At 42.5% G+C, this 111059-nt stretch overlaps 2 long non-coding RNA genes and 1 pseudogene across 2 annotated transcripts; all 3 read left to right on the top strand.

The window, feature by feature from the left end:
• Positions 1-2667: 2667 nt before the first annotated feature.
• LOC144336418 (uncharacterized) lies at positions 2668-102713 on the top strand. Its single transcript, XR_013408199.1, has 5 exons — positions 2668-3225; positions 27235-27358; positions 78811-78840; positions 81102-81209; positions 102457-102713. It is a non-coding gene; the product is annotated as an uncharacterized LOC144336418 (long non-coding RNA).
• On the top strand, positions 19400-19482 carry LOC114673909 (small nucleolar RNA U13; annotated as a pseudogene).
• LOC114673867 (uncharacterized) lies at positions 92662-95379 on the top strand. The gene is made up of 3 exons (XR_003724724.2): positions 92662-92725; positions 94824-94941; positions 95085-95379. It is a non-coding gene; the product is annotated as an uncharacterized LOC114673867 (long non-coding RNA).
• Positions 102714-111059: the final 8346 nt, after the last annotated feature.

Here is a 111059-nt window from a genome sequence, read left to right as displayed (position 1 = left end):
CCACATGTTGGCAGATGTTCCATGGGGACAGAAATGGCAGACGGGGATCACCCCTGGTTCAGAACCACAGATCTAGCTCCATCCTTTATTTCTTCCATAACATCACAGTTTTCAATTATTTTGCTTATTTGACTGTTGGCTTGGTTTTTTCCCTCTGACCTCTCATGCAAATGTATGTTCATTATTAAATCTTTTTTAAATTTGTTTTTTTCATTTTAAAAAAATTTTCATTATTAAATCTTTATGCACTTAAGTGAACTGAGATCACACCACTGCACTCAAGCCTGGGTGACAGAGCGAGACTCTGTCTCAAAAACAACAACAAAAAACAAAAACAAACAAAACCTTTATGCACTTAACACAGTGCCTAACACATCATAGGTACCCAATATTTATCAAATGAATAATGCATGAAAGTGAGACTATATGGGAGCTAAATGATAAGAACTTATGAACACAAAAAAGGAAACAGCAGACACTGGGGTTTACTTGAGTGGGGAGGGTGGGAGGAGGGAGAGGAGGAGAAATTTTGGGTACTGGACTTAATATCTGGATGATGAAATAATATGTACAACCAACCCTGTGACATGTTTTCTTATGTAACAAACCTTCACATGTACCACCAAATGTAAATTCTAAGTTAAAAAACATTTTTTTAAAGACACTTTAAAAACAAATTTAAAAAAATAAAAAAAAGGGGCTGGACGCAGTGGCTCACACCTGTAATCCCAGCACTTTGGGAGGCCGAGGCGGGCGGATCACAAGGTCAGGAGATCGAGACCATCCTGGCTAACATGGTGAAACCCTGTCTACATTAAAAATACAAAAAATTAGCCAGGCGCGGTGGTGGGCGCCTGTAGTCCCAGCTACTGGGGAGGCTGAGGCAGGAGAATGGCGTGAACCCAGGAGGCGGAGCTTGCAGTGAGCCAAGATCACGCCACTGCACTCCAGCCTGGGCGACAGAGCAAGACTCTGTCTCAAAAAAAAAAAGTACTTATTATTATTATTTTCATATTATATTGGCTGGGCTTGGTAGTATACACCTGTAGTGCATAGAGTTAGAGCCTGCAAAGCCTGGAAGTTCAAGGCTGCAGTGAGCTATATTGCACCACTGTTCTCCAGTCTGGGAGACAGAGCGAAACCCCATCTGAAAAACAAACAAACAAACAAACAAAAACCGCATTATTATCCCCATCTTACAGATGAAGAAGTTGAAGTCTGTGGGACTTAATTTATCCTGCCAGTATAACCCGTGGACCAATAATCTAAACAATACTAATATTCTACCATTTGCTTTTTCATTTATTTTCTTAGTAATGAGCATTTAATTGTTTCCAATGTGTAACTCTGCACAAAGAGATAGTGCAATTACATTTGAAATATTTAACAATTGATAGAATATGCGCATCAACCAATTAGAAGAGCCCCTTCTGATTGTGTACTGGGGCATACTGATAATGAACCAGCTGGGCCCGGCAGAATGTTAGTTTGTAGGCAGATCTTTTGGGGCTTCTGTAAGCGTATCTGTATGAGTTTCTGGGAGGTGGAATAGTTGCATCAAAATGTGTTTCATTCAGAATTTTGGTGGGTATTGCCAAATTGCCTCCAAATGATCTTACCTATTTAAAATCTCACCACAGTTATGAGAGATCTCTTTCTCTGTGCCCTCACTAACACCGAATATTATTGATCAATTTCCTATTTGTCTATCTCCCAGGTAAGTAAATGGAACCTAATGTTTTTATTGTTCACATTTCTTTGAGAGGGTGAGCCCATTTTTGTGTAGGTATTAGTCATTTTTATTTCTTCTGCTTGCTTATTCATAACATTAGTTTTTAAAGACTTCGTATTTATTTAATAAAAGTAGAGATACGGTCTCACTGTATTGCCCAGGCTGGTCTTGAACTCCTTGGCTTCAAGGAATCCTCCCGCCTCAGTCTCCCAAAGTGCTTGGATTACAAGTTGAGCCACTGCACAATCCTGTTCGTAACTTTTGCCAAATTTTCTATTGTATTGGTTTTATTTTGTGTCTGTTCTTTTTTCTTTTCTTTTTAAAATGATAAGAGACAGCCTGTTTTTGTACTAGCTTAAAAGCTCATCTGACAAAGAGCAAAAAGCAGTGAACTAATATTATAAATGCAAGAAGGCAATGTGTCCCCATTTGTTTTAAAAAATCATTGTTTGGACTAAGTACTATATTTATAAATACAAATATATAATACAAGACCTTCAGAATACTGCACCAGTTTTTAACTTTTTCCTTTTCTTTCCATTAAAGGATTAATTCATCCATGTTTCCATTTATCACAGTTACTTCTTCCCAAAGCTCTGGCGTAGCCATTTATAATAGCAATAAAATGATGAAATATCTAGGAATAAAATTGACAAGAAATTTGCGCAAGTTTTATGAAGAAAACTTGAAAACCACACTGAAAGACATAAAGGAAGACAAGTAAAACAAAAGACAACTTATTCTTTCTAGCAAGATCCAATAGTGAAAGTTATGTGAAGATGTTTATTCTCCCCAAATCAGTCTTTAAATTCAAAGTAATTTTCATTAAAAGACCAACAGGGCTTTCTTTTTCTTTTTAATGGATGAAACAATGCCACAGTTCATTGAAATGAAAACCTCACAGCAGCTGGGGAAATTCTGAAAGAGAAGAGCTCGTGTAGGGGAAGAGCTGGCCGGGGAAGCCTTCCAAAATTTAAAGCATATTTTGAAGTTTATAATTTAAATGTAAAAGTTTTATGCTGGAGAAATAATAAAGAGGAAACAATAAGGAGACAGATTAGAATATCATGGGGATTTAGATTTTGGCAAAGGTGGCTTTTCATATCAGGGATAAATTGAATTGGGATAATTGACTACCTTTGGTTAAAAAAAATAAAACGAACTCTTCATTTCTTTTTTTTTTTTTTTTTTTTGAGATGAAGTCTCGTTCTACCGCCCAGGCTGGAGTGCAGTGGCCGGATCTCAGCTCACTGCAAGCTCCACCTCCCCGGTTCACGCCATTCTCCTGCCTCAGCCTCCCAGGCGCCCGCCACCTCGCCTGGCTAGTTCTTTGTATCTTTTTTTTTAGTAGAGACGGGGGTTTCCGTGTTAGCCAGGATGGTCTCGATCTCCTGACCTCGTGATCCGCCCGTCTCAGCCTCCCAAAGTGCTGGAATTACAGGCTTGAGCCACCGTGCCCGGCCGGCCCTAACTCTTCATTTCACGCCCTTAACGTAAGTACAATTCATCTGAATGAAAGATTGAAATGTAAAAGTAATTTAAAACGCACCTATGTATATTCTAGAATAGTAGTTCTCAAAGCAGGGTGTGTGTGTGGCAATTTTCCCTTCCAGCAAACATTTGACAATGTCTGGAGACAGTGACTGCAACTGGAGAGGAGGTGTTGCTACTGGCATCTAGTGGATAGAGGCCAGGGATGCTGCTCAACATTCTACCACACACACCACAGCCCCTACAACAAGAATTCTCCTGTTCAAAATGTCAGTAGCGCCAAGGGTGAAACACATGCTTCTAGAAGAAAGCATGAGTAAATATATGATCTTGGAGTGGGGAAGGCCTTTCTAATCAGAGCACAAAATCAAGAAATGATAAGAGATAAAAATGTTTATAAGTATTTTGTTTCTTAGAAAGAATTTATGTTTAAGGAAAAATTGTATAAAATTTTCAAAGGCTAAGAAACTTGGAAAAATAGTTGTAGCACACGTCAGGCACAAGCCCAACTGACTTAATTCATGAAGGGTTTATACAAACCACAGGAAAGAAAAACTCTGTGTTTAGAAAGTTGGACAGCCTGTAGATTCGTATTTCACCTAAAAACGAATCCAGATAACCAAAAAACATGGTGCAGGGGTCGGAGGCGGGGACATGAAAACTTTGTTTTGCTGTCATTGCAACAATAAGGTAAATCAGATTGAATTGATATGGAAAGATCATTAATAGATGTTAAGTTGTTTTATTTAAAAGCAAGGTATAGAGCTCTACAATATTATCCCTTTCGCAAAAAACTTTTGTATGCCTGTATTTTTCTGGAATTATAAGTGTAGAAAGATTAACAGTTACTACCTTTGGGTGATATAAGGTTGGAGAGGAAGACACCAGCCCATTCTTAGACTGACTCGGGGAGCCTACATGGTCATTTTTAATGACTAAATAGCAGTCTGTTGAAACTATGGATATAATTTATGTACTAGTGCCCAATTATTGGACATTTAGGTTTGGTTCTCATTTGTGTTAAAGGAGATTTTCACAAATCTTGTATAAAAAACTGAGCAGGGATCTGAAATGGGACACAGTTGTGTTTAGAGTGGGGAAGGCCTTTCTAATCGGGGTAAAAAGGGGTAAGTTGAAGTCTGTCTCTGGAGTCCCAGAGCCATTGGTGGTTAATCATTAGCAAATGTGAATAACCCCTAATGACACTCTGGGAGCCAATTATTCATTGTCTTTTACAAGAAATAAGAACAAATACTGTCAAACCATTTACCAATCCAAATGGCTTTGGATTTGGATGACCAAATCTGCAAAATTGGAAATGTTAATCCTGATGCAGGTAATCTTTTTTTTTTTTTTTTGAGAAAGAGTCTTGCTCTGTCACCCAGGCTGGAGTGCAGTCATGTGATATCGGCTCACTTGCAACCTCTGCCTCCCGGGTTCAAACAATTCTCCTGCCTCAGCCTCCCAAGTAGCTAGGAATACAGGCATGCACCACCATGCCTGGCTAATTTTTGTATTTTTAGTAGAGACCGGGTTTTGCCATGTTGACCAGGCTGGTCTCGAACTTCTGACCTCAAGTGATCTGTTCTCCTCGGCCTCCCAAAGTGCGGGACTACAGACCTGAGCCACCACGCCTGGCCGCAGGTAATTCTTATAGAAGATTTGGCCTACCATTACAACATGGTAAAATAGAGCAAGATGCTTTTGTTCCCAAATGAACTTTATGCTGTCAATGTATGGATGATGTCAACACATCCCTTGAAAGACAGGAAACATTTAAGTAAAAGCTTTCCAATCTAGTGGCGTATTTATAAATGGGGGCAATCTACTATCTCCCAAAGTGTTTATCATGTTGCCAGAGAATGTCAGGCAAAAGCCAATACAATTGTTCCATATGGCCGGGCGCGGTGGCTCACGCCTATAATCCCAGCACTTTGGGAGGCCAAGGCGGGTGTATCACGAGGTCAGGAGATCAAGACCATCCTGGCTAACACGGTGAAACCCCGTCTCTACTAAAAATACAAAAATTAGCCTGATATGGTGGTGGCGAGGACCTGTAGTCCCAGCTACTCCGGAGGCTGAGGCAGGAGAATGGCGTGAACCTGGGAGGCGGAGCTTGCAGTGGGCCGAGATCGCGTCACTGCACTCCAACCTGGGCGACAAAGCAAGACTCTGTCTCAAAAAAAAAAAAAAAAAAAAAAGTTCTTCCCTACTACCTTAAAAGGGAGGAAAACTTACTCGTTTCCAAGTGATTTGCATAAACTTTATGTTTAAAACTTAGGGCTGGGTACAGTGGCTTATGCCTGTAATCCCAGTACTTTGGGAGGCCAGAGGTCAAGAGTTTGAGACCAGCCTGGGCAACATAGCAAGACTCCAATCTCTACAGAAACTAAAAATTAGCTGGGCATAGTGGCACACGCCTCTAGTTCCTGCAACTTGGGAGGCTGAGGCAGGAGGATTGCTTCACCCCAAGTGTTCGAGGCTACAGTGAGCAGAGATCACACCACTGCACTCCAGCCTGGGTAACAGAGCAAGACTCTGTATCAAAAAAAATAAAAATAAAAATAAATAAATAAATGAAATATTTTTTAAAGCCTTAGATATTTTTTATTTTATTTTCCCAACCCTATTTGGAAGCTTTCCTTAGCAACATGTGTTTTACAGAGTAGTTTAGTAGAGCTCCTCTTCAAGGGTGAAATACATGTCTAAATCAGTACTCTTTTTTTTTTTTTTGAGACAGGGTCTTCCTCTGTTGCCCAGGCTGGAGTGCAGTGGTTTGATCTTGGCTCACTGCAACCTCTGCCTTCCGGGCTCAGGTGATTCTCTCACCTCAGCTTCCCTAATAGCTGGGACCAAAGGTGCCTACCACAATGCCTGGCTGATTTTTGTTATTTTTTTTAAAGACCGGGTTTCACTACGTTGCCCAGTCTGGTCTTGAACTCCTGGGCTCAATCGATCCGCCCACCTCAGCTTCCCCAAGTGCTGGGATTACAGGCATGAGGTGCCACGCCCAGCCCAGTTCATATTTTTCTTTCTCCTTTCCCTGAGACAGGCAACAATTCACACACGTCTACTAGTCCTGAATAAATTTTATTAAAAAAAAATTTTTAGGGCTGGGCGCCATGGCTCATGCCTGTAATCCTGGCACTTTGGGAGGCTGAGGTGGGCGGATCACCTGAGGTTGGGAGTTCAAGACCAGTCTTACCAAAATGGAGAAATCCTGTCGCTACTAAAAATACAAAATTAGCCAGGCATGGTGGTGCATGCCTGTAATCCCAGCTACTCGGGTGCTGAGGCAGGAGAATCGCTTGAACCCGGGAGGTGGAGGTTGCAGAGAGCCGAGATCTGCCACTGCACTCCAGCCTGGGCAATAGACCAAGACTCTGTCTCAAAAAAAAAAAAATTAAAATAGCGAGGTGACTTCAGAAACAAGGACTCTGTTGTGTCCACAGTGTTTTTGTTTGTTTTGCTTTTTAAACTTTTGATTATGGAAAATTTTAAATATATCCAACAGTGATGAGATCCTAGTGTAATAAATCCCGACAGAACCATCACTCAGCTTCGACAATGATCAATTCATGACCCCTCTGGTGTTGCCTTCTCCCTTACACACTTCCTCTTCACCTATATTACTTTAAAGCAAATTCCAGACATCATACGTCTTCTGGATAAGCTCTCATAGTGAATGATCTGGCTTGCCTGATCAGTAACTCCTTATTCTTCAGTCTAAATGATTTGTTTACTAATGGGGCCAAGTAGTCCCAGAATTATGCTCTATTGTCTTTTTCTTTCTAGCTATGTATATTCCTATGTTTATACAATTTCTTCTTGCCAGAAAGAACAATTCCATTTTATCTTCAGATGGAACTTTAATGCTTTTAGTTCTACTAGCTTATTTCAGACCAATGACAGAGGGAAAACTTGTCTTTTGGACAGTTCTACTCTCAAATATTTATTTCCACTTCTGTTTGCACTGGTCAGACTACATGTCTTGATTTTTTTGGTTCAGGAAACATGTTCACCAAATCAGTACCTCACTTTGAGATCTCCAGGAAGATTGTTTTACTTTATTGACTAGACAAAATTAATTTTTAGAAAAAATAATGGCTAATGATTTCCTTCGTGTGTGTGTGTGTGTGTGTGTGTGTGTGTGTGTGTATGAAATGATGGGAATGGAAGATGGGGGAATGAAGTCTAGAAGGATTTGATACATCCAACATGGGGCTGTTTTTAGCCAGCACAGCCAGATGGTGACATAGAAACACAAACAGCCACATGACAAAGTTTTAAAAACGTAACATTCTGACCTTCAGGTTTGAAAAAAGTAGGACAATTTCAGGTAACTTATGTGAATGCTTGTCCTCCCTCCCTCCCCTCCTCTCTCTTCTCCCATCTCTCATAACTCTCGCACACATGACCCCTCACTGGAAGTCACACATCTGTAATTTGTGACTAAATATTTTTTGCTTCACAAGAATCCCATTTGGTTTTAAAAACTAAACCAACTTTTTCAAAAGCAGGGTCTAGATGGCTTGACTTAGGTTCACTTTGCTTTCAACTAATAAGATGATATATTGATTCTATCAGCTTCTTTATGGAAAAAAAAATACAACCACCACCTACACTAACTTCTATTTAATTAGTCACTTGTCACTTTTTTTTTTTTTTTTTTGAGATGGAGTTTCGCTCTTGTCACCGGGGCTGGAGTGCAATGGCGTGATCTTGGCTCACTGCAACCTCCGCCTCCCGGGTTCAAGTGGTTCTCCTGCCTCAGTCTCCCAGGTGGCTGGGATTACAAGTGTGCACCACTACACCTGGCTAATTTTTGTATTTTTAGTAGAGATGGGGTTTCACCATGTTGGCCAGGCTGGTCTCGAACTCCTGGCCTCAAGTGATCTGCCCACCTTGGCCTGGGATTACAGGCATGAGCCACCGTGCCCGGCCACTTGTCACTTCTTGTCTGATCACAAAGTGCATTTTCCAAAGGGATTAGTGATTCTATAACCATATGCGCTTTGCCTTCTGTCATCATTTTGCTGAGTTTCCAAGAAACATTTCTTGGAACCACCACTCCCAGCCAGAAATACAAGCCCTTCCGTGTAGCTTTGAAATACAATTAACAAATAACCTGTTCTTCACACTAAAATTACTATTTAGAAAAAAGCTCTCTCTCTAATATAGCTTCAATATACACTTTCTGTTCCCATTTCTCCCTCAGCCACTCCCAAAATACATCACTTATTATTTTGCAAATGGTAATCATTGAAAATGCAAAATAAATTTTAGTCCAGGAAAAAAATAACATAAATTATGTATTGTTGGACTTCAAGATAGGTAAAGATTTAATTAATTTACTGCTAGGAAAAACTCCTTATCTAGTAACAGGTGGCTTAAGCTAGAAACAAGAAAACATATACTGGAATGGGACATTTATACTCATTCCTCATTGATCATTTTTAGGATAAGAATGCAGATCCCCCATGCTTGCACACCTCCACACACAGAGAAGTCATGCCAACTGTTGACTGTTCTTGAGAAATAAATTGAGAAGGTTTGGAGGATGTGCAAAAAGAGTTGACACTCTTTTTCCTGGGTAAATAAAATTAAGGGTTTATTTTATTTTATTATTATTATTATTTTGAGATGGAGTCTCGCGCTGTCACCTAGGCTAGAGTGCAGTGGCACGATCTCAGCTCACCAAAACGTTCACCTCCCAGGTTGAAGCGATTCTCCTGCCTCAGCCTCCCGAGTAGCTGGGATTACAGGCATGAGCCACCAGGCCTGGCTAATTTTTGTATTTTTAGTAGAGATGGAGTTTCACCATGTTGGCCAGGCTGGTCTTTAACTCCTGACCTGGAGTTATCTACCCACCTTGGCCTCCCAGAGTGCTGGAATTACAGGTGTGAACCACCACACCCAGCCTGCCTTTTTTGAGCCTCCCTTTCTCTCCCAGGCTGGCGTGCAGTGGCACAATCTTGGCTCACTGGAGCCTCCACTTCCCGGGTTCAAGAGATTCTCCTGCCTCAGCCTCCTGAGTAGCTGGGACTACAGAAGTGCGACACCACGCCCGGCTAATTTTTGTGTTTTTAGTAGAGATGGGCTTTCACCACATTGGCCAGGCTGGTCTCGAACTCCTGACCTCAGGTGATCCACCTGCCTCGGCCTCCCAAAGTGCTGGAATTACAGGCATGAGCCACCATGCCAGGCTGCATTCAGGGCTTCTTTTATTTAATCTGGTGGCCTCTGGATTTACACTCTAACCTACATCCACTTCAGACATTATTTGAATGTTCATAGAAACAAAGCAAAACACAAATTAAAATTGTGTGCCTCTCTTCTGGGATTCAGCTTCATCTGTTGTATAAAGTTTGACTATTTGTCACCCAAAATGTAAATAATGCTTATGCCCAAGTTGTGGGGTTATAACTCCTCACTCTTTTCAGTCTTTTGTAAGTTTTCTGCAATTAGCTGGTACTGTCTTACTTTTATCATCATAAAAAGCAATAGGCATTTTTTTTTAAATTAATAAAAAAAAGTTGCTGAAATAGTGATATTCTCACTTGACAAATATTGACAAATATTCCTGAGGGCTCACTATGTGTGAAATATATATGTATATATTTTTTGAGACAGAGTCTTGCTCTGTCGCCCAGGCTGGAGTGCAATGGTCGGATCTCAGCTCACTGCAAGCTCCGCCTCCCGGGTTTAGGCCATTCTCCTGCCTCAGCCTCCTGAGTAGCTGGGACTACAGGCGCCGCCGGGCTAGTTTTTTGTATTTTTTAGTAGAGATGGGGTTTCACCCTGTTAGCCAGGATGGTCTCGATCTCCTGACCTCGTGATCCGCCCGTCTTGGCCTCCCAAAGTGCTGGGATTACAGGCTTGAGCCACCGCGCCCGGCCAAATATGTGAAATATTAACCTGGCTGGTGTGAAAATAAGTAAACAAAGAATAATAGAGGAATGCGCTCAGGCATTCAGAGGAAGAGAACAAATGAGTAGCTCGGGAACTTCGAAAACTGAAGGCAGGCCAGGCGCACTGGCTCAGCTTGTAATCCCAGAAACTCAGGAGGCGGAGACCGGAGACAGGAAGATTGCTTGAGCCCAGGAGTTCGAGGCTGCTGTGAACTATGATCATGCCACTGCACTCCAGCCTGGGTGACAGAGTGAGACCTTGTCCCTAAATATATATACATATATATTGAGTCCTCCTTTATCCCAACCTTACCAACTAGTTTGGGGAAAAGGAGGCCTTTTATTCACAGGTAGTGAGAGAGCAACTCATCAACGCATATGCAAAGTTTTGAAAATGAGTACAACCGGGCGCGGTGGCTCAAGCCTGTAATCCCAGCACTTTGGGAGGCCGAGACAGGCGGATCACGAGGTCATGAGGTCGAGACAATCCTGGCTAACCCGGCGAAACCCCGTCTCTACTAAAAAATGCAAAAATCAGCCCAGCATAGTGGCATGTGCCTGTAATCCTAGGTTCTTGGGATGTTGAAGCAAAAGGAATGCTTAAGCCCATGAGGCGGAGGCTGCAGTGAGCTGAGACTGACCCACTGCACTCAAGCCTGGGCGACAGAGTGAGAATCAGAATCAGTCTCCAAAAAAAAAAAGAAGGCCGGGCGCGGTGGCTCACGCCAGTAATGCCAGCACTTTGGGAGGCCAAGCCAGGCGGATCACCTGAGGTTGGGGGTTCGAGACCAGCCTGACCAGCATGGAGAAACCCCATCTCTACGAAAAATACAAAATTAGCCGAGCTTGGTGGTGCATGCCTGTAATCCCAGCTACTCGGGAGGCTGAGGCAGGAGAACCCGGGAGGCAGAGGTTGTGGTAAGCCAAGATCGCACCATTACACTCCAGCCTGGGGAACAAGAACGAAACTCCATCTCAAAAAAAAAAAAAAAAAAAAAAAGTCTTAAGAATGGTATAAAGAAATCTCATATACTCTTCACCATCCAGATTCCCTAAATTTGATCCATTATTTTCCATATAGACAAACACAGGCACACACACTACATATAATCATTTCCCATATATGTCTTTTATTCCTGAATCATTTGAGAGTAAATTGCAGATATGTTGCCCTTTGTGCCCTAAATACTTCAGTGTGTACTTCCTGAGAACAAGGACATTCTCTTATGCATAAGAGAACGTATTACAATTATCAAAATTAGGAAATTAACATTGATATAATGCTATTACCTAGTATACTGACCATATTCATATTTTTTGTTGTCAAATAATGTCCTTCATAAGAAAGCAAAAATTTTCAGACTAAGATCCAATCTAGGATCATGCATTGTATTGAGTAAGCATATCCTTTTAGTCTCCTTTAATGTGGAATGGTCTGTATTTGTCATTCACGACCTTGGCATTTTTGAGAGTAAAGGCCTGTTATTTTATAGCACATCCCTCACTTTAGCAGTCCTATGTTTCCTCATGATAAGATTGAGGCTGTGCATTTTTGACAGATATATCACAAAATTGATATTATGCCCTCCTTAGCCTTCTTAGTGCTTTTTTTTTTTTTTTTTTTTTTTTAAAGACACAGTTTTGTTCTGTCACCAAGTTTGGAGTGCAATGGCGAGATCTCGGCTCATTGCAGCCTCCACCTCCTGGGTTCAGGCGATTCTCCTGCCTCAGCTTCCCCAGTAGCTAGGACTACAGGTGCGCAACACCATGTCCAGCTAATTTTTGTATTTTTAGTAGATATGGGGTTTCGCTATGTTGGCTAGGATAGTCTTGATCTCTTGACCTCATGATCTGCCTGCCTTGGCCTCCCAAAGTGCTGGGATTACAGGTGTGAGTCACAGCGCCCGGACCTTAGTACATTTTATTAGGTGGCATGTGATTTTAACGTGTGATTGTCCCCTTACTAGTAATGTTAACTTTGATGACTTGGTAAAGGTGGTGTCTGCCGGGCCTCTCCACCTGAAATAATAATAAAGTTATTATAGCTCCCTATTTTGAAACAAGGTAGATGTCCTGTTCCTCAAACTTTTACCCTTAGTTTTATCATCCATCGTTTCTTCTGCATTTGTTGGTTTTCTACTCTATGGAAAAGCTTTTCCTTCTCCATTTGTTTGTTTGCTTATTTGTATCAGTATGGATTTGTGGAGCCCTATTTTATTCATGAGGTTAAAAATCCATAACTATTATTAATTAATTTTTTTTTTTTTTGGAGACAGAGTCTCACTCCTGTCGCCCAGGCTGGAGTGCAATGGCGCGATCTCGGCTCACTCCTGGGTTCAAGCCTCAGCCTCATGAATAGCTGGGATTACTGGCATCCACCACTACACCCGACTAATTCTTGTATTTTTACTAGAGATGGAGTTTCACTATGTTGGCAAGGCTGGTCTCGAACTCCTGATCTCAGGTTATCCGCCTGCCTCAGCCTCCCAAAGTGCTGGGATTAAAAGTGCGAGCCACCACGCCCGGCCTTCTATTATTAATTTATTTCAATGCTCAGATTATCTTGGATTTGGCCAGTGGGAGCTCTCAAATTGGGCATCTTATCCTTTCGACTTGCCTTCATCACTCCTTGAGGGTTTTCTTATTTTCTGGCATAGCAAAATGTTCCAGGTTCATATCATATTCTCCCTGCCCCAGCCCTGGAATCGGTCATTTCAGATCATACAGACATGTATATATTTGTTATTATACAATAAGTAGTAAGACTCAGATTGTTTTAGGCTCAGGACCTCTTCACCCTATTAAAAGCTACTGAAGAGCCAAAAAGCTTTTGTTTATGTGAACTGTATCTATTATATTTACCGCATTAGACACTAAAACTAGCCGGGTGCAGTGGCTCACGCCTGTAATCCCAGCACTTTGGGAGGCTGAGGCAGGAGGATAAGTTGAGCTCAGAAGTTTGACAACAGCCTGGGCAACATGGCAAGACCTTATCTCTACCAAAAAAAAAAAAAAAAAAAAATTAACCGGGTGTGGTGGCATGGGCCTGTAGTCCCAGCTACTCGGGAGGCTGAGGTGGGAGGTTTGCTTGAGCCTATGTCAGGTGGAGGCTGCAGTGAACTAAGATCGCACCACTGCACTCCAGCCTGGGTGACAGAGCAAGACTTCATCTCAAAAAAAGAAAAAACAAAACAAAACTAAAACTGAGAAATTGTAAAAATACCTATTTATTAAATACATGTAAAATAATAATATAAATTCATGACATGTAAATATAAGTAACATTTCACATTTTTATGAATAAAAACTCCATTTTATCAAATAAAAATATAGAAAGAAGGATAACATTATTTTATATTTCTGCAAATCTCTTTAGTGCTTGGTTTAATAGAAGACAGTTGGATTCTCATACCTAATTCCTCAAGTAATCTCTTAAAATACGGTGTTTTGGTAAAAGCATCTAAAGAAAACCTGGCATCAAACAGATATGCAGTTGGAAAAAGGAGGAGTCTTTTCTCTTTTGTTGAGACAGAGTCTTACTCTGTCACCCAGCTGGAGTGCAATGGCATGATCTCAGCTCACTGCAACCTCCGCCTCCCAAGTTCAAGCAATTATCCTGCCTCAGCCTCCCGAGTATCTGGGATTGCAGGTGCCCACCACCACGCCTGGTTAATTTTTTGTATTTTTAGTAGAGATGGGGTTTTGCCATGTTGGCCAGACTGGTCTCGAACTCCTGACCTCAGGTGATCCACCCACCTTGGCCTCCCGAAGTGTTGCGATTACAAGCGTGAGCCACTGTGCCCAGTCTCAGTCTTTTAAGGTAATTGTGTTTGTTCCTCTTTGAAAACAATAAAACACAATAGTGATTGTTTCTCAGAAGTTAGTTGCAATGTGGATTCTGAAATCACATTCACAAACTTTTTTGTGCTGTTACATTAAAATGCATTGCCCTATCTTGTACTTTGATTGTGTTTTTTAACCACGCATGATTTTGTAACATCATGCTTTGGTCACTTGGAAAATAATGGTTCACTGAAGTATACACATCTTCCAAATGTTGACACATTTCATTGTACATAAAAGAAGTTGTTTCATTTACTATCTTCTCTGACTCTGTTGATACCAGGATTCTGTAAAGCCCATGGCAGTGGATGAGAGATTTTCCAAGTTAAATTTAAATTTAACTTTCGAATTTTTCCATTAGCAACATTTACTATCCATTTTTTTTTTTTTTTTTTTTGCTTGAAATGTTAGACTTACTTCACTCATAGTTGAGAAAATAACTGTGAAATCCCATGTCCAACTAGCAGTAGTTTGCCTTTCTGGTTTCACATTGAAATGGTGTTCCACAGGCTAGGCATGGTGGCTCATGCCTGAAATGCCTTTAGGAGAATTGTTTGAGCCAGAAGTTCAAGACCGGCCTGGGCAAACAAAGCGAGACCCCACTCTCTACAAAAAAAATTACAAAATTAGTTGGGCATGGTAGCACGTGCCTGTAGTCTCAAATACTCAGGAGGCTGAGGGGGGAGAATTGATTCAGCCCAGGAGTTTGACGCTGCAATGAGCTATGATCCTACCACTACACTCTACACTGGGCAACAGAGCAAGGCCCATCTCTATAAAATGAATTTTTTTTTTTTTTTTGAGACGGAGTCTTGCTCTGTCACCCAGGCTGGAGTGCAGTGGTGAGATCTTGGCTCACTCTAATCTCTGCCTCCTGGGTTCAAGCAATTCTCCTGCCTCAGCCTCCTGAGTAGCTTGGGACTACAGGGGCACGCTGCCACGCCCAGCTGATTTTTTTTTTTTTTTTTGTATTTTAGTAGGCACAGGGTTTCACCGTGTTGCCCAGGCTGGTCTTGAACTCCTGAGCTCAGGCAATCTGCCCACCTCGGACTCCCAAAGTGCTAGGATCACAAGTGTGAGCCACCGTGCATGGCCTATAAAATATTTTTTTTTTTTTTTTGAGACGAAATCTTGCTCTGTCACCCAAGCTGGAGTACAGTGGTGTGATTTTGGCTCTCCCGGGTTCAAGTGATTCCCCTGCCTCAGCCTCCTGAATAGTTGGGACTACAGGCGTGTGCCACCATGCCCGGCTAATTTTTTTGTATTTTAGTGGAGACGGGGTTTCGCCATGTTGGCCAGGATGGTCTCAATCTCCTGACCTCATGATCTGCCCACCTCGGCCTCCTAAAGTGCTCGGATTACAGGCATGAGCTGCCACCACACCAGGCCAAAATAATTTTTAAAAAATTTTAATTAAAAAATTAAAAATGATGTTCATGAAAAAATGGCTACCTCATCTTGCAACTCAAACAACTGCAGAAACACTGTTCCACAAGATCACCATCATACTCCATGCACATGAGAAGTGCTCTTCGGAACCTCCCATTTGGTCACACAGAATAGTAAAAAGATGTGAACTCAGGGTCAAGTTTTGATAAAATTGCCGATTTTTACTGCTTCATCAAGGACATTCTTAAGTAAAACTGTCTCTCCCTCCCCCCAGGCCCCAGAGTGTGGCAGTGGAGAGCGAGCGCTCACCATGGCTTTGATTTGTGAAGGGCTAGCAGTTTTATGTGCACCTGTTCCACATCAACAATGCAAATGTCAGCACGGTGAAAAAGGCAAACAATGCATTATTTGGAAAATAGTTCTGACCTCATGGGCCACCCGAAAGTGCCTCAGGTACCTCCAGGGGTATGGGCACTACATTTTGAGAATGGCAGCCATAGATTGTTTTTGGCATTTTCCTTCTTTCACTTAAGAATATATTCTGAGGCCGGGTGTGGTGGTTCACACCTATAATCCCAGCACTTTGGGAGGCCCAGGCAGGCGCATCACCTGAGGTCAGGAGTTCGAGACCATCCTGGCCAACATGTCGAAAACCTGTCTCTACTAAAAATATAAAAATTAGCCAGGTGTGGTAGCAGGTGCCTGTAATCCCAGTTACTCGGGTGACTGAGACAGGAGAATTGCTTGAACCCAGGAGGCGGAGGTTGCAGTAAGCTGAGAGCCTGCCACTGCACTCCAGCCTGGGTGACAGAGGGAAAGTGTCTCAAAAAAAAAAAAAAAAAAAAAAGAATATATTCTGGGTCCGGTGCGGTGGCTCACACCTGTAATCCTAGAGCTCTGGGAGGCTGAGGCAGGCGGATCACTTGAGGTCAAGAGTTGGAGACCAGCCTGGCCAACCTGGGAAACCCCATCTCTATTAAAAATACAAAAATTAGCCAGGTGTGGTGGTGCACATCTGTAGTCCCAGCTACTCGGGAGGTTAAGGCAGGAGAATCGCTTGAACCTGGTGGGGCGGAGGTTGCAGTGTCCAAAATTGTGCCACTGCACTGAGCAAGGCTTGATCTCAAGGAAAAAAAAAGAGAGAATATATTCTGGAAATCACTCCATATCAGTTTATAGAGATCATCCTCATCAATTTTTTTTTTTTTTTGAGACGGTGTCTCGCTCTGTTGCCCAGGCTGGAGTGCAGTGGCGTGATCTCCGCTCACTGCAAGCTCCGCCTCCCAGGTTCATGCCATTCTCCTGCCTCAGCCCCCAAGTAGCTGGGACTACAGTTGCCTGCCACCATGCCCGGCTAATTTTTTGTATTTTTAGTAGAGATGGGGTTTCACCGTGTTAGCCAGGATGGTCTCGATCTCCTGACCTCATGATCTGCCCGCCTCGGGCTCCCAAAGTGCTGGGATTACAGGTGTGAGCCACTGCGCCGGCCATCCTTAGTAATTTTTTTATTGTTGCATAGGACCCCATTGTTTGGATGTACCATGGTTTAATTACTTTCTCTGGCATTTGGACTGAAATTCTAAACAGTGCTACAAAGAACAATCTTGTTCACATGTATTTTCATATTATTGAAGCTGTATCCTCAGAATGACTTCCTAAAAGTGTGATTCTCATGTCAAATAAATAAACGTGTGGCTTTGTTAGATATTGCCAAATTCCACTTCACAAGGGTTGTACCAACTTGCATTTCTACTAGCAATGAATGGGAATTCCTGCTTCTTTCTCCAGTCTTAGTGAACAAAATAGAATATGGAAGACAGACATATATTAGGCCCATAGGTTATCTGAACAGCTAACACCAGTCTTTTCTGAGAACCTTCTCCATTATGAGTCTATGGGTTGATTGAATAAGTGGACCCTAGCTGGGTCAGGGGCAGTGGCTCATGCCTGTAATCCCAGCACTTTGGGAGGCAGAGGCAGGCGGATCACTGGAGGTCAGGAGTTTGAGAGCAGCCTAGGCAACATGGTGAAACTCCATCTCTATACAAAATACAAAAATCAGCCAGGTGTGGTAGTGTGCATCTGTAGTCCCAGCAACTTGGGAGGCTGAGGTGTGAGAATTGTTTGAGCCCAGGAAGAGGGCGTTGCAGTGAGCCAAGACTGTGTCACTGCATTCCAGCCTAGGCGATAGAGCAAGACTCTGTCTCAAAAAAAAAAAAAAAAGACCCAAGCCAGAACTGGGCCTGAGATTAGGGCTAAGATAGTGTGTCTCAGGAAATTCAAAGTTGGGGACTGCTCACTTATACATGGCCATATACCAAACAAAATAGATAAAAGGATATATGTAAAAACACTTTCTCCTACTATACTCTCACAACATAGGCTGATGCTGTGACCAAATGTGGGGCGGGGGCAGGGCAGGGCAGGGGGAAGGTGCGGGTTTCCTCACACACCAAGCAAGCAATCAACTGCAACAGATTCTCCAGCATACCCCAGTTGGATGTCCTTGTAACTGCCTGATGGGTTCTTCCTGCACAGACTCAATCCACTGAGCCCATGGCATTGCAGTCAAGAAAGAGTTTAGTTGACACGAGGCTGGCACTAAGCAGGAGACAGTCATCACCCAAATCAATATCCCAGAATGCTTGGAGGTTAGGGGTTTTTCAAGGATAGTTTGGTAGGCAGGAGGCTAGGGAAGGGGCCACACTGATTGTCTGGGGATGCAATCCTAAGGGTGTGGAAAACTGTCCTTGTATGCTAAGTTGGCTTCTGGGTGGGACCCACCAGAGGAGTCACTGGTCTGGGTGGGGCCATCCAGTACTTAGAAATGCAAAAGCCTGAAAAGACATCCCAAAAGGTCAATCCTAGGCTCTACAATAGTGATGTTATTTACAGGATTAATTGGGGAAGTTGCAAACCTTGTGACTTTTGGAATAATGGCTGGTAATTATTTAACTACGCCCACATCTTAGTAGAATTCAGGCCCCTCTCATCCTCCTAACTTCATGCTGTTCATCAGTTTTACAAGGGTAGTTTAGTTTTTGGAAAGGGCTATCATCACGTAAACTATAAACTAAATTTCTCCCATGGTTAGCTTGGCCTATGCCCAGGTATGAGCAAGGCCAGCCAGTCTGTGAGGGTAGAAGCAAGATGGAGTTAGCCATGTCAGATTTCTCTTGCTGTCATAATTTTGCAAAGGCAGTTTCATCCTCTAGAATTCAGTTCAGTTCTGACACCATCTACCTGAAGGTAACATCAAATCTCATGGGTTGAGAGTTCAGTCCCACAAGACAGCTCCACTTCAGACGTCACAAATAGCAGGTTGACACCAATACTTCTGACCAACTGGCTATACATCAGGGTTCCCATACCCCTTCCACAGGTTTGATTAATTTGCTAGAGCAGCTCACAGACCTTTGGGAAACACTTACTTAAGTTTACCTGTTTATTATAAAGGATTTTAGAAAGGATACAGAAGAACAGCCAGATGGAAGAGATGCAAAGGGCAAGGTATGGGGAAGGGGTGCAGAGCTTCCGTGCCGGCTCCAGGCACATCACCCTCCCAACACCTCCAAGTGTTAAGCAATTCAGAAGCTCTCCAACCTCCGTCCTTTGGGGGCTTTATGGAGGGGTCATTAAGTAGGCATGATTGATTACATCATTGGCCATCGGTGAACAACTCAAACTTCAGCTACTCTCTCCTCCCCGAGGCTGGGGGTGCGGCTGAAAGTCCCTACCCTCTAATCATATGACAACCACTATCCTGGGGCTATCCAGGAGCTCCCACCCACCCACCCAAAGGTCAACTCATTAGCATACAAGGAGATTCCAAGGATTTTAGAAGTTGCTTGCCAGGAAATGGGTAGAAGACCAAGTTGTATTTCACAATGTCACAGGGGGGAAATCTGGTTTGCAGAAGCTGATATGAGAATGACCTCAGTTACTGATGGCTTCTCTATTTGCTGTTCCAGATCCTGCAAGGCGTGGCTGAACTTCCCACCCTTGGATTACAGTAAAAACTTAACTGCATGTGATTCTTTGTAGTTTATAAACATGATGATTGGGTTTTCACACAGATATGCCTCCCTCAAACCTTGGCACATTACTCATCTGACATCAAAACAAAAAAAAACGTACTTTGCTGATATTATTAATGATGATTACTTAAAAAATAATCATAATTAGAGAAATAGCTACAATACAATGAGATATGTGCTTGATCATAAACCTACATTAATTAGGTCACAGCTTGAGTTGCTCTCACATAGACCCAAATAAACATGAAAGAATGTGACTTGTGTCTGTGTCACAGTGTGAACATAAGCACTCCAGGGCTACAGCAGTTCCACGATGTTGGTGATGCAGACCCCTTCTGTATTGTCACTCCGTTGTGGCTGCCCTCTTTAGTTTAAGACAGCTGCTTTAGCTCTCTCTACCTCTCAACCTTTAGGCCACTGGAAAGAGAGGAAGAAAGTAGGGCAGGTGTATTTTTTTTGTTTTGTTTTGTTTTGTTGTTTTTGAGACAGAGCACTGCTCTCTCTGTCACCCAGGCTGGAGTGCGGTGGCATGATGATAGCTCACTACAGCCTTGACCTCCTGGGCTTTATTGATCCTCCTGCCTCAGTCTCCCGAGTAGCTGGGACTGCAAGTGTGCACAACCACACCCGGCTAATTTTTAAAACTTTTTTCTTTTTTTTGAGATGGGAGTCTCGCTCTGTCACCCAGGCTGGAGTGCAGTGGCACGATCTCGGCTCACTGCAAGTTCCACCTTCTGCGTTCATGCCATTCTCCTGCCTCAGCCTCCTGAGTAACTGGGACCACAGGCACCTGCCACCAGGACCAGCTAATTTTTTCTATTTTTGTTAGTAGAGACGGAGTTTCACTGTGTTATCCAGGATGGTCTCGATCTCCTGATCTTGTGATCTGCCTGCCTTGGCCTCCCAAAGTGCTGGGATTACAAGCATGAGCCACTGCGCCCAGCCTTAAAACTTTTTTTGTAGAGACAGGGTCTCACTATGTTGCTCAGGCTGGTGGAGAATCTGGGCTCAAGGTACCCTCCTGCCACGGCTTCCCAAAGTGCTGGGATTAGAGGCCTGAGTCACTGCATCCAGCCATGCCTATTTTTTCAATAGTACAATATGTGATATACAGTCATGCAACAACGAGGGGGAGACATTCTGAGAAATGTGTCTTCAGGTGTTAGGCGTGTACTTAGACAAACTTAGATGGTAGAGCCGACTACACGCCTAGGCATATGGTATGGCCTATTGCTCCTGTGCTACTAGGAGTGATGTAACCGTATGAGTACTGTAGGTGATTGCAACACACTGGTAAGCATTGGTCCATCTAAACCTAGAAAATGTATAGTAAAAATATGGCATAAAAGACAAAAAAAAGGCCGGGCACGGTGGCTTACTCCTGTAATCTTAGTTCTTTAGGGGGCCCAGGCGGGAGGATCATGAGGTCAGGAGAGCGAGACCATCCTTGCTAACACGGTGAAACCCTGTCTCTACTAAAAATACAAAAAAGTTAGCTGGGTGTGGTGGCGGGCGCCTGTAGTCCCAGCTACTCGGGAGGCTGAGGCAGGAGAATGGCGTAAACCCGGGAGGCGAAGCTTGCAGTGAGCCGAGATTGTGCCACTGCACTCCAGCCTGGGCGACAGAGCCAGACTTTGTCTCAAAAAAAAAAAAAAAGACTAAAAAAGGCACACCTATATTGAGCACTTAACATGACTGGAGCCTGCAGGACTGAATGTTGCTTTCTGTGAGTCAGTGAGTGAGTGGTGAGTGAATGGGAAGGCCTACAAAATACTACTGTACACTACTGTAGACTTTATAAACAACACACACTTTGGCTACACTTTATTTTTAAAAATTTCTTTCTTCAACAATAAATTAACTTTCCTTACTATAACTTTTTTACTTTATAAAGTTTTAAATTTTTAAGAACTTTTTGACTTTTGTCACAACACTAAGCCTAAAAACAAGCACACTGTACAGCTCTACGAAAATACATTCTTTCTTCATGTCCATATTCTATAAGCTTTTTCTGTCAATTTTTTTTGTACTTTTTAAACTTTTTGTTAAAAACTGAAACACAAACACACACATTAGCCTAGGCCTACACAGGGTCAGGATCCTCAACATAGCTGTCTTTTTTTTTTTTTTGAGACGGTGCCTCGCTCTGTCGCCCAGACTGGAGTGCAGTGGCGCCATCTCTGCTCACTGCAATCTCCGCCTCTCAGGTTCAAGCAATTCTCCTGCTTCAGCCTCCTGAGTAGCTGGGATTACAGATGACCACCTCCATGCCCCGTTACTTTTTATATTTCTAATAGAGACGGGGTTTCACCACGTTGGCCAGGCTAGTCTCGAACTCCTGACCTCAAGTGATTTGCTCACCTCTGCCTCCCAAAGTGCTGGGATTTCAGACGTGAGCCACTGTGCCCGGCCAATATCACTGTTTTTCACTTTTATATCTTTCCCACTGGGAGGTCTTCGGGGCGATAACACTTATGGAGTGTTCAACTTCTATGGTAACAATGCCGTCTGTTGCAATACCTCCTGAAGGACCTGCCTGAGGTTGCTTTACACTTAATTTTTTTTTTAAATAAACAGAAAGAGTACACTCTAAAATAACAATTAAAAATATAGTATAGATGGGTGCGGTGGCTCACACCTGTAATCTCAACACTTTAGGAGGCTGAGACGGGCGGATCACCTGAGGTCGGGAGTTTGAGACCAGAATGGCCAACATGGAGAAACCCCATCTCAATTAAAAATACAAAATTACCTAGGTGTGGTGGTGCATGCCTGTAATCCCAGCTACTCGGGAGGCTGAGGCAGGAGAATCACTTGCACCTGGGAGGTGGAGGTTGCAGTGAGCCAAGATCACGCCATTATACTCCAGCCTGGGGCAACAAGAGCCAAACTCCATCTCAAAAAAAATAATAATTATATATATATGTATACATGTATATATATAGTATAGTAAACTCATAAAACAGGTAACTTAGTCATTTATTATCAAGTGCTAGGACATCAAGTACAGTAGGTTTGTTCACACCAGCATCAGCATCACCACAAACATGTGAATAATCTGTTGCACCACAAAGTTAGGACAGCTTTGACGTCACAAGACAACAGGAATTTTTCAGCTCCCTTATAATCTTATGGGACCTCCATCATATACATAGTCTGTCATTGACCAAAATGTTATGACGTACATGACTGTATATAATTTCTCCTCACATCCCATTGACTAGAACCAAGTCACACTGTCAAACTCACCTGCTAAGGAGTGTAAGAAATACAGCCTTTGGGCTGGGCGCGGTGACTCATGCCTGTAATCCCAGCACTTTAGGAGGCTGAGGCGGGCAGATCATTTGAGGTCAGCAGTTTGAGACTAGCCTGGCCAACATGGTGAAACCCTGTCTCTACTAAAAATACAAAAATTAGCTGAGTGTGGTGGCGGGCGCCTGTAATCCCAGCTACTTGGGAGGCTGACGCAGGAGAATTTCTTGAACCTGAAGTTCTCAATAAAGAGAATTTGGGAGGTGGAGGTTGCAGTGAGCCAAGATTGCGCCATTGCACTCCAGTCTGGGCGACAAGAGCGAGACTCCATCTTAATAATAATAATAATAATAATAATAATAATACCAAAAGAAATATAGCCTTTGGTTGAATAGCCATGTGCTAGAGAAAGAGAGAGCACATGTGAGACAACTAGCAGTCTCTGTTATAGTCCACTCCTGGTTACCCAAATATTCATGCTCCCCCTTCTTTTTTCTATATATAAAACATACTTTTCTCCCTTCCAAGTAAAATAATGCAGTGTTCCATCCAGCTACTGCATTCAGTTCAAAATCTAGGATCTCAGTGATATTAAGTCCTCTTCACCAGGACAACCGATGACTCAGGTGAGCATCTTCTAAAAGACAAGTTATCTGTCTTCCCACCTCCACCCACCAAAAAGATAGTGGTGAATAAGGAATTGCTTAATAAAAGTCCTCTTTCAGAAAAGAAAAGAAATGGAGGGAAAGAACAATCACTGGACTACTATAATGATAAAATTCCTACTGAGCTTAAATTGCAGATTTACCAACGTACTATTGCCAAGTACATTTGATCCTGATTCTGTCAAGAAAACTCCTTGCTCATTGTCCTTTCTGGCTCTTGGCTTTGCCTCTAGAAGGTTCTTCCATTAGTTATCCTCCATAGCCACATCTGAAGTGACATTGAAGACTATGCTCTCGTGTAGGTTCTGTTTGAGTGGCTTCAGGGGATGCTTTAGAAGTTGAAGAGCTACAGATTATTAAAGGCCAGTCTTGTGAATTATCAATCTAGTTCTGATGTATTTTCTTCCATTCAGTTCTTTGGGCAAGTAACCACAGCCATAGATCTTTTCTGGAAAGAGTTCTTTTTTTTTTTTTTTTTGGAGACAGAGTCTTGCTCTGTCACCCAGGCTAGAGTGCTGTGGTGCAATCTCTGTCATTGCAACCTCTGCCTCCCAGATTCAAGCGATTCTCCTGCCTCAGCCTCCTGAGTAGCTGGGATTACAGGCGTGCACCACCACACCAAGCTAATTTTTGTATTTTTAGTAGACGTGAGCTTTCACCATGTTGGTCAGGCTGGTCTCAAACTCGTGAGCTTGTGATCCACCCACCTCGGCCTTGAAAAGTGCTGGGATTACAGGTGTGAGCCACCACGCCCAGCCTTGGAAAAAGTTCTTAAGACTGAAGACTCTCCTCTTTTACTCACTAGCTGGTATATGGCATGAACTCCACACTTGCAATATTATGATGGATACTCTGAGGCTGTATAAAGCAATATCCTTGGACTGGAAGGCAGCTTTATCATTCTGGCTGGCTCTCATTGTCTGGTTTGGTAAAAAACACCTGAGAAGCCTTTACAAATCCTCCTGTGAGGAAATGTATTCCATTCCAGTCTGCTTTCCAACTGACTAATTCTTGCCTTGGTTCATCAATCTCACAGAACTTGGCTAAAAGCAGCAAAAAGCAGTCAAAATACATAAACATTGATATTTCTCAAAAACTCTTTCTAGAACTAAGGGCTAAGGGCCTGACTGACATGTGAACTGTCTTCCAAGATATTGCAGGAGATAATTTGTCTGAAATTAATATAGCTACCATAGCTTTCTTTTGATTAGTGTTAGTGTGGCATACCTTTATTCATCCTTTTACTTTTCGTCTGTGTCTGCATATTTAAAGTGAGTTTCTTGTAAACAACATATAGTTGGGTGGTGTTATTTTATCCACTCTGATAGTCTCTGTCTTTTAATTAATGTATTTAGATCATTCACATTTACAGTGATCATTGATATAGTTGGATTAACATGTACCTTAATTGTAGTTTATTTTATTTAATTGCTCTTATTCTTTGTTTCCTTTTTGTTTTCCACACTTTTTCTTTCATTTTTTTTTTTTTTTTTTGAGACAGAGTCTTGCTCTGTCATCCAGGCTGGAGTGCAGTGGTGTGATCTTGGCTTACCATAACCTCTGCCTCCTGGGTTCAAGCAATTCTCCTGCCTCAGTCTCCTGAGTAGCTGGGATTACAGGTGTGTGCCTCCACACCTGGCTAATTTTTTTTTGTATTTTTAGTACTCTACTAAACGGGTTTCACCATGTTGGTCAGGCTGGTCTCGAACTTCTGACCTCGTGATTTGCCCACCTTGGCTTCCCAAAGTGCTGGGATTACAGGTGTGAGCCACCGTACCCAGCCTGTCTTGTTTGGTTTTATTAATATTATTATTATTAATATTATTTTTTGAGACAGAGTCTCACTCTGTCGCCCAGGCTGGAATGCAGTGGCACGATCTTGGCTCACTACAAACTCCACCTCCCAGGTTCACGCCTTTCTCCTGTCTCAGCCTCCCGAGTAGCTGGGACTACAGGTGCCTGCCACCACGCCTGGGTAATTTTTATGTATTTTTAGTAGAGACGGTGTCTCACCACGTTAGCCAAGATGGTCTTGATCTCCTGACCTCGTGATCTGCCCGCCTCAGCCTCCCAGAGTGCTGGGAGGGCACTCTGGGATTTGACAGAGTGCTGGGATTACAGGCTTGAGTCACCACACCCGGCAATATTATTTTTTTGAGAGGGGGTCTCACTCTGTCACCCAGGCTGGATCCTGTACAGTGGCGCAATCTTGGCTCACTGCAACCTCCACCTCCCGGATTTAAGCAATTCTCTTGCCTCAGCCTCCTGAGTAGCTGCGATTACAGGCACCCACCATCACACAGGGCTAATTTTTGTATTTTTAGTAGAAATGGGGTTTCACCATGTTGGCCAGGATGGTCTCAAACTCTGCCTGACCTCAAGTGATCCACCCACCTTGTCCTCCTGAAATGCTGGGATTACAGACTTGAGCCACTGTGCCTTACCACTTGTTTGGTTTTAATTGAGCATTTACATGATTCCATTTTTTCTTCTTTCTTTGTGTATCAATTACACTTTAAAAATGTTTTCAGTCATTGTCCTAGAGTTTGCAATATATATTTACAAATAATATATGTCCACTTTCAAATAACATTCTACAAATTCATGGGTGGTACACATACCTTATAACATAGTATTTCCAATTCTTCCCTCCCATCCCTTATAACGTTGTTGTCATATATTTCACTAATCCATAAGCTGTAATCATCCAATATATTGTTGCTATTATTTTGAACAAACTGTTTTTTGTTAGATCAGTTAAGAATAACAAAACTAAAACATGTTATTTTAACCTTTATTTCTCAGTGCTTTATTTCTCAAATACTTTTTTTTTTTTGAGACAGAGTCTCACTCAGTCACACAGACTGGAGTACAACAGCATGATCTCAGCTCACTGTAACCTCCACCTCCTGGGTTCCAGCAATTCTCCTCCCTCAGCCTCCCCAGTAACTGGGATTACAGGCTCCTGCCACCACGCCCTGCTAACTTTTTGTATTTTTGGTAGAGACGGGGTTTCACTATGTTGGCCAGGCAGGTCTTGAACTCCTGACTTCAGGTGATCCACCCGCCTCAGCCTCCCAAAGTGCTGGGATTACAGGCATGAGCAACTGCACCCAGCCCTCAAACACTTCTTTTTACACAGATGCAAGTTTCTGACCTATAACACTTTCCTTCTCTCTGAAGAACTTCTTTTAGCATTTCTTGCAAGGCAAGTCTATGGGAGATACATTCTGAAGGATAATTTTACTGGATACAGAATTCTAGGTTGCTGTTTTTTTCTTTCAATGTTTTAAATATTTTATTCCACTCTCTTCTTGCTTGCATGATTTCTGAAGAGAAGGCCAATGCAATTCTTATTCTTTTTTTGCTCTTGTGGCCTAGGCTGAAGTGCAATGGCTCACTGCAACCTCTGTGTCCCTGGTTCCAGCAGTTCTCCTGCCTCAGCCTCCTGAGTAGCTGGGATTACAGATGCATACCACCACACCTGGCTAATTTTTGTATTTTTAGTAGAGATGGGATTTCACCATGTTGGCCAGGCTAGTCTCAAACTCCTGACCTCAAATGATTTGCCCACTTCAGCCTCCCAAAATGCTGGGGTTACAGGCGTAAGCCACCATGCCGGCCTCAATTCTTTTTCTTATTCCTCTATACATAAAGTGGTTTTCCTCACCCTCTGACTTCTTTCTAGGTTTTCTTCTTGTCTTTGACTTTATGTAGTTTGAATATGATACACCCAAGTGCAGAATTTTTGTTATTTATCCTGCATGGTATTATCTTAACTTCTTGGATCTGTGATTTAGTGTCTTTTGTTAATTTTGGAAAATTTTAGCTATTATTACTGAAAAAATTTCCTTTGTTTCTCCTTCAGGAACTCTAATTATGCGTATGTTACACCTTTTGTAATTATCCCACAGTTCTTGGATATCCTGCAGTGGTGTGATCATAACTCATCGTAGCCTCAAACTCCCAGGCTCAAGTGATCCTCCCACCTCAGCCTCCCAAGTAGCTGGGACTACAGATGAATGCCACCTTGCCCAGGTAATTAAAAAAAAAATGTAGAGATGAGGTCTCCCTTTGTTGCCCAGCCTTCTCAAACTTTTAAAAAAACTGTAGTAAAGGCAGGGCGCGGTGGATCATGCTTGCAATCCCAGCACTTTGGGAGGCCGAGGTGGGTGGACCATGAGGTCAGGAGATCGAGACCACCCTGGCTAACACTGTGAAACTCCATCTCTACTAAAAATACAAAAAATTAGCTGGGCATGGTGGTGGGTACCTGTAGTCCCAGTTACTTGGGAGGCTGAGGCAGGAGAATGGCGTGAACCTGGGAGACAAAATTTGCAGTAAGCCGAGATTGCACAACTGCACTCCAGCCTGGGTGACAGAGCGAGACTCTGTCTCAAAAAAAAAAAAAAAAAAAAAAAAAAAAAAAAATTGTAGTAAAAAACACATACAAAATTTACCATCTTAACTATTTTTAAGTGTATAGTTCTGTAGCATTAATTACATTCAGGGATCTCTGCCATTTTTAATCTTGCAAAATTGAAACTTTATACCCATTAAACAACAATTCCTATTTCTACCTCTCCCAAGCCCCTGGTAACTACCATTTTACTTTCTGTCTCTATAAATTTGACTATTTTAAACACGTTATATGAGTTAAATCATATAGGACTTGTCTTTTTGTGACTGGCTTATTTCACTTAGCATAATATCCTCAAGATTTATCCATGTTATAGCATGTGACAGGATTTCCTTCTTTTCAAGACTGAGTAAGATTCCATTATATATTTACATCACATTTTGTTTATCCATTAATTCATTGATGAACATTTGGGTTGCTTCCACACCTTGGCTATGGTGAATAATGCTGCTATGAGCATGGGTGTGCAAACATCTCTTCGAGGCCCTGCTTTCATTCTTTTAGAAACATACCTAGAAGTGGAATTGCTAGATTATATGGTAATTCTATATTTATTAATTTTTTGAGGAACCACCATATTGCTTTCTATAGTGGCTGCACCATTTTAGATTCCCACCACCAATGCACAGGGCTTTCAATTTCTTTACATCCTCATCAACACTTATTTTATGTATGTATGTATGTATGTTTTTTGTGGTTTTTTTTTGAGACAGAGTCTCACTCTGTTGCCCAGGCTGGAGTGCAGTGGCATGATCTTGGCTCGCTGCAGCCTCGGTCTCCCAGGTTCAAGCAATTCTCTCACCTCAGCCTCCTGAGTTGCTGGGATTATAGAGGCGTGCCACCACACCCGGCTATTTTTTGCATTTTTAGTATTTTAGTAGAGATGGAGTTTCACCATGTTGACCAAGCTGGTCTCAAAACTTCCTGACCTCAGGCAATCCTCCCACCTCAGCCTCCCAGAGCTGGGATTACAGGCATGAGCCACCGTGCCAGGGCTTATTTATATATTTATTTATTTTGATAGTAGTTATTCTAATGGGTGTGAGGTGGTATCTTATTGTGGTTTTGATTTGCATTTCTCTAATGATTATTGATATTGAACATCTTTTTATGTTTGTTGGCCATTTGTATTTTATCTTTGGAGAAATGTCAAGTCCTTTACCCATGCTTAAATCAGGTTACTTTCTTTTTTCTTTTTCTTTTTTTTTTGTTTTTTTGAGATGGAGTCTTGCTCTGTTGCCCAGTTTGGAGTACAATGGCACGATCTCGGTTCACTGCAACCTCTGCCTCCCAGGTTCAAGTGATTCTCCTGCCTCAGTCTCCTGAGTAGCTGGGATTACAGGCAGGTGCCACTATGCCCTGCTAATTTTCGTATTTTTAGTAGAGGAGGGTTTTCACCATGTTGGCCAGGCTGGTCTTGAATGCCTGACCTCAGGTGATCCACCCGCCTCGGCCCCCCACAGTGCTGGGATTACAGGCGTGAGCTACCGTGCCCAGCTTGCTCTTTTCTTGTTGAGTGGGAGACTAATGTTTATATGGAGCATACAGAATCAGATACGCATCTAGGGTAGTCCCTTGATGGGAATTAGAAGTCACTATGTGGATTATGAGTTTTGTGCATTTTATCTATCAATAAAGAAGATCAACAATAAGAAGATCAACATAAAAAAGACGCTTCATAAGAAAGTAAAAACCAACTAACCAACAAACACAAAAAAAATATAAAGCATTCTCCTGACCTAATACAAGCATGATGTCTTCTATATGTGGTGTATGGTTTGCAGTTCTGGTTGCCGAAGGTCAAGGAAAAGATAATTATTCTCAATAAGGTCCAGAAATTTGTGGCATGGGGAACCAACTAAAGCAGAGGTCATAATCTGGTTGCCATTTTCATCTATATTTCCCTACAGAAAGTTAAGTCTTTATGTGGAATGAATTTTGTCATTTAATCTAACTTTGTTTTTTCCAAATGGTTTTTCAATTCTCTCAACATTATTGAGTTTATTTTCCTCCATCTTTTTTTTTTTTTTTTTTTTTTTTGAGACGGAGTCTCACGCTGTTGCCCAGGCTGGAGTGCAGTGGCGCGATCTCGGCTCACTGCAAGCTCCGCCTCCCGGGTTCCCGCCATTCTCCTGCCTCAGCCTCCTGAGTAGCTGGGACTACAGGCGCCCGCCACCGCGCCCGGCTAATTTTTTGTATTTTTAGTAGAGACGGGGTTTCACTGTGGTCTCGATCTCCTGACCTTGTGATCCGCCCGCCTCGGCCTCCCAAAGTGCTGGGATTACAGGCTTGAGCCACCGCGCCCGGCCTTATTTTCCTCCATCTTAATTTATATGCTTTAATCTTATATGAGTTCCAGTGTATTTATGGTTGTCCTTTTTTATTTATTCGTGTGCCAAAATCACAGTATTATAACTATTGTACATTTTAATTTATTTTTTAATTTTTTTTGAGATGCAGTTTTGCTCTTGTCACCTAAGCTGGAGTATAATGGCACGATCTCAGCTCACTGCAACCTTGGCCTCCCAGGTTCAAGTGATTCTCCTGCCTCAGTCTCCTGAGTAGATGAGATTACAGGCACCTTCCATCATGCCCATCTAATTGTTGAATTTTTAGTAGAGATGGGTTTTCACCATGTTGGCCAGGCTAGTCTCAAACTCCTGACCTCAGGTGATTCGCTCACCTTGGCCTCCCAAAGTACTGGGATTACAGGCGTGAGCCCAGCCTAAATTTTTAATATCTAAGTAAGAGTCCAATGAGTCCATCTCTCACTATTCCTAATCATCTTTAGTAATAATCCCTTCCCCCTAAATTTTAGCTGAATACACACACACACACACACACACACACACACACAGAGTTGGCCCTGGGTTTCCATGGGTTCTGTATGTGCAGATTCAACCAACTGTGGATAGAAAATGTAGTTAGGCCTACTATAGTTGCATCTGTACTGAATAATATGGTATAACAACTATTTGTATAGCATTCACATTATATTAGATACTATAAGTAATCTAAAGATGATTACAAGTATGCAGGCGGATATGCACAGGTTATATGCAACTACTATGTCATTTTATATAATGAACTTGAGCATTTGCACATTTTAGTTTCTGAGGTAGCATCCTGGAATCAATTCCCCGTGGATACCAAGGGACAACTGCATATGGCTGACAGCTGGAGACTGTAGATCCCAGCCTGCCTTCTTGACTGATGTGGTCACGTGACTAGGTTCAAGCAAATGGTGCGTGAAAACAAAGTGTATACCTTCTAGGTCATCCCCTTAAAGAAATATCTACCTACCTTGGACTTTTCCTTGGGCTGGAATGTGGAAGTGGAGGTTAGCCAGCTTCTACCACGTGGAAAAGACACCAACCTAGATAACAGCAGCACAAAAGCAGGACCCCTGAGTAACTTTGTGGAGTACAGCTTCACTGTAACACTGGGCCCTTGCACCGACAGATAATTTGGGGAGAGGAAAAAAGAAACAACTTCTGTTTTTTTTTTTTTTTTTTTTTTTTGAGACGGAGTCTCGCTCTGTAGCCCAGGCTGGAGTGCAGTGGCCGGATCTCAGCTCACTGCAAGCTCCGCCTCCCGGGTTCACGCCATTCTCCGGCCTCAGCCTCCCGAGTAGCTGGGACTACAGGCGCCCGCCACCTCGCCCGGCTATTTTTTGTATTTCTTAGTAGAGACGGGGTTTCACCGTGTTAGCCAGGATGGTCTCGATCTCCTGACCTCGTGATCCGCCCATCTCGGCCTCCCAAAGTGCTGGGATTACAGGCTTGAGCCACTGCGCACGGCCAAAAGAAACAACTTCTATCATATGTAAGCCCTATATGTTTTGTCTCTCTGCCTTTAGCTTAACTAACAGAAAGCTGTTAAGAATAACTCCCCACTTTTTTTGTAGAGATGGAGTCTTCCTTTGTTGCCCAGGCTGCTCTTGAACTCCTGGGCTCCAGGGACCTTCCTACTTTGGCCTCCCAAAGTGCTGGGATTACAGGCGTGAACCACTGCACCCGGCCAGAATAACGGTTTTACTATTCCAAAAGTGATACATGCTAATTGTAGAACATTCAGAAAACAGTGAACAAAAAGAAGAAATATAGCATATTTCTTAATAATTCCATTAGTGAGAAATGAATAATTGGAATTATCTATTTTTGTTTTATGTGATCTCAATAACGATAGATATATACATGAATAGGTAGCTAGATAAATTTAAAATAGCAGTTATATAGACAATAATAGATATATAAACACAAATGGGATTATACTTTACATGTTGAGTTGTGATATACTTTTTTAATCTAACAGCGTATCATAAACGTTTCCATGTAGTGAAATATTTCTCCGGATGTAGTAGAATTTAGTTAACGAACAGGCTGGGAGCGGTGGTCCATGCTTGTAATCCCGGCACTTTGGGAGACTGAGGCGGGTGGATCACCTGAGGTCAGGAGTTTGAAATCAGTCTGGCCAACATGGCGAAACCCCTCCTCTACTAAAAATACAAAAATTAGCTGGATGTGGTGGTGCACACCTGCAATCCCAGCTGCTCAGGAAGCTGAGGCTGGAGAATAGCTTGAACCCGGGAAGCAGAGGTTGCAGTGAGCTGAGATCGCGCCACTGCACTCCAGACCAGGCCACAGACCGAGACTCCATCTCAAAACAAACAAATGAACAACAACAACAACAAAAAAAAACAAACAAAACCATGCTGCACATCTAGAGTGCTACAAAATTTTAACCTCTATAAGTAGTATCAAAATAAACATCTTTGTAAAAATATATTTGTGCTTATCCATAATGATTTACTTAGGATAAATTCTGAGTGAGATTTTTTTAAAAAGACTATCAAATTTTTTTTTTTTTTTTTTTTTTGAGACGGAGTCTCGCTGTGTCTCCCAGGCTGGAGTGCAGTGGCGTGATCTCGGCTCACTGCAAGCTCCGCCTCCCGGGTTCACGCCATTCCCCCGCCTCAGCCTCCCAAGTAGCTGAGACTACAGGCGCCCGCCACCACGCCCGGCTAGTTTTTTGTATTTTTAGTAGAGACGGGGTTTCACCATGTTAGCCAGGATAGTCTCGATCTCCTGAACTCGTGATCCACCCGCCTCGGCCTCCCAAAGTGCTGGGATTACAGGCTTGAGCCACCGCGCCCGGCCGACTATCAAATTTTATTTGATTTCATTATAAATCTTTTTGGTGGTGGTGTTGTTTTGAGACAAAGTCTTGCTCTGTCGCACAGGCTGGAGTGCAACGGGACGAACTCAGCTCACTGTAGCCTCCACCTCCCAAGTTCAAGCGATTCTCCTGCCTCAGCCTCCTGAGTAGTTGGATTACAGGGGTTTGCCACCATGCCCCGCTAATTTTTGTATTTTTAGTAGAGACGGGTTTTCACCATGTTGGCCAAGCTGGTCTCGAGCTCCTGACCTCAGGTTATCCGCCCCCCTTGGCTTCCCAAAGTGCTGGGATTATAGGCATGAGCCACCCAGCCCACCCTTATTATAAATCTTAAGCCATTTATTTACCACTCACTTTTCTTAAAAAACACAAGCATGAGAATAAACTAAACACACCCCAGACTTACTAGCCTTTGCAGGACAGGAAGAGGCACTAGACAGAGAGCCTGCAAATGCTTTTCTTTTGTCTTTTTGAGACAGAATCTTGCTCTGTCGCCCAGGCTAGAGTGCAGTGGTGTGATCTCGGCTCACTGCAACCTCTGCCTCCTGAGTTCAAGCGATTCTCCTGCCTCAGCCTCTGAGTAGCTGGGATTTCAGGCGCATGCCACAACACCCTGCTAATTTTTGTATTTTTAGTTAAGACAGTTTCATCATGTTGTCCAGCTGGTCTCAAACTCCTGACCTCAGGCAATCCACCTACCTCAGCCTCCGAAAGTGCTGGGATCACAGGCCTGAGCCACCGTGCCCAGCCACAAATGTTTTTTTTTATACCTAACGTCCAAGCTTCCTCACACATTCTAGGGTTCCATGTTTTGTCACCTCTTACACGGGAAAGGAAGCTGGCTAGAAGATTCATGAACAAGAAGGTCATAACAACTTTCTAGGTATCTGATGCTGGTGGTTTCTACATTCCAGTTTGCAACTCTGAGAAACAATATCAAATAAGCACTGTCAAATACCTACTCCCAGCTACCCTTTATATTGTTACTGTTCTTTGAAATTGTCTTTGGGACTGGTTACGTTTTCTCAGTGTAGCTTTGGTGTATTCCAGAGCACAAACGCTGAATCCACATAGAGTCTCCTTGTTCAAGTATAAAAGTCTGTTTTAGGACAATCCCAGGTTACTACAGTGTTTCTTTATCTCTCTGTAGTGTCTACTGGGTGTCGTATCCTTGGACAGGCTGGCCAAATGGCGGCACAATACAGGGGACAACTGGGTCAACATCCCCACTGCCAAACTTGCTCCCCATTCCAACTGGACACTGCCCATAGCCAAGGCTGAAATATAGAAATCAGTGAGACCTTGGCCTATCTTCATTCTGAAGTTGCACTCTTATGTAACCAGTCACTTCTTCACCAGTAATTAAATAGAGCTTTCAAAAGAGATTGGACACGTTCCCGGGAAGCACCCTGGGCTGGAGCTGGAGGGTCCTGGTCTGCAGGCTCTAAAGGCGGCGCTGGCAACATCGCTGTCTTCTGGGCACCCAGGATCTCACGAATTTTTCGTTCCATTGGCGGCCTGAGGTTGTGATTTGATTGTGGATCCTCTGCCTGAGAAATAACCCTGTCTACTCCAGCTTCCAGTGTCCCTGACTGAACCTCACTCTGTCCCTGATCATTTCGCAATAAGCTTTTGTGCATCATAAGATTCCAGTCCTGCTCATCCAGGTGTGTGGACATCCAATGCTCGGCTTTCCGCCTCGGGTTTTGGTAAGCTGGATTGGTGTCCACAGTGGCCAGGCAGCATCAACAGAAGTTGCCACATGGGCCTGGCTCTTAGCCGCTCCAGGATGAGAGCAGTGAGCTGCGGGTTGCCGGAAGGCAGAGCCGGGATCATGGTGCCCGCGTTGCCTCTGTCTTGCCCATTGAGGGAGACCAAATATGGCTTCTTCTCCAGGACAGAGGTGGTGACAGGGCTGGAGGAGAAGGAGGCCAATAAGTGAGATTTGTGAGTCAAGGAATATGCAAAATTTGTTACATGCGTTGTCAAATTGCCCTTTAAAAAGAATTTAAAAGTGTAGTGTAGAAGAGTATCACTTTCTCCTTGATCTTTCTGACATTGGACATTGGGGCTTTCAATATTTTTACTTTTTAGAGACGTGGGGACAAGAGGTCTCTTTACTTTGCCCAGGCTGGCCTTGAACTCCCGGGTTCAAGTGATCCTCTGGTCTCAGCCTTAGAGTAGCTTGAACTGCAGCTGTGCACCACCATGCTGGCATAGCTATTATGGGGTTTTGATGAATAAAAACTCTCGAAATTCCTTATTTTCTGTTTTCAAAGATATTTGAAAGGAATGTTGAAAGAGACTTCATCAGGATCTGTTGGTAAAAGGAAACTGGACTTAAATAGGATGGGGTTCTGAGGTCTAGAGAGGACACAGATGGGTTTATTTAAGTTCACTGAGTAGAGCCAAGGGACCATTACTGAAAACAGGTCATAAGAAAGTACCAGATTAGATTCATGGTAAACAGGATCACCAACCCAACAGGGGCTAGACTTAAAGACAAACTTTGGCTACAAAGCCAGAAAACTGAAGGGAGGTGGTGGAGAAGGTTTGAAACATGTGGATCATGCTAGAGTGGCCTGAAACATGCTATAACAAGGTGCGGTAACTCTTGAATTAGTTGTGTAATTGAGAACATCAATTCCAGACTTAGACTGCCTGGATTCACAGTAAGTGTTAGGGATTATTGTGATCATTATTTCTATTGACTACAGCATCATATACGCATATCCACTGAATGGAAAAGGGTTTAGAAGTATTTAAGTGAGAATAATTACTTAACATTTTAATATAATTATGACCAGTTCAGTAAAGTGTAGAACAAAAATAGAACACATAGCCCTTGGGAAGAGGAGACAAAATTGTCATTTTGTATAAATGATATGATTGTGTATCTAGAAAACCTAAGAGAATTAATTTGTGTTTAGTAATGAACTGTGTGACCTTAGGCAGATTATGTCATCTCACTGGGCTTGCGTTTTCATCTACACATTAGGATAATAACTATTATTAATTTATAGGATTATTGTGAAAATTTGCTGAGAAAATACATTTAAAACCTATGACATAGTGCCTGCCATTTGGCAACTGCTAAATACTATAAGATACAGGTGTACTTTTAAGAATCACTCTTGGTATTTTTATTATGGCAGCTATAGGATGAATTTGCAAAAATCATTCCCTTAACTATATATCTTCTATAAATAGTTAAACCATGAAGGAGAGAAAAGTCTCATTTGTAATCAGAAAAAAAACATTTTTTTAATTGAAAAAATTATAGAGACGAGGTCTCCCTGTGTTGCCCACGCTGGCCTTGAACTCCTGAGTTCAAGTGATCCTCCCGCCTTGGCCTCCCAAAGTGCTAGGATTACAGGTGTGAGCCACTGTCCAGGCCAAAAAGAAATTTATAAAATTATCAAGAAAATCTTTATAAAGTATACTAGACTGTATGAAGAGAACTCCAAAATCTACTCAGAGAAAAATAACAACTCGAATAAGCACAGGAAACTATCATTTTCCTGAAAAGTTTCAATATTATAAAGATGTCAGGGTTAACAAAATTCAAATAAAATCTCAACCTAATTTTGGGGGGAGAAACTTTAATGATTCTAAATATATCTCTCTGGATTAATGACTGGCAAATGAGATAATGGTAGTTAGCAAACTTTATTGTACAAGGGCTTGGCCAAGAAGAATAAAAATGTTCATAATCCATGTTTCCCTCCTTTAACATAAAAACAGTTCCATGAATTTAATTTTTTAAAATCTTCGCTCTTTTTTACTCTATTAAATAAAAGAATGCTAACGAGACGACGAGTATTTCTTTGTAGACATTACACTGCTAATAATCCGGATGTATTTGAGAGTTCCGTATATTTTATCCCCAGCATTTCTGAATTCACCAAGGGACATTCAATACATTATCTTAGCTCACACCTGGAAGAGCCTTGTGAGGTTTTTGGTTTTGGGGGACAGGGTCTCGTTTTGTTGTCCAGGCTGGAGTGCAGTGACGCCATCACAGCTCACTGCGGCCTTGAACTCCTGGGCTCAAGTGATCCTCCTGCCTCCCATGTGGATAGGACTATAGGCGTGTGACGCCACACTCAGCTAATATTTTATTTTCTTATTTTTTGTAGAGACAGGGTCTCCCTATGTTGTCCTGGCTAGGTAAGTCTGTTTTATTATCAGTTCTAACGAGAGGGGGAAAAACCGACTCATGCAAAGAAACTTGACAAGGGCAAAGAATGAGTCAACGTCAAGGGCAGAAATGCAGTCATGCCACTCAATATAAGGAACCACAGGTCCTGGGGAATACAGCGACGAGAAGGATGCGGCCTACCTGCGTTTTTCGATGAGGGGCTCCTGCGGTAAGGAAGGAGCCCCGCGCAGCACCGAGCATGCGCACGCCTCAGGCTCGCGGCGGGACTGGAACCGCAGGCGCGAGTCGCTGGCTCCCTGCGGCGCTCGGCGAAGGCTGGGCTCTTCCATCAGGCCTGGCCTTTGCCCCGCTGAGGCAAATCACTGTTGTCCTGGAGGTTTCTTTCCCCCTCGCAACAGGTATGTTTTTGAAAGATTCCTGACCATGTTTCCTTAAGATAAGCTGGCCTGTGTTTCCTGAACCCTTCCCACCCCGAGGGGCGGGCGGGAGTCAACCCCGGAAGGAGGGGCGTAGTATACATGCTCTTCCAGGCTGGAAGAGGAGAGGCAACTCCCGCCGCCCCTGCTGCTGCGGTCACTGCAGGTAGCCTAAAAGAGCGGGGGAAACGGATGGATGGTCGGATGTTCCCAATGTCTGTTTTTGGGCTGAGATGAGGTCATGCAGCGTGGCTGGGGCGGAGTAGGATGGAGTATCATTGTGCAAGCTGCTCTTGGTCCCCAACAAGTGTCACCAGGCTCGGAAGCTTCTGCAGGTCTTTCGGATGGAGGAAGACACAGAGGTGGCTGACTTGAGGACCAGGGGCCTTGTGGGTCCCCAGGGGGCAAGAGCGAGAGGGCTTGATAGCAGAGCCTTGTGTGGCCCAACACGGGAGAGGTTTGGTGGAGGGTGTGGTATAGGCTCAGAGGGAGTGACGTTATTGGTGACCGCCCGCTGGGCACTGACCAAGCCACGAATGATCCCAGCAGCAAATTTCACCCCCAACAGCAGCAGGGCAAACAGTACCCAGGCAGGCTTGGGGCATTGCCTCTGAGACCAGAGGAGGCCTGAGATACATACCACTCAGGAACCCTTTTATCCTACAGGCATCACAAGGATATAGTAAGTCCTGCCCTTTCTACCAGGTCAGGGAGGAGGAGACTAAATTTGAGAGAGAGAGTATTTTACCTGAAAACATTTACTCAACCAGGTAAAGATGTTCATTAGCCCTAGTGGGAAGTTGAACCTCGAATGGACCAAATGTTTACGCTGAAACAAGCCTGTATAAATGGGAAGAAATGGAAATATTGTAATGAGATTAAATCTAGCCTTTCCCTTGCTACCTGGGAGGTGAAGAGGAGCAGGTGTGCTTCTAAATGAGCAAGCAAAGGGAAAATGCACTCTAAATTCTTTGCACATCTGGGTGGTGGTATGAGTAATTTTTCCAACTTGCTGCATCCTATGTCCTGTGTGTTGTATGAAGTGGAAGACTGCGTTTAAGATTAAGTGGGCTGGCCGGGCCTGGAGGCTCACACCTGTAATCCCAGCACTTTGGGAGGCCGAGTGGGCAGATCACTTGAGGTCAGGAGTTCCAGACCAGCCTGGCCAAACCCCATCTCTACTAAAAATACCAAAAAAAAAAAAAAAAAAAAATTAGCTAGGCATGGTGGTGGGTGCCTGTAATCCCAGCTACTCAGGAGGCTGACACATGAGAGTTGCATGAACCTGGGAGGCAGAGGTTGCAGGGAGCCAAGATCGTGCCATTGCACTCCAGCCTGGGCAACAGAGTGAGACTCTGTCTCAAAAAAAAAAAAAACCCCAAAAATGAGCTACTCTGATTCGAGTGAGGTAGGATCCAGGGTCCTGACCAATCCCTGGGACATTTCCATGAAAGTATCTTTGCAGCACACCAAGGCGCCACCGGAAATGATCTGAAAACTACTGCCTTACATGTCACTCCACTCCCAAACCACTTCATCCTCCCCCGTTTCCACCCATAATTACTTGGTGTTGAAAGCAGAAAGTCTGACATCAGCTTTTGGGTACAGAGTAAATCACAAACAGGACAATATGGTAGGAGGAAGCATACCAGCTAAATGTAAAGACGTAGACATGGTTTAATTGATCTTCTTACAGCATCCTAACTACCATTACTATTTGAACAAGTGCTTTGGGGCCAATGATTGTGGAAATATTATGACTTTCCATGATGTGAACATTCAGCCTCCGGGTCAGAACTGAGAGGCTAATGAGGAGGATTCTCTGGGTGAAAACATCCATTACCCATTAAGGCTGTGTGTTGGACATCTGAATGAGAGAGCAGGGTGGTCGAGAGGAAATTCTACAAGAGGTGACAGCAGCAAGCCTGCCAACAGACTGCTCTGAGCTGTTCCCATTCACCCGGTACAGCTGTCCAGAGGATTATGCCAATGAGGAGAGGGCCTTTTGTCAGAAACCCTGTCCCATCCGACCATTTGTAAAGCTGCTTCATGAGACAGCGCTGGCGGGGGCTCTGCAAACATTCTCGTGACCCCCTCCTGGACAAAGCAGAACTTCACAAAGAGGCTCTCAGAGTGGGAGGACTGTGTCCCACCTTGTGTATAGCCCCTCTGAAAGCATAATTTTTCAATGGTTCATTCTAAGCATATATGCCCTAGGTTAAAAAAAAAAATTAAACAGTACCGAAGGATTTATAATGAAAATCAACAGCTCTCCTCTCACAGTCCCCATCCCAAAAGGGAAAATTCTTTTTAACTAGTTGAATTGTCTGTTTTTATTCTTACGGTGATTGCCTCATATCCTTAAATAATATGCTAACGCAGGCATTGTTTTGCTTTGATTTATGTTTTTGTGAGACAGGGTCTTGCTCTATCACCCAGGCTGGAGTGAAGTGGCACCATCTTGGCTCACTGCAGCCTCGGCCTCTCTGGCTAAAACAATCTTCCCACCTCAGCCTCCTGAGTGGCTGGGACTATAGCTGCGTGTCACCATGCCCAGCTAATTTTTGTATTTTTTTGTAGAGATCAAGTTTCATCATGTTGCCCAGGCTGGTCTCAAACTCCTGAGCTCCAGTGATCCACCTCCCTTGGCCTCCCAGAATGCTGGGATTACAGGCATGAGCCACCGTGCCTGGCAGTTGTTTCTTGATACAGTATTTTACAGTTTTGTTTGTTTTGTTTTGTTTTTAGAGACAGGATCTTATTCTGTCATGCAGGCTAGAGTGCAGTGGCACAATCAGAGCTCACTGTGACTTTGAGATTCTTGAGCTCAATCTATCTTCCCACCTCAGCCTGATGGGAGGTTACAAGCGTCCATCATCACACCTGGCTAATTTAAAAAATAATATATATTTTTTTTTGACTGGGCGCGGTGGCTCACGCCTGTAATCCCAGCACTTTGGAAGGCTGAGGTGGGCGGATCACCTGGGGTCAGGAGTTCAAGACCAATCTGGCCAACATGGTGAAACCCCATCTCTACTGAAAAAAAATACAAAAAAATTCACCAGGCATGGTGACGCATGCCTGTAGTCCCAGCTACTTGGGAGGCTGAGGCAGGAGAATTGCTTGAACCTGGGAGGCGGAGGTTGCCGTGAGCCGATACCATGCCACTACACTCCAGCCTGGGCGACAGAGTAAGATTCCATCTCAAAATAATTAATTCATTCATTAATTTTTTTTTGTAGAAATGGGGATCTCATTATGTTGCCTCCAAGCCTCAAACAATCCTTTTGCCTCAAGCCTCCCACAGCCTTGGGATTAGAGGCATGCAACACCTTGTTTGGCCTTAATATAGTATTTTTGGGAACTACCTATTGACTTTCTTTTTATGCAAAATGAAGATTTAGTACACCTTTACCCAGCCCCTTCTAACAATAGAATTATATTCTTATTTTGAATTCCTCTTTCCTTGCATTTATGATTTTAAATTAGCACCTTCATTTTTCATGATGTTGCCTATTGACATTATCTCTTCCCATTTTCTTTCATCTCTTCTCTTTTTAAGTTTCTTTTTTCTTTTCTTTTATTAATTTATTTTGAGACAGGGTCTCGCTTTGTCTCAAAAAAACAAAACAAAAAGCAGGTTGCTGGGATACAGTCACAGACATTCCAATTCAGTAGGTCTGGGGCAAGGCCCAAGAATGTACATTTCCAACAAGTTCATCGGTGATACTAGTGCTCTCAGTATGGGAATCATACTTTGAGAACCACTGGTCTAAGGGAAGCATGGCCACTGCAGTAATTGGGATATTGCTTTGGCTACTTTAGGAAGTTTCTGGATTTTTTTGTTTTGTTTTGTTTTGTTTTGGTTTTTGAGACAAAGTTTTACTCAGTTGCCCAGAGTGCAGTGGCACGATCTTGGCTCACTGCAACTTCCGCCTCCTGGATTCAAGCAATTATCATGCCTCAGCCTCCCAAGTAGCTGGGATTACAGCCGCCTGCCACCACACCTGGCTAATTTTTTTATTTTTAGTAGAGACAAGATTTCACCATGTTGGCAAGGCTGGTCTTGAACTTCCGACCTCAGGTGATCCACCTGCCTTGGCCTCCCAAAGTGATGGGATTATAGACATGAGCCAGAGCACCCGCCACTACTTTATTTATTTATGAGACAGAGTCTTACTGTGTCACTCAAGATGGAGTGCAGTGGCACAATCTCGGCTCACTGCAACCTTCATCTCGGGTTCAAGTGATTCTCATGCCTTAGCCTCTTGAGAGATGAGATTACAGGCACCTGTCACCACACCTGGCTAATTTTTGTATTTTTAGTAGAGATGGGGTTTTGCCATGTTGACCAGGCTGGTCTCGAACTCCCGACCTCAAGTGATCTGCCTGCTTCAGCCTCCCAAAGTGCTGGGATTACACGTATGAGCCCGTGCCCGGCCCCTGCCACTACTTTAATAGTCACCAACATAAATAGAGTGTCTGTCAGGTAGAATTCCTAGCTAGCTGACAGTGTAAGAGGAGAGAGGCTGAGCATCAAGAGAATGTCCTGGGTCCCCAGGCTCCTTCTACCTATGGCTCTGTCATCCCCTTGGGAATTGCCCCCATCTTCATGTTTGAAGCTGACCCACTACCACCGAATCTTCATACTAGCCAGAACGGAGGAATTGAGCCAGTGGAGAGCACACAACTTTTTATAAAGAAAAATTTACAAATTGCCCACATCATTTCCACTCATATCCTATTGGCCAGAACGTCGTAACATGGCCACACCTAGGTGCAAGAGAGGATGGGAAAAGTTGCTTCTAGCTTAGTGATTATGTGTCGAGATACAATTTAGAGAAGTTCTATCATAGAAAGGAGGGAGGGGGAGATGGATATTGAGAGGCAATTAACAATCCCTGCTGCAGTGGTTCCATTCTCCTTTCCAGTAGTTGTTCAGATGTGCACAGGATACAGTTTTAGCCAATGAGACAGGAGAAAATGCCTACTAGGGGCTTCCAGCAAGTTTTCCTTTCTCTAAGGGAGATAGAGTATTTTCTTTGGGATTCTGCCAAGTTGGATATGAACCCTGAAAGAGTGTGTGCATCTTGTTACCATGAGGGGAGCCTGCCTTTGGATAAGTGAAGATGGCAGAAAGAGAGATGTAGCCTTTTGGCCGGAACCGCCGTTTTCCAGTAACTTGTCAAAATGACAAACACAAAAGGAAAGAGGACAGGCACCTGATATATATTCTCTAGGCCTTTTAGAAAACATGGAGTTGTTCTTTGGCCACGTATATACGAATCTATAAGAAAGGTGATAGTGGGCCGGGCGCGGTGGCTCAAGCCTGTAATCCCAGCACTTTGGGAGGCCGAGACGGGCGGATCACGAGGTCAGGAGATCGAGACCATCCTGGCTAACACGGTGAAACCCCGTCTCTACTAAAAAATACAAAAAACTAGCCGGGCGAGGTGGCGAGCGCCTGTAGTCCCAGCTACTCGGGAGGCTGAGGCAGGAGAATGGTCTAAACCCGGGAGGCGGAGCTTGCAGTGAGCTGAGATCCGGCCACTGCACCCCAGCCTGGGCGACAGAGCAAGACTCTGTCTCAAAAAAAAAAAAAAAAAAAAAGAAAGGTGATAGTGTAGACATTGGGTACTGTCCAAAAACGAATGTCCCACAGGTGTTACCTTGGCAAAACTGGAAGAGTCTACAATGTTCCCCAGCATGCTGTTGGCATTGTGTTAACAAACAAGTTAAGGGCAAGATTCTTGCCAGATAATTAATGTGCGTATTGAGTACATCAAGCACTCTAAGAGCCGAGATAGCTTCCTGAAACGCATGAAGGAAAATGGTCAGAAAAAGAAGCCAAAGAGAAAAGTACGCGGGTTCAGTGGAAGCACGGGGCTGCTCCACCCGGAGACGCACACTGTGTGGGAACCAATGGGAAGCAGCCTGAGCTGCTGGAACCTATTCCCTATGAATTCATGACTTCATAGGTGTTAAAAAAAAAAAAAAAAAAAAAAAGACCTCTGGACTGTAAAAAAGAAAAAGAAAAAGAAAAAACAAAAGAAAGATGTAAAGAACCCATGCACTTGAAGAATCAGATACTGAATGAACCAGTCAACTAAAGTTTCCCTGCCTATAAAGCTCTTGTTATGTCAGACAGTAAATGTCTTATTTAAGCCTTCTTGGTTTGGTTTTCCTGCTGCTTGCAGTCAGATTATCCTAATAAGGTGGCTTTCTACTTGTCTTCCTGTCTTTCTTTCTTTCTTTTTTATTTTTGCATTGTTGGTATCTTTCTATTATTACAAAATCTCAAAGTTAGTGTAAGATTTTGAAAAATACTCAACTCTCGCCGGGCGCGGTGGCTCACGCCTGTAATCCCAGCACTTTGGGAGGCCGAGGCGGGCGGATCACAAGGTCAGGAGATCGAGACCACGGTGAAACCCCGTCTCTACTAAAAATACAAAAAATTAGCCGGGCGCGGTTGTGGGCGCCTGTAGTCCCAGCTACTCGGGAGGCTGAGGCAGGAGAATGGCGTGAACCCGGGAGGCGGAGCTTGCAGTGAGCCGAGATCGCGCCACTGCACTCCAGCCTGGGCGACAGAGCGAGACTCCGTCTCAAAAAAAAAAAAAAAAAAAAAAAAAAAGAAAAATACTCAACTCTCTTTTTTCCTCAAGATAACTTCCTCCGAAGGCCTTTGTTACTTGCTGCCTTGATCTGCTGCAGAGCTGTCACCCAGGGACTTCCCTTAATTACTTACCTCATTTGAAACCACTGTTTCCTGGATCCTGGTGTCTTTTCCTTGGTTTACTCTTTTGTATTCTTGAGGCATATTGCCAAGTAATTTGCAAAGAAAAGAAAATGTGGGAAGTGAATTTTCTGAGCCCTTGCACACTGGGTCCTGCAGGCGGATTGGCTTCCTTCTCAGATATGGTCTCTCCATGCATCCTCCTGGCTGGAATTCCCTTTATAGAGGAAGCAAAATTTTATCTCTACCCTTTTAGGGTTCTTTGGCTGAGCCTGGGAATTAAATTGACATAAGCTGTAGCAATGGAAGAAAAGCATGCACATTTATTTACTGCAAGTTTTACACGGCATGGGAGCCTTCAAAAGGAAATGGAGACTCAAGGAGGCAGTTAGAGATAAACACAGAGATACTGAATTAGACAACGCAAAGTAAATTGTGAAAATGTGACAAGTCAAAGGAGCTTGAGAAGGGTGGTTCGTTGAATAGAGAAGTGGCTAGGAGGATCAGGATTAGTCTAACACGGTTTGTCGGTACAGATTTTCCTTGGCCTCAACTTCTTATCCTTGATGATGATAAGAGTGATATTTTCCTTCTGGTACAGGGAGGATATTTGTCACACAGGAATTTAATCATCTGCTTTTAATAAACAGTAGGAAGGTCAGAATGATCTTGTTCTTGCTGTTTTTTTCAAGACCCTTAACTCAAAAAAGTCTGTTTGCCACAGTGGCATATTTATTTATTTCTTTTTTTTTGAGATGGAGTCTCACTCTGTCCACCCAGGCTGGCGTACAGTGGCACGATCTTGGCTCACTGCAACCTCTGCCTCCCGGATTCGAGCGGTTCTCCTGCCTCAGCCTCCCAAGTAGCTGGGATTACAGGCATGTGCCACCACGCCTGGTAATTTTGTATTTTTAGTGGAGACGGGGTTTGTCCGTGTTGGTCAGGCTGGTCTTGAACTCCCGACCTTAGGTGATCCGCCTGCCTCGGCCTCCCAAAGTGCCGGGATTACAGGTGTGAGCCACTGTGCCCAGCCTGAGTGGCATATTTTGAGTTCCTTCACCTCCACTGTGTTTCTCTAGTTATCACTTCCTTCTCTGTCTTCTAGAAGTTTATTGAAAGATTTAGATCAGTGATCATCATTAGGTCTTCGTTTTCTCTTAATTGCCCTTTGCCCTTAGATTCTGCCCTTTTTATTTCTTTACTATCATTTTAATAGGATCTCAGAAGGATGATCACATAAATAATATGTCATTCCCCCATATTGAATGACAAGTTTTATCCCTTTCTAATGAGACTAATACATAATTCATACTTTGAAACTGAGTCATTAGGTTGGATAATTCACATTCCAGTACTCTTGGAAAGACTATAATTTTACTGCTTCTAAAAATATATTTTTTTAGCATATAATTAAAGGAATAAACTTTTTATAGGGAGTTTTCATCCACCACATTTCTTGTGTGGGATACTTCCTTTCCAGAGTGTTCTTTAAATTAGGGGACTAGAGTTTCTTTGACCAAACAAAACTGTACAGCACATAAATAAAATGGTTGTCTATTTCCCGTTAACTATGAATAATTCATTATTTTTTAATCATTACTGCCAAAAATGTTACTGAACATCCAGGTCACTAGAATTTCGGATTTATAGATACTGTTTTTTTTTTAATTATTGAAAATTAAAAAAAGCTCTTAATTTCCATGACCACATAAAATAATATTAACGGACCACTTAAATGAGCTCATATATACGGGTTGTAAATTAGTATTTTTTGAGAACCTATGTGCCCCATAACTTTAGTATATTCACCAATCACCAATTGATGCCCTCAACAACCTTTTTTTTTTCTTTTTTTGAGATGGAGTCTTGCTATGTTGCTCAGGCTGGTCTCTAACTCCTGAGCTCAAATTATCCTCCTGTCTCAGCCTCCCGAGTAGCTGGGATTACAGGCATGCACCACCATGCCCTGCTAACTATCTCATGAAGATCTTACTTCTATCATGTTGCTGAGGAAGCAGGCTATCTTAATTACCTTGTGTAAAGTCACATACGAAGGAATTGACTGGGGTGGGGTTAATTTCCACTTCTGCCGAACCTCAAAGCCTATGCCCTTTGTACTACTTCATAGACCCAAAGACAGGTGGGTACATCTGTTCCCATCTGTTTTTATTCCTCAGGATTGTGATAGCAAAATATCACAGCTGGGTGGCTTCAGAACACAGAAATGTATCATCTCATAGTTCTGGAGGCTGGAAGTCTGAAATTAAGGCATTGGTAGGGCCATGCTCTCTCAACGGCTCTAGGGAGAATCTGTTCCGTGCCTTTCTCTTAGCTTCTGGTGTCACAAGCAGTGCTTGGCTTGTAGCTGCATAACTCTAATCACTGCCTCTGTGGTCACATGACTTTCTTCCTGTGTGTGTCTGTCTTCACATGGTTATCGTCCTGTACCAGTCATAGTGGATTAGGAGGCCTCCCCGTTCCAGTATGACCTCATGTTAACCAATTAGATCTTCAGTGACCCTATTTCCAAATAAGGTCACATTCTGAGGTTCTGGGGATTAGGATTTCAACATACTTTTTTGGGGGGACACAGTTCAACCACAACACCATCTTAATTGGGTTTCCTTCTCTAAAAGGACTCTATTTCAATCACTTACTGATAAATAAATGTATGATTAGCTAAAAATTCTCAAAATTAACTTATATAAATACCTACACAATTTCGTAAAAGGAGAGTAAAATTCCTTTTGAAGGAAACCTGATGTTTTCATCTTGAATCTGTATTGGAATCATGTCATTGAAATATTTCACATTAGTGGATGATTTTTATTTTGAGTTACAATTTTGCAAAGATTAAAATGTACCCAGGAGTTACTGTTATCACATTAGGAGTAACAGAATCACATTCATTCCTAAAAAGCATAGTCTCACAGACAAGTAGTTTAAGAGTATTAAACAATGCATCATGATAAAAACTAGATCTTTCTAGAATGTAAAGATTTCTTTGGAGTACTTCCCTCTTTGTGGAATCTGAAGAAAAACAGTAACTAAAATCAGTGTGGAGTTCACCTCAATGCTGAGTTTAATTACTGTCTTTTAAATATTTACAATACTATTGTTTTATTGCAGATGGCTCTTCCAGAAATGTCGAGCTGCCCATTATGACTGGATGTACCTACTGCATACTAATATTTTCTTTCTGTTAATAGATAGCAGATTATTTCAAATATATAAACAGGATTATTTCATATATATAAATATTTACAGGCTGTTATTTGTTATTCAGATATCTACTGTATTCCTTACAAAAATGAATGTCAGCAATATCTGAATTCCCCTGGTCGAAACAGTGATCTCTCTGGGCTATAGCACAGGGCCCCTCTCAGATTTCTAAAACCATTAAGAGTGACAAAGTTGTACTTTCAAAAAGGCACATATTTACATATGACTTGAATAAATAATTTTCCCCCTAGTTGCAGTTCTGTTACTTCTGTGGTTTCATTTCCCTTCACTTACTATCGATCACTGTCCCCCATCATCCACAAAGATAGCCTGAGTATAAGGTAATATCATTTTCTGGTTATATACATTTCTCTTCTAAAATTCAGGATATATGGTAGTTCATGTATTTAACAAAAGTAACCTGAATGTTCCCCGGGTCCTCTAGCTTTCAACATGCTCGTGAGCGTATGTATGTACTTGGGTATGTGTATGTGGCCAAGGGAACACTTCTATTTAAAGCCTATACAAAGCAGCTGAAACTCCCACCCTACTTGTCTGCAGCAAGTCCAATTTCCTCCACAGACGTTTCTGAGTCTCCTTCAGGGTGGGTGAAGGTTGCTTCTCTTTTTCACACTTTCTGTTTTTTTTTTTTTTTTTTTGAGACAGAGTCTCACTCTGTTGCCCAGGCTGGAGTGCAGTGGCATGATCTCAGCTCAGTGCAACCTCCACCTTCCAGGTTCAAGTGATTCTCCTGCCTCAGCCCGCAGAGTAGCTGGGATTACAGGCGCCCACCACCACACCTGGCTAATTTTTGTCTTTTTAGTAGAGATGGGATTTTGCCATGTTGGCCAGGCTGGTCTCGAACTCCTGATCTCAGGTGATCCACCCACCTTGGCCTCCCAAGATGCTGGGATTACAGGCGTGAGCCACCACGCCTGGCCATCCTTTTCACACTTTCATTCTGGTTATCTTGTCTCAGATCTTATACTCCTACACCTCAAGGCTTCTCTGCTATTCACCTCTGGCTGTTTCATAACCGTTTCTCAGCCTGCTACCCTCCTCCCTAACCCTTCCCCTCCTACACTAGGTGCAGAGTCCTGTGCCTTATTTCTCAAAGGATGGAAGGCAAGGCTGCCATGTTTTAGACTTTACATGGGTAGAGATGAGCACAAGGGAACTGTTCTTCAGAAAAGGGAACCTTAAGTCTGGATATCTATTATCACTGCTAGTGCCGCCCATTGGCCACACTCCTTCAGTTGAAATCCCCTTGGGCCATCTGTTTTCCATCCCCAGCCTACCACTTTGTTGTTCAGGCTCAGTTCCTCCTTTTCATCTCCCTCACTTCTACCACTTTCAGGTACAAGAAGCAAACATCTTGTAGAAATTATAAAGAAAATATCTGCTCAAGACAAAGACACTCCCTGCCTTAGTCCATTTTTTGTTGCTTTAACTGAATACCTAAGACTGGTAATTTATAAAGAAAAGAAACTGCCGGGCGCGGTGGCTCACGCCTGTAATCCCAGCACTTTGGGAGGCCGAGGCGGGCAGATCACAAGGTCAGGAGATCGAGACCACGGTGAAACCCCATCTCTACTAAAAATACAAAAAATTAGCCGGGCGCGGTTGTGGGCGCCTGTAGTCCCAGCTACTCGGGAGGCTGAGGCAGGAGAATGGCGTGAACCCGGGAGGCGGAGCTTGCAGTGAGCCGAGATCGCGCCACTGCACTCCAGCCTGGGCGACAGAGCGAGACTCCATCTCAAAAAAAAAAAAAAAAAAAGAAAAGAAAAGAAAAGAAACTTATTTCTTATAGTTCTAGAGGCTGGAAAGTCCAAGAGCATTGCACCAGCCTCGGGGGGGGGGCCTTCTTGCTACATGATAACATGAAAGAGAGCATCACATGGTAAGAAGGCACGAGGGTGTCATCTGAGGCTTCTCTTCTTTTTCTTGTGTAGCCACCAGTCCTATTGTGGGGCCCCTGCCCTGATGACCTTCTTTAATCCTAATTGCCTCTGAAAGGCCTCCCCTCCAATCAGCATTTGAATTGGGGGATTAAATTTCCAACACATGAAGTTTGAAGGGCACATTCAAACCACAACATTCTGTACCTTTACATTATTGAAAGTTATATTAATGACAGCATTATATTATTAAACAACACCTGCCATCTCAGTCTGAAATATGTGCATTCAGATTATTCAACTGCTAGCCATCCTTAAGAAAAATGAACTGAAAGGGCTCAGAAAAGGTCCCTTCTAGAACAAAATAAAAATATCGTCCAAACTTCTACTTCAGAATGCAGGCACTACTCCAGTTTTAAACTAACACTTTAAAATTCTTTCTGCTATTGAAATTTTTTTTTTTTTTTTGAGAGTTTCACTCTTGTCACCCAGGCTGCAGTGCAATGGTGTGATCTTAACTCACTGCAACCTCTGCCTCCCAGGTTCAAGTGATTCTCCTGCCTCAGCCTCCCGAGTAGCTGGGATCACAGGCACCCACCATCATGCCTGGCTAATTTTTCTATTTTTGGTAGAGACAGGGTTTCACCATGTTGGCCAGGCTGATCTCAAACTTGTGACATCAGTTGATACACCCGCCTCAGCCTCCCAAAGTACTGGGATTACAGGCGTGAGCCACTGTGCCCTGTCTCTGTTACTGAAATCTTTCAACAATATCTATTAAAGATCTCTTATGGGTTATGTATTACCATATCAGTGACATGAGAGATCCCAAAGAACAGGGACTTTTTCTGGCCTACAGAGGATCCATCACATAAGACCACTCACTGAATTTGGATTCTAGTGCTGGCTGTGTTATGTGTTGGCTAAGTGACCTTGGACAAGTCACTTAAGCTCTCAGAACTTTAGTTATCTCACCTATAGAATGAGGAGAATAATACTAGCCTCAAAGTGCTTTGGGGTTTTGTAAGAAATAAGAGAGAACATTTGTTAAAAAAAAGTAAGGACTTATACAACTGTGTGCAAATATACACTGTTGTCAGTACTAAATCTTGGTTTATTCTAAGAAGTTCTTCTGATGGGCAGACATATCGCGATAAGTATTTTTTATGGATTCCAGGATGTTTCTTGAAGCTGGTTAGAAGCTGGAAAGAAGAAAGGGGGACTTTTTGAAGGCAGAGTCACTCATAATATCTCTGCCCAGTTCCCCAGTGTTATGTCAGACTTCTGGGCAGATTGGGGTATTATAATTGTATTAGTCAGTCAGGATTCTGCAGAGAAACAGAACCAATAGGAGGTAGATATAGATAAAGATGCAGCTGTAGATATAGATGGGATACAGAGATTTATTTTAAGAAATGGGCTCATATGATTAGAAGGCTGAGAAGTCCCATGATCTTGCCGTCTATAAGCTGGAGACCCAGGAAAGTGGGTGGTGCAATTCCAGTCCTACTCTGAAGGCCTAAGATCCAGGGAATCCCACGTTGTAAATCCCAGTCCAAGGGCAGGAGAAGACCTCCCCCAACTCAAGTAGCCAGGGTGGAAGCAAAAGGGGGCAAATTCTTCCTTCCTCCACCTTTTGTTCTTTTCAGGCTGGAAATGAATTGGATGGTGCCCACCCACATTAGAGAAAGCAGTCTACTTTACCAAGTCCACTGATCCCAATGTTGATCTCAGACGGAAACACCCTCACAGGCACACCCAGAACAATATTTATTTATTTATGTTTTTTTTTTTTGAGATGGAGTTTCACTCTTGTCACCCAGGCTGGAGTGCAATGGCGTGATCTCAGCTCACTGCAACCTCCGTCTCCTGAGTTCAAGCGGTTCTCCTGCCTCAGCCTCCCAAGTAGCTGGGATTACAGGCACCCACAACCATGCCCAGCTAATTTTTGTATTTTGTAGAGACAGAGTTTCACCATGTTGGCCAGGCTGGTCTCGAACTCCTGACCTCAGGTGATCTGCCCACCTGGGCCTCCTAAAGTGCTGGGATTACAAGCATGAGGCACTATGCCCGGCCCCCCAGAACAATACTTAATCTGAGCACTCCTGGTGCAATTAAGTAATTTTAAGACATGTGAAATTAACTATCACAATAATAAACTGAAAGGGGAGGCCAAAGAGCAAGCTTTCAAGTGTGTGCCTTGTATGAAAACTAGAGCTCCAGCTGTGCGCGGTGGCTCACGCCTGTGATCCTGGCACTTTGGGAGGCCAAGGCAGGTAGATCACTTGAGGCCAGGAGTTCAGGATCATCCGGGGTAACACAGTGAAATCCGTCTCTACTAAAAATAGAAAAAACTAGCTGGGCATGGTGGCACACGCACATAATCCCAGCTACTCAGGAGGCTGAGGCATGAGAATCACTGGAACCCAGGAGCTAGAGGCTGCAGTGTGCTAAGAGCTCACCAGTGCAGTCCAGCCTGGGTGACAGAGCAAGACCCTGTCTAAAAAAAAAAATCAATAAAATAGAAAAAAAATAAATAAAAGAAAGAAAGAAAACTGGAGCTCCGGTCTCCTGGGTAACAGCTGGGTTCCTCGATTCAAAATCTTGTCCTGACACTAGCAGCAAGACCTTGGCCAAGCTACTTAAACTTCATGTATCTCAGTCTCATAATTTGTCACATGTGCACCCAATCACACCTGTTTCATAGTGTTTCTGTGAGGAGTCAATAAGCTAATACATCTAAGGCTTTAGGAGGGTACATGACAATGGCATAATGCAACAAATGTTAACCACTATTTTTTCCGAACAGCCTGAAGATAGAGCTTATCCCAGTCTGGGGGAGACTTTTCCCTTCCCCTTAAGCTCAGAATGCTTAACTTAAACCTTTGAATTTGATCATTGGACCTTATGCTTCTGCCAGCAAATGGTGGGAACTAATCCCCACAATTATTCTCTTCTCACTACCTTGTTATTTCTTTAAATGCAAGCACTCATATATTTATTGATTACTATTGCACTTGTATAAATATCTTAGTTTTTATTCACTCTCTCCTCACAGTTTTCCCGACTCTCTGCTACCATTGTGGTTCTGTCTGCAACAATACTCGACTTGTGTCTTCACTAGAGAGGGCCAGAGAAAGAGAGAGAATTGTCTTACAGACAATGCTCTTATTGAACATCCTCAAACACTGTGTGTGTGCCTGCTTCTGTTGCTTTGTTGACTCATATCCACCTTGTGGCTTGCCTTCTTTCGTAGACTTTCTTCCCTGTTCCATCTGATCAATGGTTTTCCAGTTTGTGTTTATGGAATGTGTTCCTTCCTCATCCACAAACATCTACCTCCACAACCTCAAAATGCATGTGGGTGTGACTGTCAGTAGCAAACAGTAGAGGCGCTGTGTCTTGGAGCCAGCTTACAAGCATAGGAGGTCCTGGGACCTGAGCATTTCGTTTAGTTCCAAATATGAAAAGCTGGTATCTTTGTGGAATGATCTCAAAACTCTCTGGGGTGAGCAAATGGGAAAGGTCGATAGGCAGTTACAGGTTGAACCTGTTTGGTTTCTTTTGGCTGGAGCAAGGTGAGCACAGTTTAGGGTTTGCTTTCTCTGCTCTGAAGTTTCAGAGCTTCCATGGTGAACTTGGAGGTGAACGAGGTAACTGAGATCAACATTTCGCTCTATCTAAACAGGGGGCTACTTTGTAAGCCAGACCATCAGCCTAGTATTCTAGCCGAGAGAGGAAAGTTCTCCAAAAGTCAGAGATACTTGGGAAAGCATCACCTTCCCTATGCCAACGTACTTAGTAAGCTTAAGAATCACAAACCAGCTCTGTGGAACCCAAAAAAGGCAGCTAACTCTGCTACCAAATATTTTTACCAAAATAAAATGTGTCTGTCTGCTCTGGGATCTCTCTGCCTCTGGTTCTTGACACCGATGCTGAGAAGTCTATGTTTTCTTGCCTTTCTTTCCTGTTTCTAGAATTCTTTTGATTATCTTGATTTCCCTTTTTTTCTTTTTTCTTTTTAGATAAGGTCTTGCCCTGTTACCCAGGCTGGAGTGCAGTGGCACAGTCTTGGCTGACTGCAGCCTCAATCTCCCAGGCTCTAGCCATCCTCCTACCTTAGCCTCCTGAGTAGCTGGGACTATAGACACGTGCCGCACACCCAGCTAATTTTGTATTATTTGTTAGATATGAGGTTTCGCCATGTTGCCCAGGCTGGTCTCAAACTTCTGGGCTGAAGCTGTTCTCCTGCCTTGGCTTCCCACAGTGCTGGGTTTACACGTGTGAGCTACTGTGCCCTGCCCTTTATCCGCTTTTAAACTTCATATTACCTTCTAATCATTAAAAATGCACATTATGTTCATTTAACATAAGACACATTTAGAATTTTATTGTGCTTTTTTTTTTTCATTTAGTATATTTTGGGAATTTCTCCATGTAATCAAAATCTTTTGAAAATACAACTCTTGGCTGGGCGTGGTGGCTCATGCCTATAATCCCAGCACTTTGGGAGGCCTAGGTGGGCAGATCACCTGAGGTCAGGAGTTCGAGACCAGCCTGACTAACATGGAGAAACCCCGTCTCTACTAAAAATACAAAATTAGCTGGGCGTGGTAGCGCATGCCTGTAATCCCAGCTACTCGGGAGGCTGAGGCAAAAGAATTGCTTGAAACCGGGAGGCGGAGGTTGTGGTGAACCGAGATGGTGACATTGCACTCCAGCCTGGGCAACCAGAGCAAAATTCTGTCTCAAAAGAAAAAAAAGAAGAAAAAAAGAAAAGAAAATATAACTCTTGACAATTATTTAATATCACAACGTGTAGTATAATTGCTTAACCACTCTTTTTTTGACATTTAGATTGTCATTTTTTTAAGAGTTGAAGTCTTTGCCTGCCTGTATCAAAACATTTCATGTACCCCATTAAATATATATACCTACATTTACCCCCCAAAATTAAAATTAAAAATAAAAAAAATAGAGTCAGGTTTCACTATGTTGCCCAAGCTGGAATCCAACTCCTGGGCTCAAGCAATCCACCCATCTAGCTTCCTGAGTAGCTGGGACTACAGGTGCGTGCTGCCAAGCCTGGCCTGTCACTTTTCGATACTGATCTCTTTCAGATGTTGGCTGGCTTTGTCATCTGCACGAGATGACTCTTGGCAAGTCATCTGCCGGCTATCACGCAAAATCCAATAAAGTCATATTAACAAATTAATGAAATCATGCCTTCAGGCATGTCTGTGTTGAAGGCCAGTGGTCTTCACTAATATTCACATCTTCTTCCTTTTTTTTGTTTTTTGTTTTTCTGTTTGACCGTGAGGATACTTATTGAGGGTTTATTGGGTGCAGGGAGAAGGGCTGGATGACTTGGGATGGGAGTAGAGACCCCTCCTCTGGGATCCTGCAGCTCCAGGCCCCCATGGGTGGGGTGAGGGCCGGGGACCTAGGAACATTCTGTGTGGGCCATTGTCTTCTCCATGGTGCTCCCCTTATGCATGGCCCAGCAGCTGTAGCTGCTGCGGGATCTCCACTGTTCAGGCATCAGGCCCAGGTAGCTGCTGGCCGCATACTTGTTGCTCTGTTTGGAAGGCTTAGTGGTCTCCATGTCCTGGGTGATGATGATGCTGTCTGCCTCCCAGGCCACTGTCATGGTGCCCAGGTAGAAGTCACTCATGAGACACACTAGGGTGGCCTTGTTAGCTTGGAGCTCCTCAGAGGAGGGCGGGAACAGAGTACTAAACGAGGAGCCTTGGGCTTGCCTAAGACAGTGAGCTGGGTCCTGCTGCCAAACACGTGCAACAGTGAATGATGCTTGGATTGAAACCCATAGGGCCACAACCTGGGGCCAGTCCAGGAGCTGGGCTGGAGCAGAAACAATCGTGGTGGAAGGGGAAACAAACATGTCCTTCTTCACATGGCAGCAGGAGAGAGATTGAGAATTCACATCCTCTTCTAAGGAGACTTCTGCCTCTAATAAGCCCTCCCACACCACTCACAACTGATTGGACCAAGGATGGACACCTGACCCGAGACAGGCCAGATACTGTGGTGTGGGCCAGTGGGAAAAGGTAAACTGGGTGACAAAGAGGAACCATTAGAGTAAGAGGCAGCTACCCTAGGGAGCCAGAGATGAGAACATGCAAAGAAAAGCTTTGAGGGAGAAACCACAGTTGGAGAAAGACTGGAGATTACAACTCCCAACCTGGCTCTGCCAGCTGGTTTTGTCCCTCAGCTTTGTTGAGCTGTAATTGACAAAGAAAAGTTTTATGTGTTTAAGGTATAATGCGATGTTTTGATATACATCATGAAATACATCATGAAATGATTGCCGTAATCAAGCTGATTAACAATACGATCTTACCTCACATAGCTACCATTTGTGTGGTGTGATGAGAACATTTAAGATCCACTCTCTTTGCAGATATCAAGTGTATAGTATGGTATTGTCAACCATAGTCAGCAGGCTGTACATAGATCTCCAGAACTTACTCATTTTCTAATGAAACTTCATACCTCTTGACCAATATCTCCCATTTTTCCCACCCCCCAGCCCCTGGCAACCGCTGTTCTACTCCTGGGCTCCTATGAGTTTGACTCTGTTAGATTCCTCATATAAGGGAGATCATGGGACATTTCTGTGTCTGGCCTACTCTACTTAGCATAATATCCTCCAGGTTGTTACAAATGACGGGATTTCTTTCCTTCTTAAACTCCAGTAACACTCCATTGCACATATATACCACATTGTCTTCATCCATTTATTCATCCACATTTGCAGAGGTTGTTTCTGTACCTTGGCTATTGAAACATATGCTGCAATAAACATGGGAGTGCAGATATCTCTCTGCGAAACTGCTTTCATTTCCTTTAAATTCTGCCACTTGATTTGAGGAGTTGACTAACTCAAACCTCTGTTCTCAGCTGGGCGCAGTCGCTCACACCTGTAATCCCAGCATTTTGGGAGGCTGAGGCAGGTGGATCACCTGAGGTCTGGAGTTAGAGGCCAGCCTGACCAACATGGAGAAACCCCATCTCTACTAAAAATACAAAATTAGCTGGATGTGGTGGTGCATGCCTGTAATTCCAGCTACTCGGGAGACTGAGGCAGGAGAATCGCTTGAACCGGAGGCGGAGGTTGCGGTTGCGGTGAGCCGAGAGTGAGGCATTGCACTCCAGCCTGGGCAACAAGAGCGAAACTCCATCAAAGAAACCCAAACAGACAAAAAACAAAAAACAAAACCTCTGTTCTCATCTGCAGAAGATTAGAGATAGTGTACATAAAGTATATATAACACAACAGGACCTCACTAAATGGTGGCTATATTACACATAAAAGTATTTTTTTTTAAAGAAAAATACTGAGAAATCTTCTGAAATCATCACTTATAATAAAGAATGGAGTGCACAGAGGAAGTAAAAAATGTATACAACACAAAAGCAAGGTTTTGAGCTCTTAAGACATAGTCTGTTTTAATCACCCGTGTTTATACTCAGTACTTAGCTCAGTGCCTAGCAAATCTTTAAGTGCTCGATACGCGTGTATTGCTTTCTTTTTTTTTTTTTGAGACGGAGTCTCGCTCTGTAGCCCAGGCTGGAGTGCAGTGGCCGGATCTCAGCTCACTGCAAGCTCCGCCTCCCGGGTTCACGCCATTCTCCGGCCTCAGCCTCCCGAGTAGCTGGGACTACAGGCGCCCGCCACCTCGCCCGGCTAGTTTTTTGTATTTCTTAGTAGAGACGGGGTTTCACCATGTTATCCAGGATGGTCTCGATCTCCTGACCTCGTGATCCACCCATCTCGGCCTCCCAAAGTGCTGGGATTGCAGGCTTGAGCCACTGGTATTGCTTTCAATGAATAGCTTCAAAGCAAGATTTTTCTTTGACTCAGATATGTAGCTGATTGGGCATTTTTACCCAGGGAATTGCCCTGTTGTTACTCACTGAGCCCCTTGTATGTGAAACCACTGCAGCAAGTCTAATTTCTCTCTGAAAGATTGGCATTTATGAGGTCATTTTCCCTTCAGTCTTTTCCCCTATTCTTATTTATTCCACCATATTTCACAGGCAAGCAAAACAAAAACAAACAAAAGACCTTTCATAAAAGTAACTTCCCCCTGTTAATGCCTCTCCCTGAAATCTATGGGGAAGACAGAAAAAGAAAAAGAAGAATCACGAGAGAGACGAAAATGCAAGCCCATGCAAGTTCCCCAAATCTTTAACAGGATAGACATATCTATGCATATTTAAGTGAAAAGATTCTGAAAGGACCTGAAAATAACTTAACTGGAGGCAGGATGATCCAGGGGAAGGAAAGAGAATACAGCTAGGGCACATTTCCATACCAAAGAGTGTGAGGTGTGGTAGACATCTGTTGCTTTTGTCCTCTCAACAAAACACTCCTCTTTACGCTGGAGAATTGGTCTTCACAGCATCCCATATGATTCCCATGGGCCTGGCTATGGGGTGGGTATACAATCCACCCCCGTCCAGCCACACCACCCTAGCCGTGTTTACACAATGCAATTGGGCATTGACCCAATCAAGTCCAGTCATATTTCTTTCAAGAAATTTAATATAGGAAATACTGGGAAAGGGAGGGAGAGTCTCACTTTTATACCACGAATTGTAAGTTTATACCCAGGATTGGGACTACCAGCAGCCATCTCTCCTGCCACATGTAGTGAACATATTTGTGTCAGGAGACAGTGAGGCCAAATGCAAAAAGAGGCAGAGACAAACATAACCTGAGAGGAAGAGTGGGAAATAGAAACTTGATGACATCATTTGAACACTTGAATGCACCTGTAACTAAAGCCTTTGGTTGAGCAGATTGTAAGGGTAGAAATGAGTTCTAAGTTTCCCAACCCCACCCCACTCCCAAGTCCAGGCTTGGTAAGTTGGTAAGAAGGTTTTAAGGAAAGAGAGAAGTTACTCTGCACACACATGGGGGCAGAATTTGGGACTGGGGCCACCATCTATGAGAGAGGAAACAAGCAACAGAAGGTCACAAACCCTCAAAGCTTAAGGAAGCTGGTGTTAGTTGATTTCTTGTGAAAACCAATTAAAAAAAAAAAAGGTGTGAGTTTTATAGCTGTGGGAATATGAAAAGAAACAGGGAAGGATTTAGTGGAAATTGTGAGGTCTATGGTTTTTATAGGTCTTGGAGCTGGCTGGGACTTAACCAGTTATCTAGATCTCAAAGGGCCAAGTGACTTCAGCTAACATGTGAGTCACAGACGTGAAAAGAAACAAGGAAGATTCAGCACACACATAATACGTATTCCCAGGGAAAAACCAACAAAAATGGAACAGAAAATTATTCAAAGATTTCATAGGTGATTCTCCTGAAAGAAGAGATCTAAATCTTCAGGTTGAAACAATGTATGGAGAAAAAACTGATGAGTTCTAACAAGATTAAGACATATCCTGATGAAGTAATTTCAAGGATAAGAGAAAGTCTTGCAAGCATCCAGGCAGAAGAAACCTGTCACCTTTAAAGGGAAAGAATATATATCAGGCAGGCTTTAGACTTCCATCCACAGCAACACTAGAGGAACAAGATAATGGGAAATTTTGAGAAGAAAAAATAGAACACAAGAATTCTTACTTACCCAGGATATCATTCAATTGTAAAGGCCTGGGAAATACATTCTTAAAATATGCAAGAACTGGCCAGGCGCAGTGGCTCATGCCTGTAATCCCAGCACCTTGGGAGGCTGCGGCAGGCGGATCACGAGGTCAGGAGTTCGAGACCAGCCTGGCCAATATGGTGAAACCCCGTCTCTACTAAAAATACAAAAATTAGCTGGGCATGGGGGCAAGCGCCTGTAGTCCCAGCCACTTAGGAGGCTGAGGCAGAAGAATCGCTTGAACCCAGGAGGCAGAGGCTATGAGCCGAGACTATGCCACTGCACTCCAGCCTGGGTGACAGAGCGAGACTCTGTGTCTCAAAAAAAAAAAAAAAAAAAAAAAAAAAAAGATGTGTGTATATATATGCGCAAGAACTTTATAATTTTAGCATTAATAAAATCTTCCTGAAAGAATGTATGTGAAACAACAACTGCTGTCTGAAAGAAGAACCAAATTAAGAATTTACAAATGGAGGCTAGGCAAGGTGGCTCATACCTGTAATCCCAGCACCTTGGGAGGTTAAGACAGGAAGATCACTAGAACCAGGAGTTCAAAACCAGCTTGGGCAACATAGGGAGATCCCGTTTTTATGAAAAATCAAAACATTAGCCAAGTGTGGCAGTACATGACTATGGTCCCAGCTATTCAGGAGGCCGAGGTAGGAGGATCACTTCGCTTGGGCCTGGGAAGTTGAGGCTGCAGTGAGCCGTAATTGGGCCACTGCACTCAAGCCTGGACAACAGAGAGACCCTGTCTCAAAGAAAGATAAATTTTAAAAAAGATGCAAAAGACAATAAAATGGCAGAGTGCTGGAAAGCAAAGAAAGAGAGCAGACTACAAAGCTACAAGTAAATATGCAAGATGTAGACAAATTTTCAGGACCAAAAATAAGGAAAATACCACAGCCCAAAATATCAGATGGAAGAGAGAATTTTCCTGAAGATGCCTCTGGAGAAGCTCTACACCCAACAAATTCAAAGTACTGGAGAGGGAGGAGCCGCACCCCAGTTCCAGCCCTGGCCTTGAAGAGGACGGACAGCTTCCACTTCCTTCCTCTGGAAACTCTCAGTCCCAGTTGTCATGCTGTGGAAAGCAGAAGCCACATAGAAGGGCCAACTGAGGGTCCTCCAGCCAACAGCCAGCATCTCTGCCAGCACTGGAGGAAGCCATCAGAATAGTGCCACCCAGTGGAAAACCCTGATGAGTTCAGAAGCATCCCACATAACTGGGGACAGAAAACTGGCCCAACTGAGCCCAGTTAACGCACAGAATCATTGGAGATAGTAAAACAAATGGGCATTGCTTTATGCCACTAAGTTTTACGATTATTACATAGCGTACACAACCAAAACAAAGGCCCTGGGGCAATCATAAGTTATTCAAGAATGTCATGGAATGTTTGGGCCAGTTTAACTCTATCCCCTTTTTTCCCCCTTCTTTCTCCTTCCCCTTTCTTTCTCTCTTCCCTTCCATGGAGCTTTTGAAGATAGATTTCTATTTTTAGTCTTATTAGCATCAAAGTGGGAAAAGGCAAAAAAAGGTTTCTCCTGACATGTAGGAATTTAAAAACTATGCAACTCCTAATAAGAACTTTACTCCTGTAAAAGGAAGAGGAAAAAAAAAATTCAAATGAGAACAATATGAAATCTTTTAATGCAGTGACAGATTTAAGGAGGTCCAGGAAAAAAGCAGACACAGTAGAATCTATAGAACTGTGGTGCTGGAGACAGTTTCCTTTGAGTGGTAGGGAGGGCTTTAGTGTCATAGAATGACAGTTTCCTCCTTACAGATCTCTGATTCTGCAGAAGGTGTTGTATATATGGTTATTACACTAAAAGTGGGGTCCTAGGGTTTTTAAAAAATTCAATAAGCAGGCCGGGCGCGGTGGCTCAAGCCTGTAATCCCAGCACTTTGGGAGGCCGAGATGGGCGGATCACGAGGTCAGGAGATCGAGACCATCCTGGCTAACACAGTGAAACCCCGTCTCTACTAAAAAATACAAAAAACTAGCCGGGCGAGGTGGCGGCGCCTGTAATCCCAGCTACTCGGGAGGCTGAGGCAGGAGAATGGCGTAAACCCGGGAGGCGGAGCTTGCAGTGAGCTGAGATCTGGCCACTGCACTCCAGCCTGGGCTACAGAGCGAGACTCCGTCTCAAAAAAAAAACAAAAAAAACAGAAGTTGTTTCTTTAAAAAAAAGAATGAATAGCAACAAAACAAAATAATGAATTAGAAGACTTATTAAATAAGCTCTTGAAACACAACAATAACAAAACCTGTCCTATAAAACAGATAAAATGTAGACTACTCATGGGAAACACTGTAGAAAGCCTAAATATACAAAGAACTACAAAGGAGAAAACCCAAATGGACCCCTCCATTCCACTTCATTAGTCTGTGACTCCTGGAGAGAGCACCATTTTTTCAGGTGTCTCATTTGTGAAGTCACAACCCAGGAGACTCTGGCATCAACTCAGATAGAGGTAAATTCTGAGAAGTGAGTCAGCCACTAAAACAACAATCATATTAATGTGAAGTCCTCAGGGCAGAGTGTTTCTCTGGTGCAGTTTAAGATTGAGAGACACAGCCAGGCATGGTGGCTCACTTCTGTAATCTCAGCACTTTGGGAGGTCAAGGTGGGAGGATTGCTTGAGTCCACGAGTTCCAGATCAGCCTGGGTAACATAGCAAGACCCCATCTTTACAAAAATAAAAAATAATTTAATTAAAAGAAAAGAAAAAGATTGAAAGTCACACAGCTGTAAACTAATGAAAGTTCACTTAGAGCAACAGGCTTTGTCATGGGGAAAGAGCGAATCCTCATTTGATTCACCGCTGATCAGACACCCTTGCTGGCACCATTGAAAATGGATGTGGAAGCCGCAATTGATGTGATCTCATGATAGCAAGAGATGCTGACTCAACAACAAAAACCCTACCACTTCTTATTGTAGAATATGATGTCAAAATAATATTATCATGTTGGGAAAATATGATTTAATTTAGCCACATCTTGACAAGTTTTTCTGTTTATTGAGTCTCTCATCTCTTCTATTTCTTCTTTTTATTTTTCTGGTTTTTTTTTTTTTTTTGAGACGGAGTCTCACTGTGTCTCCCAGGCTGGAGTGCAGTGGCGTGATCTCGGCTCACTGCAAGCTCCGCCTCCCGGGTTCACGCCATTCTCCCGCCTCAGCCTCCCAAGTAGCTGAGACTACAGGCGCCCGCCACCATGCCCGGATAGTTTTTTGTATTTTTAGTAGAGACGGGGTTTCACCATGTTAGCCAGGATAGTCTCGATCTCCTGACCTCGTGATCCACCCGCCTCGGCCTCCCAAAGTGCTGGGATTACAGGCTTGAGCCACCGCGCCCGGCCTATTTTTCTGTTTTAAAGGTTAATTTGTTTGTTTGTTTTTGAAGATGGGATCTTGCTATGTTGGCCTAGGCTGGCTTCAAACTCCTGGTCTCAAGTGATCCTCTTGGCCTCCCAAAGTGCTGAGATTATAAGTATAAGCCACCATGCCCGGCCATATTTCTCTTTCTTCATAGCTAATAAATTATCTGGTATACATGCCAGATAATTGTTGAAGTGTTTGCTATTTCATTTTTTTTCTTTTTTCTCTTACTCATTTCAGTGGCTTTGATAACAAATATTAGCAAAAAACAAATCCATTCAAGGAAAATGCCACTTTCTTCCATGAGTAGCATGTCCACTGTACTTTTATATATAACTTCATGTGGTCTGTAACTTCCATATGGTTAACAAACAATCTATATGCCTTTTTTCATGGGATAAAAATCAATGTTTTTCTTTTATCATTGTAAAACTGAAGCTCACAATTCATAATTTTTTGTGTACATAAGTCTACGAGAAAAAAAATTTGAAGGAAATTGAGTCTAGAATCTAGAAGTTCTTCCTTTATGTAATGCATATTAATGTTTAAACACATTTATAGTTAAAATTCCAAGTATCTTGATTATTTAGAATTTAAAATTTCATTACTAGTTTTTTGTTTCAGCACATTGTAGTCTGAGGATGTGTGCTATGTTTTCTGCTGTTAAATTTTATCAGTATTTTCCTCGTTGACTAATACGTTTCATTTACATCGGGAAAAAAGTATATTCTCCATTGTACAACATAACGTGCAGCTATTAAAGTAAGTTTGTTGATATTACTATACAATCCATAGTCTAGTTTATTTGTTGCTTGTGAAATTTGTCAGAGACTGAGAATGATATATTAAAATATCCCGTACTATAGTTCCAGCTACTTGGGAGGCTGAGGTGGGAGGATTGCTTGAACCTAGGAGATCAGGCCTGTGAATAGTCACTGGACTTCACTCTGGGCAACATAGTGAGACCCCCCTCTCTAAAAAAAATAAATCCTGTAGCATGCTATTCATTTCTTCTTCCACATTTGTATTTGGACACAATAGTATTCTCTGTTTCCAAGTACATGAAGTGTAACCTTTATTAACTTACAGGACAGTGGTTTCCTTTCAGGAACAGCTGGCTTCATGGGTATGGCAAAAGTAAAATTAAACTTTACATTTTATAAGGTTCTGTATTATCTCTGCTTCCTAGAGCATAGTTTCTCTCTCTAAAAGATAAAGAAATAAGCAAAAAATACAGTGAAATAAAATAGCCATTTTATCTCATTTGAGGCTTTTGCCTTGATTTCTTCTCATATATTAGTATTGTTATCATTACTTTATGTATTTACTTTTTGTTTAGGCATGTTTGATAAATCTTTGGCCATGTTTTCTTTCCTTATTTATATCAGAAACTACATGATAATTCAATAGTAAAAAATGTGTTACTGGCAGGGTGTGGTACTCATGCCTGTAATCCTAGCACGTTGGGAGGCCGAGGTGGGAGGATCACTTGAGGTCAGGAGTTTGAGACCAGCCTGGCCAACATGGCAAAACCCCGTCTCTACTAAAAATACAAAAATTAGCCAGCTGTGCTGCCTGTGATCCCAGCTACTTGGGAGACTGAGGCACAAGAATCGCTTGAACCTGGGAGGGGGAGGTTGTAGTGAGCCAAGATTGTGCCACTGCACTCCAGCCTGGGTGACAGAGCAGAACTCTGTCTCAAAAATAAAAAAGAAAGAAAGAAAATGAATTACTATAATGTGTTATATTAGTAGTCCAATACAGTTTTTTCTTAAAGCAGCATATTTAAGAAAGCATAAAAAAATTCAGCATCTGCACTTTTAAGTTGTTAGAAAACTAGGAAAGAAATCACTTTTAATGTTTTCTGATTTTTTTTTTGAGACAGGGTCTTGCTCTGTTGCCCAGGCTGGAATGCAGTGGTGCAGTCACTGCTCACTGCAACCTCCGCCTCCTGGACTCAAGTGATCCTCCTGCCTCAGTCTCCCGAGTAGCTGGGATTACAGGCATTCACCACTATACCCGGCTAGTTTTTGTATTTTTTGTAGAGACGGAGTTTTACCTTGTCTGCCTTGGCCTCCCAGAGTGCTGAGATTATAGGCTTGGGCCACCGCGTCTGGTCTCTGATACTTGTTTTTAATGATAACCCTATAAAATACCATACACTTGGAGTTGGATGCTGTTTTCTTCGAGTCAGTCTGAGAATCTTTGTCTTCTCATAAGGAGTTTAATTTATTTATACTCATTGTTATGACTGATAGCTGATCTTTCTTGTGTTATTTTGTCTCATAACTGATTTTTAAATTCTGTCGGTGACTACCTTTAAACTTTTCAAATAAATCAGCATTTCTCTAAATGACAAAGCCAAAAGTGACATGGTGCTATGCCCAACTCTCTACCCCCATTCAAGATAAGAAACATAATGCACGTCTGCATTTCTTAACAGCCAAGTGTTCCTTGGTCTTTGTTACTATAACACATGCATGTAAATCCAGATTATTGTTATTTTCATATTTTTCTATTACATGTCATTTCGTTCAATATCTCCATGAATATAGCTGTAAATATTAGCAAAATATTAACAAAATTCAACTAATAAACAAAAAGGGTAATATATCCTCACTAAGATAATGCAAACTTGGCCTACTGTTTTTAAAAAAATCAATCAATGCAATTCACCATATTAGCAACAACAATAACAACACAAAAAGGAGAAATACCATAAGAACATTTCATAAGGTGCCAAAACATGGCAAATAATATTAATGATTGATCTTTTGTTATAGTCCTAATAACACCTGAAACCTGAAGCTCTGTTTTTTTTTCTTTCTCTGTCATTAGGTTAGTCATATCTTTTGTTCTGTCTTCAAGCTCACTAAATCTTCACTTTGTCACTTCCATTCTGCTATTGAGTCCATCTTTGAGTTTTTAAAAATGTTTGGTTATTGTATATTGCAGTGCTCCCCAACTAAAATAACAATACAAAATTAAAATATTGAAACTTACAAGAGTAAAGAGAATGGAAAAAGGAGACCGCAAATATCCACTAATATTTGCAAGGTGGTAAATTTATGAAGGAGTTTCTACTACCTTGGCAGGGAATTTGGATGTGCTCCTAATCCTGGCGGAGCAGGGCATCCATGAGAAGTAAGACAATTATCTCTAGAGAAACTGAGAAGCCCAGGGCTCAGAGGCACCAGGAAAGGCTCTATGGAATGTGGGTGTCTTCAAGCAGAGCCTGAGAAATGTGCTGCCAGGCAGATCATTGATGTTGGGAAGTGCTCCTCATGGTGGGAAGGACTGGAAAGGATGAAATAGGGGAAGGGTGCATTTTCAAACTGTTCATTGCTCTAGGTAACTGGAGTTTAATCCTGCTGGAAAGTCTCTGAGGAGCCATGTATAATTCACCCTAGAATTATCCCCTGGCAGGACAGAAGAGGATACTGTTTATCAAGGATCTCCCAGTCCCCTCAGATCAAAGGTCATCACTAGGTGGTACATGTGTCAGAATGGCCCAGCAGAAACAGCCACATAAGAGCAAAACCATGTTGCGTTCATAACTATTAAATCGAGCTTAGCCCACAGCAGCCTGCTTACGTATTTTAACTTTGGCCTAAAGGTTTCTCTGTACATAGTAAACCATAACCTAAATGGAAGAGTAAACAGACTGTAACCTACTCTTGTGCCTATCACCAAGTTTTGGCAAATTAAAGGGGGCCAACTGTTCAAACCATGTTTAAATAAGGCAAACACAGAGCTGTAACCAATCTGTTTCTGTACCTCACTTCCATTTCCTGTTCCTCACTTTCCTTTTTCTGTTTACCTCTTTCCAACACGTGGCTGCACTGGAGTCTCTCTGAGCCTCCTCTGGGCTTGGAAGTCTGCCCAGTTCACGAATTGTTCTTTTCTCAATTAAAGTCTGGTAAATTTAATTTGGCCAAGGTTTTTCTTTTAACGTAACCTTTAAGATCTCTTCCAGCTTTAAAATTTCCTGACCCTATTTTCATCTTCTCATTCACCATCCAGCCATGCAACATGATGGCCCATGATGGCCAAATTCCAACAAGGTAGAATGTGTGCTCTTTATAATTTCCTTAATTTACCAAAAGCATAAACTTCAGGCCAGGGAGATTTAACTGCATTAATTGTCTATTACATGTGGTCCAAAACAATTACTGTGTTTAAAGTACTAGAAAATAACTTACAAACCTCAACATAAAAATTCACAAGACAAGGTTGAGAAAAAAAAGCTGGGCTCGGTGGCTCACGCCTGTAATCCCAGCACTTTGGGAGGCCAAGGAGAGTGGATCACGAGTCAGGAGATCGAGACCATCCTGGCCAACATGGTGAAACCCCTTCTCTACTAAAAATACAAAAATTAGCTGGGTGTGGTTGTACGTGCCTGTAATCCCAGCTACTCCAGAGGTTGAGGCAGGAGAATCGCTTGAACACAGAAGGCAAAGGTTGCAGTGAGCGGAGATTGTGCCACTGCACTCCAGCATGGCGACAGAGCAAGACTCATCTCAAAACAAAACAAAACAAAAGAACTTTCTTTCTTTTTTTTTCAAGAGTCGAGGTCTCTCTCTGCCACTCAGGCTGAAGTATGGTGGTTTGATCATGGCTCACTGCAGCCTCAAACTCCTGGATTCAAGGGGTCCTCCTGCCTCAGTTTCTTAAGTAGCTTGGGACTACAGGTGTGGGCCACCATGCCTGGCTAATTCTTTACATTTTGGGGTTATGGGGAACAAGGCCTCCCTTTGCTGCCCAGGCTGCTATTGAACACAGGTGATCCTTCCTTCCACCTCAGCCTCCTGCTTGTCACCGGGATTACAGGATTGAGCCACAATGCCTGGCTTAGAAAAAAATCCATTATCTGAGGAATGCGAGTCCTTTTAAATTATCAGGACCAGAGAGCCATTAAAATGAGACAGCAATCACGTCCCTCGTAAGCTATGTATTCATCTCTTGAAACTGTTTGCTATTGCCACAAGTAGCTATAAATTACCCTAATAATGCCACACTGGACACTATAAGCCGTACCCTATAGGCGAGCAGTGTATAGCCAGTCACTAATCCCTGTTACTTCTGAAACCAGAGAGAGTTCCTGACAACAACTTTGTATGAGCTCACTCCTCGTCCCTCTTTTTTGCCTTTAAAAACTTTCTTGTAACAACGGCTGGACGGAGCTCACATTCAAGGTTTCTTGGGTCTAAGTCTTCTGGGCAGCTGTCTACACTTTGGCACAGGTAAACTCCTTAAATCTTATTTTGTGCCACAGCCTCCTCCTTTTATGTCGACAAGGTCAGACAAAGACAATGTTAAGCAAAAATATGGATAAATCAAACATGCATAGTAAAGAACCTTTTACTAGAGTTTTGTTAATGTGATTTTTCCCATTTTGTTTTGAAAATTTTTGAACCTATAGACATGTTAAAAGAATAGCACAAAGAACTTCTATCATTATGCTATATTCCTATTTAATTCCTCAATCCTAAGAAAAAAGGATCGTTTCCTATATAACCACTTTACCTTGATCATATTCAAGCAATTTGACATTGATATACTATTATCAAAAATTTACTTACTATTGAAATATTTAAAATAACCACCAATAATCAAGTTTCACCAGTTTTCCCAATAATACTGTTCATAAATTCTTCTTTTTTAAAAAATCAGGGATTCAGTCTAGGATGAAGTGTTGCATTTAACGTCATGTAACTTTCATCTCCTTTAATTTCAAGTGGTTCTGCTGCCTTTTTTTTTTTTCTTTTGAGATACAACCTGTAAAGTGTCCAGGCCAATTGTTTTGTAGACTGTCTTGGAATTAAATTCAGATTATTCACTTTGACTGGCCCAGATGGTAGTGTGTTCTTCTCATACCAGCAGGTGCGTCATGTCAGTTTGCCCTAACATCAGGGATGTCATATTTGATCATTTGGTTAAGGTATTATGCGCCAGATGTCTTTTTTTTTTTTTGGATGCTCAAAGTTTTCCAAATTTGGCCAGTGAAGCCTCTTCTAGTAGACTCCTGTGTCTTTTTTTTAGTTACTATTAAATGGAGACAAAGTCTTGCTCTGTCACCCAGGCTAGAGTGCACTGGCTCATTCACTGCAGCCTCCAACTCCTGGGATCAAGGGATCCTCCCACCGCAAGCTCCCAAGTAGCTAGGACAGCAGGTGTGGACCACCATGCCCAGCCAATTTTTTAAAAATTGTATACAGATAGGGTCTCACTATGTTGCCCAGACTTGTTTTGAACTCTTGGCCTCAAGGGATCCTCCCACCTGGGCCACCTAAAGTGTTGGGAATACAGGCGTGAGCCACTGCATTCAGCTCCTGTGTCTTTTCTACTTGTTTTTGTGTGTTTTGAACACTTTCTTATCTTCTCAAACAAAAATGATCCAGGCCTACCTTGTTGTACTTTCCCTACCCCCAAACTGAAATTAGCCTTTTTTCCAGACAGCCCTGGTTCCTTTTAGTGGGAATGCTATTTAATGTGCTTTAATATATAATATTTTTATGTTGTAAAATATTACTTTTGGATAGTTTGCAGAATTGTGATAATTTACCTTAGACTCTATCTCTTCCATCATACATCAATTCTATGTACTTGCTAATTATGGAAATAATTTCTGAGAATTTTCTTTCTTTTTTTCTTTTTTAGACAGTCTCACTCATCACCCAGGCTGGAGTACAGTAGCACGATCCCGGCTCACTGCAACCTCTACCTCCTGGGTTCAAGCAATTCTAGTGCCTCAGCCTCCTGAGTAGCTGGGACTACAGGGCTATGTCATCATGCCTGGCTAATTATAATTCTTTTTAAAGTTTATCATTAGACAATGGTTTTCCTTAAAGTAGGAATAGTATTTAGTTTTCCCTAGATTAGTCTGTATAACTTTTATAAAATAATGGTTTTTTTTTTTTTTTTTTTTTTTTTTTTGAGACGGAGTCTAGCTCTGTTGCCCAGGCTGGAGTGCAGTGGCCGGATCTCAGCTCACTGCAAGCCCCGCCTCCCGGATTCACGCCATTCTCCTGCCTCAGCCTCCCGAGTAGCTGGGAGTACAGGCGCCCGCCACCTCGCCCGGCTAATTTTTTTTGTATTTTAGTAGAGACGGGGTTTCACCGTGTTAGCCAGGATGGTCTCGATCTCCTGAACTCGTGATCCGCCCGTCTCGGCCTCCCAAAGTGCTGGGATTACAGGCTTGAGCCACCGCGCCCGGCCTAAAATAATGGTTTACAGATTTAAAATGTATTATTCAAAGTGATGAGGCGGGGTGCGATGGCTCATGCTTGTAATCCCAATATTTTGCAGGGCTGAGAAAGATCACTTGAGGCAGGGAGTTCAAGACCAGTCTGTGCAACATAGTGAGACCTTGTCTCTACAAAAAAAATGTAAAAATTAGTCGGGTGTGGTGGCGCATGCCCGTAGTGGCAGCTACTCAGGAAGCTGAGGTGGGAGGATCACTTGAGCCCAGGAGTCATGATGATGCCACTGCATTCCAGGCCGAGCAACAGAGCGAGACACTTTCTCCAAAGAAAAAAAATAAACAACAACAAAAAAAACCACACACACACACAACAACAAAGTGATGAGACAGAGGGGAAGTATTTAACAATTTCTGGTTTCTGAATGAATAATTTTAGTACATCATCTTAAAGTTTTCTTCTAAAGCTATATGATATGATTTTGAAATGAATGGCAGCAGCCTCTACTGGAAATGATCATGTAATTGCTTATTTAATTGAATGATTCACTCACTATGACACATGAGACAATTATTTCTGTCACACTATGGTATTGTCTGTCTAATGTTTAGCTATAGGCAATGCATAAGAAATCCTTCTCTTTTTTTTTTTGAGACGGACTCTCTTTCTGTTGCCCAGGCTGGAGTGTAGTGGCGCCATCTCTGCTCATTGCAATCTCTGTCTACCAGATTCAAGAGATTCTCCTGCCTCAACCTCCAGAGCAGCTGGGATTACAGGCTCGTGCTACCATGCACGGCTAATTTTTGTGGAGACGGAGTTTCACCATTTTGGCCAGGCTGGTCTTGAACTACTGACCTCAAGTGATCTGCCCACCTCGGCCTCCCAAAGTGCTGGGATTACAGGCATGAGCCACCACGCCTGGCCGAGATATTCTTTGCTGAATCACAAGAAGAGTTGTGCAAACTGTTGCACATATTTTAATACTTCTAAATATTTAAACATTTAATAATAATATTTCAGAAATTTGCCCTTTACCCACTTTTCTTTTGTGTGTGTGTGGGGGGGAGGGTTATTGATTTCTTAATGCAAGAAAAAATTAGGAAAAGATAAAGCATTATCAAGAGAATATTAATGGACACAATTGCTGGATATACATAATATTGGCATCTTTTCAGTACGAAAGCATTTTAAGCTCTTTAGAAAATTTATCTCTGCAGCCGGGCGCGGGGGCTCACACCTGTAATCCCAGCACTTTGGGAGCCCGAGGCGGGCAGATCACGAGGTCAGGAGATCGAGACCATCCTGGCTAACACGGTGAAACCCCATCTCTACTAAGAAATACAAAAAACTAGCTGGGTGAGGTGGCGGGCGCCTGTAGTCCCAGCTACTCGGGAGGCTGAGGCAGGAGAATGGCGTAAACCCGGGAGGCGGAGCTTGCAGTGAGCTGAGATCCGGCCACTGCACCCCAGCCTGGGCGACAGAGCCAGACTCCGTCTCAAAAAAAAAAAAAAAAAAAATTTTCTCTGCTAGAGATGTTTGTAGATCTAGAGTCCGGCTCTTTTAAGGTCCACTTAAACTTGAAAAATATGTGTTTTTGTTTTGTTGCTGTGATTGCTCCAGTGCGGTAGAATATCGTTTTAGCTATTTTTAAGTGTGATAGTTCAGTTGCAGTAAGTACATTCGCATTGTTATGCAATGAAAAAGGCATGGTTGTAAGTGGCAGGTATTTCCCTATGGAGGTCTATTTTTTGGGTTGTGTCAATCACAAGGAGAAATCTCTCAGCATATTGTTTTATCTCCTTGACTTTACAAAGATTCTCTGGTTTAGTCTCTACAGCCCATGAGGTAGCTGTTACCCCCTTTTTACAGATGAGAAAACTGTTCCACCATAGGTTTTGCATCTCTAGTGCCGGTGGAACTGTCAGATGCCATGGCTCTCTTGCTTGTGTTTCAATAATCAGTTCTTACTCTCCAGTCCCATTTTTATCAAGCATAAAATGCACTAGTACCTCTTACGCTGATTTTTTCATCTATCTTGGCCACTATCCCTAGATTCACCCATCAGCAGCCCTATCCTAGGGTGAGTTGCTTCTATGACGGATATACTAGTTGACATACTAGTTGACGTCTGCATTTTTGTTTCAGAGGCTAATCTTTTAGGCAACCTTGTCTCCAAACCTAGAGAATATGAAGAAGCTGACTCTAAATATGAGTAAGATTCTTAGCCTTCTCCAGAGAAGTGAAAGAGAGAGACGTCCAGACAAGTGACTGTCCTGCAATAGTCTGTCATAGAAGTGCCATTTAAAAGGGAAAGATGAAGTTCTGTAGAGGAAACTGAGGCAAGCAAACTCAGGAGGGCAGAAAGTTGATGTTTCTTCATTGTGGAATCCCCAGCTCCTGGAACAGCTTCATAGAGCGCATGGGAAAGATCTATCTAAAAAGTGGATGAAGCAAGTGGCATTTAACCTGACTCTGAACAGATGAGCAGTGCTCCAGGCGGGGCCAGCATGTGCAAAGACATAGCAGGATGAAGACCTTTGTATGAACTGTATGTGAACACTTCGGGCCCAATGTGGTGGCTCATGCCTGTAACTCAGCAACTTGGGAGGCTGAGGTGGGACAATCGCTTGAGGCCAGGGATTCAAGACAGACCTACCTGGGCAACATAGTGAGACCCTCCTCATCTCTAAAAAAAAAAAATTAATTCACCTCCCAAAAAACATTTTGGGATGTTTCATGGGGTTCCCCCATCCTTTTTACCCCTTTTCACAAACATGTGCTGGGAGAAAGAAACTGTGTTTGAAATGCTATCTCTAGTGGTAGTATGGACTAGAGAAATGAGTCCTTCAGAAAGTTAGTAAAAATGACTTTTTTTTTTTCTGAGATGGAGTCTCGCTCTGTCACCCAGGCTGGAGTGCCATGGTGCGATCTCTGCTCACTGCAAGCTCCGCCTCCCGGGTTCACGCCATTCTTCTGCCTCAGCCTCTGTGGTAGCTGGGACTACAGGCGCCCGCAACCACGCCCGGCTAATTTTTTTTTTTTTTTTGTATTTTTAGTAAAGACAGGGTTTCACCATGTTAGCCAGGATGGTCTCAATCTCCTGACCTCGTGATCTGCCTGCCTCAGCCTCCCAAAGTGCTGGGATTACAGACGTGAGCCACCGTGCCTGGCCAAGAATGATGGTTCTGAAATACCCTCTGCATGGTTCCTTTGTGATATTCATCAAATATTTCTTGTTCTCTACCCTCCAGACACGCAGTAGGGTTGCAGTTCTCTACTCCACTCCCATTGACCTTTGGGTGTGGCCCTATGACTTACTTTGCCCCCTAAAATGTAATAGGACAGAATAGAAACGTTAAGTCAGAGGGCAGAGTCCCCAGTGAATGAACGGTTGGCAAGAAATAAACCATCAATGAATGGAAAGCAAGAAATAAACCTTGTTAGAAGCCACCCTACACCTTCACACTTCATGGTTTCATTTAATCCTCACAGAAGTCCTATGAGGTAGGTATTTTTTTTTTTTTTTTTTTTGAGACGGAGTCTCGCTCTGTCACCCAGGCTGGAGTGCAGTGGCCGGATCTCAGCTCACTGCAAGCTCCGCCTCCCGGGTTTACGCCATTCTCCTGCCTCAGCCTCCCGAGTAGCTGGGACTACAGGCGCCCGCCACCTCGCCCGGCTAAGTTTTTGTATTTTTAGTAGAGACGGGGTTTCACTGTGTTACCCAGGATGGTCTCGATCTCCTGACCTCGTGATCCGCCCGTCTCAGCCTCCCAAAGTGCTGGGATTACAGGCTTGAGCCACCGCGCCCGGCCGAGGTAGGTATTATTCTAGTGTCCCAAAAAAGGAAATCGGGGTTTATTCACAGCCAAAATAACTCTGGAGCTGTGTCCTTCAACACCACGGCCACCAACCCCATGCGGCAATCAAGCATTTGAATGTGGCTGGTCCAATAAAACACATACCAGATTCAAAACTGGCATGAAAGAGGAATGTACAAATCTCATTAATAGTTTATATTTTACCTGCTCTTGGTTGTTGGAAAAAACAGTTTTTCTTAATTACATGATGAAATAATATTTTAGAGACATTGGATGAGTTAAATATGATCTTAAAATTAATTTTGCTTATTTATGTTTACTTTTTAGAACAGAGCTACTAAAAATGGAAAAGTACATAGGTAACTTGCATTTGTAATCTGTGCTATATTTCTCTTGGACAGCACTGGTTTACTGGTTATAAATTGAGGAAGCAAAGACTAGTTGCTCTGAATCTAAATTTAGGGCTCTTTGGAGCATGTATTCCTCCCCTCTCAAAGGGAATTTATCTGGTGGCGGTGGTTTGACTGGCTGCTCATCTAAATGTATTTATTCATGGATTCATACAACACATATTTATTGCTCAGTTACTATATACAAAGCTCTGTAGGAGGTGATATGATTGTGCTCTGCCCTGAACTCAGTCCTGCCAAGGACAAAAGTTTTGTGGGTGAAGAGCTGATAAATGGCCAAGTTTGAAGGTAAATGAGATGCTAATAGGAATGCTGTTCAGGAAAGGGAAATCTCACCTGGCTTGGAGTAGCTAAAAAAGAAAAACTATTTGAAGACCATACTGCCCCAGCTTTAAATGCAATTTGCTCCTTGAACTTTCCCGAAAATACTCACAATTCACGTAATCTCAGCAAGTCTATACGTTAACCCACTTCTACTCTCTACTTGTTACTTTGAAAAGAACTCAGTCACTCTAGATGCAAGTGTTGACCACGTGGGGAAAACACTAAGGGATTCAGCTTCATTTTGTCCCAGTTAGGCTTACTGAAATAACAACATCAATGCCATTATCTCAGAGGTGAAAATAACTGGACAATTCTAGTATCTTATTCTTCAATGATTAATTACTAAAGGGAAAATTATATCTACAATGTGAACTGATGAACCAGTATCACATTTTCATTTCTAATGGTTCAATGCTCATGTTAAACCCTTTGATTTTCTTTTCTTTTCTTTTTTTATTTTTTGAAATAGGGTCTTGTTCTGTCACCCAGGCTGGAGTGCAGGGGCACAATCACTGCTCACCCCAGCCTCAACCTCCTGGGTTCAATTAATCCTCCCAATTGAATGATTGTTCTGAAATACCCTCTGCAGGACTCCTTTGTGATATTCATCAAATATTTCTTGCTCTCCACCCTCCAGACACATGGTAGGATTGCAGTTCATTACTCCACTCCCATTGACCTTAAGGTGTGACCCCATGACTTACTTTGCCTCCCATAGTGTTGTAGGACAAAACAGAAAACCTTACGTCAGAGAGCAGAGTCCCCACTCTGAGTAGCTGGGACCACAGGCACACGCCACCATCCCCAGCTAATTTTTTATTTTTTTGGAGAGACGGAGTCTCATTGTGTTGCCCAGACTGGATCCAAACTCCTGAGCTCAAACAATCCTCCCACCTTGGCCTCTCAAAGTGCTGGGACAAGTGCGAGTCACCATGCCTCACCAAAACCCTTTGGTTTTCATGTAATCTTTTAACTAAATCTTGTGGATAGTGAGCCATTTTCTTTCTCTCTTTCTTTCTTTCTTTCTTTCTTTTTCTTTCTTTCTTTCTCCTTCCTTCCTTCTTCTCCTTCTTTCTTTCTTTTTTCTTTCTTCCTTTCTCTTTCTTTTCTTTTCCGTCCTTTCTTTCTCTCTTTCTTTCTTTCCTTCTTTCTTTCTTTCTCTTTCTTTCTTCTTTTTTTTCTTTTCTTTTAAAGATGCATTAGTCTGTTTGTGTTGCTATAAAGGAATATATGAGACTGAGTAATTTATAAAGAAAAGAGGTGTATTTTGGTTCACAGTCCTGCAGGCTGTACAGGAAGGGTGGTGCTGGCATCTGCTTTTGGTGAGGGCTCCGGGGAGCTTACAATCATGGCGGAAGGTGAAGGGGAAGCTGCTGTATCACATGATGAGAGAGGAAGCAAGAGAGAGAAGGGGGAGGTCCCAGACTCTTAACCAGATCTCGTGTAAACTAAGTAAGAAAGAACTCACTCATCACCAAGGGGATGGTGCTAAGTCATTCATGAGGGACCCATCTCCATCATTCGATACCTCCCAGTAGATTCCACTTTCAACATGAGATTTGGAAGGGACAGACATCCAAACCACATCAAAGCTCTTTTTTTTGAGACAGAGTCTCTCTCTGTCACCCAGGCTGGAGTGTGGAGTGCAGTGGTACAATCTCAGCTCACTGCAGCCTGCTGGGTTCAAGCAATTCTCCTGCCTCAGCCTCCCAAGTAGCTGGGATTACAGGTGCCGGCCACCACACCTGGCTAATTTTTGTATTTTTAGTAGAGATGGGGTTTCGTCATTGTTGGCCAGGCTGGTCTTGAACTCCTGACCTCATATGATCCACTGGCCTCAGCTTCCCAAAGTGCTGGGATTACAGGCATAAGCCACCATGCCCAGCCTTCAAAGCACTTTTTTAGGATGTTCTTTATCTTTTATATCTCTCTGCCAGTGATTTTCACAGTGTGATATATAGTCAACCCCACATCAGATCACCCGGAATCATTGTCAGTATTGGGTACAACTTGCCCCATCCCAGAATTTCAAGGAGTGTGGCCTGTGAGTCTGTATTTTTACCAGGTAATTCCTATGTTTGTTAAAGTTGGAGAAGCATTGCTGCTAGTCCAGGAAATAAAGAAGTTGGTCTCCTGCATTCTCCCTGACAAGATCAAAGGGCAGTAGAAGTAAGGACTAGAAAATATTTTGAAAGTCCTCCAACAGTCAAGGGGAGTTCAGAGGATTATTCATAACCCTTTGGTGCCAAGAAATCTGGAACGTCTAAAGCTATGGGCTAATGCATCTTGCATTAGCAATTTGGCATGCAGGAAATTTCCCCACCCACAGTGCCAGGGGCACAAGGAGTCTTGGCATCCCTTAAATAAAACAAAGTTGGGATTTTCAAGTTACCCAGGGCTTCTGATTTCCTACTTTGTGTCTGAAAGAAAACAAAATGATTATATTCTTTTCCCAAGGTTGGCGAATATACCTGATAATTTTTCTTAATGGCATGAATGAAACTGTGGCTTCAGGGGAAGTATTGAACCAATGGTTCATGAAAATGGAAATGGGAAAAGCCCGTTCCTTGGTGAGAAGAGATCAGCCTGTTAGGTGTTGATACAGCCTTTCACTTGCTGTAGCACCGCACAGTCCAGTGTTCTTGGAAGGTTCAGACCTCCTTTGGGGTCCAGATGTAGTTTGGATTCTCTTTAAATTGGGGCATTGGTTGGATCTAAATACTTACTTTTTAACTTTTTGTTTTGAATTACTTTTAGACTTTCGAGCAGTTGTAAAAATAGTACAGTGTGTTCCTGCCACCCTGCTTCCCCCAGTGATAACATCTTACATAGCCACAGCATATTTTCAAAACCAAGAATTTGAAATATGTGCAGTATTATTACCTACACCACAGACTTGGTCCCTGTTATAGTCTGAATGTTTGTGTCACCCCCAAAATTCGTTTGTTGAAATCTTTCTCCAATGCATTAGTATTAATAGGTGAGACCTTTATGAGTTGATTAGGTCATGAAGGTGGAGCCCTCGTGAATGGGATTAGTGTCTTACAGAAGCGGTCCTTTGTTCCCCTCTTTCATCATGTGAGGACACAGCAAGAAGGCCTGAGAACGGCCCGTACCCAACACAGAATCTGTTCGCACATTGATCTTGGATTCCTCAGCCTCTAGGACTGTAGAAAACAGATTTCTGCTGTTTACAAGGTATTTTGTTGTAGCAGCCAAAATGGACAGCCATGTTTGTGTGGCATGTAGGCAAGATGGCTCAGGAGCAACCTTGGGAAGCATCATGTGATACACATTGGATATGTGTACAATGCACATAAAACACTAGTTTGGCTGCAGACTCCATTGGTGTTTTGTTTCATAAGAGCAGCCTCAGTGCTCTGTGAAAGGTGGCACCATCTTCTTTTCCATAAACATTAACCATGCCATCTACTATGAATGGCAGAGATTTTTCAGTTCAAGTTTCTGAGGACTGCAGACAAGTATCAAAGAGCCAGATGTTTCTTTGCATTACACTAGTTTTATTACTCTGCCTTTTGCCTTACACACTTAATAAATACAATTTTCTACATTTCTATGGTGTTTTAAATTTACAAGACCTTTATATGTATCTTAGTTTTTTTATCCCTTGTGATCAGCCCAGAAAATTATGGTCCCTACTATAATTTGTATTTTATATGTGAGGAAACTGAGTCTTACAGAAGTTAAAAGACTTGGGCCCCAGCCTCCCATTCTGGTAATTACCTCATTACGATGCCTCTTTTATTGTTTCTACTCTCCAAATATTTTGTTATTATTTATTTATTACGCATATCACTTTAATGAATGAAATGATTCTATAAGGTTTACTGTAAAAAAGAGCAGTCCCTTGCACTGCCTTTTCATTCTAGTTCTGGCTATCAAATGTCTAGAAATGTCTTAGTGTATTTTGTATTGCGATAATAGAATACCACAGACCGCGTAATTTTTTTTTTGAGACAGAGTTTCGCTCTTGTTGCCCAAGCTGGAGTGCAATGATGTGATCTCAGTTCACTGCAACCTCCGCCTCCCGGGTTCAAGTGATTCTCCCCTGCCTCAGCCTCCCGAGTAGCTGGGATTACAGGCATGCACCATCACACCCGGTTAATTTTGTATTTTTAATAGTGACGGGATTTCTCCATGTAGGCCGGGCTGGTCTCAACCTCCCGACCTCAGGTGATCCACCTGTCTAAGCCTCCCAAAGTGCTGGGATTACAGGCGTGAGCCACCGCACCCAGCCTCAACTGCGTAATTTTTAATGAACAGAAATTTGTTGGCACACAGTTCTAGAGGCTGAAAGTCCAATATCAGATGTCAGCATCTGGTGGTGGTCTTCTTGTTGCCACATAACATGGTGGAAGGTGCCACATACTGGAAGGGTCAAAAGACGGTGAGAGAGAGCACAAAAAGAAGTGAACCCATTCCCACAGTAATGCAGCGTGAGTCCATTCAGGAGGCTAGAGCCCGCAGGACCTCACAAACTCTTCTTAAAGATCCCACCTGTTAATACTGTTACAATCACAATTACATGTTAACATGAGCTTTGGAGGGAAAAACATTCAAATCATAGCAGAAGGAAACTACTCTCAAACTTTCAGCAACAACTGTTGGTCTTCATCTTCCTATCGCTAATAGCACACTTACACTGCTATTTCTTGATTTTTCGTTTTTAGGTACCATCTGCTGACTTCCCACATCAGAAGGTAAGGACTTACTTCTTCGCTGCCTCCTTCCATGTCCCCATCTCCTACAAATGTTACTTGACCACCTCCCATACTCCCATTACATATCCCAATTTTGAGTACATCAATATTCACTGATTACTATGACTCTAAATGCTAGCCACTGCTGTGTAGCTGAGCCATACAGTATACGATGATGACTTTTCCTCTACTGCTAACTTTGTATTTTCACTGGGGTTAGTAAATGTCAAGTATTTGCCTTTGCTTAGTTTTCTAAGCAACATATATTAGCATATTTCTAAATTTTCCCATGGTCTAAATCTCCTCTCAATACATCTGATTTTCTCTCAGTCTCTTCACGGAATGTCTTCTTTTAAGTTCTTTCACTTATTTTGGTGGAATGCTTTCTCTAGTATCTTTCTGGGAAAGGGTACTCAGAGATCAATGTTTTGAGACCTTGAACATCTGGAGAGATCTTCATTCCAGTCTCATATCTAATCAAAATTTGACTGGAAAGAGAAATCTAAATACAAATATCATTTTCCTGTGAATTTTTATATTATTTTCTTTTATTTGCATACAATGTAGTCATTAAGAAGTCCAGAACCATTCTAAGACCTGTTCCTTTCTAAGAAATCAGATTTTTTTTTTGGCAAGTTTCTTTGTTTTGTTTTTGTTTTTAGAGATGGTGTCTTCCAACATGGCACATGTATACATATGTAACAAACCTGCACATTGTGTATATGTACCCTAGAACATAAAGTATAATTTAAAAATAATAATAATAATAATAAAAGAAAAGAAAAAAAAGAATTTTCCCTGTAACTGGGGCACAAGACCCTCTTAAGAATAAAACTTTGGATCATTTCACAGTAATATGACTGTATTAAAAAAATAGAGATGGTGTCTTGCTCTGTCACCCAGACTAGAGGTGTAGCCTCAAACTCCTGGGCTCAAGTGATCCTACCCTCCCAAGTAGCTACAACTATAGGTGCACACCATTATGCCTGGGTAAGTTTTTTTTTTTTTTTTTTTTTTTTTTTTTTTTTTTGAGACGGAGTCTCGCTCTGTCACCCAGGCTGGAGTGCAGTGGCCAGATCTCAGCTCACTGCAAGCTCCGCCTCCCGGGTTCCCGCCATTCTCCTGCCTCAGCCTCCCGAGTAGCTGGGACCACAGGCGCCGCCACCTCGCCCGGCTAATTTTTTGTGTTTTTAGTAGAGACGGGGTTTCGCCGTGTTAGCCAGGATGGTCTCGATCTCCTGACCTAGTGATCCGCCCGTCTCGGCCTCCCAAAGTGCTGGGATTACAGGCTTGAGCCACCGTGCCCGGCCTCTGGGTAAGTTTTAAAATTTTTTTGTAGAGGTGGGGTCTCACTATACTGCCTAGGCTGGACTCAAAATCCTGGCCTCAAGCAATTCTCCCACATTGGCCTCCCAAAATGCTGGGATTACAAGTGTGAGCCACCATGCCCAGCCCTGTTGGGAAGTTTTTAAGATCTTTTAAGTTCTTCATTCTTCACAATGATGTACCCTAAAGTCTTACTATAACTATTCTTGGCACTTTGTGTGCTCTTACCATCTGAAAGCTGCTTTTTTTTTTTTTTTTAAATTGAGACAGGCTCTTGCTCTATCACCCAGACTGGAGTGCAGTGGTGCAATCACGGCTCACTGTGGCAGCAAACTCCTGGGCTCAAGTGATCGTCCCACCTCAGCCTCCCAAGTAGCTGGGACTACAGGTGTGTGCCACCACACTGAGCTAATTTTAAAATTTTTTTTGCAGAGATAAGGTCTCCCTATGTTGCTCAGGCTGGTCTCAAACTCCTGGGCTGATGTGATCCTCTGGCCTCCCAAATTGTTGGGATTACAGGTGTGAGCCACAGTGCTGGGCCTGAAAACTCTTATAGGTCAGTTTCAGGAAATGGTCTCAAATCATTTCTTTGTTGTTTTCTCTATTATGTTCTGTACTCTCTTCTCTTTCAAACCCTTGTTATTCATTTGTTGGACTTTCTGGTTTGGTTCTCTAATTTTCTTATCTTTTCTCTTTCGTTTTATTTTTCTGTGTCTTTTTTTTCCTATTCTCTGAGAGATTTCTTAAATTTTATCTTCCATCTGTTCTAGTGAGTGCTATTTTTTCTTTATCTTTCTGGTTTTTTTTTGAGATGGTTCACTGCAACCTCCGCCTCCCAGGTTCAAGCAATTCTCCTGCCTCAGCCTCCTGAGTAGCTGAGACTACAGGCGCATGCCACCACGCCTGGCTAATTTTTGTATTTTTAATACACACAGGGTTTCACCGTGTTAGCCAGGATGGTCTCGATCTCCTGACCTCATGATCCACCCGCCTCGACTTCCTAAAGTGCGGGGATTACAGGCGTGAGCCACCGTGCCTGGCCTGTGAGTGCTATTTTTTAAATGTTCTTAATTGATTCTAAGATGTATGTTTTTCACAGTTTATAACCTCTGTGGTCAGAATGTATTGCATAAATAATGAACCGTGACAATGACCATTGTTCAGGTACCAGTCACAGCGTCATTGCCATTGCTTCTGCATACACAAGCTTGCCGTCTCCTCAGTTGAGTTATATGCATGGTTGATGCCACACATGTTGATACTACATATCAGGAAATGCAACTGAAGGCAGTAAAAATGTCAAATCTTTTGGAATAAATGAGTAAACTTTCAAAGCAACAAGGAGTTGGTATGACCGATTTGTGCATTGTACAGGATTATCATTGAAGCATTGAAACTTAGTTTGTCAGAAGATTCCTGCAGACCTTGGGCCAACACAGCATGACATTCAGTGATGCGATTCAATGGAGAAAAGCGAAATGATTATTTAAGTTAAATGAAGCCAAATTAAGTGCTAGCTTCAAAATTTGAAAATTGGTATCAATAGCTTAGAAAAAAAATCTCTGACACTAGTTGAACAATTGGCTAAAATATAATGCATCATCAATACTCTTAATGACATGGAGAAAGATATTAAATGGGGAAAAAACAATGTCAATAATTCTGAGCTGGGAACTGGTTTCAGAGAACTCACACTTTAAATGTGAAGATGTTTATGAATTCCTTAGGTAAAGTGTTTTGCTTATTTTTTCTTTTATATAAACAAGCAATGGTGATATTTCATACATTTATCTCTAAGTAACACTAAAAGACTTTTTCAATAGGCAAAACTTGTAAATGTTAAGCAGTGTCATACATTGGTTAGTGGTTTTCTTTTGTTTTTTTGTTTTGTTTCTTTTCTTTTTTTTTTTTTTTTTGAGGCAAGATCTTGCTTTGCTGGTCAGGCTGGAATGCAATGGCATGATCATAGCTCACTACAGGTGTTTACCACCACACAAGGCTAATTTTTATCTTTTAATTTTGTAGAGATGGCATCTTTCTCTATTAGCCAGGCTGGTCTTAAACTCCCAGGCTCAAGCAATCCTCCTGCCTTGGCCTCTTAAAATGCTGGGATTATAGGAGTGAGCCACCATGCATGGCTTTCTTTTTTTAATGGTACAGAAAATAATGGGATGTCTTATGGTTACAGGCATCTTAAATGTGGGTACTTCAATTTTTTAAGAGTTGGGTTGCTAGGAGCGGTGGCTCACACTTGTAATACCAGCACTTTGGGAGGCCGAGGCGTGTGGATCACAAGGTCAGCAGTTCGAGACCAGCCTGACCAACATGGTGAAACCCCGTCTCTACTAAAAATACAAAAAAATAGCTGGGCGTGGTGGTAGGTGCCTGTAATCTCAGTTACTTGGGAGGCTGAGGCAGGAGAATCACTTAAAACTAGAAGGTGGAGGTTGCAGTGAGCTGAGATTGTGCCACTGCACTCTAGCCTGGGCAACAAAAGCAAAAACTCTGTCTAAAACAAAACAAAACAAAAAAGAGTTGGGTTTTTTCCTGAAAAGTTTTTTGGTGACATCTTGTTTTTGTTGCATGGATAAAATATTTGTTCATCTCTGTGAGAATGTTCCTGAATTTTTTTAAGTTTTTACTTTTATGGATAGCCCAGGTTTCCTCTGAATTGATTTTTCCCCCCAACTGATGTTTAGAACTACACCTTTCATATACGAAACTCCCCCTCAGATGTCTGATCATCCTTGGCTTCCTGTCGTTGCATAAAATTTAACTACTAAAAAGCTGTTTGAATACTTTGCATATATGGAAGGGAGCTTAGGCTTGCTTGGAGGCTGAGCTTCTTCAGTGAGGACCCTTCCACACCCGCAGTTTCAGGATTTTTAGGTATTTTTCTCTCATGTTGATCGTCTTCCCCAGAAGAAAAGAAAAATATTCGATTTCTTGCCTGTGGGGCTTACACCTGACAGCAAACATTCAGGAAGCAACTTGCACACACCCCCACCCCCCAACAAGGTGGGACTCACTCAGCTGAAGGTAAGGGAGGGTCCTAAGGATGTACCTGCCCTGTTCCATTCCCTCCTTTATCTCTCTTCCAGAATGGCACTGCCTTGCCATTTCCCTGGCTGCCTTGTGCTTCCCGTGGGAAACCGAACTGCCTTATGGGGAGCAGAGTCAGCTCACCACTCTTCCTGCTTTCGGCCTTTGCTATTGTCTTCCCTCCTGTACTCTTTGTTCTGTGTGTTTACAGCTTTTGTTTGTCCCTTTGCCATAATTTCAGTCATGTTTCTGGAAGGAGAAGCAGTAAATGTGTGTGTTCAGTCCACTGTCCATCAACAGAATCTCCTCATATTCCCTGGCTGATTGGCATATTTTCAAATTAAGTTGCGTAATTTGCTTTAAGGTCAATATTTTTAGATGATTATTTTCTTTTTTTCCTCCTCACTTTATTCTCTCCAAGGCATAATCATTTTATTTTGTTTAACTTCATTTTTACTTTTATGAGACAGAGTCTCACTCTGCCGCCCAGGCTGGAGTGCAGTGGTGTGATCTCAGCTCACTGCAACATCCACCTCCTGGGTTCAAGCAATTCTCATGCCTCAGCCTCCTGCGTAGCTGGAATTAGAGGCATGCCCCGCCACGTCCAGCTAATTTTTATATATTTAGTAGAGACAGGGCTTCACCATGTTGGCCAGACTGGTCTCAAACTACTGAGGTCAAGTGATCCGTCTGCCTCGGCCTCCCAAAGTGCTGGGATTACAGGCGTGAGCCACCACACCCAGCCTTAACTTCAGTTTTATTTGGTGAGAGAAAAGAAATTTAGTTTTGGAAAATGGAGAAAGGAAGGCATAGGAATCCAACTTTGAGAGTTAGTTCATTTAACACCCACGCAACCCCAGCACGACAGGCACTAGCACCCGTTCCATGGGGAAAGGCCAGGAAGGTTCCACAGTTGGCTCCTGGCTGGGCGAGGCCCCTAAATGGCAGACCCGCGAATGCGCTCAAACTCCACCTTGGAGGCTCCTCCTTCTTTGCTGAGAAAAGATGGGAAGTACCAGAAGCACGTGGTCAGACGTCTTTGCTATCTTAGACGGGATCCTTTTTTAAGCCATCTTCTAGATCCTTCCTTTCCTTTTACAGCTGTGGCAGAACACATTTCCTCCTTCCCACCTCCCTCAACCTCTGGGCCCTTCCTCGGGATCTGTCAGCCCCCGCCACCCTCACCCCTAACACCCGCCAACTGTAGATCGACAGTCTCGGCTAAGAGCCTCTGTTGGGAAATCACTGAAGGATTCTGTTTCCCAGCTGACAGCTGGAAAGGCTGATGTGGGTCATTTGCAGTGATAAAGAGAAATGAAAGTCAGCCTGCCCCGGAAGCCTGAAAGGGGCGTTGGTTCTGATGATAAACGTTAAGGTGAGCTGGGTCCGTGAGGCCTGGAGCGGAGTGAGAAGAGAGCAGAGGCCGGGCCTGAGGGGCGTGGCCCTACTTTGCTGCTGCAGGACGCAGGGCTCATCCACAACAGGGGTCAGTGAGACAAGGCACGCTTTGTCCGACTCTGGAGTGGGACAAAGGGCCGCTGGTTCATTGGATAGGGAAGGACTGCCAGCTGACTTGGAATTTCATGTAAACAACTGATCATTCTTCAGTATAGATATGGCCCATGAAAAATACGGGACGTACTTATACTAAAAAAATCTTATTACATATCCAAAATTCAAATTCAGTCGAACGTCATGTATTTTTATTTGCGAAATCTACCACCCTTAAGTGGGGGGGCAGATAGGAGTAGCCTCCAAAGATAGTTATTACTATAAACCATCTCGAAGGATTTTTTTTGAAACAAAATCTTTGGAGGATGCCAAATGTGACAGCTAATTTTAGGTGTCAAGTTAAAGAACTGATAACACATTATTCTGGAGTGTGTCAGTGAGGGTGTTTCCGAGGAGACTGGCGTGGCAGTCGGACGTACCTAAGTGGGGAAGATTTGCACCATCCAATTGGCTGGAGTCTACACAGAACAAAATCAGAAGAACGGCAAATTGGTCTCTCTCTCTTCCGGAGCTAGGAAAGCTCTTCTTCTGCTTTTAGACTGAACCCCAGGTTCTCTGGCCTTTGCACTCCAGGACTTGTACCAGTGACCCTCGGGTCCCGAGGCCTTTTTACTTGGACTGAGCCATATTACTGGCACCTCAAATTCTCCAGCTTGTAGATGGCCTCTCAAGGGACTTGTTAGCCTCCATCACTGGGTGAGCCAACTCCTCTAACATGTCCTCTCTCATCTATTTATCTGTCTATCCATCTACCTATCAATCATCTATTAATTTTGTTTCTCTGAGCAACTCTGACTAATACAACAAATACAAGTTTTGAAAACAGGAATAAATCTGCTCAAATTGAAGCAGTTATAAGGGGCCTCTCTCCCATTAGCCTTCTCCCAGACTCCCTTTCCTGCAATGGCTGAGGCTCCCCAGCCAAATGTAAAAATGCACTGAAGAACAGGCAGCAATGGGAGGAAAGCGGGGTGATTGTTGGGTTATTTCTGCAGCCCCCTTAGGAAAGTCCTGCCATGCCCCTCAGTGGAAATCCTACAGTGAGAGTTGACCAGCTTTGGAGGAAACAGAGGCCTCCTCTGCAGCAATGCACAGCGTCAGCACCAGGTGGCTGGGTGACATCCCTCATGGGAACTGGGACTCACGCAGCCAATACAGGTTTTCAGTTGGTTTGGTCCTCGAAGAGGCCAATGTGTAAGGTTTTGCAGGCCTTCTTTGGTGTTTGGAGATCTGACAGATCAGCCACGAATGGGCATGTAAACATGTTCACTGGACAGGAAGCATGGAGAGAAAGAAATATGTACCTTCTGATACCGACATCATTTATGGAGAACAGAATGGTGTGATTTAGTACATGATGCATGTTACTTCTGATACTTACTAATTTAAAAACACTATTTGTAATATATGACAAAGACTGAAGACTAATTCAAAACTGAAAGGAATAGGAAAAAATAGAACTACATGTGGAATCCTTTAGTATATTTATAATAATACAAATTAACCTATCATACCAATGGATCCTATAGCAGCAAGGGAATCCTTGCAGCTCTGGATAGTATATCTTGAATTAAACTGATATCTACTTAATGAGATTTTGCAGTGTAAAGCATATTAGGGACAGCAAATAACATTTTGCCCTGATAGATCCAGGAAAGACAAAAAGAAAGATCATCAATGTAAATGAAAAAAGTGTAATGTATCTGATAAAACAGCACAAAAGATAAAGCTTTTGTTTTCTGTCAAGCAGAATGATCTTTAGCCCAAGTTGAATGCTCTCAACACAGGCAGAGAGAGCATCTAACTGCTTAAAATGAGAGCAGGGATGGCTGTTGGCTTAGCTAGATGGCACCCCAGAGTCCTGAAAGAACTTGCAGATGTGATCACAGGACCATCTGAACCGGAGAAACTGGGGGGAATGGAGAGACAGCAAAAGAAAGGAGATGGGTGAATGAGTTCCAGATTTTCCACACAACAGGAAAGGTGGCTTACGGGTCTGTGTGCCGGTTACATTTAATGTTGAGCTTCAGGAAAACTCGGGAACAGATGATCGAAGGGGCTCTGTGCGCATTTATTAAAGAAAGTAATGACTGCTAGGCACTCTCATGAGTTCCCTGAAACCTGAGCTTGTGCCAGACAGCCTCGTTTCCATGCCGTAGCACTGCACTGGACGAGCAGGAAAATATCATAGTCAGAAATGACTTATTTCAGCAAGACACTTAGCAAAAGTCTCACGTGACATCCTTGTGGACCGAGGAATGTGGACTGGTGGTTGCTTTGCGACCACATTTCAGGGGACCCACGCAGGGTCCTCCTTATGCCCGTGTCACTACACGAAACCTCAGTCACAAAGGTGCAAGGGAAATAAAATGACTGTCACAGAAACAATGGCTAATGAACTTTAAAAAAAACTAATGACTTATTTTTAAAAATTTTTGTTTTTCGATCAACAGAACTAAATTTATTGTCAGTGTTATAACTATGGAAAATGGAAAAAATTGCTACTTCTTACTTTCTTATTCCTTTTTTAATTGAATATATTTAAGGTGTAGAGTATATTTTCAGATACTTACCTTTTTTTTTTTTTTCTGTGAGAAGCAGAGCCTCACTCTGTTGTCCAGGCTGGAGCATAGCAGTGCAACCATGGCTCACTGCTGCCTCCAACTCCTGGGCTCAAGTGATGCTCTTGCCTTAGCGCCCCTGAGTAGCTGGGACTGCAGACACATACTACCACATCCAACTAATTTTTTTTTTCTGTAGAGACAATCCTCTTGCCTCAGCCTCCCAAGTAGCTGTGATTACGGGCACACACCACCATGCTCAGCTAATTTTTAAATTTTTTGTAGAGATGGGGTCTCACTATATTTCCCAGGCGTGTCTTGAACTCCTGGACTCAAGCAATCCTCTGCCTTTGACTCCCAAAATGTTGGGATTTCAGGCGTGAGCTACTGTGCTTGGCCAATATACTTATCTTGACATGCATATACATAGTGAAGTGGTCACTATGGTCAAGTAAATTGATATATTGGTACGTTATCTCTATAGCTACTTTTCCACTGTGTATGTATATGTGTGTGTGTGTGTGTATGTGTGTGTGTGATCAGAGCACCTAAAATCTACTGTCTTGTCAAATTACCAATATAAAATAGAATATTAACTGTAGTCCTCATGTTGTACATTAGATTTCTAAACTTATTCATTCAACAGTTGTGCAACTTTGTACTCTTTGACCTATATCTTCCCATTTCGACCCTTCCCCTCCCGGCCCCCTTCACCTCTGGTATCCGCCCTTTTGCTCTCTGGTTCTACATATTCAATTTATTGAATTTAGTTTTTTAGATGTCACTTACAAGTAAGATCATGCAGTATTATCCTTTTTTCTTTTTTTTTTTTTTGAGACAGAGTCTCACTCTGTCACCCAGGCTGGCGTGCAGTGGCACGATTTCAGCTCACTGCAACCTCCGCCTCCCTGGGTTCAGTGATTCTCCTGCCTCAGCCTCCCAAGTGTCTGGGATTACAGGCACATGTCACCATGCCTGGCTAATTTTTTGTATTTTTAGTAGAAACGGGGTTTCACCATACTGTCCAGGCTGGTATCATGCAGTAATTTTCTTTCTGTGTCTGGCTTATTTGACTTAGCATAATGTCCCCTAAGCTCATCCATATTGTCACAGATGGCAGGATCTGCTTTTTTAAAGGCTGAGTATGTATTCCATTGTGTATCTATGCCACAATTTCTTCATCTAGTCATCTATCAATCGATACTTTGACTGTTTCAATATCTTGGCAATTGTGAATAATGCTGCAATGGACACGGGACTGCAGATGTTTTTACGAGGTGTTGCCAAAAGTATTTTCCAAGGTTACCTGCTACTTGCTGTGACTGATTTTGTTGTGGGCAAAAACCATCTTATGGAAATGAATCAGTTCAGATTAGGAGCATTACAAAAGCTCAAAATACCCATGGCTTAAATAAGGCAGAAGCTTATTTCTCTCCCAGAGAAGTACAGGGGCTAAGAGCCCATGACTGCCATGACAGTTCTGTGAAGGCATTTCAGGGCTCAGTCCAACTGAGGAAACAAGACCAAGAACACTCTTCTCTCCCAGACTCCAGAGGAGAGAAGTCAGCTTATTCTTCCTCTGTAAAGATCTTTTATCCCAAGTCAGATGTTAAACACAGAGTGGAGCTGGCAAAGAGCACGTCTTTCCCCCACGAGGAGAAACGTGGAATCTTGGGCTGTCACTTACATCTCGTTGACCTGAAGTTGGTCTCATGGCCACACCGGGCTGCAGGGGAGGCTAAAAAATAAAACCTAAAAATTGAAGTTCTATTATTAAACTGGAAGGGAAAAGAAACATTGGGAGGTAATTATCAATCCTTGCCACAACAACGTGAGGGCAAATTAGTCTCTACATGTATACTGTCCAATATGGCCACCACCAACCACATGTGGCTACTGAGCACTTGAAATGTGGCTGCTCTGCTGACACGATCATTCCACAATATGTGCTTGTCTTGAAACATGACATTGTATCCTGTAAATATATAATTATCATTTGTCCATTAAAAACACAAGAAGACTTTTTTTAAAAAAGAAATGCTGCTGGTCCAAATTGGGATGTGCTGTAAGTATAGAATACACACAGGATTTCAAAGTCTCAGTATGATAAAAAGAATGCAAAATATTGCTCAGTTTTTATACTGATTACATATTGAAATGATACTATCGTTGAAATAATACCCAAATATACTGGTTTAAATAAAATGTTATTTAAATAATTTCATCTGTTCCTTTTTACTTTTTAAAATGCAGCTACCTGGGCACAGCGGCTCATGCTTATAATTCCAGCACTTTGGGAGGCTGAGGCAGGCACATCACTTGAGGTCAGGAGTTCGTGACCAGCCTGGTCAACATGGTGAAACCCCGTCTGTGCGAATAATACAAAAATTAGCCAGGCCTGGTGGCAGGTGCCTGTAATCCCAGCTACTCGGGAGGCTGAGGCAGGAGAATCGCTTGACCTGGGAGGTGGAGGTTGCAGTGAGCAGAGATCGCATCACTGCACTCCAGCCTTGGTGACAGACTGAGACTTCATCTCAAAAAAATAAAATAAATAAAATAAAATAAAATGCAGCTACCATAAAACTTCACATTATACGTGTGCCGCACATTATATCTCCATTAAGCAGTGCTGCTCTAGAATAACCTATACAGTCTTCTGAAAGACTCCAGGCTTGGCAAGTGGGACAGAGATGGGAAATTCAGCAAGAGAACAAAGAAAGAGAAACAAAATAGTTTCAAAGAGGAAGGAAGGGAGAGAAGGAGAGAGGAAAGAAGAAGGAAGAAAGGAGAAAGGTGGGAGGGAGGGAGGGAAAGAAGGAGGGAGGGGAGGCACCAAGGATGATTAAGTCATGGATGAGTTCTAGACCACAAGGTTGACTTCCCCAAAGGAGTGGGAGGAAGAATGTGAGGAGATCCAGGGATGCAGAAAAGGTGTTGAAAGATGGCTTCATTGAATGAACCAAAAGGAAAATTGCATTTTTGATTTTCCAGGCCTGGACATAAAGGTCTGAACCCTGGGGACTGCACATAGAAAATCCAGAACCAGGGCCCCAGCACTCTGGGGCGCTTCTGGGAGCTGTCTCAGTACCTCTATGTACCTGTCAGTTGTCTACCACCCTGACTCCCCTCAAACTCAGGCAGTGGCCACAGAAGACGCTGGCAGCAGGCAGAGCAGGGAGCCCTGTACAGTAGTCCTGGTGCCTTGTCACAGGTCCCAAAGTGCCTTTACTGGAAGGCTAGGACTATTGCAGCTGCTGCACAGTCCCTGGGGACTGTCAAACATAAGCCTGGCCCCACAAGAAAACTGGGCCACACATGAAGAATGCAAAGAACACTCTTCTATCTCCCAGAGCTCCAGAGGGAAGAATCCAGTTCACTTTTGCTTTTAAATGAATTAAAAAAAAAAAAATCTCAAACCAGATGTTAAGCACAGGTAGAGCTGGAAAAGAAAATGAAAGATTTGGCCATCATCTGGAGAATTTAAGCTGGATAGAGAGCGACCCTAGATCTGCTGTGGGAACTAATTGATCTTGGTGAGTTATTCACATTGATCCAAAAAGAAAACAGAGAAAAAAGGGCTCCGCCTTCATTTTGAGTGTTGATATACAGGGAGAGGAATCCAAAGGTCTCTTTGTTCCTGAATAATATTTTCACCAACCATCACTCCCACTTGTTAAGCGCAAATGGAGCAAAACATATTGTTAAATACTTTGTGTCATTAGAGGAAAGGGATGCTTTCACTGCCCCTGGTTTTTGTTTTTTTGTTTGTTTGTTTGTTTTAATTATAAAGGCAGTGTCTTGCTCTGTCACCCAGGCTGAAGTGCAATGACATGATCATAGCTCACTGCAACCTGGAACTCCTGGGCCCAAGTGATCCTCCCACCTCAGTCTCCCAAGCAGCTGGAACGACAGCCATGTGCCGCCACGCTCAGCTAATTTAAACATTTTGCGAAAGGTGAGGTCTTGCTATATTGCTCAGGCTGCTCTCAAACTCCCGGGCTCAGGCGATTCTCTTGCCTTGGCCTCCTGAAGTATTGGAGTTACAGTCATGAGCCACCACACCCAGCCCAAACAATTTTATAATAATAAGTTTTATTATCATTACTTTAAAGGCAATCCAGCTTTTCTAACTCAAAGTCTTTCTGTTGTAATTTAATAACTTTAAAAAGTGTTATTAAATATACTTTTCAAAGATTTGAACTTTTTGAGAAAAGTTTTCAATTTAGATCCACTGGAGTTTGTATTGTACATTTCAGTGCATTTGTGTGGCCATATTTAAATAGCCATTATGTTTTCTTTTACTCCTAGTATTAGATAGTCAGGAGGCTTTCTACCAACGTCAGACACCTGCTAATGAGTTTTGCTGATATTTAGAGTGAAATAATTAACGTACAAAACATAAATGTGGGTAACTGAGGAATTACTACCTGCACAATGAGCTGACAGCGGGTGGAGCGTGAAGCCTGGGGAACTCATGGTTACTGCCAGGCAGTAAGCAAGTAACCACAGTGACTGTGTGGACGTTTTCCACCTGGGAAATGGCCCAAAGAGCAGTAATTCCAGAATCCTCTCAACCTGTTCAGACAGTTGGGGTGGAAGGTTTATGACGCTATCTGACTCCTATCTCACTTGGAGTGTGAATATGCTTGTGTCATGACTCACAGGGTTAATTTCCTTTTGAAAGGAGGCTTGTGGGCACGGGCCAGAGGCAATCGCCTTTGAACAACTGCTCCTTTGGCACGTTTTGCTAATGAAGAAGAATGAAGGCTGCTATTATTTAATAAGGATTTTTTTTTTTACTTAAGGTTCAGTCCTTTCCATTTTATGGTTTTGGTTTTTCTTTTTCTTTTTTGTGAGACAGAGTCTCACTCCCTTCGCCCAAGCTGGAGTGCGGTAGTGCCATCTCGGCTCACTGCAACCTCTGCATCCTTGGCTCAAGTGGTCCTCCCACCTCAGCTTCCAGAGTAGCTAGGACAACAGGCACCAACATGCGGGGCTAATTTCTAAATTTTTGGCAGAGACAGGGCTTTACCATATTGCCCCGGCTTGTCTCCAACTCCTGGGCTCAAGTGATCCACCCCTTCTGCCTCCCAAAGTGCTGGGACTCCAGGTGTGAGCCACCATGCCTGGCCACATTTTGTGGTTGTTATTTGGCAGTAAAGCTGGAGCCACTTTGTCCCCTAGCTGAAAGTAGCTAAGCGGTGATACTAACTCTCTTCTCTGAGTTGGGAAATTCCTGCAGCCTACAAAAGCCTACTGAGGAATTGTCAAGTCAAAGAGTTCTAGAATGCCTAGAACTAGACCTAGTCCAGCTGGTCTTCAGTCCAGCTTGTTTCTCAGGTGAGGAATCTGACCCTCAGAAAATAATCAGATACCTGATGCTCACTAGTGGCAGAGCGTTGCAACACCCACTCCTCTCCAGCTCTCTCTTCAGGGACAGAGAGGTATCATTCTTATTTTTAATGAAAACAGGTGCATATATTGTAGATAGAATTGTTAAAATATCTAATTGTGTTAATTAGATATGCACTTTTAAATATTAAGCAATAGTTTGGTTTCAACCCGCAAGCCACACAAAAATACAGAAATCCTCCATCTCAGGCCCTCTTCCCTGGTTCCTCCGCCGTTACAAATACGTAAGCCATTCCCAGGATTTGAGCTGAAGTGTAGGGGAGGAAGGAAGCTGTGTGGCCGGCGGTGGAGCTGATTATAGGGTTAGACGTCGCAGAACCAGAACCCGTTTCTCTTCATTCCCAGCTCAGTCATCTTTTACACATTTTTTTCTTTCTTCCTTCCTTTCTTCTTTTTAGAAACAGGGTCTTGGCCAGTCACAGTGGCTCACGCCTATAATCCTAGTACTTTGGGAGGCCAAGGAGTGTGGATCACCTGAGGTGAGGAGTTGGAGACCAGCCTGGCCAACATGGTGAAACCACGTCTCTACTAAAAATACAAAAATTAGGCCGGGCGCGGTGGCTCACGCCTATAATCCCAGCACTTTGGGAGGCTGATGCGGGCGGATCATGAGGTCAGGAGATTGAGACCGTCTCTACTAAAAATACAAAAAATTAGCCGGGCGTGGTGGCGGGCGCCTGTAGCCTCAGCTACTCAGGAGGCTGAGGCAGGAGAATCGCTCGAACCCGGGAGGCGGAGCTTGCAGTGAGCCAAGATGGCGCCACTGCACTCCAGCCTGGGCGACAGGGCAAGACTCCGTCTCGGGGAAAAAAAAAAAAATTAGCCTGGTGTGGTGACAGGTGCCTGTAATTCCAGCTACTCGGAAGGCTGAGGCAGGAGAATTGCTTGAACTGGGGCAGGGGCGGGGAGGTTGCAGTGAGCCAAGATCGCGTCACTGCCCTCTAGCCTGGGCAACAGAGTGAGAGTCCATCTCAAAAAAAAAAAAAAAGAAAAGAAAAGAAACAGGGTCTTGCTCTGTTTGTTACCCAGGCTGGAGTACAGCAGCACACTCATGGCTCACTGCAGTCCCGAGCTCCTGGGCTCAAGCGACCCTCCCGCCTCAGCCTCCTGAGTAGCTTGGACTATAGGCATGTACCGCCACACCCAGCTGGCTTTAAAAATTTTTTGTAGAATCATGGTTTTGCTATGTTGCCCAGGCTGGTCTCAAACTCCTGGGCTCAAGTGGTCCTCCTATCTTGGCCTCACAAACTGCTGGGACTACATGTGCACACCATCACATCTTGCCTTCAACAACTTTTAATCGTTCCTTTTACTAGGGAAGTAATAAAATCCCCCTCACACTACTGGTAGGTTGGTTTGATTTCTTTTTTTTCTTTTTCTTTTTGAGATGGCGTCTTGGTCTGTTGCACAGACTGGAGTTCAATATGATTTTGGCTCACCGCAACCTCCACCTCCCAGGTTCAAGTCATTCTCCTGCCTCAGCCTCCCGAGTACCAGAGACTACAGGCATGCGCCACCACGCGCGGCTACTTTTTGCATTTTTAGTAGAGACCGGATTTCACCATGTTGGCCAGGCTGGTCTTGAACTCCTGACCTCCAGTGATCCGCCTGCTTTGGCCTCCCAAAGTGTTGGGATTGCAGGTGTGAGCCACTGTGCCTGGCTGGTTGGTTTGATTTCTATCAGACATATTTTAATTCCCTACATTATTTAATGTATAAATGTAGAATTTCCTGTTCTTTTTAGTGAAAGAAGTTCAGGTCTTCAGGGTATAATGAGATAGGAAGGCTTAGTCATCTAGGGAAACTATACCATGTACTTATTATGATCTTTTTAGTGTTGGGATTAGGGTTGCCAGATAAAATACAGGATGCCCCACTGACTTTGAATTGCTAAACAACAGGGACATACTTACATACAAACATTATTCATTGTTTATCTGAAATTCAAATTCCGCTTGGTGTCAGGCATTTCTTTTTGCCAACTCCAGCAGCCCCAGCTAGGAGGTGCCGCGTGAGCTCCTCTCCCTAGAAGTCCTCTTACCTGCTGTCAGCTGAGCAATTTGCCAGGCTTGCTTTGGGAGCTGGCTTGAAGTCATTTGGATTTGATGACTTTCTTTCTCCCTTGTGCAGGAATCCACTTACCAAGATGACAGGAGCAAGTGGTTATCAGAGCCTGCTTTCTAGAAATTCAGTTAAATAAGCAGCCCCCGTCTCTTTTTCTGCAATTTCAGTCTTGGAGAAGGGATTGGTAGTTAAAGTCATTCCACCTCTTTATTTAATAATTCTGTTTTGCATACCCTTTACTGGATGATCATTCCTTAGAGAGGTTTGCAGTCAAAAGCCCTGTTCTTTATTATATTAAACATCATAGAGTCCCATGTTTTCCTTAAGGAATATGTGAACAGGAGAGAAGCGTCCTGTTGAAGAAGCCAGGACTCAGAGCATTTCTGCAGACTGAGTCTGGATCCTTTCCTTCAGCCTCCAGGAATACTGCCGTCTCCACACCCAGGGTGGTAATCCAGGCAAGGGCTCCAGTGTGTGGCCACCCTGCCACCTACTACCTGTGTGTCCAAATGCAGTGACTCAGCTTCTCTGTGCCTCTCTTTCCTCTATCATTTCCACATGTATAAAATGAGGATAATGTTGGTACTCTAAGGATTGCATCAATTAATAAACAGCACTCAGTAAATCTGTTAACCAATCAGTAGATCATGCCTTACATGCTGGGCACGTTCCCTCTTCTCTCTAGACCGCAGTGACCCCAACTGTGAAGTGGCTATAGCTAATCCACTTGGTCTATAGGATTTGTAAAGGAACATGTTAATAACCCTCAAGTGACTGCAGAGAATGAGGCCATTCTTTTCGGGAAAAATATAGATTGTTTATCATCAGGGATGAATACTTAAAAGAAAATCTGGGAATTTTTTTGTAAGTCACGAAGAAGGGTATGGGAGGGGTTGCACACTTTTGAATGGGAGTGCTTCTCTGGGAACTGTAGGGAAATGGGTGACACAGAAGTACTAGGGGTTTTGGAGCTGTTCTGAGTGAACACACAGGTCCAGTGTGGCTACTTGGGGGCAGGGCCCCTGGAATTTATACTGTTTTGCCTGCAAAGCTGATTACCCAGCTGCCTCTTCTTTTCTCACCTCCATGATATTATCACCAAGCAACTGACAACAATTAAATCTGAGAACTCAACAGCCACGCACTAAGATAAAAGACCACTGCGCTGTTGTGTTTCAATAGGTATTTAGAGAGAAGTGGGAAACTTCAGGATTAATGAAATGTAGATAATGTCAAGAAATGGCCAAAACACTGAAGCACTAAATTAGGAAAAGAGCCTTATGCAAATATTTGGTACCAATGTCTGCTTTATTTTTTTACATTTTTTAGTTTAATTTTTGTTTTTTGATGCAGGCTAGAGTGGGCTCACTGCAGCCTCTACCTCCCAGGCTCAAGCTATCCTCCTACCTCAGCCTCCCAGGTAGCTAATTTTTCTGTGTTTTTTAGAGGTGGGGTCTCACTATGTTGCCCAGGTTGGTCTCAACTCCTGGACTCAAGTGATCCTCCTACCCTGGCCTCCTGAAGCACTGAGATTACAGTCATGAACCACCGAACCCGGCCAATGCCTGCTTTAAACAACAGGAATAGTCACTTATCAAACCCTTAGGATGGGGTGGGTGTCCACCTGGAGTAAAGTCTGAGTAAGGATGGTTTTGAAAAGCTCCAGGGGTTAACAGTGACTAACAACGTATTTGAAGTCCCATACTTTCATTACATTTTAGTGGAGACAGATTGGAAGCTGGTCCAAGAAACTCACTCTATATTCTTTGCAGTGTGCTGCATGTTTATATAAACTGTGTGGTCAGCTGTCCATCATGCTCATTCCTTGGTATGCATTCATTCCTGATTACCTCCTTTTGTTGCTTTATTGGTTCTGATTTGAAGTACCCTCCAGATATTGGATCTAGATAACTCTTGGGATCAGATGGCTTTCTCCAGCCACGAGAGTCAAGAGGATAGTTTCAAGAGTGGCAAGTGTACATAGCCCCTCTTGCATTGCACAAAGTTAGCCAAATTTATGTCTTTTCCATGTGCACCATGTGAGGTGTAAGTTGGAAGGATGAGTAGACTTGGAAATAGAACTGCAGTGTGTTGGAACCCGCTCATAAGCATGTCGGACATCAGAGAGGTTGGAGCCCTGCAGAAGAGAATTGTCATACTCAAATGTTATTGTGAAACCACAGGAAGACAGCTGACTAGGCTGACTAGGCAAGAAGCCTAGTTCTTCTATTACTGAGCACGTGACCTTGTTGGATTATTTTAAGTCTTCAGAATCACAGTTATAACACCACCCATCCTGACTTCCTAAAGAACAAGTGAGCCTGCACACATGTGGAGACCATAAAACCCTGTCCAAACTCAATGCATGATTGAATAACCACATGCTTATGTGAGCATATTGTTTAGGTTTAGTTTGCCCTGGAGGTTGTATTTATGATATAGTCTCCAAGGGCAAGAAACCATGTTCCACTATATGATATTCATGTGTGCTAACTATGAATTCTCTGGAAATGATTCTGTTATTATTACCAAAGGACAAGTGCTATAAGAGAGTTTTATAAAAAACAAACTTGAAGTCTGTCATCTCTATAAAACATTCTTATTTGGGTAAGCAGAGAGGCTTACACAGGTTTACAAATGATTTCACTATCAAGTCTAAAATTAGTGACAGCATCCAAAAAGATCTTTGGTGTCTTTCCAAACTGCTCCAAGCATTAGACTGTCCCGAAGGGAGTGTTCCATTAAATCATCACAGAGCTGGCCTATTCTCTGTGCAGTCTGGGGTCTGTTCTTTGTAGAATTATGACCTTGTCAGGGCATCCAGAGGTGAACAGTTTCTCAGATTCTGACTCACATTAATCAAATTCACAAGAGAGTGGTATATAAAATAGAATATCAATTGATTGATTAATTACTATAGACTATCAATTAATTGATAGAAATATTGACAAGATGGATACTCATGTTTGCTGATGAACACATTCATTCCCTGAAGGCAAATCCACGAGGAAATCTTGTTAAAATATTAAGGCTTCCTGCAGAGCGTGAAATCAGAATAAATTTCCGATTCAGCTGGAACCTCCATTTCCAGCTCAGGTGATCCCATCACACTGACTGGTGGGGCCTCCCTCCCGCCCTGTGAGGTTGCTAAATGAGTTGACTAGGTCAGGGTCAGAATTGTTAAGATAAAGAAATAGAAGATTAAAATAACAGAAAGCATTGTGCCTAGCAAGAGTAAGATTTGTTTCATGAAACTCGTTTTAATTTAGATAGATAGATAGACAGACAGACAGACAGATAGATAGACAGATAGATAGATAAATAGACTGATGGAAATATTGGGTCCTATGTGAAAAAAATAATGTGTTTCTTACAGTGACTGCTTTCCAAAAAAATATGTGAACATCACTGCTTTAGAGATGCTAACATCTTTTATTTTTAAGTAAATATTTATTAGGTGCCTATTCTGTAATCTTATGGAGATTACAATGTAGGGGAGAGATTATGAGAGAGATGAAAGACAGGCAATAAACAAATACCGATACCCTTTTGGGTGCCCTACCTCTTTTTCTAGTCTGATGCCTCCAGTGGTACATTTGCTCTTCCTACTGATAGAGCTTGGGATAGACTCATCCGTTCTCCTGTCCTAGGATTATGCTTGGCCTTTGAACTGGCCTGTGCCCTGGCAGGTCATCTCTTAGGATGGATCGGTGCACAGAAGGGGCTGCTTTCAGCCACCATCTGCCTACTGCCTAGTTTTCCTTTTCCTCCTCTTTTTTTTTTTTTGAGATGGAGTCTCTCTCTGTAGCCCAGGCTAGAGTGAAGTGGTACGATCTTGGCTCACTGCAGCCTCCACCTCCCAGGTTCAAGTGATTCTCCTGCCTCAGTCTCCCGAGTAACTGGGATTACAGGCACACACCACCACACCTGGCTAATTTTGTATTTTTAGTAGAAATGGGGTTTCGCCATGTTGGTCAGGCTGGTCTTGAACCCCTGACCTCAAGTGATCCATCTGCCTCAGCCTCCCAAAGGGCTGGAATTACAGGTGTGAGCCACTGCACCCAGCCTCCTTTCCCTCTTTTAACTCTTCGTTGTTTATATCACTCACCCACCTTCTTGAAATAGCTCTTTTTTTTTTTTTTTAACTCTGTCTAAAGATAATCAGGCAAAATATCACATAAATGTACAATTCAAGGGCCTGAATGACGAAAACTACAGTATGCAAGAAGCTGGAAGAAATACTGAAAATTATATTTTCAACTTTCTTACTTTTAGATGAAGAAACTGAGATTCAAGAAGGCTGTGACTTGCTCAAGGTCAAAGTCATCCAGTAACAGATCTGACACTAAACCCTGGATCTTCAGACCCCATGTCCAGTAGTACTCTGTCATTCTGCCACACAGTCTATCAAAAAGAAATCTGTTCAACCTGTGGAAGCAGATTACGAATAAATAAATACATAAAAGAAATCTGACTTTAGAGAACACCAAGAATGCTTCCTTCTCAGGTTACTGAAGATGCATCATTATCCTGTGTTGTCATTCTATATCAATAACAGGCATGGAGAAAAATGATTGAGATATTTTCATGATGAAAGATTGAAGGAGCACCACTGAGATAAAAAAAAATTTAAGGCAGCCTTGCATTTAGTCTTAATAAATATCCAACCTAGGAACTGATTTTATTTATTAACCTTTTCATTCACTCAACCAACCAACACTTATTGAGCCCTACTATGAACCAGGCAGTTTCTGAGTGCCAGTGGTTTATTAGTGTTTGTTAGACAACCAGTCTCTGCCCTCAGGAAGTTTTATTACCATGATGGGGGGAGGTGGATGGGTATAGTAGACACAAAGATGCTCCACTCAGACCCCCCTTTAAGGAAGAACTTGTTGCCCAGCTATGGGGCGTGGTCAGCAGCAGACTCCAGCTGTCAGTTCCTTCAGGATCAACCTCAGTTGCGGGCTGCTATTTTGCCCTAGGTCATGCCCTTCCCAAGGCAACCCTCACCCAGTGGTTACACAAAGCAAGAGTCCTGGTCATTTCTACCCAATACGGACAACTCTGATGAGCAACATTTGCTCTTCAACTCCCTGCCAAATTGGCCAGTGCTTTGTCAAGCCTGTATCTCCATTCAACTTCACCCTCTGCTCCATTCTGCTTCTCCCATATCTTCCTTTCACAGGTGCTGAGCCTTAATAAATATCCTGCACCCCAGTATCTGCTTTCAGAGAACCCAACTTGCAACAGGGTGTGTGTGTATGTGTATGACTATTTTATATAAGGTGGTAAATGAAGACATTTTAAAAATAAAATGAGATTTGAGCATCTGAGCAGAGACCTGAAAAATGTCAGGAAGTAAGTCTTACAGATCTGAGGAAAGAACATTCCAGGCAGAGGGGCGAGTGAGTGCAAAGGCCCTGAGGCAGGGAGCATGTTTGGTAGATGTGAGGAACCACACAGGGCCATAGGGAGTTGGAGCAAAATGGAGAAAGGAGTTAGAACATGAGATGGAAAGGGCATGTAGTGTGGAATGGGGAATGTCACTGTCCCACCACGCAGGGCTTTGTAAGCTATGGTAAAGACCCGGTTTTTACTCAGAGATGAAAGGGTAGCTTCGGAGGGTTTTGAGCAGAGGATTGACACGATTCAACTTATACTTTAAGAGTTTCACTCTGGACAAAGGTGGAATCAGGAAGGTCTGGTGGGAGGCTATGGTGATAATTCAGTATGAAGTAAAGGTGGCTTAGATCCAAGTCAAAGAGCAGGTGGCGAGAATCAGAGGCTGAATATGTGTTGAAGGTAGAACCAGTATGGATTGGAAGTGAGGCATGAGAGAAAGAGAGCGTGGGTAACTTCAAAGGTTTTGGTCTCAAAAACGGAAAGGAAGGAGTTGCCATTTGCTGGATCAGGAGTTAAGTTTGGGACATGTTATGTTTGCAGATAGGATCTGTTATGTTCCTAATTAATATAACTTATTATCCAAAGGAGGAAAACTTTTAAGAATAGAAGAGGATGTGGCAAATAATTTCTGTGGTGTAAACCAGGATTATCCAGGGCCAACCAGAGCATATGACCCTGGGGTAACCCAGGACTCAGGAAAGGGCCCTGTAGCATGTGCTGGGAGAATGGGACTTACACTGGCACTCGGTCATTGGTGTTAGTAGGTGTATGGCCTGAATGTATATGTTTACCCAGAATTCACATGGTGAAATCTAACCCCCATGGTGATGGTTTTAAGAGGTGGAACCTTTGGGAGGTAATTAGGTCATAAGGGCTGGGCTCTCACGAATGGGATTAGTGCCCTTATGAAAGAGGCCTCAGGGAGCTTCTGAGCCCTTTTTTGCCTTTCTGCCATGGAAGGGTTCAGCAAGAGGCACCATCTATGAAGCAGAGAGCAGGCCTTCACCAGACACCAAATGTGCTGATGCTTTGCTCTTGGATTTCCCAGCCTCCAGAACTGGAGAAATAAATTTCTACTATTGATAGGCTGGGCTCGGTGGCTCACACCTGTAATTCCAGCACTTTGGGAGGCCGGGGCTGGCGGAACACCTGAGGTCAGGAGTACGAGACCAGCCTGGCCAACATGGTGAAACCCTGTCTCTACTAAAAAATACAAAAATTAGCCGGGCGTGGTGGCAGGCACTTTAACCCCAGCTACTTGGGAAGTAGAGGCAGGAGAATTGTTTGAACCCAGGAGGTGGAGGTTGCAGTGAGCCGAGATCTAGCCATCGCACTCCAGCCTGGGGGACAAGAGCGAGACTTCTCTCAGAAAAAAAAGGAAAAAAAATTTCTACTCTTTATAAATTATCCAGTCTAGGGTATTTTTAAATAGCTGCCCAGACAGTCTAAGAGGAAAATGTTTTTCTCTACTCACTTTGGTTCAATGGTCAGAGGCCTGAGAATTAAGTAACAATGAACCGATTAACAAAAGAAAGGACAAAGTTTATTTACACATATATGTGAGAATACTCAATAATGGGCAACTCCCTGAATACTAAAAGGTAAAAGGTTTTGGTTTTTTGTTTTTTACTTTTATTTTAAGTTCAGGGGTACAAGTACAGGTTTGATACATAAGTAAACGTGTGTCATGAGGGTTTGTTGTACAGATTATTTCATCACCCAGCCATTAAGCCCAGTACCTATTAGTAATTTTTCCTGATCCTCTCCCTCCTCACACCCTCCACCCTCCAATAGGGCCCAGTGTGTATTGTTGTTCTCCTCTGTGTGTCCATGTGTTCTCATCGTTTAGTTCCCACTTATAAGTGAGAACATGCAGTATTTGTTCCTGCGTTAGTTTGCTTAGGATAATGGTTTACAGGCTGCATCCACTTCCCTGCAAAGGACATGATCTCATTCTTTTTTATGGCTGCAGAGTGAAAGGTTTATATACCAATTTAACAGACAGGTGGAGTGGGGTTTGGACTCCATGGGAAAGTAGGGAAGGTTCGATCGGGCCTTGTGATGATAACGGATAGCTAAATTATCACTCGCTGATGCTGGGATGAGTCTTCTCACACTTCTCAAACTCCCTCAGAGAGGGGTCATAGAAGCTGTAATTCAGGAGGCTCTGCCTAAGTTTAGATAATGTTTCTCTCTGTGGCTGCTGATTGTGAAGACGTTTTGAGTTTAAAGTAATTTTCATACCATTTTGGTGGACTGTTAATTCCTTCCTTTCCCCCATTTAATACTTCCCCAGGTGTTTCACAAACAAGGAACTGGGTTTATTGCTGTGGAGAAAAGACACTGGTCGGGCCTTGTGAGGTAAGGATCTGCAAAGGGAAGGAACATACATCAGAACAAATATCATTAGCGCCAAAGACCTAACATAAGCACACTACACAGTATTTTGTCAAACCAATCTCCTAGTCTTGGGCATGAGGGGTATTTCTATGGAAACACAAAGAAAAACAAAGATTAATGGCGAGAGCAGATGATAGACGCAATTTTTGAGTCCACAGTTCAGCCAGTTGAGATGATTTCTAGACACTGGGCTTGAAGCATCATTAGATGGTGGAGTGAAGATAGCAGTGGCAATCTGACAGATTTCTCAGTTCACAGGTAACTATTTTTGTTGACGGTATAGACATTAGAGTCACAGTCATGGTTACTTCTCAGATCAGATCATGGAAGATGTGGGTGTTCTGGTGAATTTCCTCAGAGGCCCACACTGTTGTAGTGATGAGTCCTTTGAAGTTTATATCAAGTCACTCAACTTCAGTTTATAGGACTTTGGGCAAAGGAGAGCCACAAGAGAACCTAGACGCTCAGCAATCAGGTTTTAGGTCTCAACAACACCAAGTCAGGAAGGTGAGGGTAGGAATTGGAAATGTTAATTTGGAGCCTGATATTGAAGACAATTAGAAAAAATGAGAATTTGATAAAAATGTAGAAGACGGCAGAATTCGGTCAAATTTATAGGTAGATAATAAAACCTCAAAAGCAATGAACAAGACTAGAATATGATAATTCACAATGTTTGATGATAGTTTTCTATTGAAACATAAAATTTCTCTCAATCATTGTCCCTATTTTGATCAAAAATAATCAAAGTAAGATTATTCTTGTTTACAAGTCTAGTCTCATTAAGCTTGGCCTGATTATTTACATAAGTGCATCAAGAAGAGTAATTGAACTCAGAGACTTTTAAAGCTTGCTTTGCTGGAATTTTCTATACAGAATCACAGGTTGGACTTTTAAAAGCCTCTTGAGGCTAGGAAGTCAAGCCAGGAACTTCCTCTGAGACTTTGGCAATACCTATACATTTGGGTGAATGCTTCTCTTCTTGAGGTCCCCAAAATATCCTAAGCTTCTTGGACTTGCCAGGAGGTGACCTTATTTACTCTCTTGAGGACTGGAAACCCTATAAGTCAGATACCAGGATGGTTTTTCCAAGAGGACTTTGTAAGCACTGGCTCCATAAAGTCAACTTTAGTTTTTAAAACTGTCTGGTAGAAGGGGGAGGGGGTGGGAAGGAGGCTGGAGTTGAAAAACTACCTGTCGGGTCCTATGCTCACTACTTGGGGTGATAGGATCATGTGTACACCAAACCTCAGCGACATGCAAATTACCCAAGTAACAAATCCGCACATGTACCCTCTGAACCCAAAATAAAATTTTAAAAAACTGATCATATCTGATTCTATGCACTTCATTCTTAAATATGACATACTAGTCAAAGCCTTAGTTATACAGCCAATGTTTCTAATCATGCCTTCTTATAAGAAGAACAGGCCGGGCGCGGTGGCTCAAGCCTGTAACCCCAGCACTTTGGGAGGCCGAGACGGGTGGATCACAAGGTCAGGAGATCGAGACCATCCTGGCTAACCCGGTGAAACCCCGTCTCTACTAAAAAATACAAAAAACTAGCCGGGCGAGGTGGCGGGCGCCTGTAGTCCCAGCTACTCGGGAGGCTGAGGCAGGAGAATGGCGTGAACCCGGGAGGCGGAGCTTACAGTGAGCTGAGATCCGGCCACTGCACTCCAGCCTGGGTGACAGAGCGAGACCCCGTCTCAAAAAAAAAAAAAAAAAAAAAAAAAAAAAGAACAAATTCTTATTGAATGTATGCAAATAAGTATGAAAATAAGAGTACTCATTGAGAGTTAATGAATTCTAGAGGGATCAGGCTGAAAGAAAAGCAAAACTTTTCATTTTTGTTACAAACATTTAATCTATGAAATTGTTACAAGTATAGGTAACTTATGAGAAAAGAGTAAGAGGTTCCCTAAATCCAGAAAATGGAACGTTAAAGAAACAGAAATGTTCCAAACAAAAGCCATAATTATCTTTCATCAATTCATTTAGTCCCACATAACTAATTCTTGTTCTACGTGATCTTGGATTGGCAGTTTTATGAACCCATTAGCTTCTCCACTAGAGTTCTAGAAACCCTTACTCAATTAAGTGATATGATTTCAGTTATTTAAGCAATGCCATCAGAAGCCTGTGCCCCACAGTATCTGGCATGGTCCTCTTCATGGGTGTCTGAAATAGTCCCCTTTTGTTGAAGATGAAGCATTCTGGCCTGTAGTTGATGGCAAGAGCTTTTAGAAAAGCAATGACATAAAACAATTGTCTGTGGATGACAAAAGACTTAAAATGACCATGGTTAAAAATCCAATGAGAGTTCATTACAAAAATAATGCAATTGGAGAAGAGAATTTGTTTGTTTCGTGGCATACAACATTTAAAATAATAACTGAAGTTGCCACTGATAACATTATACTGTGGTTGTCTAATAGCAGGGATGACATTACCAGGACACATCATGTCCTGTGAGGGCATTGCCAAACTTCTAGAAATTTTGTATAACTTCTGAAATAGTTATAGTAATAATATTTACCCACATGAGTATAATTAGAGAAGGTTAAGCATCTCTTCTTCCCTGACAATGCTTTTCATGCAATTCAACATATCAAAAAAACCTAATTTTAAAAAATTGATCTCTTTTTATTATGTAAAATAACAGAGGCCTTCTGGAAAATCTCAAAGTGAATTGAGATTAAAATTTTATCTAGGATTTGAATTTGGGAAGGCAATATATCTAAGATGTAAAATGTCAAAATGTTTGAGAAGAAAAGGTAAATTTTTCATTCTACTTGATTAAGTAGGATGACAGATCACTGCAAAACAACAGACTTACCATATTTTCAGCGTACAATGGGTTTATCCAAATGTAATCTCATCGTAGTAAGTCAAGGAGCATACTAAGCGTGTTTTACCTTCACACTATCGTAAAGTCAAAAAATGGCATATTTAACTATCATAAGTTAGGAGCTGTACTTAGTTACCTATTTAATCAAAGTGATAAAGATTTCAAAGGTAAATATAGGAGGTAACATGATTGTAAGGAAAACCTTAGCTCTTTTAAAAATGAGATTTGATTCCCTTAAATAATTGAGGACATCATAAAGACTACATAGAAAATGATCCTGCTAAGGCATAGAATCTTTGTTTTATGAGTAGGTTACTTAAACGGTAAGAAAAACTTTTTACAGTATTTTATTAAGAGCAGACCAATAATCCAAGAAATTTTTGTCATTTTAAGAAAGATGGAAAATAAACTCTAATTTTGCTAATAGGTACTATTAATACTAAAGCTCATTTTATTTTATTTATTTGAGACAGAATCTTGCTCTATCACCCAGGCTGGAGTACAGTGGTGCAATCTAGGCTCACTGCAGCCTTGACGTCCTGGGCTCAAGCAATCCTCCTTTCTCAGCCTCTTGAGTAGCTAGGACTACAGGCATGCACCACCACACCCAACTAATTTTTATTTTTTAAGAGATAGGGTCTTGCTATTTTACCTGGGCTGGTCTTGAACTCCTGGACTCAAGTAGTGATTCTCTGGCCTCAGCCTCCCAAAGTGCTGGGATTACAGGCATGAACCACTATGCCCAGCCCCTTGTGTTTGTATCCCTTCACTGTTATTATTTTTAGTAGTTTAATTTACTTATATTGGTTATAATTAATTTTTATCATTAGTAACCTTCCTTTTATAGAGGAAACTAGACAGTAATGAAAAGTAGACAATTGTGAATTGTCTGCCATATTCCAAAATTCCATAGCAGGCTAGCAGTTTACGAATATATCATTTCATAATGCTTATATGCCTCTTCATAATACAGTTTTTCAGTATGACAAAAAAAAGTTTATTTACAGACCCAAGTATCTTTAGTCTCTTTGTAAAAATAAGAAATCAAGACTGGGTGCAGTGGCTCATGCCTGTGATCCCAGCACCTTGAGAGGCCAAGGCAGGCAAATCACTTGAGCCCAGGAGTTTGAGACCAGCATGGGCAATATGGTGAAACTCCATCTCTAAAAAAATACCAAAATTAGCCTTACATGGTGGCGCACGCCTGTAGTCCCAGCTACTTGACAGGCTGAGGTAGGAGGATCACTTGAGTCTGGGAGGTCGAGGCTGCAGTGACCCATGATGGTGCCCTGCAGTCCAGCCTGGACAACAGAGCAAGACTCTGTCTCAAGAAAAAAAAAAAAAAGAAAAGAAAAAGAAACTGAAAATATATAAACTTTGGTTTAATAATGAATGTTTCAGGAGATCCTTACTTAGAAATGATCTAGATTTTTAATGAATATCTATTCATTAGCACAACTCTAAAGTTGCAAGTCACCAAAATGGTTTTTGAAACTATCTTAAAGCATACATATTATAAAACATAACTGTTAAAAAGCCCATTCATAAAATTTTTATCCCACTTATATAAATGTGGGATAAAAATACAACTTAATAAATGTATTCTTAACAATTCTGTTTAGGTTGTTAATGAAAATTTTTTTTTCTTTCTTTCTTTTTTTTTTAGAGACAGGGTCTTGCTCTGTTACCCAGGCTGGAGTATAGTGGTGGGATCATGGCTCACTACAGCAAGCCTTGAACTCCTGGGCTCAAGTAATTCTCCCACCACAACCTCCTGAGTAGCTAGGACTACAGGCATGTACCACCATGCCTGGCTAATTTTTAAATTTTTTGTAGAGACAGGGTCTCACTTTGTTGCCCAGGCTGGTATTGAACTCCTGACTTCAAGTTGGAACTCCTCTTCCCAAGGTTCTGGGATTATAGGCATGAGCCGCCATGCCCAGCTAAATTTTTTTTTTTTTTTTTTTTGAGACAGGGTCTCACTCTGTCACCCAGGCAGAAGTGCAGTGGCGCTACCTCAGGTCATTGCAACCTCTACCTCCCTGGCTCAGGTATCCTCCCAGCTCAGCCTCCTGAGTAACTGGGACCACAGACACACAGCACTATGCCCAGCTAATTTTTGTATTTTTTGTAGAGATGCGGTTTCGCCATGCTACCCAGGCTGGTCTCAAACTCTTGGTCTGAAGTGCTCCACCAGCCTTGGCCTCCCAAACTGCTGGCATTACAGGCGTGCACGCCACTGTGCCCAGCCTGAAAATTTCTTAAGACATTAAACAAAGCTACCCATCATCTCAAGTTATTTTTCTGTTAACTTATTTTAGGCAATTATCAAAAAAATCAAAAAAGCAAATAACCTAAAATAAATAAAACTAAAATTTAAAAAGTTAAATACTTTTTTTCTGTGCTTCATATACAAGAAATAATGGATATCATGCAATTCATTTTTATTGCATCTTTACTTGTACAGTTGTTCTTTAGGTTAAGTTTATAGTTTTTAAATCTTAAACATCTGACAGATATAAGGTTATTTAACTGGTAAATCCAAGGCAAATAAAATGCACACTTGTTTCACGCTTAATGCTGATAACTTGGAAGACATACCACCTGTTTTTATTAAAGCAACAAATTCAATTTAGTCTTATTTACCAAAGATTTACCCAAATTACATGAACTTGAAAAACATTTGGGTTCGTTTCTATACTTTTGAAAGTTTTAGGAATATTTTAATTTATATAGCACATGTTTGTCTAAGCCAATTAGAACTGGTTTAAGGGATTTTAGAGATTAATTTGTCAATACCAATCAGAGATAGGAAAATATCACCTGTACATAACATACATATATACATACATACAAACTAGTGCAAATAGAGAACTGATGGCTTTCATCCTAAAATTTTTAGCCATCTATAACAATAGTCACAGCACCCAAGGTGGAAACACAGTAATACAAAATTCCCTGGTTTACAAGAGTTGGTTCCCGTCTTTACTCCCCTTTATACTTTTACCCAAATTGTATCTTTATTAGATGGAATATGTTGAGATTACCAGTTCAATATGAGGACTAAAACTTTCCACGGATATTTACAGGAAAGAGTTTAAGATTTTTTTTTTTTTTTTTTTGGTAATCTTATGGAGTTTGTGGACTAAAATTTAGGACTGAGTTTGTGGATTAAGGGACTGAGCACACATCAAGCGGTTGTGTGGGTGTCTCCATATCCCATCTGAGTGGATGAGACATCCATTCTATTTTCAATAAGTCTTTTTAGCCTCACATGATTGCTTTTGGGGTCCCTCAACCCCTCAAGAGACCCTGTTGAGGGAAGGAGACCTAAAGCTTGAGTGAATGTAAAGAGATGGGGGGCTGGAGTGGGAAAGAAAAGATCTGACAGGGGCAGACAGAGGGATGGAGGAGGTAGGGTCTTGAAGGGGACATGTCGAAGGAGCTGAAGGGAACACTCAAGGCAGTAAAAGGAGGAGGAAAGATGGTAAGAGAGAGGTTTTAGAGGAGCTAGTTTGGGGAGATCTTAAGTTTTCCGAAAGGGCCACTAAAGTCCCATGACTTTGTCCTTATTAAAGTCTCATCAACAAGAAAGGAAGTGGCCAAAGTTACCACCAAACGGAGTCACTTACGAAACGGAGTCACTCACGGGGCCCCAGCAGAGACCCAGGAGTCTGATGCTTAAGAAGGTTAACCTTTACCAGCTTGGTCAGAGGTCCGAGATCACTGCTGTCTCTAGATTAAGTAGGGAGTCCTAATCATTCCATCCTACGCTTGCTAAAAGTGTAGAGAGGAAACTTTGTTTACCCACTGATACGGGTTGTCTGTGTCCCCACCCAAATCCCATCTTGATTTGTAGCTCCCATAATTCCCATGTGTTGTGGGAGGGACCCAGCTGGAGATAATTGAATCATGGGGGCAGTTTCCCTCCTACTGTGCTCATGGTAGTGAATAAGTCTCGTGAGAGCTGATGGTTTTAATAAAGGGGAGCCCCTTTTTGCTTGGTTCTCATTCTCTTTTTGCCTTGCTGCCATGTAAGATGTGCCTTTCGTCTTCCACCATGATTGTGAGGCCTCCTCAGCCACGTGGAACTGTGAGTCCATTACACCTCTTTTTCTTTATAAATTAACCACTCTTAGGTATGTCTTTGTTAGCAGCGTGAAAACAGACTAATATACCCATTTAGGTGCAAAATGTTGGGAGCCTGAGAATTAACTTACAATAGACAGATTAGCAGGAGAAAATAAAATGCAATGTTTATTTACATGCACATGTGGGAGTACTCAGTAATGAGTAACTCCCTGAATAAGCAGATGTAAAGAATTTTATATCAACTTAAAAAGTGGGAGTACGGTTTGGGCTTCAATGGGAAAGTAGAGAAAGTTCTACTAGGCTTTTTTATGCTGACAGGTAGCTGAATTCTTACTTGCTGATGCTAGGGCCCATCTTCTCCCAATCAAGAAACTCCCTCAGAGGGGAATCACAGCAGCTGTAATTCTGTAGGCTCTGCTTAAGTTTAGATAATGTTTATTTTTGTAGTTACAGATTTCAGATGTTTCTAATTTTATACCACTTTGGAAGGCTGCTACTCTTTTCATTGGCTAACTTTATAAGTTGGGCAAATGACCGTTCTCTAACCAGAGGCAAGAGTTATGGGCCATAGAAGGTTTGCTCTGAGAGAAAAGTACCGCATATAGTTCAGAGCCCTACCACACGACTTGCAGGTAACTCGTATAACCTAAAGTGTGTCAGTTGAATTACCTTGCAAGTTGTAAACTAATCAACAAACTCAGAATTCAATTGGATATCATTTTAATACCATATAAGAGTTATGAAATCCTAAGAATAAGAAGAAATGTAGGAATCAGGCAAATTCAAAGTTCTTTAAAGGAACAAGGAAAACATTTACGCATCTTTGCCAAAGAGATGCAAAATCCAATCAAGTGATGTGAGTGGGGTAAACTCTTCTGAGATAATCAGAAGGATCTTGGTTTTGGGCTACTTGACCTATCCCTCTCCTGAAATTAAGGAGTAATTGACATAGCAACCACAAATAGAATTCATTTAGTTACCAAAGAACTCAGCCTCGTGGCCAAAATCTTTGGTGGTTGTGCAACCTCAAGCTGTAGTTACATGGGGAAAATTGTAGCCTGAGTGGGAAGTGCCTTACCCCAATAAGTTTTGAGAACAAAACTCACCGTATTTGTATTTTGGGGTTAAGGAGTTTATACATATTTGATGTTTTATAAACTTGTCATGTTTTAAGATGATTGAGTTATTCTAGCAACTGCTTTGTAAATCCATTTAAAAATACACAAATGCATAATTGATTCTGATGTGTGTAAATTTATATCCAGGTCTTAATTATTTAAGAGAACGTCATGTTCAACATATTATCAGTTTAATTGAACATATCAAATGTAAAAGAATTATTTAGTGCTCAGGAAGGTTTCATTTATTAAGTCAGATAATTATTTAATAAAATTAAATATGAAATAAATTTATAAGTGCAGTATAAAAGGTTCTAAAATATTTGATTTTGTTTATAAATAGGACGAAGTTTTAATCAAAGTTCTCTGTAGGCAGGATTCAGTGGCTCATACCTATAATCCCAGCACTTTGGGAGGCCGAGGTGGGTGAAACACTTG

The sequence above is a fragment of the Macaca mulatta genome, chromosome 18 (assembly GCF_049350105.2).
Source record: "Macaca mulatta isolate MMU2019108-1 chromosome 18, T2T-MMU8v2.0, whole genome shotgun sequence".
Lineage (NCBI taxonomy): Eukaryota > Metazoa > Chordata > Mammalia > Primates > Cercopithecidae > Macaca > Macaca mulatta.
The sequence above is the reverse complement of the archived record's forward strand: the minus strand, read 5'-3'. Positions and strand labels throughout refer to the sequence as shown.